The sequence below is a fragment of the Danio aesculapii genome, chromosome 23, assembly GCF_903798145.1.
Source record: "Danio aesculapii chromosome 23, fDanAes4.1, whole genome shotgun sequence".
In the NCBI taxonomy this organism is placed as follows: domain Eukaryota; kingdom Metazoa; phylum Chordata; class Actinopteri; order Cypriniformes; family Danionidae; genus Danio; species Danio aesculapii.
In genome coordinates, this window is record NC_079457.1 from 34,574,931 (window position 1) to 34,676,968 (window position 102,038).

Consider the following 102,038-nt stretch of genomic DNA (forward strand, 5'->3'; position numbering starts at 1 on the left):
ATAAATCAGTTATTAGAAATGAGTTATTAAACTATTATGTTTAGAAATGTGTTGAAAAAATCTTCTCTCCGTTAAACAGGAATTGGGGAAAAAAATAAACAAGCTAATAATTCAGGGGGCTAATAATTCTGACTTCAACTGTACATAGTATATAGTCAATTTTCCATAATTACGAAGTAACCATAAAACAAATCCTAATCCATGCTATTAATTGAAATTGATAAGTCATTAAAAATACAGTTGAACTGTAACAAGGACATGTGTCCTAACATTAAGTGTAATGTTATACATTGTTTAAGTATGTCAGAATATATCATTTCATTAACATCTTAGATACATCTTGTGAACAGAAAAATAAATAATAATCATACATTTCTGATTGTAGCTTAATTTTTCACCAATATTATGAATATACATATTTTTGACCATTTAATATACAGCTTAATGCTTGCAAAAAAATAAATACAAATATTATTAACATATAAAAATACAAAAAAAAATATTTATATATGTATATGTAATTTATATGTATGCATTTTTGAGATACATAACTTTACATAAAATACACTTTTTATGTGGGAATTATGTAAAAAAAAAAAAAAAAAAAAACATAAAAAAATGACCTTATTTAATGCAGTAAAAGACATCTGTCTGGTTCTGTTGCATTACATCACATAGCAGCGAAGATTAGGCCAAATGTTGAGCATGTTTAAAAAGGATGCTGGCTTATTGTCTTATGTCAGCTAAGAAATTCAATGACATTTCAGTTCATATGTCATGCATAGGACATCATTTTCAGTGTCAGCTATTAACAGTGGCATTTGCTTTTCAGTTCAAAATTCATTCAAAGGCTGGAGGTGTTTACTTTATTCCAGTGCCACACCTATAAGAGACAAGCAGACCTGCTGTACTTTGACCGGAGCAATATAGCAGTCTATCCAGTACGCTTGGTCTGAAAGGAAATAATAGAAAATTCTACTGCAATGACATGTTTCCGCAATATTGTTTCATTTACAATTACTTCAGTTTTCACTCATGCATTACAGAAAGACAGAGAGAAAACATTCCACAAAAAGGACGTCATGATGAACTTTAACTGTTAAATGTTAAATAAGACAGTAAGACATAAATGGCCTGAACACCCCACCCAATACCAACACAGAAAAGACAGAGCTACACAGTATATGCAAATAAGGGTTAGAGTCCACTGTCTTCAGATGATACAGTTAATGCCTCACTTCCTGCTCCAGCTCCTGATCTCATCATCTATGCTTGATGGCCTATTCAACAGCAAATTAAACATTTGCATAAACAAAGAAACACAGCACATCTGCTCAGTTCTTCAGGCATTTGACCGATATGGCATGCAAAAAAAAGCAGTTATCGGACTTTCCAGACTTTATTTGTGTTTTTTTTTATTTTTTGAATATTTAAACTCAACACTGCAGGTCAGTATTATGATCCATAGACATATTTTCAGATAAATATGGGTTGGACAAAACATGTACCGTTGGAGTCAGAATTATTAGCCCCCCTTTCAATATTTCCCAAATTATGTTTAGCTGAGCAAGGAAATTTTCAAAGTATGTCTGATAATGTTTTTTTCTTCTGGAGAAAGTCTTATTTATTTTATTTAGGCTAAAATAAAATTAGTTTTAAATTTTTTAAAACCATTTTAAGGTCAAATTTATTAGCCTCTTTAAGCTATATTTTTTCAATTGACTTCAGAACAAACCATCATTATACAATAACTTGCCTAATTACCCTAACCTGCCTAGTTAACCTAATTAACCTAGTTAAGCTTTTAAATGTCACTTTAAGCTGTATAGAAGTGTCTTGAAAAATATCTAGTCAAATGTTATGTACTGTCATCATGACAAAGCTAAAATAATTCAGTTATTAGAAATTAGTTATTAAAACTATTATGTTTAGAAATGTGCTAAAAAAATATTGTCTCCATTAAACAGAAATTGTGGGAAAAAATAAACAGGAGGGCTAATATTCAGGAGGGCTAATAATTCTGACTTTAACTGTACATACATAAATAAAGGGTTCACTTTTTTCATGTAATACATTGGTACACCTAACATCGGCTCTTCCTAATAACTGAATATTGACATAATAAAACATACACTAATCTGGTAATTATTTACCTACTGGCCACATGGAAGTTGAACAATCATTTGCACCAGTGGAGATATGTTTGCAATGTAGTATAATAGCCATGAAATAAACTGGACTATTAAACTAGCCTACTGTATAATCTGGTATTTGATTGGTATATTTAGAATGCAACTCTAAACCTTTGTTGCCAAATGGTTGCATAACTTTTGTGTGAGCTTTGCTAGGTAAGGTTTCACTGGGTGGAGACTTTCGCCGCATCAAACATCTTTTTTCGTCCCTCCATACCAGACATGGCCTCCACATTCTTCCTCCAATCGCTGTCCTCAACCGGCCTCTTCTGTAGAAAGACACACAAGTGTTCTCTCAAGCTTTGTGGATGAACGTGAATATGATGTGTGATCAGCAAATTATTCCATTAAATGTTATTAAAATGAATTGATTTGACTCGAGTGGGTAGCACGATCGCCCCATAGCAAGAAGGTTGCTGGATCGAGCCTCAGCTGGGTCAGTTAGTATTTCTGTGTGGAGTTTGCATGTTCTCCCTGTGTTCACGTGGGTTTCCTCCGGGTGCTCCAGTTTCCCCACAAGTCCAAAGACATGTGGTATAGGTGAATTCGGTAAGCTAAATTGGCTCTGTATGTGTGTGTAATCATATGCAGGATAAGTTGGCAGGTTATTCCGCTTAGGAGACCTCTGATTAATAAAGGGATTTAACCGAAAAGAAAATGAATTAATTAATTATTCAAATCAAATTAAAAACATTTCAAAAGAAGACATTTGTGCTGCCCATTACATTACAAACCACAGGAGAGGACAAACTCTTTAGCAGGATAGCGCTCCTTCCCATACTTCAAAGTTCTTAAAAGCAAAGAAGGCCAAGGTGCTCTAGGATTGGCCAGCCCAGTTACTAGACATGAAAGTTATTGAGCATGTCTAAGGTAAGATGAAGGTAAAATGAAGTTATTGGGAGTCATAGACAATATTAATTCTTTTTTCCACTGCAGCATGACTTATATTCTATACTGTACATTATTGCTGTTAAGTGACAAGACTTTAGTCTAAGAAAAGTCCAGACCTTACTGTTCTATTTACATAATTAAAAATCAAGGCATGATCCTATTTTATTTTGGTAAAATAATCATAAGCTACAGGCTTTTGCCTTTCATGTATGCCACTTCGGATACCAAATAATCAACTAGAAGTCAAGTTATTATTTGTTGTTCCTAAAACTTTGGTCATGTAGTGTATTTGAATGTATGGCAATTAAATGTTTTATGTGTCGACTGTTTTATATTAGTGGCTAATTCAGATAAATTCATGTAATATGCTTATACTCTGAGACAATTATATTTAGGGGTATTCATTTTTTCAAAAAAAATCAGCATTTGCATTTGCAAATTAGACACCACCAAGCAATTTTTGTGTTTAAAAGATATCGAATAAATGTCAAAACAAAAAAGTGCATTCTGGCTAAAACAAAGCTAAATTGTGTCTGTCAGTGAGAATCTAATAGAGGTCTAACAATAGTCATTCATGTCTATAAAGACTTTTTTGGACTTTTGCTATTTGATTTTAACTACCAGCGCAAATGTAGTATTTTTTTTTTTCATCAAATGCGTCTATTAGACATCTTTTAAACACAAACAATGCTTGCCTGGTAAGTGCATAAAAAATTTGGAAAAAAAGTAAAAATACATGAATAAAATATGGGGCTGATAATTTTTTTGTTCTACTAATTGCATGCAAAATTGGAGGTGGATCTGAATGCGGTAAAAAAAAGTGGTAAAAATACCCTATAGTCATCTATTCACTTCCGTTTTATGCAAACATCTAAATATCTAACACATGGATCTAACGAGACATGGTATGATCAGCTGAAGTTCAAACGGAGCATCAGAAAGAAGAAGACAGACATGATTGGTTGGTATGGTTGTCTTTGTCAAAAAGTTAATGCTATCATATCAATTTGGATAAAAATCTCAGAAATGTTTATAGCACCTTGTTGAATGTATACCACTTTTAGTATCCTGTTTGTGATGTTTGTGAGTTTTGTTCATTTTGTTAATTATCACTTTTGTTGAGGTTCATTTGCTGATTATTGATGTCTCTGTGAGCAGATGTTGAACCATAGAATTTTTTTCAGCTTATAAACCTTCATAATTCAGTAGCATGTGCAAGCATGTTATTACGTTACTTCTAATAATGGATTAAACGTTTGTTTAACATTAGTGAATTATATTGTTTCATCTCAGGTTGTCCCTCACTTCATTTTATTGTGTTTCTATTTTTTATTTTATTTATTTATTTTTTTTTTACTTGGCTTGTTTGCTGTAATGAATAAACTTTTCAAGCAATGTTCTTAAAAGTTACAGCAACCCAATAAGAACATTTCTATTGAGAGGTTCAGGGCAATGAGCCCAACTAAAGCAAACACTTTTCTCCATGATGGTGACTTTAGTCTTTTTGGCCCACATATGTTTTAAGATAACTGGGCCACATTTGCCATATATTCTCTGGGCCACTATAGGCTAACGGCTGCATTAGCCAGAGCTAACTGTGCCAAATATTTGCCAAAAGTGGCCCACATTTGTTTTAGGATAACTGGGCCACATTTGCCATATCTTCTCTGGGCCACTATAGGCTAACGGCTGCATTAGGCAGAGTTTACTGTGCCGAATATTTGTCAAAATTGGCCCACATATGTTTTAAATAACTGGGCCACATTTGCCATATTTTCTCTGGGCCACATTAGCCTCACAGCCGCAATAGTCAGAGCTTACTGTGCCAAATATTTGCCAAAAGTGGCCCACTTATGTTTTAAGATAACTGGGCCATATTTCCACCTACATGTGTGAGCCACTTTAGGTTTAGACCCAGATTACCCTTAAATGACAATGCCACATTTTTACCAACTGTGGCCCACATTAATCCTCCATCATTTGGGCCAAATTTAATATTTTCCACATGGGCCACATTAGACTCACATTCAGATTACATTTTGCCATAAGTGCCAAATTTTAAAATGCCTTTAAATGGCCCATATATGAATCTGAATCTTTGCCCCCCCCCCCCCCCCCCCCCCCCCCCCTTTGCCATTGTACAGGTGGGCTACTCCAGGCTCATATTCATATGTCTGGGCCGAAGGAATACCATCAGTGCCGCATAACTGCCTAAAGTGGCCCACATTCGTATGCCATCTGGGCCTGGTACTAGCGAGGTGTACTTAATAAAACTGCTGGCGAATGTAGATCACCAACATCGCCTAGTCCTTCTAATCCTCAGGTTTCACTTTACTATGCAGGGTTTGTTCTCTTATGCTGTGTTTCATCTCTTTGAGCACATAAACACAATAAAAATGGTTATATCTATTGAATTCAGCTACACATCCACACAAAAGCCTTTCTTCTAGTGCATCATACTTCTGTTGTCCACTCTCATGTCTGTCATACAACACCCAACCTCCATTATATTCATAAAACTCTGAAAAGAATTTACATCATCACTGCTTGTTCTCTAAAATGTTGTCTTTCTCTCCCCCACCTTGATTTCAATGAGCCTCTGCTCTTTTAAACAGCTGATGGTGATGATGTCATCCTACTGTTTGAACTCTCTTAAGGTCTGACTTGTCAGGATGCATTGTTTAATTTCTTATCTGAATAATGAGCTTTGCCTATTTTTTGATCTAAGCTGTCCAAGTGCCAGTCCAGACAGTTTGGAAGTAAGCAACTTTCTTTTTTCTGGGGTGTATTTCCCAAAAGCATTGTAGCCAACTAAGGTCGCAAGTTCCGTGGTTACAAACATAGTTTGTTAATTTGCCATTTCCCAAATCCGTCGCTGCGTCGCAAACTTGAGAACTCGCAACCACACCTCTGGAGCTGTAGTTAGAAACATAGTTCCTGGCTGTGTTCTATTCCCAGTTATCCCCCCATGCCTTATTCACTTAGAATATTCTAACATTGAGAGTAGGAATTATATATTAAAAAAAAAAAAACATTAAAGTCATCTCTCTTAGGTGTAATTTGCTTTCAAACTATTTTTACAGTTCAGTTTTAGCGATCTTCATGTTTACAATTGTGCTCCCTTCACAGTGCACTTTGAAAACATTGATGTCATTTTGAACATAGCCTCATGGCGAAAGCTATAGGTGACCTATTATTTAAAAGTGGAATTTATGTTACGTCTCCAAAGCTTGTGAAAACAAAAAGCATACGTTAATGCTTTTAATTTATAGTAGGTTATTTATTAAGTATCTGTACTGTAAATGACATGGGCCTGCTGGTTAGAACTTTTTGCTGTGGTTTACAAGTGTCAAATTGTAAAAGTAGACTTTTCTAAAAAAAAATAAATAAATAAACAATACCCTACTTAATAATAATAATAATAATAATAATAATAATAATAATAATAATACTAATAATAATAATCATCATCATCCTCATCATTAATATTATTAATATTATTATTAAAGTATATTTTTTTAATTTCTAATACATAATTACTAAAAATAATAATAATCATCATCATCGTCATCATCATCATCATCATCATCATCATCATTAGTATTATTAATATTATGATTCAATTAGGATTTTTTTCATTTCCTAATAGATAATAAATATACAATTTTTCTGTAAAGAAGTAGTTCCTCCACCGGGTTTAGAGCATCATTATGGACGTTTTACGTTATAAGTAACATTGTTAAAGCAATGTATTTGCGACAGAGAAACTATGAGTTTTGGGAAACACTCGTCACTACATTGTTTTTTTCCCAAACGATGCATTGTACTATGACAGTTCAGCCGCGAGTTACATCGTTGTTTGGGAAACGCACCCCTGGGTGGGTTGGGTGACATTTGATTTGGGAGATGTTTTAGGGTGGGGTTTTGGTTTCGTGGTGTGCTATGAGCTATTGGCCCTGCAGAGGAAAGCAACATGATTTCGGCCTCACTGCTCAAGCTCACGGGCTGTTGGCATGGCCTGATGAGAGCCCAGGCTCACACTGGCCTGAAAGTGGAAAAGCAGCTATTCACACACATTCATACATTACAGCCAATTTAGTTTATTTAGTTCACCTACACTGCATGTCTTTGGACTGTGGGGGGAACCAAAGTGAACATTCAAACTCAACACAGCCAAGACCTGAACCAGCAACTAGGCATGAGATGATAACCGTTTTCAAGGTATACCGCGGTTTGGAAAATTCAAGGTTTTAAAACCGCCAAAATTTTCTGTGATACCGTTTCTAAGGTATGTGTATGTGTAACCATTTTTTTGGTTTGTTTTTTAGGACAACAGTATCTTCAGCAGAAAAGATATCCAAAGAAGCCGTTTTAAATTGTAAAGAAATCTGTGTTTTTGAAACAAATGAAGACAGCAGAAATCGGATTTATTTGAATTGTTTAGCCTGACATGTTTAGTGCTCCAAAATACTTTAAACGTTTCTCAAAATAAAATATATTGTGTTTAAGGGGAAAAAAGCTTTTGTTTTTTTACCCAGACATTTTAAAAGAATATATTTTAGAGCAGTAATCACAATACAATGTTATCATACTGTCAAAATCTTATACCGGCCCATGCCTACCAGCAACCTTCTTTTGTGAGGTGCTGACAGTGCTAACCACTAAGCCACTGTGCCACCCTGCCCAGTAATTTCCTTCACTTATCTTCAGACAAAGCTTAAAGAAGTGAAAAAGTCTATTTAACCATGATCTGAAGATTTGCATAGTAGTCATGTCTTGTATGCTTTATTGCCTTTTGAATTGAACAGGCTTCTCCTGAATTGGAATAATAGCAGAAAATGATGATGTTCGCAGGATTATGATGGTTGAATGGAACAAACCTCAGAATTGGGAAGAGTTACATACAAAATTTGCAGAGGACCAGGATTAAGAACCGATCAAATAACAGGTAGGTGTAATGTTTATGATGAAATTGTTTGCTGTAGGTTCTCTGGCTTACACTATTTGCATCACAGTCTGAATTCCTTTCCAAATTTTAGTTCCATTTTTAATTTCACTTAAAAGCCATACACTATGTAGGTATTAGTGAATGAGCATTAGGATTGGAGTTTACACTGTAAAATATTTGATCTTAAATTTACAGTAAATCACTGGCTAATAATTGCATTACTTTCACAGTAAGGTACTGTATGTAAATTCACAGTAAATTACTGTGAGGAACTTCATAATAACAATATTTCTGTAAATATTTCTAAATATAAAAAAAATGCCTGTACTAGCATAAAAGTTCATGTGTAATAATGTATATGTTGAATAATGTATTAATTGTGTTTGAATTCCTATAACTAAGGTACAAAAGAAATAGCCATTTTACAATAATTTTCTGTAATCATGATGCCTGCCTTAATTTCACAATAAAATTCTAAATATGTAAAATTTAACAGTTAAATGCTGTAAAGTGACACTAATGTAATTTACTGTGAAAAATTACAGTAACCTGAAATTATAGGACTTTGTTACAGTGTAGTTTTGGAGCTAAATTCTGCAGTAAGGGCTAAGCCCTGCTATAAACACAATTTGACACATTCATTTATTTATTCATTTTCCTTCGGCTCAGTCACTATTTCAGAGGTTGCCACAGTGGAAAAAACGGCCAACTATTCCGGCATATGTTTTAAGCAATGGATAGCCTTCCAGCCACAACCCAGTACTAAGAAACATGCATACACACTCATTCACACACACACACACACACACACACACACACACACACACACACACACACACACACACACGCACACACATACGTGTTTTGCTATACTTGTGAGGGCCATGACCCAGCAGCATGTTGTGAGGACCCCCCTTTCTGTTAATGCTAGGAAAATAAAAAAAATAGTAGTGCCACTAGAGGGGAGCAGACAACCAGGAAATCACTTTAAATCTGTAAAAACACCATGTTCACAGAAATGGTGAGGTCGGGAGAGGAGTTGCGAGGACCGCACTGTTACTAGGCAGATTTCAGTTTGACGGTTATGGGTAGCGCTTATTAAAAGTGATCAGAGATGCTGATTTTAGTCCAAATAACACTTTTAATCACTGAATAATTAGTTTGATTATCATTTTAATTACTCAAACGGTTCAAAATGCGGATATATTTTGTTAATAGCCTGCTGATTTCATATGATTGGATAATATAGTCTCGACTAAGGAAACTCTGCTATATCACACAATGGCCATTTCATTAGGTCGGTCATGGTCATTGACACTCATTTCTATTTTTGTGTGTCCATAAACACGAACCCTGACAACATTTGGTTGATTTAAGAAATGAACTTACTATAATGAGTGATGAAACGGATCGAGGTTGATTCCATCCACACAGATCTTTCTCTACAGAACGCACGTGAGCTGCGGGTTAACTGTAACTCATTCATCATGGAGGAATGACGTCTGTCCATCTCGCGTTCATCTGAACTGTTGCGTAAACTGAGTAAGAGAGCAAATGACGAATCCATGCGCGCCGCAGCACTTCAGGAGTATCGACTCACTGCAAACTGATGATTCACTAAATGATGATTCAGTAAACAATGATTCTTTAGTCGCGTTTGACTAAAGAAAGTCAGTCATGATGACACTTGCTCCATGCGAACACCTTATAAAGCAGGCTAATAATAATAATACTTGTTATATTTTTTTCCAGAGATTTGTCAGCTGTTTACTGTTGCATGTTTTCATATTTATTTTTTTACAGTAGATATTGCTTTTAATGCATGTTGCATGACAGTATAGATGATAAATAACTCATAATTGTTTAAAAACAATATTTGGTTACACTTTATTTTAAGGTGTCCTTGTTACAGCATTATTATAGATTTAAATACTAAGTAATATTAATTAACTACATGCACTTACTATATAGTTAGGATTATGGTTGGCGTACATGTAACATTTGTAACAAGGACACCTTAAAATAAAGTGTTACCCAATATTAGTTTGTTAATCTGTTGATATCTTCAGGGTACTTTCAAAACAACATTTTTATTAAATTCTCTAACCTGCTTATATTATGATAAAGAATAGCAGCTGAATTAAAATCTGTGATATGAGCCGCACTGTGAGTTTGAGCAGTTGGAACAGAAAACAAGACAAAAAAAAACTGCAGTTAAAGTTTACGCTGATGATAAAAAACCACTCTAATCTCAGACATGGTCTTGGTCACAGGTTTATTTTAGTTTTAGCAGTTGAGTGAAATTCCAACTTAGATAAAAAGTATAGAGAAACAAAACTGGTTATTTGACAAGCACCACAATACAAGCTCCAAAATGAGAAATCAGAGAAGATGGTAATTTATTTATAACAGAAATATTTTATTTAATAAAAAAATCGACACAGAATACCTGTCAAAAACAGGTTCACAAGCCCAACATCTAACAACATAGTCAGCTCTAAAAGTACACATCTGGATGGCAAAACTAAAGGAAGAAAAGCGTAAAGTTTTGTTTGTTGTGCAGAATAAAGAGTTAGAAAATCAGGATGAATTTAAGAGGGAGAGAGGATAGTTTAAGGTTAGTTTACTTCTTTAAAGAACAGAAATTTATCAATCAGTTTCATCTTTTTGATTGGATTACATTGTAAACATGATTTTTGACATCTCTCCAGCCCCTGGTTTGAAGCACTGGTTCTTTCTGTAGGCACTTTAAACATTTGTCTTTCCCAGGAACTTTCATTAGTGTTATGCAGGTCCCTTGCTGTCGCCAAACCACTTTTTTTCAGCATCACTCCAGGGAATGTTCGCTCTGCCTGGAAGAACCTACAGAAAAGAATCAGAAAAGCACATGATTCCATCAGTCATAAGTAAACATGTATATTAAGTAAGTATGACTTTGCTGGAGGGATAATAACAATAAAATCACTATGTATACATCTATTATAGTCCTTGTGTATTGCATTATTTTACATGTGCACTGAACAACACCTAAATTGAAGAACGTAGTAATATAGTAGTAGTAAGAGCAGTAATATCAGTGGAGGCAGTGGTAGGTATTTTAGCATCAGTAGCAGCTTTCGTAGCTTTTAGAAAATTATATGACTGAGTGTAGTAAAGATGACAGAGAGACAATCATTTCAATTTCTATGAGGGTTCATGTTTTCTCTTTATGAGCATATATTTTAAATATTGATGTAGTACACATCACAAAAAGTCTAAATAATAGGGATCCTAAAACTAATCCATAAAATTGATAATAGGGGTGTGACGATAACCGCATCACCGCCTTACCGCCATAATGAGATGTCAACCGCGGTGATGTGGCTATTACCGTCATCACCGCCCATTTTAGTTTAGTATTTATTTTTGCTTGTGAATCTTTTAGGATTGTATAGAAAAACAGAATAAACTAAATAAAAGGAATAAAAGACCTGACCTGAGTATTTTACACCTAAATTACAAATTTAGATTACAAAACGAAAACACTGAATCCTTTTTAATAACCAGCATAGGCTGTTTTTATTTGAAGCTTATTTTAATAAAGCAGGCCTACTAACTCAAATCAATCGCTCCACAGAAAATAAGCATTTTAACGCACCGCTGTAATTTCTATATCCCAATCCCTTTATCAACATGTTTAATAAAAGGCATTATTTTAAAGATTATAACCTGAGAATATGATTTACCTCAGCGCTGCACTTTTCTCCTTCACCCTCGCGCTGAGTTCAGGTGACGGAGTGTTGTGAAGTAGTTAAACTCTCAAACTGGCACAGGAATATCAGTATATTAATATAGGCTTTGCTAAAATGCTGGTCAAATGTAGGTCTTTTTTTACAGCTATAAACAGACGCGCATGCTGCGACCACGGTGATGAGGCAACAATCGCATATATTTTGACTTATTTAAAGGGCACCTATGGTAAAAAATCTACTTTTCAAGCTGTTTGGACAGCCATATGTGCATGTATGGTGTATAGAGCGTCATATTGGGGTGATATAAACACACCCAGTGCTTTTTTTTCAATTTAACAACATAAAAAACAGTGGACCAATTGGAGCGGTGTTCAAACTGACTGCAACTTTACATTGGAGCGGTCCCCCCACCCACCAAAATTGATTGACAGGCGTGTCATCATATCCTCAGTTTGTTGATTCACGTCCGCCATTTTCAGCGTGAGTCGAAGCGATATCACTAAAGGAACACGCTAGCTCTATTTTTAGATGCAGGTCTCATTGGGCTCAACACAAGATCAATATTCTCCACATTATCGCTCTAATCAGAATTATTGGTTGTATCTTTAGGTAGGTTTGCAAACATGTGTACTTCTCATTGAGTCTACCTTATTCTTCAGCCGTTTGCATTTCTCACGATCCCAGAAGCTCCCTGTGATCTTAACTAGCATGCGTTTTACAATTCTAATCATAGGTTTCTATCAGGGTACACTCAAGTCGACAGCTGGGTGCCGCGGACCGCTGCAGAAACCTATGTTTAGAATTCAAAAATGCGTGGCGCGACGATTCGGGACACTTCATGTTTCTGCCGTGCTACAGAGAGTGTCTAGTGTGCCGTGTCGCGGCTTCAATCGTCTGCCTCTTCAGTCTGCCTCTGTTGCAAACACAGAGCGGGTGAGCTCATGACCCCGCCCCCTTGTTACGTTGGGCGGGAAGCCGAAACTAATTTACATGTGAAGCAACACACCCATAAATCAGCGAGCTGTGGACACGCCCCCAACATGACACTTTTTAACACATTATAATAAAACAATCTGAATTGTGTTTTGAACTGAACCTAAACTGGCACACTCAGAAGAGCCATAATATTAATATTAAATCATTAAAAAGAGGTAAACTATGTGCCCTTTAAAGTAGGCTATAATAATTTTGTGTAAAGACATTTATAAAAATATGTAGCTAATATATCACAGGGGTTTGTGTAGCAGCAATTAGAATGGAGCATAATTAAATCCTTTTTTCCCGTGGAGCGAAACAAACACTACACAGTTGTGTAGCGGATGGGGACGCACAAGAATATACAATTCAGATATTTTTGTTGGAAGAAAAATATTCTTTGAACGAATTTTGTTTTGTACAATTTGCATCTTTGTTTTTGTGGGTCAGTTATTTACAAAATAAACATGAATAACTAATAAACTTAGAGGTGAAGCGATGTGCCTCAGGGTCCGCTATATGCCGCGGCTAAAACACAAACTGGTCTGTTAAATACAATCGTAATATAAATAAAATAAAAGTGAAATATTCAGTTTGCAATATTGAATCTTTGTTAACTGTATCAAAAATAAAATAGCAGCCTATATTATCACTCTTTATGACAAACATCCATTGATCGGTCAGTTTCGCTTTAGTTTAATCAGAGTTTGAACTTTCTGATATTTTAGGCAAAGTGGTCTGCATAACCAATGATTAAACTTATCCACCTGCGACCCACCCATAATTAAACATCATGTAGGCGAGCTGGCTTTTTGATTACCTGAACCGTGTATTAACGGCTGCACCAACATAACAGCAGATATAAGAGAGTGTTTCATAACAGTGTTTTATGCTTTATAAATATCCAATATTAAGAGAGTGACTCCATAAGGTACATAACCTGTGCACACTTGATTATTACTTGAATGTGTAAAGTCATGGACGCATCTCACAGCGCAAAGCATAACTTATCCTTTATATGTCCATGCTTAATATGTCATTGATGAGGTCTATCTATTGAAAGGGTTACCTACAATGGAGTATATATAGGCTATATATGCGCTACATAGCAGGGACGTTAAGGTTGTATGTAACCCTTTCAGTAGATAGGCCCTGAGGCACATCGCTTCACCTCAAAGTCTATTAGTTATTATTGTTTATTTTGTAGATTACTGACCGACAAAAACTAAGATACAAATTGTACAAAACGAAATGCGTTAATTGTAAAAAATATATGAATTGAAACACAACTGTGCAGTGTTTGTTTCGCTCCTCTGGAAAAAAGGATTATGCTCCACTGTAATTGCTGCTACACAAACCCCTGTGATATATTGGCTACATTTTTAAAAAAAAGTCTTTACACACAATTATTATAGCCTATAGCCTACTTTAAATAAGTCAACATATATGCGATTGTTGCCTCATCACCGTGGTCACAGCTCGCGCTTCTGTATAGCTTCTGTAAAAAAAGACCTACATTTGACCAGCATTTTAGCAAAGCCTATATTAATATACTGATATTCCTGTGCCAGTTTGACACTGTAAATTAAACTGAGGAAAGTTTAACTACTTCACAACACTCCGTCACCTGAACTCAGCGCGAGGGCGAAGGACAAAAGTGCAGCGCTGAGGTAAAATCATATTCTCAAGTCATAATCTTTAAAATAATGACTTGTATAAAAAATGTTGATAAAGGGACTGGGATATAGAAATTACAGCGTTAAAACTGCTTATTTTCTGTGGAGCGATTTTATTTTTATATGTATATATATATATGCGCGGTTAACCGACATACCGCATGATTTCTTGCTTTAACACCGCGATAACAGAAAATCCATTACCGTCACAGCCTTAATTGATAATCATTGATAGACATTTGTTGTCAATTAATGGCATTATCAATTAGTTTAGTGTGACAACAAAATAACTCAAAATGCTGAAGAGTTGAGATCAACCAGCATGAGGATAAAGTGTGCATCCTAGAGACTTTAAATTAGTTAATAAGGTAACCTAAAATGTAACTGTAACCTTAAAGTTATTCCATTATTATTGAAGTATCGGATCAGGTTTCGGTAGATACTCGAAATCAAAGGACTCTGACTCGAGGGCAAAAATACCGGACCGGGACATCCCTAATCTGTATAGAAAAAGTTCATCAATTATCTGAATAACATAGCTAACAATCTTACCATTTCCATTACCAGTCTTAGACGTTCTGTTTTCTTTGGTCTGTGTGGGAGTCAGGGCTTTCTGGGTAAAGAAAAGAGACAGCTTGTGATATATAAACTAAAAACTGACTTATTAATTACTGAACTCTATAAGCCTGAAAGTCTAAGCTGTATATAATCAAACTGCAAACAATCCAAGTTGGAATAATATGCCTCGTCATGCTCACGTCTACATTTCTGCCTTCTAGATAACTCTGTAACACAAGAAAATAAACATCAGATTATCACAAGTTATATCTGTATAGAAAAAGGTCATCAATTATCTGAATAACTACATTATTCAGATCCCTTTTTTCTGTTTATGTGTTTATGAGCTTGATTGCATATATATATATATATATATATATATATATATATATATATATATATATACACATACATACATATTTGATAGTTGAGAATGCGCCGCTTCGCGGTGTAGAGAAACCTGCTTTCCGAGAAATAATGGCGGCGGAATAATGAAGCAAGATACTAGGGATGTGAACCTACACTGGTCCTAGGTTCAGTTCTGTTATGATTATCATGCCATTGATTTGGTTCAATTCGATGTCTCGGTGCATTGACGATGCTTTCCATACATAATTAGATTTTTTCTTCACAACACAAGAATTTTTTTATTAAAATCTATAAATATATTAATATTTATATTTGATTTGTAATACAGTTTTGTTCTTAAATACAGCAGTCAGATATATGAACTGTACCCTTAATTTGATCTGCTCAAGAAAACACTCTTTCTGAATGTATCAAACAAAACTCCAGTACATGCACAGAAGACAGCATGAGCATTTATAGCAAATAAACTAATGTAAACATTATCCCGCTTGCTTTTTGAGCGCTGTCAATTGAGGTCTTACACCTTTATGATTGGTCATTGCCTTCACCCGCTCAACAGAAAGGGCTGCGACCTCAAAGAAAAAAAGTTCTGTTATTACCGTGAAAATTGGTTACGCATGGATAACACGCAACTCAATAGGCACAACTTTTATTGTAATTTTAAATGTAAAAATAAAATGTATGTTATGCTATCATAAGTGGGTTTTTTTTCGTGAAATTGTCCGGTTGGCATTTGTAAAAAAATAATAATAATAAAAAATTAGGCTATTAGGCCTACTTGTGATTTTATTTATCTAGTTAGCCTATTTAATAACTTGTTTTCAGGTTACATTTTCATTTGAGGGCAATAAGCTTACAAGTAAAAAACAAACAAACAAAGATATTCTAACTCTATTAAAGCCATCAAAATAGGTCAACATTATATTTTCAAATCCACATCACGCACTATATACCTATTTCACTTTATAACACTGCAAACTTGACTTCGCAGGCTGATCATCTTTAAAGACATTTTTAAGTGTCCTAACTTGAGACTGCTGCTTCATAATGGGATGTTTCTTTACACAACCGTTAAAGTGCACTTTAGCAATGTCAAAATTAAAGCAAACATTCAAAAGGGTTCTGCGTTGTCAACTGTATAGCTTAATTGTAATAATAATGAATATAATAAATGATAATATTATTTATAGTGTAGACTACTGAGGGACTGTGCAGTGTCCAACTAAACCTTTTTATTTCTAACTAAAAAACATAAAATGACTGGCAGCTGCGTCTCTGCTGAAATTTATTTAACAACAAATTTTTTTAGCGTTTCTTTCCATTTAGAGCTCAAGAGAGTTGTATTTTCAGATTTAATTAACCAAAACATGAAATGAATTAGGCTGTTGGCCTTCATGAAATCCACTAGTCCAGTTTTCTCCTGTGTGAAATTAGAGAGCACCTCCGCCGCCGCGTGCACGTTTTAAAGGCTATACCCCCCCCCTCACCACCGGCAGTTGTTGGTGATTTCCCACCCCGGTAGTAAAAAATCGTCACCGTCACAGCCCTAGGTTTATTGCGCAGTCTGTTTCAGGTTCTCAAAATAGGTTGTTTTCACATGACGTCATTGCTGACACGTGACTCAGATGGAGGGCAGGAAGTGGTTCTTCATAAGATTCGCTACCAGAACATTAAAATATTTGTTTTATGTTGTTTCTAATAGTTTAAAGTGGCTAATATAAAGAAATGCCGAACAGCTTTTATAGACTTTCAAAAGCTTTTGCTCATAAAGTGGTAAAAGTTCAAGAAATGTAAAAAAGGTGGCGTGTGATAAACATTTACTCAACACATCTATGTGTACAAACTTTTTTTGAACGCTATAATTCGTAACAGCACCAATAAAGATTATATACAGGCCTAGCTGTGTGTATAAATATATTAATGTGTTATATAAAATCAGATACAAACACCAGCACACTTATACAATATCAAAGAAAAGATAAATAACGTACTCTGCCATGTAATCGCTGTAATGAAATCTCTGGCTTGTTTTGCATTAATCCAAGTCTTTACTGGCGTTTGGCAGAATAAACACCTGTAACATTAACGTCTATATGCGCAGAAGTGGTGAATGTTTGTTAATGGTAAGTTCACTGGACAAAACTAGACGATTATTATTGTGGAGCACTTTACCTCCTTACAAAAATAAATAAATAATAATGTAGACTATGCGTCCATGCTTTTGTCTGCTTTCATCTGTTATTTTGTGATGTCTGGAAGATCCACATGGGGAAAAACTATAGTAATTTATAATAAAAGATGTTTTTGAACCACATAGTAAAGTGTATAATGTGTAGAACTCTTATTGAACAATGAATACTAGCGAAGGTAATGAATTCTACCAAATACTGTAGCATAGTAAACTAATAAACTGTAATACTGCTGCATTGTGATCGTGTATGATTATAGCGTAGAGAAGAGAAGCCTCTTAAATAAGTTGTTTATTACTACAGTAGTCTTCCCACAGCAACAATTACTATGACAGTTTAATTAAAGTATTTATTTTTTCATGTGATATAATAGCTTATATAGTGTCTACTGCCTCGATGACAGGCAAACATATTTTAGTTGAGTACAAAACTCGGCCCTCTTCATGATATAAGTATCATGCCCAACATATGTGCTTATTTTCTATTTATATCTTATACAGAAAGATAGAAATATGGTATAAATCACAAAAATACACTTTCCTCTATGACTCCCATTCAGTTTTTAGTTCCTGCCCTCCATCTAAATTTTGTGCGTCACAGGAACCAAATGATTGAAAACAACCTTCAGCAATGTGCCAACAATACACCTTAACACACCTCTATTTTGGACCAGAACACCCATGAGTCCACAAAGTAGCGCACATGGATTTACTATTTAAACAACGTGGTGCAAAACAGAAAGTATGGGAGTATGATAGGGCCCACAGAGTTAATCTGTTACCTGCTCATCATGATCATCTCTCTCAGCCTGGCCAGGGTGGTGATGCTCTCTTAATCTCTTTCTGTCTTGAACTTTCTCTGATATCTGTATGAATATATAGTGTTAGACACTCAATAACAATCATATTGTGTCCATTACTTATCAAACACTCAGTTCACGAGTTCACACTGACAGATATTTGACTAAATAGAATATGCATATTTGGTGTGCTGTCCGGGGAGAGCGCTCGGGAAGACACCCTAACTCGTGTTATTTCCCTTATCAGGATAGAGAGAGTTAGGGTCCGAGCGCAGTGTCTAGCCCGGCTCCAGAATGCTCCCCAAAGATGCAATTTATAGAAGGACAGCAACCAGACAGATATCATGGTCTCTCCCAAAATGCTAGCCTGGAAAATTTGGAGGGGTGCTGTACCGCATTGGGAAAGAGTGAAAAATGGCTCCGGTGGGTGCAGTGATGCAGATGTGACTCCTTGGGAGCTGTTAATGCTTGGCAGTGATGAAATGTAAATGTGAACTCCAGAAGGAGCCGCCACTGCTGAAGCAGTAATCTGCAGTGTTGTGATATGATTTCTATATCAATAATGATTGCGTCTCTGGTGGGTGCGGTCGCTGTACTTGCAGTGGTGCATTATAATGGTGTGCGTCTCCAGTGGGAGCTGCTACTGCACTAGCAGTGCGTCTCCAGTGGGAGCTGTCACTGCACTAGCAGTGGGAACTGTCACTGCACTCGCAGTGCGTCTGCAGTGGGAGCTGTCACTGCACTCGCAGTGCGTCTGCAGTGGGAGCTGTCACTGCACTCGCAGTGCGTCTGCAGTGGGAGCTGTCACTGCACTCGCAGTGCGTCTCCAGTGGGAGCTGTCACTGCACTCGCAGTGCGTCTCCAGTGGGAGCTGTCACTGCACTCGCAGTGCGTCTCCAGTGGGAGCTGTCACTGCACTCGCAGTGCGTCTCCAGTGGGAGCTGTCACTGCACTCGCAGTGGTGCATAATAAGGTGTGCATCTGCCGAAGGAGTGGTCACTGCGCTAACAGTAGTGCATAATAAGGTGTGCATCAGCCGAAGGAGTGGTCACTGCGCTAACAGTGGTGCGTAATAAGGTGTGCATCAGCCGAAGGAGTGGTCACTGCGCTAGCAGTGGTGCATAATATTAAGGTGTGCGTCTCCTGTAGGAGTGGTCACTGCGCTAACAGTGGTGCGTAATAAGGTGTGCATCTGCCGAAGGAGTGGTCACTGCGCTAACAGTGGTGCGTAATATTGAGGTGTGTGTCTCCTGTAGGAGCGGTCACTGCGCTAGCAGTGGTGCGTAATAAGGTGTGCATCTGCCGAAGGAGTGGTCACTGCGCTAGCAGTGGTGCGTAATAAGGTGTGCATCAGCCGAAGGAGTGGTCACTGCGCTAACAGTGGTGCGTAATAAGGTGTGCATCAGCCAAAGGAGTGGTCACTGCGCTTAACAGTGGTGCATAATATTAAGGTGTGCGTCTCCTGTAGGAGCGGTCACTGCGCTAACAGTGGTGCGTAATAAGGTGTGCATCTGCCGAAGGAGTGGTCACTGCGCTTAACAGTGGTGCGTAATAAGGTGTGCATCAGCCAAAGGAGTGGTCACTGCGCTTAACAGTGGTGCATAATATTAAGGTGTGCGTCTCCTGTAGGAGCGGTCACTGCGCTAACAGTGGTGCGTAATAAGGTGTGCATCTGCCGAAGGAGTGGTCACTGCGCTTAACAGTGGTGCATAATATTAAGGTGTGTGTCTCCTGTAGGAGTGGTCACTGCGCTAACAGTGGTGCGTAATAAGGTGTGCATCAGCCGAAGGAGTGGTCACTGCGCTAGCAGTGGTGCATAATATTAAGGTGTGCGTCTCCTGTAGGAGCGGTCACTGCGCTAGCAGTGGTGTGTAATAAGGTGTGCATCTGCCGAAGGAGTGGTCACCACGCTAGCAGTGGTGCGTAATACGGTGTGCATCTGCCGAAGGAGTGGTCACTGCGCTAACAGTGGTGCGTAATAAGGTGTGCATCAGCCGAAGGAGTGGTCACTGCGCTAACAGTGGTGCGTAATAAGGTGTGCATCAGCCGAAGGAGTGGTCACTGCGCTAGCAGTGGTGCGTAATAAGGTGTGCATCTGCCGAAGGAGTGGTCACTGCGCTAGTAGTGGTGCGTAATAAGGTGTGCATCTGCCGAAGGAGTGGTCACTGCGCTAGCAGTGGTGCATAATATTAGGGTGTGTCTCCTGTAGGAGCGGTCACTGCGCTAGCAGTGGTGCGTAATAAGGTGTGCATCTGCCGAAGGAGTGGTCACCGCGCTAGCAGTGGTGCGTAATAAGGTGTGCATCTGCCGAAGGAGTGGTTACTGCGCTAACAGTGGTGCGTAATAAGGTGTGCATCAGCCGAAGGAGTGGTCACTGCGCTAACAGTGGTGCATAATATTAAGGTGTGCGTCTCCTGTAGGAGTGGTCACTGCGCTAACAGTGGTGCGTAATAAGGTGTGCATCTGCCGAAGGAGAGGTCACTGCGCTAACAGTGGTGCGTAATATTAAGGTGTGCGTCTCCTGTAGGAGTGGTCACTGCGCTAACAGTGGTGCGTAATAAGGTGTGCATCTGCCGAAGGAGTGGTCACTGCGCTAACAGTGGTGCATAATATTAAGGTGTGCGTCTCCTGTAGTAGTGGTCACTGCGCTAACAGTGGTGCGTAATAAGGTGTGCATCAGCCGAAGGAGTGGTCACTGCGCTAACAGTGGTGCATAATATTAAGGTGTGCGTCTCCTGTAGGAGTGGTCACTGCGCTAACAGTGGTGCGTAATAAGGTGTGCATCTGCCGAAGGAGTGGTCACTGCGCTAACAGTGGTGCGTAATATTAAGGTGTGCGTCTCCTGTAGGAGTGGTCACTGCGCTAACAGTGGTGCGTAATAAGGTGTGCATCTGCCGAAGGAGTGGTCACTGCGCTAACAGTGGTGCGTAATATTAAGGTGTGTGTATCCTGTAGGAGCGGTCACTGCGCTAGCAGTGGTGCGTAATAAGGTGTGCATCTGCCGAAGGAGTGGTCACTGCGCTAGCAGTGGTGCATCATAATAAAGTGTGTGTCTCCTGTAGGAGCGGTCACTGACACTATCATTAACACTCTGCTAACACTCACCTGCTCATCATGATCATCTCTCTCAGCCTGGCCAGGGTGGTGATACTCTCTTAGTCTCTTTCTGTCTTGAACTTTCTCTGATATCTGTGTGAATATATAGTGTTAGACACTCAATAACAATCATATTAGAGCTGGGCGATATGGCAAAAAAATTATAACGATAATTTTTTTCATATCGGTCGATATCGATAATTATAATGATAAATGTAAAAATCTTCATATTTATCAATTTTATAAGATTTTTACCACACCAATCCCTTTGTGCAGCTGATTTAACACATTTTGTGAAATGTTTTAGCTGTCTGACAATTTAAATAAAATAATAAGCAAAAGAACAGTCTTAATTCAGCATTTACATTTACTGTGAAGTGTAAAAGTGATTACATTAATATTTATTAAGCACCAGGCTTATTAGGTTTTAATATGTTTAATTAACATGAGAAAATCAGTGGTATATGAAACTACAACAATTTGTACCTGCTTCTTTCCAGAAGGTTTTCTTTGTCCCATTATCTGTAAAACAAAACAATTACCTTTCAGCAAGATCACCACACATTATTATTAAATTACCACAGTGGTATAATTTATTCATTTATTTTAAATAGTGGCCACATGAATAGAGGTAAATTTGGTTTTATATTCGCACATTCGGACTTTCCCCTTAATAATATTATTTCATTAAAGTATTATTTGCAAACTCTAAATAACAAAATCATATTAGCAGCAAATGACTATCAAAGTACAACATTGTTCACAGTCAAATTAACAGTGTTAATGTTGTTTAGAAATCATACTTGCATGCTAATTCTGATTGAATATTCAAAGTAACATGGTAAACAATAAAGAGACTTCTAAATGAACGAATGTGCGAAAATAAAACCAACTTTACCTCTATGCCACATGAATGCATTAAATATTGCTAGTATAATAATAAATGACTTTATGGCAAATATGAATTTGTTCCATTCAGGATATTTTTGCTAATTGCTCCTACAATTTAGCCTAAATAAATTTAAAAACAGAATAAGGCATCAACTTGATAACTTTGAAGTTTCATTGAACTTATTAATTTCACCACAATTATCATACCATTAATAGAAAATATATCCATGTTACAGTTTCATAGAAAATCACAAACAAATACTTTTGCAGAGTTTTCACAGCCAGGGTCACTTTTATGCTGCAAAAATGACTCGAATAATTAATTTGTCATCAAAATTGTTACCAAATTTCAGTATTAGTTGAAGCACATGTAAGGACCAACTAATGTTAACTAAGCTAATGCTAACGTTAGCTAAATGACGATCGGGAAGGCTAGACCAGACTATAAAACACCTCAGCCTTGTTTAAAGTTAATTAAAATGAATTGAGCCTCACCTGTAACAGTGCTGGATCTCTTTTCCGCTGTTTCCCTCCTTGGCTTCGTCTGTCTTCGAGCACATGTCTCGTGATGTGCTTTAGCAGCCTCCGTGACATGCGTTCACGTGCCATAACTCTGATCTGTGTTAATGATCGGTTCTGAATCTGTCCCGCTCTCAGGCTCCCCTCCCCCACTCGAAACTCAAGCTCCCCTCCCCCAGCGCAGCCTCAAGTTCAAAAGTTCATGCAGCAGTATCACCAATTAAGACTTCTACTCCGGTTCAGCAATATCACGACTTTTGCACTTCATTTCACTCGGCTATATGTTCATTAATTTATTAATTGAGTTGATATTGTTTTAGATTTTATATTTTATGACAATTATTTATTTATTTGTAAATAAATAATTTATCATTGCATAAATGCAGTTAAGTTACAAAATAAATTAAGGTGTACACAGTAGATATAATACATTGGATGATATGGAATAAGATATAGGCATGTATTTACTAAAAGGGGTAAACATTTAACTGATAAAGTGGTTTTAATATCTTTTTAATTAAGCACGTTATAGGTGTTACACATCCACACACATATAGTAATGTACATACACACAGCTAAAGCATAACATTATGACCACATTCAGTTTTATATCACTGTTTTACGTTATTTGTAAATTAAATTAAATATAAATGCACTTAAATTACTAAATAAAGTTAATGTGTATAAAGTAGATAGAATACATTGGATATATTGTATAAACTATTGGATAAATTATGAACATAACAAAGACAAAAAAGTCACTTAACCTAATTAAAAATAATAATAATAATTTAATAACAGGAATGAACACGCAGTAACAGGAATGAATATCCAGACACTGTGGATGTTCAGCTTGCTCTGGTGATAACTGGGTTGTGTGGAGCGATGTTTGAGGGCTTCTTTTGTCTTTGATGTTATGGTACATCTCTCTCTTTACTTTTTGTGGCGTCTGCACTTTTCTCTCTTAGGTCATTGATCAGTTTCTTCCTGCCTGACTCTAGGTCCTTCCTGTATCTCTCCGACTCATTCATTCGTTCATTTTCTTCTCGGCTTAGTCCCTTTATTAATCAGGGGTCGCCACAGAGGAATGAACTGCCAACTTATCCAGCATATGTTTTATGCAGCGGATGTACTTCCAGCCGCAACCCAGCACTAGGAAACATCCATACACACTCATTCACACTCATACACTACTGCCGATTTAGCTTATTCAATTCACCTGTACTGTGTGTCTTTGAACTGTGGAGGAAACCGGAGCACCCAGAGGAAACCCACGCCAACACGGGAAGAACATGCAAACTCCACACAGAAATGCCAACTGATCCAGCCGGGGCTTAAACCAGTGGCCTTCTTGCTGTGAGGCGATCATTCTACCCACTGCACCACCGTGACACCCTTATTCAGATTCCTTCTCTAAATATTTCTGTCTCTTCTCTGGGTCTGCATCATGTTTACAATAAAGTCGTTGCTTTTCTGCAGCACTTATAGGTGGATTGGCACTCTGCAAGTATATAATACATACATATGATACATGTGATACACTCACCGGCCACTTTATTAGGTACACCTCACTAGTACCAGGTTGGACCCCTTTTTTGCCTTTCAGAACTGCCTTAATTCTTCGTGGCATAGATTCAACAAGCTACTGGAAATATTCCTCAGAGATTTTGCTCCATATTAACATGATAGCATCACACAGTTGCTGCAGATTTGTCGCTGCACATCCATGACGCCAATCTCCTGTTCCACCACATCCCAAAGCTGCTCTATTGGATTGAGCTCTGGTGACTGTGGAGGCCATTTGAGTACAGTGAACTCATTGTCATGTTCAAGAAACCAGTCTGAGATGATTGGTGCTTTATGACATGGTGCGTTATCCTGCTGGAAGTAGCCATCAGAAGATGGAGACACTGTGGTCATAAAGGGATGGACATGGTCAGCAACAATACTCAGGTAGGCTGTGGCGTCAACACCATGCTCAATTGGTACTAATGGACCCAAAGTGTGCCAAGAAAATCTCCCCCACACCATTACACCACCACCACCAGCCTGAACCGCTGATACAAGGCAGGATGGATCCATGCTTTCATGTTGTTGAGGCCAAATTGTGAGCCGAGCATCCGAATGTGTCAGCAGAAATGGAGACTCATCAGACCAGGCAACGTTTCTCCAATCTTCTATTGTCCAGTTTTGGTGAGCCTGTGTGAATTGTAGTCTCAGTTTCCTGTTCTTAGCTGACAGGAGCGGCACCCGGTGTGGTCTTCTGTTGCTGTAGCCCATCCGCCTCAAGGTTGGACGTGTTGTGTGTTCAGAGATGCTCTTCTGCAAACCTCGGTTGTAACGAGTGCTTATTTGAGTTTCTGTTGCCTTTCTATCAGCTGGAACCAGTCTGGCCATTCTCCTCTGACCTCTGGCATCAACAAGGCATTTGTGTCCACAGAACTGCCGCTCACTGGATATTTCCTCTTTGTCGGACCATTCTCTGTAAACCCTAGAGATGGTTGTGTGTGAAAATCCAAGTAGATCAGCAGTTTCTGAAATACTCAGAGCAGCCCGTCTGGCAGCAACAACCATGCCACGTTCAGAGTCACTTAAATCCCCTTTCTTCCCCATTCTGATGCTCGCTTTGACCTGCAGCAGATCGTCTTGACCATGTCTACATGCCTACATGCAGTGAGCTGCTGCCATGTGATTGGCTGATTAGAAATTTGCATTAATGAGCAGCTGGACAGGTGTACCTAATAAAGTGGCCAGTGAGTGTACATTTACAATATAAGTAATTGTAACTGAAACCTAAAAGATTCAAGTAAATCATCTTACATTAACAATGTTTTGCATTATTATTTATGAAACAGAGAACGCATCTCACTCCTGTTACTATTACTCAGTCCTGTTATGGCTTACAGTATATGAGTAACGGGACTGAGGGTCTGAGGGTGAGTTTTCAGCATAAAATTATCAAATTCATGCTAAATAGCCACATGGCACACATGCTAATAGCATGAGGATATGGAGCAAGTTTTAGCGGTTTATCAAAGATATGTATTTTTAAAATGAATTAATAAAATGAGAAGACTTTCCCCTTTGTTCTCCCATGGCCTTTAAAAGATCTGGATGATGCAACTTCCTGTTGAAAATATGCCTTATGGAATGTCCCAAGTTAATCAAAGGGGTAAATGTGTTAGGGTAACAGTAATGAGTGAAAACCTGGGGACACGGCTAAAATGTGTATTTTATCAAAAATGTTCAGATTTATTATTTTTTTTAAATAGGAAATCATTGATTGGATATAAAACTGCATGTAAATGCAAAAAAAAACTAATTTGGAAGGATTTTAAACAATATATTTTAGCAAATCTTAGAAGCAGGGAGTGGTGACATGCAACAGCTGCTCTTTTTAGTGTTCTACATAGTTTTTAATAATGATTTTAATTATTTATTCTAAATTTTGCAGTTTGTTAAATTTGAAGACTCTTTGATTGTTACTAAAATGCATTTTTGAGTTAATTTAATGCATTTTTATATATTTAATATTCTGGGGACATAAATGTTACCCATTCAGTGGAATGTCCTGTATATTTAGTGGCCTTTCTATCAAAACCACATTAACTTCTTCAGCAGTCATGTGTGGGTCAGACGGCACGGGCCAGCGTTTACTCCCATGAGCATCAGTGAGCCTTGGCTGCCTGTGATAAGTTCCGCTTCACAACTGTTCCCTCCTTGAACAGATTTCACTAGATGAATGAACTGACCACTGCAGAAACACCTCACAAGAGCTGTAGTTTTGGAGATGCACTGACCCAGTCATCTTGCCATTACACTATGGCCCTTATTAAACTCACTCAAATCCTTACACTAGTCCATTTTCCTTTCTAATGTATCAACTTTAAAGACAAAATGTTCTCTTGCCTAAGATATGCCACCTGCTAAAAGGTGCCTTGAGGAAGAGATGATCAGTGTTATTCACTTCACCTGTCTGTGGTCATAATGTTGTGCTGGATCAGTGTGTACACGGTATATCACAGCCAGTCTGCTTCAACAGAACTAGCAGCCTAAACTAAGGCTCATCACCAGAGGTGGTTAGGCCTTTGCTGTAGCTGACCATCACTTGTAAAGCAGCTCGTCATTCATTTTAGAATTGCCTGAACTCTCAAGGACTCTAAATCGTCTCTTTTTCTTTCAAGTTGTGGACAGGGTTGCCAACTTTGTTGCTATGAAATATGTGACATAATTTGACTAGTGCAGCCATGCAAATTAGCATATGCATTCCATCATTGCATCATATTTACATTTACTGTTTAAAGGATACATTCTGTACTGTACATTATATAAAACATTTAAAACTAAAAGCTAAATCAGTAAAGCCTTCTCAACACCACTGCTGCTTCAATCTGTGGAGCAACCAATAAACAAGACATGGGAAATCACATACAGGACAAACCAGGCAAGCTCAACATATGGGATGTCCCGGCTAATACAGGGCGGCTGGCAACCTTAGTTGAGGACACGACAACTCTACCAGTGTTTTATAATATATATATATATATATAATTGTGATTTATTATGTATTATATTACGGCTTTAGTGTTGTACTTTGTGAAATACTTTGATCAATCTTGGTTGTTTTTAAATAAGGTTGACACAGAGCTGACATCACACCTGACTGGAAGAGTGTTTGAATGCTTTAGTTTACCTTGCATTACTCTTTTTACTCTTTTCATTTCTCTCACTGGGCACACTTCACTCTCACCCTGCAGTTTTGTACATCTTTCCTCCACACCACTTCTCTAGTGAACGGCTGTTCAGCACTAATGGTGTGCATGTGCTCTATAAATCTATCTACTTTTGGTTATGTTAACCTGTAACAGTATAGACAGTCTATTTTGAGTAAACACTAGGAATGCCCAGCGCTTCAGAGCAGCTCACACAGAAGCAGCTCCTTCCCCCAAGCCTCCATCTGAAACAAATGCTCCTTAAAAGCAGTATTCTACTTTCACTACTCCTATAGTGCCTATATTATTGTTTGTTTATTATATGTACTTTAATGTATTTTATTTCAACATTTATAACACCTCTACAGCATTAGGCATTTGCACAAGTGTAAATATCATCTGTAAAATGTAAATTCAACTGTAAAATATGGTGATGTACTAAGGCTGCTGGTGACTGATGGGTTAGGGTGAAAAACATTTGATAAGTTGTAGATATTATGTATTTTCAGACGTTCAGTGAGGCTCAGGTAGAATGAGTGCAATGACATTCATAGATTCATGTTGAGATTAATGTTAATTAAGATCTTATTTAATTAACGATTAATATAAATTTATATAGATGAAACATGAAATTATACATTAAAATATCGAAACTAAACGGCGAGTGAAGTAAATCGAGTCAATTTCATCACAGAATCATTAGTTGAGTTGAATTGATTTGTTTGAACAACCGATGCTTTCTAGAATGAACGGACGTCTTTACGAACGCTTAATTGATTCACTGATTCACTCGCTAGAATCATTGACGTTGATTCGCTAGAGTCATTTTAAACGAACCTTTGTTCATAAACAGGACACGGCTTTGGAAAGAGAATTTACAGAGTTTATCTTTGACTTTACTGGAAACTAAAGCGACGAAACAGCACAGTCAGCTTCTAGAGTTATAACATCAGACAAGGTAAGACACTAAACATTTCATTATTGTTCATTGAGTGTCGAGAGGTGCAGTTTTGTCACGCGATGTCATGGCGATCATATAGGAGTGCTTTCACTAATGCGGCTGATGCTCGTATGAAACTAAAGGCTTTTCAAAGGCTCCAGATAGGAATTACATTCACTTTAACATTATAAGGGTGTTATTATGGAATCTTGATGAACATTTTAATGATGTATAATGTCATATGTAATTACATTAAATCCAGCAGTAAATGAACCAAGGTTTTAATGTAGTAAACGTGTAGTAACGTGTTTATTGGCAAATTGACTTCAGTTGGTTAATTTTCGTGAGGTAGTATTACAAACATGACATTTCAGTTTGCCAACCGGTGTCATATAGTTTAGTTTAATCGTGTTTTCAGGCATTCCTCTCCTCTTCCCCCCTCCACAGTGTAGTAATGGGACTGAAATGGCCAATCACAAAAATTCCCCAGCGAGGGAGCTGTCGTCCAATAGGAAAAATCCGCTCTCACTCATGCTCCTCCTCCCGAGATTTAAGATTGCAGTACACGTGTGTGACCGATGGGGGAGCTCGCGGACACAAGGCTAAACACCAAATTTCAGTTTTACTATTGCTGTGAGGACTTTTGCTGAAATTTGCACAGCATCAAGTATAGGCCCTTTGGAGGCCATTAAAGCATTTTATTTGTGAGGACCACCTAAAATGTCCTCACAAAGAAAAATGTCCTCACAACATTGGTTGTTTCTCAATAGTTGGTCCTCACAAGTATAGCAAAACCAACACACACACACACACACACACGCGCACACACACACACACACACGCACGCACGCAGGCACGCACGCATGCACACACACACACACACACACACACACACACACACACACACACACAATTTAGACAGACAATTTAGCTTACCCAATTCAGCTATAGCGCACGTCTTTGGGCTGTGGGGGATACCGGAGCACCCAGAAGAAACCCACATAAACATGGGGTGAACATACAAACTCCAGACAGAAATACCAGCTGACCCAGCTGGGACTTGAGCCAGCAACGTTCTTGCTGTGAGACGAGCCACCGTGTGACCAATTTAAGTATATATTTTCTATTTTTTCCACATGGCATCATACCTTCTCAGTGTCTTCTTTTTTAACAGATTTGAGGTTGGCTCGTAGGTCCATGGAGACTTTGTGCTTTGAGCCTAGCAGAGACCGAAGGATGGCATCTGCAGAGACTCTCACCCTCCTCAGCGGGGGCCGCTTGAACTTACCTCTCAGGTCCAAAACTTTAATGTTAAGATCTTTGATCTAGAGAATGGAGACCAACTTGTATTATTAATTTATGATTCCCATTTGAGCATAATTTTCAATTGCCATTAACATGGGTTCAAATGCATCTCTTGTAACCCTTTATGATCAAATCTTGTCAAGACCCTTCTCATATTTTTTATGGTTTAAATCACTTTTACAGGAAAACTCAACTTATAAGTGAGTGGGAAAGTACACTCAAAAAATTATGCTTGCTGTTTGTTCAAACTACTAATTTAAGTTTTTTGGGACAACCTAATTGTTTTATGTTCAATCAACTTAAATTTGTAAAAATAACTTATAAGTTCACTTGATTCCTTTATGTTGTCTCAACACAAGTTAAGTGTGTGGAACCCAGAATTTTTGTACAGTGTATGTTAATAAAATATGCAGGTGAATAAAATGTGTGGAACTTTTAGACCTCCATATATAATTTTGTTTAGTTCACTTTTGGCCAAACTGACAAAACTGGAAATTAATGCGAGTTATAAATGGAATACAAAACCTTGTAAGCTCCTCATATAGACAGCTTTATCCGGCAGCCCATGTAGTTGTTGTGAACAAAAAACAATACCATAATAAATTTTGCAAAACAAATACAGGGAAGGGATATCCAACATTATATAATAAGAAAATGTAACTGAATTTGTAGGATGCTTAGAGTTCTATGTTTAACGACATGCTAATGGAATAATCACATTTTTTTTTCGATAGTCTACGGAACAAATCATCTTTATACAATAATTTGCCTAATTACGCTAACCTGCCTAGTTAACCTAACTAACCTAGTTAAACCTTTAAATGTCTCTTTAAGCTGTATAGAAGTGTCATGATAAATATTTAGTAAAATTTTATTTACTGTCATCATTGCAAAGACAAAATAAATCAGTTATTAGAGATGAGTTATTAAAACTATTATGTTTAGAAATGTGTTGAAAAAATCTTCTCTCCGTTAAACAGAAATTGGGAAAAAAATAAACAGGGGGGCTAATAATTCAGGGGGCCTAATAATTCTGACTTCAACTATATATATATATATATATATATATATATATATATATATATATATATATATATATATATATATATATATATATAAACATTTTTAAATTGTTTTTTTTTAAATAAAATAAAACTCTGTCTGAGCTCCAGCATTTTTCTGTAGAGATAGGAGAACCTTACAGAAGGACAACCATCTGAGCAGCAATCCACCAATCAGGCCTGTATGGTAGAGTGGCCAGTCGGAAGCCACTCCCTGCCTGGAATTTGCCAAAAGGCATCTGAAGTACTCTCAGACCATAAAAAACAAAATTCTCTGGTCTGATGAGACTAAAATTGACCTCTTTGGAGTGAATGGCAGGTGGTGACAGCATCATGCTGTGGGGATGTTTTTCAGCAGCAGGAACTGGAAGACTAGTCAGGATAGAGGGAAAGATGAATGCTGCAATGTAAAGAGATATCCTGAGTAAAAAACTGCTTCAGAGTGCTCTTGACCTCAGACTGGGGCGACAGTTCATCTTCCAGTAAGACAATGACCCAAATCACACCGCCAAAATATCAACAGAGTGGCTTGAGAGGTAGTGCAAAGAGTAATGGGAAAAAATTCATAAAGACAGGTGTTCCAAGCTTGTGGCATCATATTCAAAAAGACTTGAGGCTGTAATTGCTGCCAAAGGTGCATCAACAAAGTATTGAGTAAAGGCTGTGAATACTTATGTAGATGGGATTTTTCAGTTTTTTTATTTTTAATAAATTTGCAACAATTTCTAAAAATCTTTTTCATGTTGTCATTATGGGGTATTGTGTGTTGAATTTAAAATAAATGAATTTAATCCATTATGGAATCAGGCTGTAACATTAAAAATTTTGGAAAATGTGAAGCGCTATGAATACTTTCTGGAAGCACTTTATATATATATATATATATATATATATATATATATATATATATATATATATATATATATATATATATATATATATATATATATATATATATACCCCATATATTTTGGTACATTTCTATGTGGACAAAAGTTCCAACAACCACATGTGAAGCTCTTATTATTCTAATGCAAGTCTCAAACTCTATTCCTGGAGAGCTGCAGCTCTGCACCGTTTTGCTCCAATCCTAATCAAACACAGCTGATCCAACTAATCAAGGTGTTCAAGACTAATAGACACTAGTAGATCAGCTGTGTTTGATTAGTGTAAGAGCAAAACTGTGCAGAGCTGCGACCTTGCAGGAATTGAGTTCGATGTTCTAATGTCATTTTTCTTAAATAAAAAAAAAAAAGGAAAGAAAATGTCTGCTGTTTTTTCATATAATCCCATAGTTAAATACACACTAATATTAGAACCCTACAAATAGACCAGATGAAGTCAGCAAGTTATGGCATTGTCTGACTGGTTATTAAAGCATGGTTTATGTGGATTGTCATACCTCACGCTTATTCAGTAAGACTTTGGCTTCAATATCATAGCGCTCTTCATCCACCAAATCTATCTTAGCATGAAGCTCTTGACAGAGTTCCTAAAGAAGCCAGAAATGTTCATTAAGTGAATGAGTATAACATTATACACAGTATCAACTAACAACGTCATAAAGGTCTTTTATTATGACAACCAAATATCAAAAGGCAAATTTTCCTACTTATCAATTTACACAGGCACGCATCTCATACTAATGATTGTGGTTGACCAGGGTGGCTATTTACATTGCAATTTGTCAAATTAAGATAGAAAAGCATTGGGCAATACATTTGCATCAGCCTTATGAAAGGCAAAATATGAATATACAAAGTTGGGTGGAGAGATGTAATAGCAATGATTGTAGTATTAGATTTCAAGTTGTGAGGTTTTTCAAGTGGCACCTAATGACTAAAATTGTACATTTAAAAGGGGATGCATGAGGTTACCTGAAGTTCAGTGAATGACATGGTCTGTGTCTGCAGAGGAGGAGCTTTCTCCATCAGATACTTCTGCTTATCCACCTCTTTATCCAACACCTCCTGATCCAGCTCCTCTTTGGCTTTGGCCACCATCAAACTCTGAACAAACAAATTAATGTGTATCAATAACAACTCTTGTGGTGTTCGCACTTGTCTTGTCTACTTGTGATGAGTTTATACTACATAAATGCTTGTCTGTAACAAGATTAGGTGTATCATATTATTATAGTTTGAACAAAAATAATGGCAAATTTCATGTTTCATCTTGATCATTCAGCATTAGCTGCCCTAAATAATCTGTGTGATGTCAGTGAGAAGGTAGGATTGCCAACAGGTCTCGAACTTAAATTCCTGGAAGGTCGCAGCTCTGCACAGTTTTGCTCCAACCCTAATCAAACACAGCTGATCTACTAGTGTCTATAAAGCTGCGGTCACACTGGGCGGTCACACAGCGCCGCACGACAGAATTTCGCACACACAAAGCCATTTTTACAGAGTCAAATTTACAGAAAGAGAATGGAGGACGATTTAGTGTCAAAACACAATGCAAAAGCGCCTGTTTGGGAATATTTTGGGTTCAAACCAAATGCAAAAAGAGAACCTGAAAATGTTAATGAAGCAATCTGCAAACTTTGCCTGACAAAGGTGGCAGCATCTGGAGGATGTACTTCACACCCCAGATAGCATACGAATGTGGGTCACTTTAGGCAGTTATGTAGCACTGGTGGTATTCCTGAATGTGAACAAAATGAATGTGAGCCTGGAGTGGCCCACCTGTACAATGGCAAAGGGGGGCCAAAGATTCAAATTCATATATGGGCCATTTAAGGCAAAGATTTGGCACTCATTGCAAAATGTAATCTGGAGGTAAATCTAATGTGGCACATGTGAAAAGTGATGGAGGACAAATGTGGGCCACAGTCGGCAAAAATGTGGCATAGTCATTTAAGGGTAATCTGGGTCTAAACCTAAAGTGGCTCACACATGTAAGTGCAAATATTCGGCACAGTAAACTCTGGCTAATGCAGCCATTAGCCTATAGTGGCCCAGAGAAGATATGGCAAATGTGGCCCAGTTATCCTAAAACAAATGTGGGGCACTTTTAGCAAATATTTGGCACAGTTAGATTAGATTAGATTAGATTAGATTCAACTTTATTGTCATTACACATGTACAAGTACAAGGCAACGAAATGCAGTTTAGGTCTAACCAGCAGTGCAATAGCAGCAAGTGCAGGATACAGGTATAAGTTATAAAGTGCAGTTATAGAAAAACTATGGTGATATTTACAGATGGATGTACTATCAACATTATATACAGGTTGTATTAGCTATGAACAGATTTACAACAAATGAATATATGTACAGGATGCTATTAATAGCAGAAGTGTGCAGATAGATAAACATAATTACAAATGTCCATGAGCAGTGGGTATGTCCAGTTCAAGTAAATGAATCAGTGCAATTAATATGTGCAAACTTTAAATGTGCAAATGTTAAATAGTGCAGTGATTGTGAGGAGTATAAGTTAGAGGATTGTGGGGGGTGTATTGGGGGGGGGGGGATGGGGGGGCAAAACAGTCAGTGAGGGGCAGAGTTCAAAAGGAAGACAGCTCTGGGGAAAAAGCTGTTCCTCAGTCTGCTGGTTTTTGTCCGGGGGAGCCTGAATCGCCTGCCGGAAGGCAGGAGAGAAAACAGTCTGTGAGCAGGGTGAGAGGTGTCCTTGAGAATACTGCGTTCTCGCCGCAGACAGTGTTTCTTCTGGATGTCCTCTATGGTTGGCAGTGTAGTCCCTGTGATGCGTTGGGCAGTTTTCACCACCCGCTGCAGTGCCTTACGCTCAGCAACAGAGCAGCTTCCATACCAGACTGTGACGCAGTTGGTCAGGATGCTTTCTATTGTGCAGCGGTAGAAGTTCACCAGGATGGCTGATGAAAGCTGGTTCTTCTTAAGTTGCCTCAAGAAGAATAGGCGCTGATGAGCCTTCTTGACCAGACTGGAGGTGTTGGTGGTCCAGGAAAGGTCCTTAGAGATGTGGGTCCCCAGGAACTTGAAGGATGAGACAGGCTCAACGGCCATCCCATTAATGTGGATGGGATCATGCGAGCCTGTTCGTCCCTTCCTGAAGTCCACAATGAGCTCCTTGGTCTTGCTGGTGTTAAGGAGCAGATTATTGTCGGTGCACCAAGTGGCCAGATGCTGTATCTCCTCCCTGTAGGCAGTCTCATCATTATTGCTGATTAGACCAATCACTGTGGTGTCATCTGCAAATTTGATGATGGTGTTGGATCTGTTCACAGGCCTACAGTCGATGGTAAAAAGGGAGTAGAGGAAGGGGCTCAGCACGCAGCCCTGTGGTACACCAGTGTTGAGTGTGACGGTGGTGGAGCAGATGTGGCCTGATCTAACATTCTGAGGTCTGTTAGTCAGAAAGTCCATAACCCAGTTGCAGAGAGACGCATTGATATCCAGGTCTCTGAGTTTGATCAGTAACTTAGAGGGTATGACAGTGTTGAATGCTGAGCTGAAGTCAACAAACAGCATTCGTGCATAAGTGTTTTATTGTCCAGGTGTGTGAGGACAGAGTGCAGTGCTATGGAGACGGCATCTTCTGTGCTCCTGTTGCCATGGTAGGCAAACTGATGTGGGTCCAGTGTGGATGGCAGAGAGTCTTTCAGATGTGCCAGGACCAACCGCTCGAAGCACTTCATGATGATGGGTGTGAGTGCTACAGGGCGGTAGTCATTCAGGCATGTTGGGCTGGAGTGTTTCGGCACTGGCACAATAGAGGTGGTTTTAAAGCATGTTGGCACAGTTGCTAGGTTAAGTGACAGGTTGAAAATGTCTGTGAATACCCCAGTGAGCTGTTCTGCACATGCTTTGAGGACGCGCCCAGGGATACCGTCTGGTCCAGCAGCCTTACGCACATTGATCCGACTCAGTGCGGTGTAGACTTCTGAGGAGGTGAGTGTGATCGGTGAGTGGTCGGTTGAGGTAGTGTTCCTGGTGTAGGGTTCTGTATTGTCTCTTTCAAAGCGGGCATAAAAGTCATTTAGCTCGTTCAGGAAGGAGACATTTGTGGCTGTGGGGGTGGACTGGCTGGGTTTGTAGTTGCTGATGGCCTGGATGCCACATGCCACATGCGTTGGAAAAGTGCTCCTCTAGCTTTAGCTTGTAGCAGTGCTTGGCCTTTTTGATGCCCCTCTTCAGATTAGCCCTGGAAGTGCTGTAGGCCTGTGCATCCCCTGATCTGAAGGCAGTGTTGCGTGCCTTCAGCAGGAGGCGCACCTCCTTGTTCATCCATGGCTTTTGATTTGGGTATGTGGTGATCTGTTTCTGGGTTGTAACACTGTCTATGGTGGTGTTGATATATTCCAGAACAGAGGAAGTGTAACTGTCAATGTCTGTATGAGAGCCACATGTGGCCTGGGAAGCAAACATACTCCAGTCTGTGTGTTCAAAACTGTCCTGGAGTGTGGAGTCCACCCCCGCTGGACACACTTTGATGGTCCTTACTGATGGCTTCACACGGTAGACGATGGGTGAGTACTTGGGGGTGAGAAATAAACAAAGGTGATCTGATTGACCCAAGTGGGGGAGGGGGGTCACAGCATATGCTTCAGCCATTGTTTGTGTAAACTTGGTCTAAAGTTTTGTCCCCTTGTGTGGCAGAAAATGTTCTGATGGAATTTGGGGAGCACTGTCTTTAAGTTTGAGTGATTAAAATCCCCCGCAACAATAAAAGCAGCCTCCGGGTGAGCAGTCTGTTGTTTGCTGATGGCTGCATGAAGTTCATTCATAGCGAGCTTGGCATCAGCGTCGGGAGGGATATAAGCAGCAGTTATTATGGTGGAGGTGAACTCCCGTGGCAGATAAAACGGTCTACATTTAGCCATTAGAAATTCCAGGTTGACAGAGCAATGTCTCCCAACGACGACAGAGTTTGTGCACCAAGCTTTGTTAATATAAATGCATAATCCTCCGCCTCTGGGCTTACCGGAGTCATCCACCGTTCTGTCTGCTCGGAATGTTTGATGCTCCGTTAGCGATATAGCGTTGTCTGGTATCCCGCTGTTTAGCCATGTTTCTGTGAAAATCATGATATTACAGTTCCATAATCTTTTGCTGTGGTTGATGCGAAGTCGAATCTCATCCATTTTGTTCACCAGTGACCGTACATTGGCGAGAAAGATGCTGGGTAAAGAGAGCCGGTGTGGTGTTAGCTTTAGCTTAGCTCTTAGCCCGCCGCGCTTCCCACGTCTTTGTTTACGTTCTCTGCGCCGCCTCCGAGCACTTCCGCCCGGCCGGGTATGACTCTCAGGCTCGGGTGTTCTGACGATCTCAGGGATGAGTCGAAGATTGTTAATAAAACTGTCCGGAATGCATAATCCAATATCCAAGATGTCCTGTCGGGTGTACGATGTAAAGGCACTGCTGTTCTGCACGAACAGACCCGAAATGAGCAGGAATAATACTGCAAAATTGCAGATACTGGAGAGACACTGAGCCTCGCGAACCGAACGCGCCGCCATCTTGTCTCAGAAGGCCCTGGCTAATGTGGCTCTGAGCCTAAAGCGGCCGAAAGAAGATATGGCAAATGTAGCCCAGTTATCTTAAAACATATGTGGACCACATAGACTAAAGTCACCATCATGGAGAAAAGTGTTTGCTTTAGTTGGGCTTATAGCCCTTAACCTCTTAATTTACATTTTCTTTTGGGCTGCTGTAACTTTTAAGAACTTTTCCCTACAAGATCCTGTGTGTGTGTGTGTGTGTGTGTGTGTGTGTGTGTGTGTGCGTGCGTGCGTGCGTGCGTGCGTGCGTGTGTGTGTACGTATGTACGTATTCTATCACTGAAGCCGCCGCTCTCTTCCAAAACCGAAAGTTGCTTCGTCTGTCTGGTAATATTTAGGCTTTTAATCAAGTGAAAAGTTAATTTAGATGAGCCAATATTTGAAAAATTGCAGTAAAGTAACTGTGACGTGCGGCCACACATCGAATCTGAGGTCTGATCTCATCTCTCCCTCGCTGTCATCCAAACATTGATACAGACACCACACAAGTCAAGTCGCAAAACTGACGCTGGTACCAGCTGACAGGTAGAATAGCTGAAGCCTTTGCGAAATCTCAGATCAAATCAAATCACTTTTATTGTCACATCATCAGCAGCACGTGTGCTGTAATGAGTGAAAAGCTTAGGGGCTGGCTCCAGACAGTGCAAATATAATGACAGTGCAAAATACAGACAGTGCAAATACAACGAAATACAACAAAATACAACAACATACAACAACATACTCCCAAAAAACAGGACAATGTAAAATTGGCAGTGTTGACAGCAATATGTACAATGAATAGGTGTACACATAGCTGTAGGCAGTATTGTTTTAAGTATGGATTGGTTAAAGTGCAGTGCATGGTACTGTACATATTGATGGTGTGCAGTGAGGGGTATGGAAGAGTGTGTGGGGTGTGTTAAGTGTTCATCAGCCTGATAGTCTGAGGAAAGAAACTTTCCTTCAGTCGGCTGGTGTGTGACCGAATGCTGCGGAACCATCTGCCTGAGGGTAGCAGAGAGAAAAGTCTATGGCTTGGGTGGCTGGAGTCGCTGATGATTCTCTTGGTTTTTCTCATGCACCGCCTGGTGTAGATGTCCTGGAGGGAGGGAAGCTCACCTTTTACTACGCGTCCAGCAGTGCGCACAATCCTATGTAGGCCTTTGCGATTGCTGCTGGTGCTGTTTCCATGCCAGGTGGTGATACAGCCAGTCAGGATGCTCTCCACAGTGCAGTTGTAGAACGAGCGGAGGATGTGAGGGCTCATTCCAAACCTCCTGAGATGCCTGATAAAGAAGAGGTGTTGATGTGCCTTCCTCAGCACTGCGTCTGTGTGAGCAGTCCATGTCAAATCCTTAGCGATGTGGACTCCAAGAAACTTAAAAGTGCTGACTCTCTCCACTGGTGTTCCATTGATGGTGTCTCTCTTCTCTCTCCTAAAATTCACCACCAGCTCCTTGGTTTTGCTGATGTTGAGCAAGAGGTGGTTTTCCTGACACCACTGTGTCAGAGTGTGCACCTCCTCTCTTTAGGCCGTCTCATCATTATTGGTGATTAGGCCCACCACCGTTGTGTCATCAGCAAATTTAACGATGACGTTGGAGCTGTGTTTGGCTGTACAGTCATGTGTGTACAGGGAGTACAAGAGTGGGCTGAGAACACAGCCCTGTGGAGCACCAGTGTTGAGGATCAGTGTGGATAAGGTGATGTTGTTCATTCTTACCACCTGGTGTCTGCTTGACAGAAAGTCCAGGATCCAGTTGCACAGAGAGCTGTGGAGACCCAGAGCCTGGAGCTTCACCACCAGCTTGGCAGGCATTATGGTGTTGAATGCTGAGCTGTAGTCCACAAACAGCATTCTCACATATGTGTTTTGTTTTCCAGGTGAGACAGAGCAAGGTGAAAGCAACATCAGTGGAGCGGTTGTTTCTGTATGCAAATTGCAGAGGGTCAGTGTGAGTGGGCAGTACAGAGCAGGTTTTTAATCAGCTTCTCAAAGCACTTGCTGAAGATGGGTGTCAGTGCAACCGGATGCTAGTCATCCAAGCATGTGGTTTTAGCTAATTTCTGTATAGGCACAATAGTAGCTGCCTTAAAGCATGTGGGAACCACAGACCGAGAGAGCGAGAGGGTAAAGATGTCCATGTGTGCATGCTTTAAGTACACGTCCAGGGATGCCATCTCGGCCCGTCGCTTTTCGGATGTTCACGCGATGGAAAGATCTCGTTACGTCTGCTACAGAAACAGAAAGTGTGCTGGCGGTTTCGGTATCGCCCGCGGGAGTGTGCTGTGTGTGCGCTGTGTGTGCGCTGTCCTGAGCTTCAATGTGTGCGTAGAATGAGTTGAGCTCGTCCGGGAGAGACACAGCAATGTTTACGGTGGCGGGTTTGTTACTTTTAAAGTCTTTGATGTAATTAAGTCCCTGCCACATGCTCCTTGCGTTATTGGTGTTAAATAAATAAATCTGTCAAAATACAGCACTGAAATTAACAGCATAAAGTCTATCTGTAGGATATCTGTAAAAACGCAATCAGAGCCATTGTTATGTAGGAATTGTGTCACCTAATAATTATATTAATTCTAATAAAATGAAAACCAAAATAAACTATTCATTGAATTTTTCGTTTGATAAAAAATATACAGAAACGAAAATCAAATGGTGGCTAGTTTGTATTAATGTGTTTTAATATTAATAAAATATTCTTGGCCTATTTAAGCTTAACGATTAGGCCTATATACACCGCCAATAGGCAAGCCATTCAAAAATTATTATTTTGCTGTGTACTGGGTTATAATGTATATTTTACAATAAAAACTAAATGTAGCATGTCTCGCTGTCACTTAAAACATGCAATTCATAACACACCAGAGGGCCTGTAGTCCATGCAGTGTGTAAACTTACAGGGAGGTGTTGATCAACAGTCCTACTGCGTACTACGTTATTAAACTCCAATATCTCTGAGGGAGATTATGTTAATATTAATTTGAGAGATTTTACAGTCAAACGATATTTTAAAAAGGAACAACACGTAAATAACAAAACAAATGAAACTAATGCCATGGAGTTCAGCATTTGTCATCTTGCCAGCTTGCTGTGTGTGTATATTAGCACCCTATGCAGCGCGTGTTGGCAATTCCCGCAAAACTGAAAGTGAAAGGATTATACGCACGCATTTATAAGCTATTTATCAGCAGAAAAAAGAGGAAAAGAGAATACCGGTGATACCGGTGTTGTCGCATGTCGATTAACCGGTGGGGAAATTTCCTCATCGTCACAACCCTAATATATATATATATATATATATATACAGTGCATCCGGAAAGTAGAGGAAGTAGATGCAGAGAGGAGTGGACCACGGTTAATCAGTGAGTTGACATCGGCCTCTGGTGGATTTAGGCGAGAAGAGCAGGGACGAATGGCACTTGTGAGAGAAATTTCAGATCTCAAAAAGCGTAGACAGCGGCCTCTGGTGGATTCACGAAAACAAACACTGGAAAAAAAAAGTACCTTCTGGGACGTATTTGGCACTCTCTAGAAATGTATAGCAGTACGTTCTGTGATGCTGACCAGCGTCTCAGAAGTGACTAAAACTGAGTTGGAGGACCCCAAAAAATTTTAACGAACTAGTCTTTTTGTTTGTCAGAATCGAAGTATACCAGAATTTCTTCATTGGTTGTTGTAATACAAAATAAATTGATAAAAAAAGACATTCATGAAGGTTTTAAACAAGGGTGAGTAAATGATGACAGAATTCCAATTTTTTGTTTAACTAACCATTTAATGATATGATACAGGTAACTTCAAACAATGCTCTAAAGTGCAATAAGAAATATATATATTAGCCCCCCATCCCCCACTTTATTGTTTTTCCCAATTTATGTTTAACGGAGAGAAGATTTTCAACACATTTCAAAACATAATAGTTTTAATAACTCATCTCTAATAACTGATTTATTTTATCTTTGCCATGATGACAGTAAATAATATTTTACTAGATATTTTTCAAGACACTTCTATATAGCTTAAAGTGACATTTAAAGGCTTAACTAGGTTAATTAGGTTAACTAGGCTGTTTATGGTAATTAAGCAAGTTATTGTATAACGATGGTTTGTTCTGTAGACTATCAAAAAAAATATATATATATATAGCTTAAAGGGGCTAATAATTTTGTCCTTAAAATTAGGTTTAAAAAAATCATAACTGCTTTTATTCTAGCCTAAATAAATAAGAAATGAATAAAACTTTCTTCAGAAGATAAAATATTATCAGACTAACTGAAAATTTCTTTGCACTGTTAAACATTAATTAGGAAATAATTAAAAAAGAAAAAAAATCAAAAGGGGGTTAATAATTCTGACTTTAACTGTATATAATTCAATTTTAGACAATTTTAGGTCTATTTTCAAATCTGCGACAGGCTTGCTTAGTTTCTACTATATGCAAATACTCTCAAGCAGCCAAAATCACAAATGTGAGTCACCTTCTGCACATGCCTAATATCATTTTGGTTTAGAAACATGTCTGCCATCTAGTGTTGGCTTAGTCTAAAATATTACTCTTGATCATGGGTCACAGATAAATTCTAGTATTCTATTCTAGTATGTTAAATATACAGGAATAGAATAAATAATCATCCTGTGTTTTATTTTATTTAAAATTACATTTTGTGAAATGATTTCTTTTGACATACAAGACAGTGACAAAATATTAATTTCAATTGAGAACTATTATTTCAGGGCTACACTATATGATCGTTAAATAGAGTTTTTTAATATATGTATGTCATAAAATGATTGTTGATCTAGATGTGCCTTACAAGATTTCTGGTGTGTAAACTAAAGTTAGACTGAATTACATGTTTGTCAGACTCTGATTAAAATAATAGTAAAATGTGTAATACTCATAATTGTTTGCTCAGAGAATAAAAAAAATATTTAAAGTCACACATATTTATTAATGTAAATGTGAATGTGTGTGTGTGTTGCACACCAACCTTTAGCATGAGTTTTCTTGAGGCTGAGATCTTGGACTTCCTCTAGGCCACAGATGTGAAAGATAAAATAGTACAGGTATTGATCATAACATAATTAAATATTTGGTCAATTATTGGGGAAAAAAATATGAATACTTACTTCTTGACTGAAAGGAAAAACACAAACATGAAACGCGTGTCAGTAAAGAGTTATAACATATGTTGGCATGGATTATTGCTGCTGGTGTTAGAGATCACCACCACTCACCCTTGTTCAGGCATCTTTGGAGCTAAGGTCTGAAAGAGAGCAAATTATATATATGTATATATATATATATATATATATATATATATATATATATATATATATATATATATATATATATATATATATATATATTTTTTTTTTTTTTTTTTTTTTTTTTTTTTTATTACATCCTGAGTTTCTCTGGATTTACACAAAGCCAAGGATTTAGACTGAGAAATGTATCTGAATCAGAGTCGTAAAAAGTTGATAAATCAATGTAGAGAAATTTAAGGCCCTTAAAAAGTATTAAAACGTCTTTAAAGCTATTTTGCAAGGTATTAAATTTTATATAATTTTTGATTTTTTTCAATGTGTGGTTGTATGCTAAAGTTTGCCATAATTAAATCTGTGAATATCAGAATGCTGTGTATATTTATAAATCTATGAAATCTTGACATCGGACTGCTTTGTTTAGTGCAGTAACCAAGGCAACACCATTAGTTCTGCAGTTCCATAGGCACCAACCTGCTCTATATTTAACATATTACAAATATAACATTTTTATTCAGTTTATGAATAATGTTTTAGTTTTGGATTAGTTTCTTTCATTAATATTTAGATATAGTATACTGTAATTTATAATCTCACCAGTGTTTAGAGTCTAAAAAAGGTCTTGAAAGGTATTGAATTTCACTCTCTGATTACTGTCTATACTCTGTAAATGTGTAAAGCATTTTCTGAGGTTACAAACAACAAAACACAAATAAAGGAACAGTATCTGTCAAAACATTCACATTCACTATTTTAATGCATGAAGTACACATATATAATACAAAAACAACATTTCCCTCTTAGGTCTTCATCGATTCTATTTCACCAATTCTATTATAGTTTTAGAATTTCAATTTAACTTTATCTCTTTAGTATGTACAGTTTTTATTATTGATTTTACAATTAAATGATAGCCTTTTTCAATTATTTTGTCATAGCTCGTGTCATGATAAAAACTACTAATACTTGAGGATTGTGTTGACCGGTAATTATGAAAATTATGAGAAGGTCAGGATAAGGAACATAACTGAACATATTATATTTGATTAAATTAAAGTTAAATATTTATATGTGATAATCAGACTGCAGAAATAAATTCAATAGACAAAAATACCTCACAAAACTTGACTATAAAACTGTACTTTATTACTATGGATCCTTTGTTTGAGTGTTATGGTATTTCTCCATCAGTAGCAGCATCTTACCGTACAGTATCTTGTGTTGTCCTCGGTAGATTTCAGAATAGAGATGTGCTCTCTTATTTATCCCACATCATCTATGGATGTCTAATCTGTCAGTGGAGGATATTATTAGAGCTCAAAATAAATCGCTCTTGCTCTCTCCTAATTTGTCATCCTGTCACAGGTTATGTTCATCTCATGGCTCCACAGCTCTAATCAGTTATCTGTCTGTCTGCTGTGCCAGCTGACTATCAGCGCTCAGATGATTGTTCTGCTCTGCTGTGAAATCTCAATATACAATGGCTCCAGAAAGTATTCAGACACTTAAGCCCCTCTTAATGAAGGAATGCAACAATGTTATGTATAAAAGATGATAAACCAAGTGCCAAATGCAAAGGAACAGTCTCATATTCGTAGAAATACATCAAAAGGTCAGAGACAAACAAGTTCAAACAAGATCTCCTGGGGAAAAAAACAATTTTTGAATGTTGTAAATTGGTAGCTTGAACAAGTACAAGAAAGCATAAAGGGTCTGAGCAGGTAATCAGTGGCGCAGTATGTAGGGCTGTCACCTCACAGCAAGAAGGTCGCTGGTTCGAGTCTCAGCTGGGTCAGTTGGAGTTTCTGTGTGGAGTTTGCATGTTCTCCCTGCGTTCGTAAATTGTCCGTAGTGTATGAGTGATAATGAGTGTGTGGATATTTCCCAGAGATGGGTTGTGGCTTGAATGGCATGCGCTGCATGAAACATGTGCTGGATAAGTTGGTGGTTCATTGGTGGCAACCCCAGATTAATAAAGGGACTAAGCCGAAAAGAAAATGAATGAATGAATAAATAAATAAATACATATACTGTCACGATCACAGCGGTCTACAACCAGAGATCGCTGGTAAACACTCATATCCACATGAACTATAAATCTGCCATGTTATGGACTACATATTCAGTCATGCAACACACACTTTCACTTGCTCCAAGTCATCACTGATTAGACACCCACAGCTGAAGCTGCTTTTGGACTGATTACTGCACTATATATATACAGCACACTAACACGCAGTTGTTTTTGAGTCTTGTCTACTGTTTATGTGACACTGCATCGTGTTTTCCATTGTCTTGCTATGCTGTATTTTTGATCCTCGCCTTGTTTATTCATGTTTGCTGCCTGTCTTGTGACCATCTGGCTGTTATTTTGACTTTGACTCTAGAAGTCTGTAAAAATTTGTCACAAAATTTTCAAAATGTAAAATAGTAACGTACGTACAACTTTTATAAGGGTAAAAAAATGGTTTAACAATGTCAGCATAAACCCTTTTTTAGCGGATTACTGATCAGGATTTACTAAAGACATGCAATGAAAAATAAGCAATGACAAGGAGGACATAATATTTTTATGGCCAAATTTATTACATGTGCTTTTGTAGATTTCTTTTTAACTTTTTAATAATAAGTAGTGTAAACACCATCTTTTAACTGTAAATGGCATAAACAATTATTAAAATTTTGTTAATATAGCAGGACTTAGTGTAAACAGTGTATGCTTTATTTTAGTGTAAAAAGCATACCTTCTATAAACAATAAGTGTAAATAGCATATAAAAGCAAGGAAAAGCATCTACCATACTTTTTGTTGCTTTTTTGTGTAAATAGCATCTGATGCTATTTGAACTTAGTGTAAATTGCATCTCTTGCATCACAAAAAATGCTTTACTTACTTAGATTTTTTTGTCTTGTTTCTAGTCCAAATACCTAAAAATTCCTGAATCACGAAGAATTTTCTAGACAAGCAAAACATATTGTCTTAATTTAAGAAATAATATGCCAAAATTAAGTAAGTTTTTCCATAAAACAAGCAAAATAATCTTATATCAAAAGGAAAACCAAAAATATTTTGCTTACCCCATTGGTGCATTTTTTTTGCTTGTTTTAAGGAAAAACTCACTTGATATTGACATATTATTTTTGAAAACAAGACAATATGTTTTGCTTTCCTGGAAAATACTTCTTGATATAGGAATCTTTAGACATTTGGACTAGAAAAAAGTCAAGTGTGCAGTGTGCAAATAGCCGCTGCCATAATAAAATTCCTCACTAGTGAAATAATTTAAATATTTTATAGTTATTAATGTGAGACTTTTATCAATATTATTTTTTTATACAAAATATAGCTGTCGCACAGTATCAGTGTCATTTTCACCACAACACTGAAATTTTGCTTTAAAACGTTTGTGTAAAAGATTATTTAGGTGGTTTCTATGAAAATTAATAGTGACATCTGAGCACATGCTCAAGATGGAGGGAATGTAATTTTTCATCAACAACACATCGAAAAATCGAGGTCAATATTTCTTAATAAGGAATTGCATTTATTCTGTCATTTCCAAACATGCTGTACCTTCAAAGGTGTTTTTAAAAACCAAACAAAGTTAAGGTAAATAAGTGTATTTTGTATACATGAAATGCTAGTATCAATTCAAAGCTAGAGTATATATACATATACATACATACATATATATGTATACACTCATTCATAGATTATACAGCTTAGATATTTCAAGTGAAAATACAAAAATAAACCATAAAATTACATCACAAATTATAAAACAAACACAGAATGTACCAGGATATAACAAGATGTACAACAAAATGTAGCCAAACACCTAATTAAACATTAAAGAATTATTAATTGCTTACTTGTTCCAATGCCAAACGCCTGTTTCAGTGGTGCAGCAGCCGAAATCTTGGGCTGTGGATAATGTGAAACATGTATTTGTCTCTGATGAGTCCACCTTCACTGTCTTTCCCACATCTGTGAGAGTTACGGTGTGGAGAAGCCCCAAAGACGCATCCCACCAAGACTGTTGATGACCAGAGTAAAACATAGGTGGATTAGTGATGGTTTGGGCTGCAATATCATGGCATTCCCTAGGCCCAATACTGGTGCTAGATGGAGCATCACTGCCAAAGACTACTGACGCATTCTAAAGGACCATGAGCACCCAATGGTCCAAACATTGTATCCTGAAGGCGGTGGCGTGTATCAGGATGATTATGTACCAATACAAACAGCAAGACTGGTAACAGAGTAGTTTGATGAACATGAAAGTGAAGTTGAACATCTCCCATGGCCTGCACAGTCACCAGATCTATATATTATTGAGCACTATGAGGTATTTAGGAGGTTGATTCAGGAAATGTTTCCCTCCAGCAGCATCACATAGTGACCTAAACACTATTCTGCGAGAAGAACGGCTAAAAAACCCTCTGGCCACTGTGCAGGACTTGTATCTGTCATTCCTGAGATTAACTAATGGTATATTGTACGCAAAAGGAGGTTCGACACCATACTAATGAATTATTCATTTGTTCATTTTCTTTTTATCTTAGTCCCTTTATTCCTCAGGGGTTGCAACAGCGAAACGAACTGCAAACTTATCTAGCTTATGTTTTATGCAGTGAATGCCCTTTCAGCCGCAACCCATCACTAAGAAACATCCATACACTCTCATTCACACACATACACTACGGACAATTTAGCTTACCCAATTCCCATATAGCACGGGTTTGGAATGTGGGGGAAACTGTAGCACCCGAAGGAAGCCCACGCAAACACGGGGAGAACATGCAAACTCCACACAGAAATGCCAACTGACCCAGCCAGGCTCGAACCAGTGACCTTCTTGCTGTGAGGCAACCGTGCTACCCACTGCGCCACCGCACTGCACCGCCCCACTAATGAATTATTGTGCTCTAAAACCAGCCCTTTCAGTTTCTTTGTCTAACCCCTGTAGATGTGTAATATTTTTTTATTTTAAAATTAATTGATAGAATATTTGAATAATAATCAGTTATTCACATTGGACACTGTTACTGTTCATCTGTTAGACAAATCAGTTTAGATTAATTTCAGCTTTACACATGCAAAAAATGTGTGGTTATGCTTAGTATTTTGTAGATTGAGTTTAATAAGTGTGAGTTTATGAATTTTATATTTTTTCTAATAAATATCTAATGTTTTTTCTATATTAAAATTGATTCATTGTCATTTGTAGAACACCTCGTCATTTCCATCACCACATACATTTAAAAAACATATTTTAAAAATATTTAAAAATTTTAAAAGTTCTCATCACACATTAAAAATGTATTCACAATTTATAAGTTCATGCTCTATTCAATATACAAGTTCAATTTATTTATATATTTTCTGATAAGCTTTTAACCAAATTAATATAAAATTTTAGAGCGTAACAGGTGTAAAATCCAGCATTTGGTCCTAAGGCACTCATTTATTTCATTGACAAATGTATAATTGTATATATTGTGGAAAGGTTGGTTAGATACAAAAATGATCTTCGACAATGTTTGACTGCAAAAAAATTATTTCACTTTGAAATAAAAGCTGTATATTGGGATGACATTTTTTTCAGTTCATGATGGAAAATATGAACAATTTCTCTTATCTAAGTTTGTCCTCTTACAGATCTTAAAACTAGACAAATTGTTTAAACTTATGAGGCACGTTAAAAGTTCTTTTTACTCAACTTCACAAGGCTAAAAGTGCCCGTAGTTGAAGAATTGCCCATAAACAAAGAAATAAAGACAGAAATGAGGAACCTGTTATACAGACAAACCTGCTTCACACGTGACTCAAACACACAGGCCACTATCTGACTTCTGGGAAAATGAAACCGAAAATGAGATGAACTGCTGTATGATCGTGTCTCACTGTATTTGTGCAGTAAAATGGCAGAAGCCAAATTTTCTCAGGATGAGTTCATGTGTCCAGTGTGTCTGGATATCCTGAAGGACCCGGTGGCCATTCCCTGTGGACACAGTTACTGTAAGACCTGCATTACAGGCTGCTGGGATCAGGAGGATGAGAAGAGAGTCTACAGCTGCCCTCAGTGCAGAGAAACCTTCAGTCCGAGACCTGCTTTAGCTAAAAACACCATTCTGGCTAAAATGGTGGAGAAACTGAAGAGGACTAAACCACCTCCTGCTGACTGTTACGCTGAAGCTGGAGATATACAATGTGACGTCTGTACTGGAAGAAAATACAAAGCCGTCAAATCCTGTCTGGTGTGTCAGGAATCTTACTGTCAAACTCATTTTGAGCGTCACGAGGAGTTTCACTCTCGTAAGCCACACAAAGTGATTGATGCCACTAGACGACTGCAGGATATGATCTGCCGTAAACATGAAAAAGAGCTAGAAATGTACTGTATCAATGACCAACAGTGCATATGTCTGATGTGTAAGGAGTATGAACATAAAAACCACAAAACTGTATCAACTGCAGCACAGAGGACAGAGAAACAGGTATGAACTTGATGCAAATGTTCACCCAAAAATAAACATTTAGTCATCATTCACACATCATGAATTTCAAAAACATTATGACTTTCTTTCCTCTGTTGAATGTAAAAAAAAGAATTAAAAAAAGATTCAAGAATGTCTGATGCGTTTTAGTGTCGACAACATCAGTGTTAGGTATAAAAGTTTCTAAAAGTTTCAAAGCATTTAAATAAAAGCATACAGTATGTTACATAACAGATTTTATATACATGAAAGTACAGTGTCATCATTTTAAATGTTTAATATAAAAATGATTGATACATAACCTAAATGCAAATTTCATTTAAATGAGTGAAAAAACGGAAAAGACTTTTTTAATTTGTTCAATTTGTTTAATTATAATACATGTTGTCCTATAGTAAAAGGACCAAATATAACAAAATCATAAAAATGGTCGCTGGTGCCTAAATCATGACACACACATGCACGCACGCACGCACGCACGCACACAAACACACACACATGCACGCACGCACGCATGCACACACACACACACACACACACACACACACACACACACACACACACACACACACACACACACACACACACACACACACACACACATTAGTGTCATCACATTTGATTTGTGCTGTGTAAACAAATGAGACATTCTACCAATACCAATTTCTTTATTCCTGCAAGAGACAGAACAGTAAAGTATCCCAAAACCAACTTCTAAACTGTGCAATTAGGATTTATAGCAAAAGTGGTGGATTTTTGGCCATAAAGGGAAATGAGAAAGAGACTCGTCATCTAAACAAAGCAAAATCTAAAAGTATTTTTATACTTACTGCACAAATACTGTTCTTGTGTTTTACCGTGTTTATGTGAATGTTACCTCATTGTTCCTCATAGTTACAGGGTAAATATAAAGTTTGCAAATGGTGCTTGTTTCACTGTGTATTTTTATAAACATAATACATAGGTAAACTGTTAATAGAAAACAACTATGTGGTATGTTGTGAATTTCTCTAATCTGGCTCATGGCAGCAAACTGTTGTGAAATTTTAAGAAGAGCCCAAAAACCAGGGAGAACTTTCAGTTGCCTTCAAAGCAGAATCCTTTAATAAGAAGGGGTTTCTTCGACCTGAAAGTTTCACTCGAAGACAAGAGCAGAAAACAGTGTGCGAAATTATGTTCTGGAGACCAGTCCCGTCTGGCCAGTTGACCAAAAAGAGAAACCAATAGAGACAGCCATGTTGTGAAACTGACAATTTGCATTACTTTGGAGACAGTCAGGGCTCAGAAAAAACAAAACATTTTAGGGTCTGTCGCACCATTTTTATATATAGATAGATAATATAAATTTATATTCCCACAGTTCCCCCTTTGAGAGTTATTAAAATCTCTCACAAAATATAAATTTATACACTCGAAAAAAGTTCATTCTTGTAACATATTATGGTAACAGACTCATAGTACTTGCTGTGATTTTACTGTCTATAATTACAAATGGCATGTTGACACAGGACTAACATGCCGCTGAAGTCCATGGATTTCTTATGGATAATATTCTGTTCTGGTTGGAACTGTCATTTCCTTGTCATGGGCGTGGGTCAAATGTTAAGTAAAACATTTGATACTTTGGATGCATAGATAGTATAACAGTAGGAAAAGCAATAGAAGAATAGCTATTTCCTTGATCCACAGCCAGGGTTTACCTAACAGGTTTTCAAACCATGAAGAATTGTCTTAAGTCATCCGGTGCAATTTTACTGAAAGATCAAGTATGTCTTGTTGGATTTTGTTCAAGTTCTTGGTTGGATCCATAAATCTGGTTCAGCTCTCTGGGCCTATGATGGTGCAAGCTCCCCCTTGCTCAGCTAGAATGTAATCCAAGGCTACTCTGTTCTGTAAGATCATTATCTTGTGTGAAGCAAGAGTGTTTGTGATATTACCCATGGCCAAAGCTGTATCATTGGCCAGTTTCTGAACAGAATTTGATAAGCTTCTGAGTTGATCAAGGGCTTGCATCACTCCATAAGATAGAATTAATGCTCCAAGAGTTCTTGACCACCATGTTTGTGCACAAATGAGTCCTGGAATGTAGCGATCTTCTTCCTTTGTGGTAGAAGCGGAGTTATGCAGATGTTGAGAGCTTGGGGTGGAGTGACATGGGATGTACCACCTCGAAGATTCCTGCTCCTACTGAAGGTGGGTGTGGCTTGCAGATGTTCTTTCCAGCAAACAAGGCATTTCTTGACATATTCATCAGCTCTAAGAATATGCTGTTTTGTGAGTCTTGTGCGATGACTTGTGCGATGTTCCTGATGATCTCTAGTACGGCAATCTTGATCATATTGATGGATGACTGAAGTTCCTGTAGGTAGTTCTCTGCGTTGTGTGTTCTTCTGTGATGGTTGGTTTAGCGGTGGCTCTAATTGGCTCTTGAGGGTTGTGACTGGACTTGTAGGTAAGAAAGGTTGGTGTCTATGGGTCTCAGGACAACAAGTTGTATCTGTACAGAATAAGAAAGAAACAAAAGGCAACAAAAAAGTATTTGTTGCAAAAAAAAGAAAAAAGTAAAAAATAAATAAATAAACAAAAAAATATTTTTTTTTTAAGAAATCTAATTCTGCTATAATTGTTCCTTCTTTCCCTATTTCTTAATACCCATGACACCTAAAGAACAGTAAGGTTAGGATGGACTAATAAGGGGGGGATGGCCTATTGGATTGTCTTCGCCCAGGGGTGGTCCCCAATCTCTAAAGGATCAGTTTTTCCATGAGACTTGGTGAGGTTTTCACAGTAAGCTATCAGGGCATCTGAAACAATGTGCACATCAGCATTTCTAAGATCATTTACACCTGGCATCTGCATTGGGCGTCCAGTAATAATCTCATGAGGGCTCAGTCCTACTGGTCTGTTGGGTGCTGTGCTCATACTACACAGTACCGCTGGAAGTGCTTCAACCCAAGAAACTCCTTCCTTTTGCATTTTGCTTAGCCTGGTTTTAATTGTTCTGTTAGCTCGTTCAACCTGTCCTGATGCTTGTGGCCTGTAGGGGCAGTGAATATTCCACTTAATATTCAGCATTTTAGACACTTCCTTGACTACCTGTCCTGTAAAGTGTGTACCCTGATCTGAGTCAATGGAATCTGGTAATCCCCATCTGGGAATAAAATCAGTGATTAGACATTTAGCAGTATGTGCAGCTGTAGCACGTCCTGTTAGATAAGCTTCAATCCATCTCGAGAACTTATCAATTACTATCAAAACATCAGTTTTTCCTTTAAAGGGAGGTAATGATATATAATCAACCTGCATGTGACGAAATGGCCCCGGTGGAGCTGGGGTATGTGTTGCTGCTGTAGTTGCTGTTGGCATGTCATTATTTTTCTGACATGTAACACATCTTTTCACTGTTTCGGTGGCTACATTTCTGAATTTGGATTCCACCATTGATTTGAGAACCTGTGATTCATGGTTGCTGGACCACTGTGACCCAAATTGTGTATTTGTTGAGCCAAATATGGCAGCAGTGATTCGAGAGTGACATATTTTCCCCCTTTAGTCCAGCAGCCATATGAATCCACTGTAACTCCTTTGTCTAACCAAGTCCATGCTTCATATAAAGGAACATCTTTGTACAGATCAATGATTGATTCAGGAGGCAGAAATTATTTCTGTGCTGTACTACCTGAGCATACATGTACATTAGCATAATAACAAGCCTGTTTAGCAGCTACATCAGCAAGAGCATTACCTTTAGCTTGCATTGTATTAGCTGTGAGATGTGCTTTCACTTTAATCACTGCCAATTTCTTAGGAAGCTTCATGGCAAACATCCGGTCTTTCACTAATCCAGCATGCTTAATGGGGGATCTGCCAGAAGTTAGAAACTGTCTGCTTTGCCAAATGACACCAAAATCATGAATTACCCCAAAAGCATATCTGGAATCAGTGTAGATATTTCCAACTGATCCTGAAGCTAGCGTGCATGCTCTAGTTAAAGCTACTAGTTCTGCAGCTTGAGCTGAAAAGTGATCTGGAAGACAGCCTGTAGCTGTACTTCTGTGGTGGAAGTTACTGCATAACCTGCTCTTCTGTTACCTTCAATGAGCTATGCTGAACCATAAACAAACAATTCTCATTCTGCATTTTCTATGGGCATTTCTGCTACTTCACTTGTAGGTGTATAAGTAAGCGTAACACAGTCATGAGTCATTTCTCCCTCATCCTCTAACACAACTTCAGTCAATGCAGACATCATACATGAGGATGGGTTTGTGATTGGTGCACGCTGTAAAACGACATTCGGGGCTGTGAGGGTCATTAACCAATTTCCCCAACGAGAGGAGGTGACAGAAGTGACTTTTGCTTGATTCATTTACTGATAGGATATTGCTTGGTAACTGGAGGTGGAGTTCCTGTCAATTTGACTGGTTCTACACCTGTCTGAAGTCCACACTCATCCTTTTCTTTTGCCCAGATTAGATGATTCTGTAAGAAAGCATACTCGGGAGCGATTGCATTATCAGTAGAAACTTGTACTGAAGAAATTTTTATGCTAGCTGATTCTGAAGACATGTCTAAAGTTAGATGTAATTATCTTAGTATATCCATGCCTAGAATTGAACCTGTATTTAATGGAGCACATAGCAATTTTGTTGTCAGAGTATTTGGGCCAAATTGTACCTCTGTGGGCGGGGTTTCAAACAAAACAGAATCTTCACCTATTACACCTGTTAAGGAAAGTTTAGTTTTGTTGTACGGAATGTTAAAATCTTTAGCCAATTTCATAGGAATTACTGTAATATCTGCATCTGTATCAAGCAAAAAATCTATCTATTTATCTTGTATGCTACCTTTCACAAAAAGTATTTTGTCATTGTGATGGAGGGGAAAGGTAGCTACTCACAGCCCCAACAATTATTTTTTCCTGTGCTCTTAGAAGAGCCTGAGCAAGCTGTCCTAAAGCTGCCGAAGACAATGGCGGAACTACTTCAGGGTTGTAGGCAGGCTGAGAGGGAGCAGAATTATGCATAGCATGTCTTTTACTATTTTGCAACTTCTTCCTTCACTCTTTCTCCCAGTGTCTTAATTTCCCACAGTAGTTGCATTTGCCTTCTCTTTTAGACCACCTAGTGTCTAGTTTTTTTGTACTAAATAAAGTTGCTGCTATTCTCACTTTTGCTTTAACATCAGCATCTTTTTCCCATGCAGCTAACTTGCCAAGATTACTTCTGATGGTATTGTCATACCACGTAATATCTAGAAAAGGCAATGCTTTCCTGTATTCTGTTACAAGGCCATCAGACCAAATGCAAACTAGTAGACCTTTGTCATCTAACACTTTTTTTAGGGTTGTCAATAATTCCACTGTAAGCAATAGCTGTCTGAAAAAAACCTCTCAGTGAATTCATTCACAGACTCATCTTTCTTTTGAGCACAGTTAGTTACTCTAGACCAATCTATTTTGGGCCCCACAATATTTTTTTGAGTTTTCAGAACACCCTCTCTCAAATCATCTTTACTGGCATGTTGCAGATCAGAAACAGCAAATTCAAAACTGTTGAATTCAGATTGTGTTAGAATTTGAGACATTAGCTGTGTAACTTCTGTCAACGACATGTCATAAAGACGCATTTTGCTGATTAGTGCTCTCCTAAACTAATTTGTGCAGGCTGGAGGTAAGCTCTGAGTGTTTCAATGTCTTTAGGTCCTAAGGCTTTGGTAACAGTTTGAACTCGGACAACAGAAGCATTGGGAGAAACACTTTCAGTTTCCTCAATTCTCTGTGATTTCAACAAAAAACAAAATATTAACAGGTAAGGTTAATCTTCTCTGCTTCACAGAGGATAAGAAAATTTTAGCACTGAAGGCTAAACTTCTCTGTCTGAAAAACAGAGGATAACAAAATTTTAGCACCTAAAGCTAACTTTCCTGCCGGAAAACAGAGGATACAGATTTTAGCAGAAAAAAGCTAAACTTCCCTGGCAATGCAGAGGATTACTTATTCATCTCTAAAATAAAATTTAGACGATAACTTAGCTAACTAAACCCACAGATGTTTGTTAACTCTTCTCTGACGGCGCAGAGGGTAACTAGATGTACTGGTTTTTGCAGTTCTTTTTATAGAGTGAAAACTCACCAAATTGTGGTTGAACTGAAGAGATTCAGTCTGGAGAGAAGTCTGATCTTGCTTGAGCTTGATGTCTCAGTCAGATTTCAGGCAAATTCAACTTTCATCAGGGTTGCAGTCACCAAGTTGTTGAGAATATGTGACCTCAGCTGTTCCACTTTACGTTGCTGGAACTGGAACGATTCCGTCTTGAGAGAAGTCAGATATTTGTTGAAAATGAAGAGTCAAACTTGATTTAGGTGATTTCTTCTTCTATCCGGGTCAACTTGATTTAGGTGATTTCAGTCTCTATCCCAGTCAGCGGCACCAAAACTGTTGTGAATTTCTCTAGTCTGTCTCACGGTACCAAACTGTTGTGAAATTTTAAGAAGAGCCCAAAAACCAGGGAGAACTTTCGGTTGTCTTTAAAGCAGAATCCTTTCATAAGAAGAACTCAGCGTGGCTGTGGCGTCATCAAAAGAAAACTCTTAACTGTACGGCAAGCACTAGTTTTTTATACATTTTAGAACAAAGCATGCAAATGAAGTGTTGTTGTCAGTGGGGTAAACTGCCTTTTCAGGCCTGATCTCATCAGCATGTAAGTCTGCAGAGTGGATGACAACATATTAGAAACCTGCCCAGCTACTGACCACATAAAAGGGTTTCTTCAACCTGAAAATTTCACTCGAAGACAAGGGCAGAAAACAGTGTGCAAAATGATATTCTGGAGACCAGTCCCTTCTGACCAGTTGACCGAAACGAGAAAACAATAGAGACAGCCATGGTGTGAAACTGACAATTTGCATTACTTTGGAGACAGTCAGGGCTCAGAAAAACCAAGACATTTTAGGGTCTGTCGCACCATTTATATATATATATATATATATATATATATATATATATATATATATATATATATATATATATATATATATATATAAATATAAATATATATAAATATATATAAATATATATATATATATATATATATATATATATATATATATATATATATATATATATATATAATATTAATTTACATTCCCACAGGTAAAATCAGTGTAAGTAGATTTCACACAGTCATCTAAAGTGTGACTAATTGTTTTAGTAAAGTATTACTATAACGTAGAGGCTGATGATATAATTAACCAATCCACACTGGTTAAGTAAATGCTGGACATGTGACAGTTGTTGCTGATGTTGGTTTGTCCTCCAGAAAGAGCTGAAGGAGACACAGATGAAGCTCCAGCAGAGAGTCCAGCAGAAACAGAAAGATCTTCAGCAGCTGAGAGAGGCTGTGGAGTCTCAGAAGGTGAGTCTGGAGAAGAAAAGGGTTTGAGTCTCACTGACGCTCACTGTGCCTCACAGGCTGTGTCATTGTGATGTGTTTAACAGCGCTCTGCACAGACAGCAGTGGAGGACACTGAGAGGATCTTTACTGAGATCATCCTCTCCATTGAGAGAAGAGCCTCTGAGCTCACACAGATGATCAGAGATCAGCAAAAGACTTTAGTAAGTGAAGCTGAAGGACTCATGAAGCAACTGGAACAGGAGATTGATGATTTGAGGAGGAGAGATGCTGAGCTGGAGCAGCTTTCACACACACAGGATCACATCCACTTCTTGCAGGTAACAGAGATCTAGAAGAACAGCATCTTAGTGGTTATTGAGAGCAGAATCAGCAGTCGACTTGATTTATGTCAGCAACTGGTAATTGTGTGAAGCATTGTGGTGATGTGTTTGATTTCTGTTTTCTGTAGAGTTTCCAGTCTTTCTTATGTCCTCCTGAATCTGCAGATGTTTCCTTCAGTCCCCTCTTGACTTTTGATGACCTGAAAGAATCAGTTCAACAGCTGAAAGTCAAACTGGATGATTACTGCAAAGAGGAGATCAAGAAGATCTCTGACAGAGGTAAAATCCCAGAGATGTATCTGCTAATTCTGCAAAAAATGACCCGCCTTTACTAAACCACACTAATAAAGCCATATTTCAATCCTCAATTCTATTTCACATAGAGAAACAACCTCATCTTCATCACAAACCCTGTGAATGAAGTTTTTCCTCATTAATGCGTAGTATTTCATCAGTGTTCAATCTGAGGGCAACACTCATTTTCAATAAAGTAAAGTAAAGGTACCTTAATAAGTGTAAGTTAAAGTGCCAAATTTTTATTGTATGTATGTGTAAAATGGGGTGGTTTTGTCATGTGCATGTGTGTTCTAGTAGCTTTTGTTTTGTAAATAGTTTTGTAGTCGGCGGATCTAAATTCACTCAAAGGGAAATTTGAAATGTTTTTTTGAGTTATACGTATTACTATAATAATATAGTAATTTTGCGATAGGTGAAAAAAGTCTAGAAATGACCCTGCCTTTTTTCTTCCTGGGTTTTCCCCCTGTGCTTTGTGCCACACCTTTGTTTGTTGCCTCGATTACGCATGGTAGTTGCCCCAGAACTGTGCTGCTCTCCTCCCCCTCATCCCTGTGGTACCTTGTTAGCCCTTGTTTATTTAAGCCCCTCTGTCTTGTGGTAATATGGTTGTTCGTGATTTCCCAGCTCTCTATTTCCTTCTGTTCATCCACATTTTTATCTTATAATAAAGAATTCTGTCAAATCCCATCAATTAAAAATGTCATATAATAAAATATTGATATACTTAGGCATAGTAATAAGTGTTACAAGTCAAGTACTTTTTAAGTAAACTTTTCTGAAGTTAATTTTTTAAAATCAATCATTATATTGATTCAGTTTTTTTCCGATTAGTCCCTTTATAAATCCGGAGTCGCCACAGTGGAATGAACCGTCAACTTATCCAGCATATGTTTCACACAGCGGATGCCCTTCCAGCCGCAACCCATCACTGGGAAACATCCATACACACACACTCACTCACACGCACACTCATACACTACGGTCAATTTTAGCATACCCAATTGACCTATCTTTAGACTTGTGGGGAAACCAGATCACCTGGAGGAAACCAACGCGAACACAGGAAGAACATGCAAACTCCACACAGAAATGCCAACTGACCCAGCCAAGGCTCGATCCAGTGACCTTCTTGCTGTGAGGCGAACGTGCTACCCACTGCGCCACCTCATCGCCCTTTTAAAATCAGATATTCGTATTTATATGTATTTGCATATTTATAAATATAAACATGAATATTTGATTTTAAAATGGTGGTGCAGTTGCAGGTTTGAGCCTTTGCTGGGTGAGTTGGGATTTTTGTGTGGAGTTTGCATGTTCTCCATGTGTTCATGTGGGTTTCCTCCAGTTTTCCCCCCAAGTCCAAAGACAAAGACATTGGGTAGGCTAAATTTTTCGCAGTGTGTGAATGAGTGTGTATGGTTGTTTCGCAGTGATAGGTTGCAGCTGGAACGGCATCTGCTGCGTAAAAACATATGCTGGATAAGTTGGTGGTTCATTCCGCTGTGGCGACCCCAGATTATATATATATATATATATATATATATATATATATATATATATATATATATATATATATATATATATATATATATATATATATACTATCGGACTCCAAATATATAGCGTTATGAGCTTTTGGGTGAATATTTGTGCATCCCTGGAAATAAGCTATGACCTAGTGATGTATCGGGTATATAGTAGTCAACAATTGAAGTGGATCAAAAAAGTTAAAGAGCCCATATTATACATGAAATAGGGTCATATTTAGGTTGTAAGGGTCTCCAACAACAGTCTAATATGCATGCAAGGTCATAAAACACTTTTATGGTCTTATAATCTGCATTTATTTTTACCTAATTATCCCAACGACTCCCATATGAATCGTTCAGCGATTCATTTGTTCCCAAACCCCTCCTCAGCACGAAGCTAATCTGCGCTGATTGGACCGATGACAGCCTGCTGCGATTGGTCGACAGTGACAGGCTTCAGCACGAGACAGAGTGAAATGCCCAGCTGGTAATCAACTATATAAAAGTAGTCACAGTGCACACGCGCTTCATAGTGTAAGGCTTTTTTCACACACACACACACAACCCTCCTCAGAAGAACTGGGGGAAGCGACGCGAGTCTCTCTCTCTCTCTCTCTCTCTCTCTCTCTCACACACACACACACACACACAACGCTCCTCAGAAAAACTAGGGAAAGCGACGCGAGTCTCTCTCTCTCTCTCTCTCTCACACACACACACACACACACAACGCTCCTCAGAAGAACTAGGGAAAGCGATGCGAGTCTCTCTCTCTCTCTCTCTCTCTCTCTCTCTCTCACACACACACAACGCTCCTCAGAAAAACTAGGGAAAGCGACGCGAGTCTCCTGTCTCCTAGCTTACGATCGCCATAGCAACGACAAACGGCAGTGGAACGCGAGCTCACAAAAGCCTTTAAAGTTAAATCCGTAAACAAAGCGGCACGCGTCGCGTTTTTAACGTGGCTTACATGTGATAAGAGAATATAAAGAGTATCCGCATGTACTGTACCAGGTTAACAAGTAACAAAACACAATAAATACATAATTTGCAAGCTAGAGTAAACGAGGCAACAATTTTAATCGCACTTACTTACACTAGTGAATAAACCTCAACCACTGACTCTTCACAGTTTCATCTTTGGGTAGAGACTGTCAATATTATCCATCTGAGCACAGCGTGACTTCATTGGACCGGCGGCGTCTGTGTGTGTGTGTCTAGTGTTTTTTCTGTGTTAGTGGGTGGGGCCGCAGGTTTCAAATCTCCCTGGTTTGCGCGCGTAACTACTGGCGAGGCTTGTGTTTCGTGGCTGCGTCATCGCGAAACACCTAATGACTCGTTATCAAGACGACTCATTTGAAGCACTATGAGTCGACTCTTTTATAGATGAATCAATAGTTTTAAACACTGTACACTTACAGATTTAAGCCTTAGCTGGATATTTCACTTCACTTAGAGCTGTGTTACACACTACATGGAAGGGCATTTTCAAAAACCCATAATATGGGCTCTTTAATCAAAGTTTTCTTAAGATAAGAATGGGTGTTGTTTTGGTTTTAGGTCAACTTTGTTGTCAGAGGGATCTTAAATTGTCTAGTAAAGTTAAATTAATCAAGTTAAATCAAGTAAAAAAAAAATGCACAACAAAGTCAGATTTAAGCATAAAAAATATATTTTCAAAAAAACTAAATTGTGGGTTGTGAAAATGCAGAGTAGCTTGTAACTTTGAAATACAATTAGGCACAGTGGCTGGTGAGCAAATAAGTTAAACGCCTTGATGATAATACATAGTCTTGTTATGTTATGAAACTATGTATCTGTTGTTATATATAACACTTTAAAATTGTATAGTAATTTTATGTCTGATTATTTCTTAGGAATGCAAAAGACACCTATATTGAAGGACCCTTTCAAAAACACATTCACCAACATTGTTCCCAAGACCAGAAGAGACTTCCTACAATGTAAGAAAACAAGCAGAGAAACTGAGTGCTTTATGATCTTCATGTAAAGAAGAAAAAAATCATTACATTAGAGAATAATAATTCAGCTTATGAATGATGATTTATACATGAGCCTGCCCATGCAAAAAAAAAGTACTTCAGGTTTATTTTTTTATATATTATATTTAGCAAGTATACTAATATCAGTGTACTAGTGTTATATTTGTAAGTGGTTACATTTATGCTAATTAAAAAATATGCACCTCGGTGGGAACACCAAAGCGAGCAAACAAACCTTTCAGCAGGACCTTCGCTACAGTCCTTGCCTCCTGCTTGGGGACCACACAGGCCTCCAGCCATTTGATTAAAATTGTCCATGGCAACAACCATAAACCGATTTTTTTTTTGGTGTTTGTGGAAAAGGTCCCAGCACATCTACTGCCACAAGATCCATGGGACAACCTACCAGACGCTGCTGTAGCAGGGCATAAGATTGGCCTGCTGGCTCCATTTTGGCTGTGTATGAGACACATCGACGACAGTAAGAATTTATATCCCTCCGACAGGTGTTCCAGTATGTGTTCCAACTCTTGAAGCACTCTTTTCAATGTTTTGTTTACTCCAAAATATCCCACCCCTGGCTGTCCATGCATTGCTTCCAAAACCAAACTTTGACATGTCTTGGCCACTACTGTGTGCTATTTCATCATCCCAGTAGCTGGTTCCGCAAACCCATTTGCAACACCCCCATATTCAATCTTATTCCTTCTCGCATAGACCACGGCCCCCTCATCACTGGCCCGAAAGTTGCCACCTCTTTCCATGCAGGCCTCTAAACTGCCTCCATTCAGTTGACGACTACCTGGCGAACAGGATCCTTACATTGTTCAATAGTCCATGCCACATTTGAATCAGGCAGCACTGCGTGGCAAGATACCTCAGACTGCATTCCTAGGGTCTTTTTGGATTTTTCCTGTCCTGTATACCCTGCCAGTCATTCACACTGTGGGCAAGTTGCCTTACAAACACACCTTGATAACACATCTGCATTCTGATGGCTATCCCCTTTACGATGCTGGATGGTGAATTGGAAATTCTGCAGGCTATCCATCGAGCCACCTGTCCCTCCGGTTCTCGAAAAGACAATAGCCATCTTAAGAATGCATGATCCGTACGAATCACATAAGGTAGGCCACAAAGGTGATGAAGGAAATGGCTGACAGACTCCATCACAGATAAAAGTTTCCATCAGGTTGCACAGTAATTCTGCCTAGCTTTGTTGCAGTCCAGACTGTAATAGGCTATGACCCTTTCATCTTTTTCCCCTCCTGGGATAGAACAGCACCCAGCCCTACATTACTAGCATCTGTGTTCAGGATACATGGTGAGCTTTGTTCTGGTACAGCCAAGCCTGACACAAGGCCTCCTTTAGGCAATCAAAAGCCTACTGCTGCTCTTGTCCCCACTGAAACCACTGCAATTTCTTTGTTAGCTGATGGAGAGGAGCTGCAATTGTGGCAAACCCAATGACAAATTTCCTATTAAAAGATGCCAGCTCCAGAAAAGCCCTCAACTGCTTAAGACTGCAAGGCACCGGCCTCTCACGGCCTAACCCTAACAGCTTAAAGGTTGCTGGATCACTGCAAAGACTAAAGGGCATAGTCCTAAATTGCCAAAAGCCCATCCCTGTTGTGAATGCAGTTTTTGGTTTTACATCTGCACTTAAAATAATCTGTCAATAACCATTTCGTAAGTCCAGTGAGGAGAACTACTTGGAGCCAGCAATTTTATCCAGTGACTTATCAACTTGTGAAAAGGGGATAGGAGTTCTTGATAGTTACCTCATTTAACCATCGGATGTCAACACAGAAATACCAACTGCCATCATTTTTAGGGACCAATACGACTAGTGAGGCCCATAAACTTTCTGATTTCTCTGTGACATCTGCAGTCTTCATCTCCTCTAGGCCCTGATCTGCAGCTGCCTGTCTTGCAAGTGGCAAACATTGGGGGCACTGTCAGACAGGATAGGCATTGTCTGTATTTATGTGGTGTTAGTTGTGTCTGGCTGACATCACTGGCTGTGGTTGCAATAATACATGAAGAAATTCCATCACAAGTTTGCTTCAGGGCTCCCTCTAGATCTTGACTGCTTCTCTCCCAGACAGCTTGGGTGATCTGCATAGAGGTTGATATCTTGACGATATCCTGCCTGTGAGCCCCTTCATCAGATTCAACAAATAAGGTCATCAATGCATGACCAGTGTCAGGACTCAGTAGAGGTTGTTCTCCAACTGATATGACTGATTCTGCAGATGTTTTGACCTGGGAAGTTAGGTTCGGAAGGCCAATATGGCCAAATTGGATGGAAGTGAATAAGCTGGCTGAACTTCCACTGCCTTGTGTAAGAAGTCAGTTCACAGAATGCAACATTCTGGAATCTGCAGCCCAGACCCACTTAACAATGGTATATCCACAAACCTTGATTTCCACCTCACCATAGCCCATCATAGCTGCCTGTTCTCCCATAACAGTCAGCAGCAGAGAATGGAAGGTCTGGAGTTCTCTTCTCATCAAGAACCTGGGGAGAATAATAGTAACCGTTGAGCCAGTGACCAGCAAAGCCTGTATGGACTGCCCATCCACAGGTGTGACTGATGGGCCGAGAGTACCTCCCCCTACTCTGGCCCTGGCCTGTTTACCGAAGACTGTGCTGACACCCCAACGCAAATGCCCTGCCTTTCCACAGGTCCAACAGACCACCAGCTCCCTTCGTAGTGAGTCAGCCTCAGCAGAGGGTGGGTGAGAGTGCTTCCCAGAGTATGCAGCAAGAACCCTGGGATGACTGACAGCTCCACTGGACCTTTCTTCCAGTATCCCTTCTATAATCTGACCTCAGATAAATGCATCCAAAACTAATGCGTCCATCACATATTCGCTAAATGTAGGGTAACTGTGTTAAGCTAGGTGATGCAAATCAGCCATAAATACACCCAAGAGCTCTTTTTGCTGACGGGTGTGCCCTTGAAATTGTTGCTGTCAGGCCTTCATAGATGTGATGTCCACAAAACAGCAAACAATGCCTGCTCCACATTAATCTCTTATCTAGATGAGATATTTTTCTCTTAGGCTAGCACACACAATTCATCTGACCCCTGGCTAAACCCAACTGACCTAAGCAGGTATCCATCCCAAATTTCAGCATTTGCCACTGATCTCTATACTACAATAACAAAATTAGCAGCACTTCAGACACTTGTAAATGTCATTCAATAGCCTGTTCTGTCTTCCTCCACCAACTACCACTACCTTATGCGCTGATGATCTGGCCTCCTTTTTCACACAAAAAACCTCTAAAATCAGCAGTCCTTCATCCCTAATCACCCTCAAATCACACTTTCGGAAGAAAACACACTCTCCTCCTTTCTCACAGAGAAAAAAACAGTATCCAAACCTTTCCTCTTTGCACATACCACAACTTTGCCCACTAGACACTATCCCCTCACACATGTTAAAACCTCCTGGCTCAAGGAAGTAGCAACAAAACCAAATAAATATCCAAACCAGAAATTCAAATCAACTTAATTATATTTAATCAAAAATTAAGTGAAATGATACATAAATATAAAGAAACGAACACAAAAAACTCCAAGGCTGAAGAGGGAAGGATAAACACCCGCAGTCCTGTTCTCTTGGTCTTTATCCAAACGCACATTAGAGGTAACACTCCGCACCTGGTCCAAACATAATCACGGCAAAACACCGCACCTGTTCGACACTCCAGAAGAATACCAGATCATGGAACACCTCCATCTAGTGGACACTAGTTAACAGAACCTTACGACCGTCACAAACACCCTGCAAGATTGGCCCTAACACTTCACTCCACAAAACATTTGGCGCTTTCTACATGGCACTTTCTCAGTCAACCTTACCTAACCAGTTAGGTTTCAATTGTTGTCATTCCACTGAGACTGCACTACTCTCAGTCACTCTCAGTGCACTACTCTGAAGTCCTGCAGATTGTGAATGCAGGTTACAAGTCATCAGTTCTGCTATTAATAGACCTGTCTGCTGCTATTGATATGTTGAATTATCCCTTTCACCCTCTCCTCAATGGGCATCACTGGTACCCCATTCTGCTCGATAGATTCTTACCTCACCAGCAGATTATCCAAAGTTGCTTGGAGAGGAGGGGTATCCAAAGCTCATCAGCTGTCCACAGGGGCCATGTGACCAGGGATATGTTCTTGGTCCCCTTCTATTTTTATTTACACTACATCACTGGGAACCTTCTTCTAATCACATCGTTTCTCTTATAATTGTTATGCTGATGACACATAGATCTATTATATAATATCATATAATCCCATTTCAACCCGATGACCCAATGGTAGATGCAAGGATCTTGCACTGCCTACAGAATATCTCAGCTTAATACCTACAGCTTAATGGCAAAATATGAACTTCTTCTCTTTCCTGCAACTTCACACATTCAACACAATTTCTATTATGCCATGTATTTCAGTAAGCAACCTTGGGCTTATTTTGGATGCTCGGCTGTCTTTCATAGAGCACATTGGTTTGGTCATGCAGGATTTCACTTTTCAACTTAACCCATAAACTTTTACAGCCAATCCAGAATGCTGCAGCTTGTCTGGTCTTTAATGAGTCCAGGAGAGCCCATGTAACAACTCTCTTTAGCTCTCTGCATTGGTTGCCGGTTGAGGCTTATATAAAGTTCAAATAACTGATTACAGAACAGCCATTGGCACTGGACCCTCTTACATCCACCTGCTCCTGAAGGTCTACATCCAATTTAGGAGCTTCTGAGTGCCACCTTGTGGTTTCATCACGGAGAGGCTATACGTCATTTTCCAATACATTTTCATTCAACATTCCTTGCTGGTGGAATGAACCTTATTGCCACATGGACTGCTGATTCACTAGCATCATTCAAAAAAATAAATAAAAAACATCTGTTTTGCAATCACCTGAATACCTGTGAACAAAACCAGGAGCAGCATGCTGACTTACAAAACAGCCACTGGCTATGCACGCTCATTCCTCCACCTGCTTTTGAAAATCCACTCCAGGAAAAGAACAATTTCTTTCACTAATCCTCACTGGTAGAATGATCTTCCCATTCAAACATGCACTGCTGTATATCCCTTTGTATAAGTAGCACTTCTTGTGTGTATTGCCTCATCATGTTGAATCACTTAACTAATAGCTATAGCTTAACAATGTTGCAAATATACTGTGCAGAAGTATGTAGGAAATCTGGCAGTCTATCACAGTGCTGAAGTTTCCATTCAGTAAATTTCATGTTTACAGATATGTATGTTTTTCGTTCATTCATTCATTCATTTTCTTTTTGGCTTAGTCCCTTTATTAATCTGGGGTCACCACAGCGGAATGAACCGCCAACTTATCCAGCACATGTTTTACGCAGCGGATGCCCTTCCAGCTGCAACCCATATCTGGGAAACATCCATACACACTCATTCACACTCATACACTACGGACAATTGAGCCTATCCAATTCACCTGTACCGCATGTCTTTGGACAGTGGGGGAAACCGGAGCACCCGCAGGAAACCCACGCAAACGCAGGGAGAACATGCAAACTCCACACAGAAACGCCAACTCAAACCAGTGACCTTCTTGCTGTGAGGCGACAGCACTACCTACTGTGCCACTGTGTCACCAATATTTAGACCTACATCTTCAAAATATATATTTCAGCATATCACAAAAATGTAATCACTTGTTTTCCACAAATGTATTATGCAAAAGATTACGATTGATTTGCAGTATAAAATCTTTTAACTCTTAACTGAAATGTAATGGGAATTTCATAGAAGATGAAACATATTGATAATTCCTTATTTCTGTGTATTTTTTCTCCATCAGATTCTCATCCTTTCACTCTGGATCTGAACACAGTGAATAAATACATCTGCCTTTCAAACAACATGATTACTTACACTAACACACCACAGTCGTATCCTGATCATCCAGACAGATTTGATCAGTTGTGTCAGGTATTGTGTAGAGAGAGTGTGTGTGGACGCTGTTACTGGGAGATCAAGTGGAGTGGATATAGCGTGTATATATCAGTGTCATATAAGAGCATCAGCAGGAAGGGACAAGGGAAAGACTGTTTGTTTGGATGTAATTGTCAGTCCTGGAGTTTGTTCTGTTATCCTGACAATTATTTATTCATTCACAATGACTTGCACACTGTTCTCCCAGTAAAGTCCATCAGCAGTAGAGTAGGAGTGTATGTGGATCACAGTGCAGGAACTCTGTCCTTCTACAGCGTCTCTGACACAATGACCCTCATCCACACAACCCAGACCACATTCTCTCAGCCACTCTACCCTGGGTTTAATGTGAATGGTTACAAATCATCAGTGATACTGTGCTGATTGATCAAAATAACTTAAAAACCCCTTCATTCAAAACTAACAACTCACTAGTCTTCGACTTTTATCAGGGGTCACCACAGTGAAATAAACCACCAAATACTCTGGCATTTGTTTTATGCAGCGGATGCCCTTCCAGTAGCAGTCCAACACTGGGAAACACTCATACACTCTCTTATTCACACACATTCATACACTACAGCCAAATTTATTCACCCAATTTACCTATACAGCATGGTTTTGGACTGTGGGGAAACCGAAGAACCCAGAGGAAACCCACAAGTACACAGGGAGAAAATGAAAACTTCACACAGAAATGAAGAGTGTCAACATATACTGTAGCACTGATGTGCTCACCTGAGTTTGTTTCCCGGCTAAAGGTCCTTTGCTGAACATTCCCTTCCTTCTGTCTGCTCCCCGTGCATTCCTGTCTCCCTCTCCACTGTCCCATCAAATAAAGGTTAAAACTCATAAAAATAATATTAAGTATTCAAATCCCAAAACTTAATAAAGACAAAAACAATATATATTAAAAATGATGCAGTCTGCAAAGAATTTATCTAGTTCGTATTCCATTTTAGTGCTTTTTTCCCCCAAGCAAAGCTCTTGGACTTCTTCTAAAAATATTACGTAGTGAGACTCTATGTGAGATTAATGATGTGTGATGTAAACATTACAGCTTTTTTATCCAATCAAACTTCTTTCCAGGTAGGATGGTTAAAGTTGCTACTCATTTGAATCCGGTATATTTAAACCAATCAGAAGATGACTGAGAATCTGCTGAAGCATTTCCAGAAAAGTGTGCTATATGCATTATACTTTAGCCACAGTCTGTGGTCAGTGCTTGTGATTATATCTGAGGATAAGACTAGGACTACCTCAGAAAATTGGTAATTTATCGAACAAAACCTGTTCAGTGGGCACCTCTTAGACATCCAACCATTAAATGATGAGAGTCTACTGTAGTTATCTTCATCACTTTAAGTAAGCAGTAGACTTTATTGAAATACATTTTTGTGATCCCTGACTGATGTAACCGAACATCATTCCTGTTACCCCTCCTTCCCCTTTTACCCCTCCAAATGATCTGCCTTCACAAAATCTCTAATACACGTATAAATCTGCAAAATTTTCATTTATTTTCAGTTTCATATCAATTTTGCATGAAGAAAAAAAACTCATCTGCATGTCAAACTCGGTTTTGACTAAAGCAATAGGTATATCCTCTAATGCTAAAGTTACCACCTTAAGTGTAAATCTTTTGAGCAGATTTTTGCTATGTGTTTGTGTGTTAGACTGTGCTTGTGTGTGCAAGTAGTCTTTTGTGGTGTAAAATCGGTTTTACAGCTGGCAGGTCAAAATTGTAAGACAAAATCTATAAGAGAACTATTATACCTTGAAAATATGAAAAAAAAAAAATGAAAAAATAAAATATGAAAATAGAAATCTATGAATTCTTTCTAATTTTCAAAATAAAAAATTAAATAATTGTTTAGTTTTATTTATTTTTATTTTTTATTTATTTATTTGTTTATTTATTCTTTTGTTAAAATGGTGCACAGGTCATTTTTGACTCATAAGCCAACACAAGGTTTAAATTTGTTTTGATATCAGGTGCTCTGGTTCCTGGCAGACTTTTGACTGTGATGGCTGGTGTCTCTATTCACAAGTTCTGTACTATGAAGTCTTAATTATTAGGGCATTTATAGCAGGTTTAGTGCTAAACCATCGGTGTGAATGCTACAATCGAAGCCACACAATGTTCAGGGCTTGCTTTGCTAGTCACATCCAAAACCTTATCTAAAGTCCTAAAATTCTCAATCAAAGTATGGATGCATGTCACTAATTTTGATATATTCTATGTCAGCCTGACTACTCCCTACACTAATCATGTGGCAGGCAGCGTGTGTGAGAGGAACAGGGAAAGCCATGACTAACCATTATTTGAAGTAGATTCTACTACCGGTGTCTGACAAGTTAACAAGCTAGAGTGTGCATAGGAGATGATGCAGCAGGTAAGAAAAAAAAAGTGCACGTGCAAGGCAATGGGGTATATACACAGCTAGTGTTTTTCAGTCAATGATAAGCTTTAGGTGAAAGGTTTATGTGTCTGTTTTCAGTTTCACAAAGTTCCTTTAACAGCGTCAATGTTGTAAGTTAAATGGTCAAGAAACACTAAAACACCACAGTTTGAGATGTTAACATATGTCCCATGTTGCTAAAAACACTATTAGGACACATATATTTAGCTAACAAGTGAAAATTGGTTGTTTTTGCATTGTTTAGAGCAAATTCGTTCTACTTAAAAAAAGTTGAAGCATCGTCACGGCGATAAGTTCATTGTGTAAATTCCAGTGTGGAGATTGGTTGTCTGTACCGGCCAGTATAATGTCACTGAGTTCACAGCATTAATTCATTAATAGAAAAAAAAAATGTAAATAAATAAGAGATTCATTCGTTGCTCTTTAATCAGAATGTGTAAGTTATACAATGAAGAAACGGCTAAAGAGATTTGATAGCTTGATTCTATTTCATTATAGCTATTCATTTTAATAAGTTTAACTTTTTCCTAATGCATTTGCTGCAAATGGGGGGGGGGTCCCTTATTTTGGTGGGCATATCCCTTATTTTCACATCCCAGTGTTTATAGGGATGGTTTGTGTTGATTGTCCTGTCTCTATGGATTTGGTGTGTGATCAGCGTTCTTTGTTTATCTTTATTCAGATGGCAAAGTTGGTTAGTATCGTCAGCAGTACTCTTTCAGTTTTTAAAGACATACCTTAGTTAAAATGATTTAGTTAAAGATTACAGTAACATCACTACAATATTATGGACTGAAAATCCTCCACTTCCACACAGCTCTCAGATCCGCTGTAAATGCTGCACTCCAAGACACTGTCTATCTCCCCTGCATCTGTGTTTGTGTTGCCATTGTGAAAAGCAGCTGTAGTGCACATGATGAAACCTAAACAAAGCTAGACTCACCCACTTTCCTGACTTTTTTCAAACTAGAGGTGTGAAAACACCTATTTTCCTGCTGAGAAGGAGTTTATGGCCCTTAAGATACAATTAGTTAAAGGGACTTAAGCATTCAGTTAGTTGTTCAAGTGTAAAGTGTGATGAAAGACGGTGTACATGCTAGCGCCTTCACTAGCAGCAGACTAGCACAGACCCTCTATTAAAAATATTAAGGTAAAATAAATTTCCATATTTTAAAAACATGGTGCGAAAAAATGGCATTTAATCCAATGCTTCTTGTACAGTCGGATACCAACTTTATATTGTATGTTAACCAGATAAGATCACTGATTTTTAAAGAAATCTTAAACATGATTTTGTAATGGAGCAGCAGTTCACTGGAAGCACTTGGGCTGGCTGACTAGCTGAAAATTAAAAGTCTGTGTGCATATAGCCCATTAAAAAACAATAGGGCACATGTAAGGGGCAATGTGACAAGTGACTGTAAGATGCACGTAAGAGAGGACAGGAATGAACCAAACAAACAGCAAATCAAAAGCTAAAAAAAGTGCAAAAAAAAGGACTTTATATTGTTGAGTTATGCAGTGCGCGAGAAAGAAGCCAAAGACATTCTGAAAAAAAAAACAGAGCCCTGTTTGAAATGGCAAAATGTATGTTAATTGAGAGCAAATTACCAAAAGAATTGTGGACATATGCAGTACAAACGAGAGGGGTCTGGATGCAGACCTGGTGCAGTGCAATCTGAGCTGCATGCAATGCTTTTTAATGCACTCACCTAACCTCACCCATTACAGTGACGTCACTTGAGTGCATTGTGTCTGACTTGAGGTGCATTCAACTTCAACCATGGCTGCAGCCGGTGATTAAACAAGATTAGCCGAGCGCAGGTGGGGGCAGAGTTGAAAACGGAGCCGTCAAGCCGAACAACCGGACACTTCGGGGCTCAAAGTTGCGGCAGTCATGATGACCGATCACACTGCATCATCGTCATTTTTTTTTTTTTTATTACAACAAAAAAATTACAGTACAAATAAAACACAGTCTCTAAAAACTATAGTTCATTTTAAACCACCAAGGGAATTATGAAATAAATATATACAAACGCATGAGAGAAATAAGGGGAAATAAAATATAAACATAAAAAACGAATTGGCCTATTAAATACAAAGCAATAAGCACAAATTTTAGAAGTTTAAACATCACTCTTTAGGATAACACTTCTTGTTTGAATATGCTAAAAAGGGTTTAAATTTATTAACATGTATAGATATAAAACTTTCCGATATATATTAATGTAAAACCTAAAACAAAGTGTTTTGATGAAGTCTTAAACAATGATTAAGATTATTTTGGATAATGAAAACATAAAAAAAAAAAGCTTTTTAATACAAAAACATTGAACAAATTGAGCTACACTTTAAGTAGACGTTTCCGAGCAGGTACATTAATTTCACTTAAAACTTGTGCATAAACGGCTAGACAGGAAATATATATATATATTTTACAATCATATAAATCATCCTATAATTATTTTATAAAATAGTTCTTTAACTTAATTGGTTAAGAAACCTTTAGGGTGGCAGGATGATGATAATTATTTTAAGTCTGTAATACTGATTTGAGTTCATATTTAGGTTATTTACTAAAATATACAATTTAAATCATTCATGGAGCTGAATACAGTAAATAGTCTGTATAAAAGAATAGTAAATAGTCTGTATAAAAAGAAAATTAAATATTTAAAAAGATTACTGCAGTAAAATATTTGTAGTCTTTTACTAAGCATGATATATACAAGATAGAGATGGTATGAAAAGTAAATTTTTTTTTTTTTTAATTTGTAAATCAGAATTTGTCCAATAATAAACCTGAAACACACGTGGTTGTTGTCATGCGGTGAACTCGGCCAATCGTGTAATATTAGTGTCGTCATCGCAGATCCAGCAGTCGCTCTTCAGATGCTGCACCGACTGAATCAATCGTCTGATCTCGGAGCGCTGTCATGGTACTTTGATGCCACATGTGACAGTCACGTTGCGTCTGTGCACGTCAATCTGGACAAAATTTCTAACCAGCATGCATCGCTTTAAGACAGATTTCAATCGATCTGCGCAGCACTGCATGAAGTCGAACGCACCTATTGCAACACTGAGATGTGCAGTCTCAGCTTGCATCATTAAGGCTGCATCCAGATACTATTGGTACAAATCTGCTGCAATAATCAGAAATAGATGTTATAATAGACATCAAGGGACAAAAAAAATTAAGATGAGTGTGTTTAGTTTGAAATGTTATGCCTACAAATATGATAAGAAAAACTTAGATACAAGTCGTGGAAAAGATATGTTTCTTGGTTACAACACAAATAGCTCTGCTTATGTTGTTTTATCCAGGCACAGGAAAAGTAGGGGAGAGTGTGGACGAAAGTAATGTGGGACGAAAATAACAAAGTGATTTTCTCGAAGCCCTGACAACATTTGATTTCCAGACTACAACAGCAAATTCAGCATGCAACCCTTGATGCAGCATCAAAGTATCAGCTGCAAATATCAGCTGATTTCGGGACCGGGTACCACGGTTAGTTCCAAATTTAAATGCAAAAAATAAATTATTGTAGTGTTTTATTTTTTTCGCCTTATTTCAAGTTGTGTTTCTCTTTTCATGTGGCACACTAATGATCAATCTATTACAATCTATTAAGTGCAATAACACATCCTTGAGTTCGAAATGTCTGAGTTTTGCCAAGAGTTCCTGTGGGGACAAAACTAACATTGTTATTTATGTCCCACTGCTCTTATTTGCCTTATTTTTAACTTCCACGTTAATTTTCAGTGTTTTGACTCATATGTTTTATAAGAATAATGCATAGTGTCAATAATAATAATAATAAAAAAAAAAAAAATTGTTGAAAATTCTAACTTTTGCGTTGTTGGGTTGCTTTTGAAACATTTGATGAAAGTGACATTTTAAATGAAAATGCAGTTTAATGTTTCTTTTGCAAAAAATAAAGAACAAAACATGTTCAAAGTTAACATTAACAAGGTCATAGTCAGATATATTAAAGAAAAATAAGATTAAGGCAGTAAATCTAGCAAATATTGTTGTGTTACATTTGACCCAGCCATGTGTTACTTTCATCTCTGCCTATGGGGTCAAAAGTAACAATGTTTAAGTTTTGTTTAAAGTGAAGTTATATTGGAGTTGTTCTACATTGATACAACATAATACCTGATTTTGATAGACCACTGTTGTGAGTTAGTAACCACAGCAAAAATATATATATTTCTGCTAAAAATATTATCTTTAAAATGAGGTTTTTATAAAAAATATTGCTTTCATCCCTGCTCTCCCGTACTAAAATAGGCTGGTAAAGTAAGAGCAATTGGAAAATGAAAATTTACTCACTATATACTCACCATTAAGTGGTTCCAAATCTTTGTTAGAGTATGTCTTTAGTTAAAGGCAATTTAAGATATTTTGAAGAAAGCTGTAATTATGGACTTCCATAATTTGAAAAACAAATAGCCATGGAATTCAATGGTTACATGTTTCCAGCTTTCTTCAAACTATCTTATTATCTATTCAACAAAAGGAAGAAAGACAAACAGGGTTGGACCAAGTAAATATGAGTAAATGATGAGTTATTTGGGTGGTCTTTAAAAACACAATAAATACTTTTCACCGCTAGAGGGCACATGCTGACCACAATAAGTATTGTGGTCTACATTGCATCCCACGGGACTCCTGAAGACATCATGTTTATGGGATGAGCTAAAGTATTCAACAATTATTATCATGGTTATATGAAGCATAGTATTTTATTTTATATTTAATAATAATTAAATTTAATGTTGAATATCAGAAATGTTCTAACGATGTATATTACATTAATATAATTGTATAAATCATTTACTTTATTTAATTATTTTATTTATTTTATTTAAAATTCTATATTTTTTAATAAACATTTCTTTAACTCCAAGTATATATTTAATAGTATTTAATTTAGTATTATATATATATTTAAAGAAGTAAGTAGTGAATGCAAATTTACAAATTGAGAAGTGTATGTACCAGTATATTACTATATACAACGTTATGTATGCAGCTTTTATGTGCAAATTGGCATGTAAAGTGTTTTGTTAAATAAGTGAATATGTGTATAAAAAGTGTATAGCAGTAAAAGTGACAAGGCAGACTTTTTCCATATGTCCTGGGCTTGTCAAAAGTTGAGTGACTATTGGGCACAAATATTTATGTGTTGACCAGCAAATATTTATAATTATGTGTTGAGTTAGTTATTTTTGGTGTACCAGAACACAAGATGTCATTGAACAAGGAAAAAAATGTTATCGCCTTCGCTACATTGTTAGCAAGGATAAGAATACTACTTGAGTGAAAATCAGCAGCTTTACCTAAAGCTTCAATGGGGATGTGTGATCTGATTTTGGATTTGAAATTAGGGAAAATTAAATATTTAATGAAGGGATCTGTCCAAAAATTTTATGAAACATGGCAATCGATGATCACATATTTTGAAAAAAGGAAGACTCTCTCCTTTATCTGAGTTATATAAAGAAATCTGTGCAAACAGGTTTAATTGTGATCACCCATATGGTTTGGTTTCATATTTATGTAAAATACCACTATAAATGTATCAATTAATGATTTGTATTATAATGTACTGTAGGAAATTATTTATTTGAATTATTTTGAAGTTTATTTTTTATTTTATTTATTTATTATAATTAAAAATATATTATTAATATTATTATTATTATTATTATTTTATTCTTTTTATTTATTTATTTATTATTATTATTAATATTTTCCATTTTGCTATATTTTTATCTATGTCTGTTGTAATTGTATTTTAATTTTAATTTTAATTGTACAAAATGTTTTGTTAAATTTTGAGAAAATAATCACACAAAAAAGTGTATAGCAAGTAGTGATGTTTGTTTAATAATTATTATCATCAAGTGTTCATGAGATGGATTGACTGAGGGAAGAAACTGTTTCTGTGTTTTAGTTCTGGTGCACAGTACTCTGTAGTGTCGACCAGAAGGTAACAGTTCAAAGAGGCAGTGTGCTGGGTGTGAGGGGTCCAGAGTGATTTGGCTGCCCTTCTGCTCTGGATAGGTACAGATCTTGGAGAGTAGGGAGGGTTGTTCCAGTGATTCGAAGGTCGGATTTGATAGCTGAGCTAAACCAGACAGTAATTGAAGCGCAGAGGATTGATTGAATGATGGAAGTGTAGAACTGTTTCAGCAGCTGCTTTGGGAGGTTGAACTTCCCCAGCTGACAAAGAAAGTACAGCCTTTGTTGAGCTTTTTTGACAATGGAGACAATGTGAGTGTCCCACTGCTGCCACAATGCTGTCCATGATGCTTAGTGGGGGGAGAGCAGGGGGGTTTCTCCTGAAGTCCACTGTCATCTCAACTGTTTTGAGCGTGCTGAGCTCCAAATGAATACTCAAAAGGAAACACACTGGAATTAACAAATTACATTCAGCAGACCATGAATAATCTCAAAAAACTGAAACATATTGCTCGCTGCATTTTTTTTTTACAGACGTGTAATGTTAAAGACAAAATTATTAGCATTTGATAAATTATATTGTTTTTCAAATATTTCCTAAGTGATGTTTAACAGAGCAAGGATTTTTTTTTTTTTTTTTTTTTTTGCTGCTTTTGCCTTTTTTTTCTTGAAAAAGCCTTTTTATTTTTTTTACTTAAAAATTTAAACTATTATTAAGAACTAGCAAACTTTTTTCCAATTTTGGTTCTTGCAACACATTTAAAACAAGTTAGAAAAGTGAAGCGTTTACCGATTTTCATAACACTTAAAAGATGTTTAGGGACTGAAGACACCTAATAATGAAATGTTTCAGGTGTAATTGTGTCCCATTCTTCCTACAAACAAGTCTTAAAGTGGGCAACAGTATGGCATCTTCATTGTCGTATTTTGCGCTTCAAAATGCACTATGCATTTCGTATTGGAGACAGGTCAGGACTGCAGGCAGGCCAGTCAAGTACCTTTATCCTCTTTCTCTGCAGCCAGGACTTGTCTTGTTTTGTTGAAATATGCATGGACGTCCCTGGAACAGAAGGTTACCTTTGCCAAGGGCCCTGACATAACCCCCACGATAGGTGGACTTGTTTCTAGTAACAGTCTGGATGATCCTTTTATTCATTGGTCTAGGGCACATGGGACCCATTTCTCCCCCCCAAAAATACCCAAAATACCAACGCAATCTCACGGCAATTCATAACTTTTTGATTTAGTGGCTAATTCGTATGAATTTGTACGATCTAATTTGTACAATTTACTACAATTTGCTCATCACCCAATGATGGTTGGGGTTAGGGGTGGGGTTAGGTGCCATGCCTCCTTTTTAAAATCAAACATTTTCGTATGACTGAAATTCATAGGAATTAGCCACTAAACTGACAAAACATAAAATACTTCTGTTTCCTCGTGAGATCAGGCTGGAAATACTGATTCATCTGGCCACAGCATATGCTTACACTGTGTGACGCTCTATCCCAGACTGGCATTTGTGAATGCAACTATGTATTGTGGTACTCGACAAAGTTTTGCCAAAGTAGTCCCATGTGCAGCCCATATGGTGATATCACTTATAGATGAATGACGATTCTTGATGCAGTGCCACCTGAGGGATGAATTAAAATATCCAAGAAGGGCTAATAATTTTGTAATCAACTCTATATTGAGTATCACATTATTGTAGGAAATACAAAGATAAAATTATCAGAAGCAACAACACATGATGTGCTTGTGGCACTAATCTCATCTTAAAATATCAAACATTATTTTGATGATTTGAGCCTCGGCTGGGTCACTTGGCGTTTCTGTGTGGAGTTTGCATGTTCTCCCTGCGTTCGCGTGGGTTTTCTCCGGGTGCTCCGGTTTCCCCCACAGTCCAAAGACATGTAGTGCAGGTGAATAGGGTAGGCTAAATTGTCCGTAGTGTATGAGTGTGAGTGAGTGTGTATGTGAGTTGTGGCTGGAAGGGCATCTGCTGCGTAAAACATGTGTTGGATAAGTTGGCGGTTAATTCTGCTGTGGCGACCCCGGATTAATGAAGGGACTAAGCCGAAAAGAAAATGAATGAATAAATATTTTGATGATGGGGAGACACGGTGGCGCAGTGGCTAGCCCTGTTCCAAATCCTTACAAGTTAGCTATTATTAAACCTATTATTAAGAAACCACAACTGGACCCCAGCAACTTAGCTAATTATAGGCTTATTTCAAATCTTCCATTTATATCTAAAATACTAGAAAAAGTTGTTTCTGCTCAATTATGCTCCTTTCTGCAGACGAACAATGTTTTTGAAGTGTTTCAATCAGGTTTCAGAGCTCATCACAGTACAAAAACTGCATTAGTGAAAATAACCAACGATTTACTCTTAGCTGCTGACCAAGGGTGCATCTCGCTATTAGTTCTACTCGATCTTAGTGCGGCATTTGACACCATTGACCATGGTATCCTCATTAATTGCTTTAAGTCTACAGGTGTCCAGGGACAGGCCCTACAATAGTTTAAGTCATACTTAGCTGACCGTAACCAGTTTGTGAATATTAATGGACAGCCTTCACAAATCAGCCCAGTAAAATACGGGGTGCCTCAAGGATCAGTTTTAGGCCCTTTGCTGTTTACAATATACATGCTACCCCTGGGAGACATTATTAGAAGACATGGGATCAGCTTTCACTGCTATGCAGATGATACTCAATTATATATTTCAACTAAACCTGACGAGACTTCTAAACTGTCCAAGCTAACTGAGTGTATTAAAGATGTTAAAGACTGGATGACCAACAATTATCTTCTCTTAAACTCAGACAAAACAGAATTATTACTTATTGGGCCTAAATCCTGTACACAGCAGATCTCACAACTCAACCTACAATTAGAGGGATACAAAGTTAGCGTGAGCTCTACTATAAAACATCTGGGTGTCATATTAGACAGCAATTTAACTTTTAAAATCATATATCCCATGTCACAAAAACTGCTTTCTTTCATCTGAGAAATATCGCTAAGTTACGAAGTATTCTATCCATCTCAGATGCAGAAAAGCTAGTCCATGCTTTTATGACTTCTAGGCTGGACTACTATAATGCACTGTTTGCTGGCTGCCCAGCATCCTCTATTAACAAACTTCAATTAGTACAAAATGCAGCTGACAGAGTTCTTACCAGGTCTAGAAAATTTGATCACATCACCCCAATTTTATCCTCCTTACACTGGCTGCCTGTTAAGTTTCGTATTGAATTTAAAATATTGCTTCTTACATATAAAGCTTTGAATAATCTAGCTCCTGTTTATCTAACCAATCTTCTGTCTCGCTACAATCCAACTCGCTCTTTAAGGTCTCAAAACTTAGGGCTTCTGGTAGTACCTAGAATAGCAAAGTCGAGTAAAGGAGGTCGAGCCTTCTCATTTATAGCTCCTAAACTCTGAAATAGCCTTCCTGATAACGTCCGAGGCTCAGACACACTCTCCCAATTCAAAACTAGATTAAAGACCTATCTGTTCAGTAAAGCATACACTTAGTGCACCACTTAGGGGGCTTCCACACAGGTTCTGCATCTTGTTTATATACACTAAGAACAGCAGCTATGCTAATTACGCTACGCCAATTTCTTTATTCTCCATTTCCACCTGGGGATACTCTTCCCGAGGCTCTCAGACTATGCAGAGTCACTGATTCGATCCAAGACCAACGACGAGATGATCCCAAGGTTTCCATATCCTGGACCAGGCCGTATCCTGAGCAGCTACTCGGGTGGTCATGGAAGAGTGGAGAACATGAGACTGATTCCTGTGACGCTCCAGAGACAGACGAGTATTCGCTGAGGCCAGCTTCCAGCCTCCGCCACTGAGACTGCAGCTCTGCACAAGACGTTTGGCCAGCGGAGAAATTAAAATGATCGTGCCCAACTGAGCCTGGTTTCTCTCAAGGTTTTTTTCTTCACTTTCGCCATTTAGTGAAGTTTTTTTTTCCCTCTCCGCGTGCGCCACTGGCTTGCATGATTCGGGATCTATAGAGCTGCGCATCGTTGGATTTGCTCTTCAATATTTGGACTCTCAGTAGTGATTATTAAACCACACTCAACTGAGCTAAACTGAACTGAACTTAAACACTACAAACTGAACTACACTGTTCCAATTTACTATGACCTTTTATGTGAAGCTGCTTTGACACAATCTACATTGTATAAGCGCTAAACAAATAAAGGTGAATTGAATTGAATTGAATTGTTGCCTTACAGCAAAAAGGTCGCTGGTTTGAGCCTCGGCTGGGTCAGTTGGCATTTCTGTGAGGAGTTTGCAAGTTCTCCTCGTGTTCATGTGGGTTTTGTGCTATAGGTGAATTGGGTAAGCTAAATTATCCTTAGTGCATGTGTGTATCTCATGGTCCTCCAGGTTGGAGGTTGAGCGTTGGACTAACAAATCACCTCATAAAAAAACTAGATGTTACAAAACACCAATAGGGTGTGGCTAAATATCAACTTCGATATAAATGGCTCTGGGAATAAGTATTTAGACGATGGATAAAAAGAAAGAAGAACAACAATTGTACCTCTCGTTGTGTATATGGATGTTTGTAGCACAGGTGGATACTGCAAAAGGTGGATACTAAACTCAAACAGTAAAGTGAGTTTTTTTGTTTTGTTTTTTTGGCAAAAAAAAAAAAAATATATATATATATATATATAGTAGCAGAAGAGTATATTAAGAGCTGTGTCTTTAACAAACAACTCTATCATATAGTTTATGCTTACCTGTTACTACAAACTGTCTTGTCAATCATCTTGTCACATGTAACATTTTATACATTTCATCCCATTTCATTTCATTTCATTTCATTTCTACTATAGAGAAAATAGGTAGCATTTTGATCTGCCAGTTCTGGTCCCCTCATACTGAAAACTCTTTCATACAAAACCCCTGAATTCCTTGTTTTAATTTTCTTTTCTGAGATTGATAGGCTATTTTATTTAACCCTCTACCGCACACATTATGATAAATCTAAAAAAAAAAAAAAAAAAAAAATATATATATATATATATATATATATATATATATATATATATATATATATATATATATATATTTGACTTTTTCTTTTCTTAACTTGAAGTGCTGTAAAAAAAAAAAAAAAATTTTTTTTAAGGTACTTTATGATATGTTGCCATATGGCAACAACGTCTAACAATGGATCTAACTTAGAAATTTCAAATTTAAAACTTTCCATATAATTAATATATTAGTTGATTGTTTTGATTTAATTGGTGTTGCAGTAAGCTTTAACACAGACATTATAAATGACACCTTAAATATCCTTTACAATAACTCATATTCCAACAGCTTTCATTTATTCCATTCTTTTTTGCTGTATATTATTAACAAACATAATATTGTGTCATCATGTATACAACATACAGTAAATTTAAATATTTTCTCCAGTAAATATTATAACAAATAAATAACAACTCTAGTATACCGATGCATCAGAATAATGTAGATACTAACTAACAATATTATACTATAGAGGTTTGAACCTACACTGGTCTCATGGTTCGGTTACGATTATCATGCCATCAATTCGGTTCAATTCGATATCTCAATGCATTGACGATGCTTTCTATACATTTTCAAAGCACAGCAATTCTTGTATTAAAATACACAAATATATTTATATACTGTTTTTAATACAATTTTGTGCTTTAATACAAACAGTCAGATATATAAACTGTACCTTTTAACAACATGAGCATTTATAGCAAATAAACACAAATATCTCGTTCACTTACTGAGTCCTGTCTAGCAACAAGTTCTTTCTTGCACTCCTTTGATTGGTCACGCGCTCAACTGAAAGGGCTGCGATTGGCTCTACGCGCTGGCACTCTTCACAGATGAGTAAAGCCTGGTTTAAACACTGATAAACGGCAGCCGCGATCACAGCTGATCCATAATAGACGCAGTGGAGAAAACTCTGCAGACACTATGCTAGTGTCTGTATTCATTATCGCTGTAACAGCAGAGTAGAGGAAAAGTGATGCCAGCAGGTCAAATGGGCCACAGTAAGAGAGAAAAAAAATAGTTTACTTTCATTCTCTCAATAGCAGTGAAATAGTAGTTAAAGCATTGTAAATAACATCGCGCTCGCCTTCCCATAGCAAGCTACCGTGACAGTGCATATGAGATAAATGATGTCAGTACATAACCGGTTATGATTATTACTGAACCAATACCAAATTGTACGCATTTGCATCACAGTGCACCGAAGAAACAATTAATTTTGACACCTCATTTATACTATTCTACACCAGTCTTGTTGTCACGGTCACACAATGAAGACAAGTAGGGTTCTCTCTTTTCATCAATTTATTCAAAACAATGTGGATTGTTCAGCAGGAGGAAGCAGGTAAGAGAATATTCATGAATAGTGATCAGTCTTGTAAACAAGGATCATTTAATCAGAGAATAACAGTCACTTCCCTTATTCACACTTCGTGACTTTGATTCCAGCAACTGACTGGAATCGGGGAGGCTATATAGGGGAACGGTGTTTGCTGGTACAGGTGTGTCCAATCAATATTCAGGTGAGAGTGCTCAAGTGTGATGAGAGGTGGCAGGAGATGGAGAGCAATGATTGGTGCTAAGGGAACGTGATTGTGAGGAAGAATGTTGATTGGTGCAACAGGAACAAGTTGGGGGTGTGACTCCAGGCAAGAGAAAGAAAGTGGAAAGAGAAACAGAGTCAACATAGGATTTTAACACAGAGACGTGAAAGGTGGGTGCTATACGGTACTGTGAAGGGAGGTTGAGGCGGAAGGTGACTGGGTTGATTTGGGAGTGTACTGTGAATGGTCTTACTGTATGTAGGGGGGGGGGCGGAAGAGAAAGAAAGTGGAAAGAGAAACAGAGTCAACATAGGATTTTAACACAGAGACGTGAAAGGTGGGTGCTATACGGTACTGTGAAGGGAGGTTGAGGCGGAAGGTGACTGGGTTGATTTGGGAGTGTACTGTGAATGGTCTTACTGTATGTAGCGGGGACTCAACTTATGGCTAGGCAGCCGGATGTCCCTGGTGGACAGCCATACCTTGTCTCCCCGGTGGTAGGTGGGATTGGGTAGATGGTGGTGATTGGTGGTGGTAGTATACCTCCGCACTGCATGCTGCAAATGGATATGAGTCCCACACCCTCTCGCTCGGAACCAGTGATCTACCGCAGGCATTTCAGAGGTCTCAATGGACAAGGGGAACAGGTAAGGCTGGTACACAAACACATTGGAAGGGAGTTAGACCGGTGGAAGATTCTGCCCATGGTAGATACTGGCTCCAGGTATCCTGATGTTGACAGCAGTACATCCTGAGATAGCGTGAAATCTCTTGGATTTTCCGCTCAGTCTGCCCGTTCGTCTGCGGGTGGTAGGCGGACAATAAACTGATGGTGGTACCCAGAAGTAAAAAAAAATGCCCGCCAGACCCTGCATATGAATTGCGGACCCCAGTCTGATACAATGTCCTCGGGGAGTCCGTAGTTTCGGAATGCAAGACGGAACAGGGCTTCCGCTGTTTCTAGTGCTGTGGTGAGGCTTTTCAAAGGGATTGGTTTGCAGGATTTAGAAAGGCGATCTACAACTAAAATAGTGGTATACCCTTGTGATGGAAGCAAATCGGTGGCGAAGTCCACTCCTATGTGGGTCCAGGGTCGGTGGGGAATGTGCAGTGGCTCCAGTTTACCTTCAGGCAGACGACGAGGTGTGGTGGTTACAGCACAGACCGAGCAACCCTGGACGTACTGGGTGACGTCCCTGGTCATATTGGGCCACCAATTCTTGTGTTGGAGCGAGAGGGTCTGCCTGCTGCCTGGGTGTCCTGAGCCGAGGGAGGTCTGAGTACTATCCAGGTGAGAGTTATGTCATCTGGTGGGTACCTAAATGCGGCCAGGAGGAAGTTCAGGGGGGCGCTGGTTCTTCAACAGTAGCCACTCGAATCTGCTCATCAGACTGCCATAGGATAGAGGCGAGGAAGACAGAAGAAGGTAGAACAGGTTCACAGGTATCTGTAGTGGGTTCTGGTGAGTACATCCAGGAGAGGGAGTCGGTTTTAAAGTTCTTATGGCCAGGTTGGTATGTTATATGGAAGTTGAATCGGGCAAAAAAAACAGGGACTAGCGGGCTTGGCAAGCATTCAGACGTTTGGCGTCATGGAGGTACTGAAGGTTCTTATGATCAATTACCACTGTACAGGGATGTTGAGATCCTTCAAGCCATTCCTCTTGGACCAGCTCTCTGGCATCAGCCACGTAAACTTCTATGAGCAAGGGCTGCATGGGATCTGGATGATGGAGGACAGGAGCGGTAGTAAAAACCATCTTGAGGTGTTCAAAATCTCGGCGTGCTTCGGGAGTCCATGTGAGCTAATGCAGTGAGCCTTTCAAGAGGGTGGTTAATGGAGCTGAGAGAATACTAAAGTTCTTGATAAAGCGTCGATGAAAGTTGGTGAATCCCAGAAACCTTTGCAACTCCATCAGGGTTTTGGGTTTGTCCCAGTGGGAGAAGGCATCCACTTTACCCTTCTCCATGCTGACCTCCTCAGCGGAGATCACGTACCCAAGGAAGGAGATCGAGGGTTGGTGTAATTCACATGTTTTGGCTTTCAAAAAAAATACAAAAATGAGATGGAGAGCAATGATTGGTGCTAAGGTACAGTGATTGTGAGGAAGAATGGTGATTGGTGCAAACTGTCTCTATCAAATTTCCAGTCTGCATCATTCTCATGGTCGCTAAATCCCATCTCATCCTCACTTTCATCTGCCGAAAGAGCCGGTTCAGTTCTTTTCTTTTTTCACTTACCATAGAACATGGTGGCGCTTGCTAATACACTGTTCTTGCTATTCATATCTATTCAAAAGTAGTATTGCCATTAAAAGATTTTATCCATAATGCAATTGCAATTAACATACAACTAATCAACATTATATTACTAGCTTTCATGTTGTTATTGTTACAACTTAAAAGTTCACAGCTGACCTTGCTAGTGTAGCAGATCCCAATCTGCACATAATAAGAGACAGCAAGGACAGCTTCACATCATCACTGTTTATTTGTCCTGAAATATATGGGACACTTAATCAGGAAAAAGCAATCTGCCTGCTTTCTTCTCGTCTCACACATGCAATTTAATCAAGAGTGGAGGAGAAAACTTTCACACGTCTTACCTTGTCAGTATCCAAACTTGGACTGAGGTACAACTGTACAACATTGTATTACATCAATGGTGAAAAATACATGTATTGTTAAATAAAATAAAAATAAAGTGAAATTTAGTTGTGTTGTTCTTTACATGTGTACTCCAAGTGATACATCAAATTTATATTCTCAAGAAAACAGCATGTAACGTTCTCAAACTATCAGACATATTCACAATGCAATAGAACATGAAATAAGAGCACAATTCAGATGAAGATAGTAAATTATACATTTTTGAGAACAACTAAAACTTTCACACGTCTTGCCTTGTCAGGGTCCGAACTTGGACTGAGGCTGACGCAACTCTCCCGCACTCTCCGTGAACAAAGCGTGCTACACTGATTACAGTCTGTGGAGAGGCAAGCATGATCGAACACCCAATGAGGGGGGAGAGCAGGCTTGGAGCCCGGCGGCTAATCAGCAGGCCAATCAGAAATAATAAATAACACCTGTTTATTCTAGTGATTGGGCCGGAGAGACAACCTTCTTAAGGAGAACAGAAGGAGCAGCCGGGAGAAGAGGGAGAGAGCACACACACACATACTACGAGTGTTGTGCACTCAGCTAAAAAAATAAAACTTTACTGTTTACCTGAATCGCCGACCCTGTCTTCTTCTTCCCTCAATAACGAACTTTGCTACACAGTCCTACTTGAACAAAATGGCTAAATTAAAGTTCCTATGCCCATTAAACCAGGTAGGTATATAATACATAAATATATATATATATTTTTTTCAGTTTTGGGAAGTTCATCAAAGAATATTAATTAAATTTAACATTTCCCTACTGGCTACACTAACTAGCTAACCCATTGCAATATTGCATGTTCAATAAACGTCAGTCTGTCAGAAATTGCGCTACAGAAAAACACTGCATGTCATGTGACTTAACCAAAGCACATTATTGGCTAAACTGAGGTCTTCTCTTTTCAACCCAAAAAAATTATGTTAATCTTAAAGAAACAGTGGCAGGGAAATTAACATAAGTATCATGTTGCCTTATGGTGACACCATGCAGTAGAGAGTTAATTGAAGGAAAAGAAAATTTACATAAAATAAAACACTAAACATTAGTTTCATTCTTCTATTTTTGTTTTAACAACTCAAACCCCACCCCCTGTTAAAAAAAAAATGGGTTCCGCACAATTCCTTCTTGTTGTTCCAATACAAATCAAATAAGTTAACTCATTGTTTTTACAAATAAGTGGATTGAACATAAAACAATTACAACATAGGCTAGTTCTGTAAACATAGCTCTATATATATTTCTGGAGATAGCGAATTATGTAGCCAGACATACGTATGGCTGCATTTAGTCTTTAAAACGAACGATACGAGACAGTATGACGCTGTTCCTTATCGCACTTACCAGTGAACTTCTTACCTCTGTATGGACAGCTTTACTGCTGTTACCAGTTTGTCCAGTAGCTCACCATGTACGTTAGAAGATTTGAGATGCAGAGAGGAGCTGACCACGACGACGGGGTTCAAGAACATATAAAGAAAAGAAAGCAGGTAAGACAAAACCAGAAGCCAAAAAATAAATTAATCAAGTAAATGACAGGGTGAGAATGTGGTAAAATCTAAAAAATGTGGTCAAAATCAGGTGAGGGCTTTTCTTTTTCTGGATTGCTTTTTAAAACTGTTGGTTGGGTTTAGGGAAGTGGATGATTGGGTCAGTCATTTTTTTGAAAACACTATTGAAACACTATTGGTTGGGTTTAGGGAAGGAGGAGTGTGGGTCAGTCGAGCGGTCAGTCAGTCAGTTGACAGCAGTCTCTGGTGGATTTACACAAGAACAGCAGGAACAAATTGCACTGGCAAAGAAATTTGAGATCTCAAAAAGCATACACAATAGCCTCTGGTATATTCGCGAAAACAAAAACTGCAAAAAAAATTCACCCCTGGGACGTATTTGATGTATATATAATGGTAGATTTTCAGAATGAGCCTGGGTTGAACAATTAAGTTGTTCAAAAACAACTCAATAATTCTGTTGATTCAGCTCATTTTAAATAAGCTGTTCAAACAAGCAGTACATTTTTTTTTGAAGGAACACCTGAACATCCCAAGGCAGCTTAACAAAATAAACAAGGTCAAATACAATAATTACATAGTCTGGAGTCATGCATATTTTAACATATCTGTGATGGTAATTAAAAAAATAAATAAATAAAAATTACAAATAAAAAGGGAAGAAAAAAATTTTGCAGGACAAATTACATTAAAGATAAAGCAGCAAATTAAACATCATGGAGGGCATACAATGAGATATAGAGATTATTTAACAGCTGAGTAATTCTTTCAGATTTTTCAAACATGATGAAATAGGTTTCTAATGAGTATACAAATCCTGTCCACCAAACCCCTTAGTGTGTATTTGATCTTTTCTAATTTTAGAAAAGACATCACATCTTCAAACCAGGCTGTCACGTAGACAGGGGTGTGGGGGATTTCCAGCATAATAAGAAGCTGGTACAATTTGTACAAAAAAAATCTCTGCACATCTTTTCTGCCTCACTCTCTTAACTTCTTTAATTGTTTCAGCTTGTTTCCTGTTCTATCAAGGGCACCACAGCAGAATGAACAGCCATGCAGATGCCCTTCCTGACCCAGTGCTGGGAAACATCCAGACACTTTCCCCATCTCACACACACACATACACAAACTATGCAATTCACTTGTATCGCATCTCTTTGGAATATTGGGGAAACCCACACAAACACATGGAGGACATGTATAAACTCAACACAGTGGCATTCTGGCCCATCTAGAACTCTTACCAGGAAACTTCTTGCTGTGCTGAGTGCTGGTATCAAACTTTGTATGTACTACTACTAATAATAATAAATATAATCATTTTAATTTAACTTTTTTCCAGATTTAAGATAAGTCTTTTGTGTCCCCAGAATGTGTCTGTAAAGTTTCAGCTCAAAACACCCATCAGAGCATTTGTTATAGCTGTTGAAGTGTCTGTATTATAGCCAGTAAAACTTGGTTGCTGTTTTTTTGTACGGGGCCTTTAAGGCTAGTACTCCCCGCCCACCGTTCCAACATGCTTGTCAGCAACATGCCTCGGTCGCAGCCCTCGGCTGCCTCAGGAAGCAGATCTCACGTTGCGTTTGTGAGAAATACTACAGTAAGAACTTTACCAATCAGTATTCGATGCAGTTTTTGTGAGTTGCAACCATGAGTGACACACAATGGCGTTACAAAGTTCACGCACACACACAGCGAGGACACGCACATACACACATAGCGCAGACACACACCAATAGCACAAACACCCACACACACACACACAGACACAGAGAGAGAGAGAGAGAGAGAGAGAGAGAGAGAGAGAGAGAGAGAGAGAGAGAGAGAGAGAGAGAGCGTTTAGCTTTGCTGTTTGCATGCATATGTGACAGGATACATGTTAATCTCCACTGCTGTATTAATATCTGTTATGTTAATGTACAATATAAACCTGATTTAACGTCCACAAACCGGGATTGAAGCGTCTTCCTTTATAATTGTTCTGACACGCGGCTCTGCTGATGAAGTAAAGCAGAAGTGAATCACTGTAATTCATTACACACATGCACTGTTTTAAAAACATTTTAAACTTGTGAAACTCACTCTTGATCACATTTGATGATGATTGATGATCCTAGCGAATTGAACAGACCTTTTATTCCCGGTTGCTTTGCGCACGTCTGGTCTTGTTGATATGATTATACACGTGACTACCGGGACATGTTAATACACACAGCTGTCAATCAATTCGGTGGGCGGGGGGACAGCACTCCTACGTAAAGTTGCCGTCGATCTAAAAAACCGCTCCAGCTGGTCCACCGTTTTTATATTGTTAAATTTGAAAAAAAAGGACTGGGTGTGTTTATATCACCCTAATATGATGGTCTATACACTACATCTACACACATGTCTGTCCAAACAGCTTTAAAAGTAGTTTTTTCACCATAGGTGCCCTTTAAAGATGCTTGTTTTAGGAGGTTATTGACATTTGTGAAAGATAATGTCAATAATGAAAGAAGGAAATGTATTTTCTGAATAAATTCTGACTGGTTGGTCGTCACGGAGACAATATCTGCTCATAGGATTGAATATTATTTTTTTCATATACAGCTGAAATCAGAATTATTACCCCTCCTGAATGAATAGCCCCCCTGTATATTTTTCCCCTGTATATATATATATATATATATATATATTATGTTTAACGGAAATAATTTTTTTCAACACATTTCTAAACATAATAGTTTAATAACTCATTTCTAATAATTGATTTATTTTATATTTTCCATGATGACAGTAAATAATATTTTACTAGATATTTTTTCAAGACACAAGTATTCAGCTTAAAGTACAATTTAAAGGGTAAAGGTAATTAGGCAAATCATTGTATAATGATGGTTTGGTCTGTAGACAATTAAAATAAAAAAAATAATAATAATTAAAAAAAAAAAAAAAAAAAAAAAAAAAATATATATATATATATATATATATATATATATATATATATATATATATATATATATATATATATATATATATATATATATATATATATATATATATTTATTTTTTTTTTTTTTTTTTTTTTTTACTTACCCTGCCAAAACTTTCACTGCCCCACCAAAAAAAAAGTTAATAGCCATTACTTATATTTTAAATAATGTGTCAAAAGCCATATATATACAGTTGAAGTCAGAATTATCAGCCCCCCTGAATTTTAGCCGCTCTGCTTATTTTTTCCCCAAATTCTCTTTAACGGAGAGATTTTTTCCAACACATTTCTCAACATAAAGGTTTTAATAAATCATTTCTTTTAACTGATTTGTTTTATCTTTGCCATGATGACAGTAAATAATATTTTGCTGTATATATTCAAGACACTTCTATACAGCTTAAAGTGACATTTAAAGGCTTAACTAGGTTAATTAGGCAGGTCAGGGTAATTAGGCAAGTTATTGTATAATGATGGTTTGTTCTGTAGACAGTCGAAAAAAAATTGCTTCAAGGGGCTAAAAATTTAAACTATGAAAAGCATATTATCGAAAATACTATGAAAAATTATTTGCTAAACATCATCTGGGAAATATCTATCTATTTATATATATATATATATATATATATATATATATATATATATATATATATATATATATATATATATATATATATATATATATATACATACAACATTTCTGTCTGGTTCTCAAATCTGATTGGCTGATAGCCGTGAGCTATTTATGTAATATCACAGCACTGTATCACGGTACAGCCTCTTTACCCTTTGTGTATTACTCCGCCTACATACAGCCAGCAACATGCAGAGACACTACAGTTTGACAAATATTACTGTTGTTAGACAACAAAATGTACTTTTGAGGCTTTTTAGTTGAGATTGTTTATTTGTAAGAATAGTGCCTATTTTAAAATATTTACAATTTCTGAGAGAGCTCGTCGGCAGCCATTAACCTGCCATACGCTTATTTCACGCGGCCGCCATTTTAAAGATCTAAAGCGAGGCTGCGGTGGGAAGACACCCGGAAGTATAGGGCCAGCACTGTAAACATTGCAGTAACATGCTGTGGACTGCAAACCTCCAGCTGTTACCGAGATTTCAAAATGCAGAAATGGTGTAAACATCACTTTAATATCATTCAGTAAGTTTAATTTAAGCAATTAAAAAGCAATTTAGCATCAAACAACATCACAATCTCTGTAAGAGTAATATGCTCAAGTGTCCTCCTATAGGCTTCAGTTCATGGCAACAAGTAAACACCGTGGGGACGCTTTCCTACTTCAGCCTATGTAACCCGGTGAGTGATAAAACACTGCAGTCCTCTGTAGCACACCCTCGTGTTGTCTGTAATAGTGTTATCGCGGTACTGAAGTTTTAAAACCATCTATTTCCCGCTAGCATTGAAACGCCGCTGAGCGCGGATGACTTGACTGGTCTTTACGGCTGCTTCGCGCTCCAGTCTCCGTGTATCTGTGTTTGCACTCAGTTTACCGCTCTTCACCCAGTGCAAACACAGATACACGGAGACAGGGGCGCGAAGTAGCCATGAAAACCAGTCGAGTCATCAAGCAGATCACTCGTCTGTGTTTGTGCTCGGTAAACAGCGGAGGGTGAACTGATGACCTTCTCTGCCAATCTCAAGCATTTCTGTTGAGCACGTGAATACAATGGCAAATCAGCGCTGTTTTAAGAAAGCCATCAACAGTGGCTTAAATGTTACCGGGAAATTGACAGTTTTTGTTTTAATTCAGTATCGTGACAAGTCTAATATAGTGAAAGAATCAGTATATTAACTCGAGTTTGATAAAAGGTGTCTAAAATGTGTGTTTGGGAAAGAAAATGTTAGCTAACTAGTGCCATTTCACTTAACTTAGCTGAAAATGAGCTCTGATATGCCTTTTTATTTTCACCATTTATACAGAACGGACCTTCGGGTCACTCGGAAGGTGGTGAAATGATAAATTTGTGTCACTGTCTCTTCGCTGATAAGATATACAGCCAAGTACACAACGTTCCAATGTAACTTCCAATGATACTTCCGGGTTTCTTCCCACCGCAGCCTCGATTTCGCTTTTAAAAATGGCGGTCGCGTGAAATCAGTCTATAGTGTAGTAGACCAAAGACGGTTGACGTTTTCTATCCACAAGATGGCGACAGAACCGCATAATAAGCCCAAACGCTTACAAGCTTATAACAGTCTGATTTCTAACTATAGCAGATCAAATCATTAATAAACTGGTAAGCATGCCTGCCAACATTCCTGGTTTTCCAGGGAGTATCCCGTATTTCAAACCAATCTCCCTCATCCTGTTTTTTATTTCTTCCATAATTTCACCCACCCCCCTCTCTGGTACAGTCTGCAAACACCCTCGGGTTGCCAACTTTGGTACAGTACCCGATCGCAGCGGCCGGCCAAAATCCGCTGCATCCTATCCCGGTTTTCAACATTGTTATTCACCCCCCAAACACCTCCTCCTCCCGGTATCTCTGATTTTCAGAGACATGTTGGCATGTTAGATAATCTCTCTCCATTTTGCATGTTGTAGTGCTGTATTAACAATGATTTGCTCTCATGTCAGGAATGTGAAAGTAGTTCCTTATAAAAAGGGTTTTTTAGTCTGTCTTTGATTTTCTTATTTATATGCCTGATTGTACTGTCAAACTGTTGTATAAACACAATATCACACTCATAGCAGTGAGATATGGCTGTATATCAGCACTGGTGGGACGCTAACGCCTGCCGCCAGTGCTGATGTACAGCCATTTCTAGCTGCTACGAGTGTGATATTGCTCATATTTATTTATATATATATATATATATATATATATATATATATATATATATATATATATATATATATATATATATATAGCGGAATGAACCGCCCACTTATCCAGCACATGTTTTACGCAGTGGATGCCCTTCTAGCCGCAACCGATCTCTGGGAAACATCCATACACACTCATTTACACACATGCACTATGGACAATTTCGCTTACCCAATTCTCCTGTACCACATGTCTTTGGACTGTAGGGGAAACCCGGAGCACCCAGAGGAAACCCATGCAAAAGTGGGGAGAACATGCAAACTCCACACAGAAAAGCCAACTGACCCAGCCGAGGCTCAAACCAGAGACCTACTTGCTATGAGGCGACAGCACTACCTACTGAGCCACCGTGTCACCATTATTATTATTATTATTATTATTACTAATTTCTTTGTGACTGCAAGCTGTACTGCACTGCTCGGACAGTTAACCCACTGATTATTAATTGCTTGTGTCGTTATTGTTTTAATCTTTTTTTTTTTTTTTTTTTGGTGTTTCTGTTAATAATTTTTTTTATTTGATTTGATTAGTTTTGTTAGTATGATACTTAAAATGGATACTATAACATTTAAAACAGGGTGATGGAAGTTAATTTAAGGTTCATTCATTAGTCTTTACTAGTTTGGTTTAAGCAAGCATCACCTACTGGTAAGAAGTAAAAAGCAATTATGTCACATTAAACAAAAGTATATGAAATACTGTGAATATTTCCTTGCTCTGTTAAGCATCACATGGGAAATTTTAAATTGAATAAATAATAATTAATTAAAAAAAACACAGGAAGGTTATAAATTTATTTTCAACTATAAATGATTTGGAAACATTTTTCAGTTGGTCTGATGCTCGCTGACTTGCTTATTATTTTGACCTCCATAGTGTTTGTCCCCTTAATTCTCAAAATTTATGGTATTTTTTTATCATCATTATTTATTGATTAATTTTCTTTTCAGCTTAGTCCCTTAATTAATCAGGGGTTGCCACATCGGAATGAACCATCAACTTATCCAGCATATGTTTAACACAGCTGATGTCCTTCCAGCCGCAACCCATCACTGGGAAACTCCCATACACTCTTACATTCACACACATACACTACAACCAATTTAGCTTAGTCAATTCACCTATACCATATGTCTTTGAACTGTGGGGGAAACTGGACCACCTGGAGGAAACCCATACAAACACGGTGATATCATGCAAACTCCACACAGAAATGACTGACCCAGCCGAAGCTCGAACCAGCGACCTTTTTGCTGTGAGGCGATTGTGCTACCCACTGCACCACCGTGATGCCCTCATCATTATTATCATTATTTTTAAATATGTCTGTTTGCTTTAAACAATCAGTCAGCTCTATTGTTACGTAATATGTTAAGAGTAAATAAATAACTACAGACGCTCTCTTAGGGCTTCTAAAAGACTTCCCATGGAGAAAATTAAAGCTTTGCGACCTCCACAGGACAATTAGTAGTCTATATTTTGGTCTAATTACAGTTCTACACTATACACACACACTGAAAGAGGACTTTATTCTGGAAGGGCTGTACACACTGCACACATGCGGTGAGGCTGTGAGGAAGCTGTTGTGAAGGTTTTGCTGCCAGACTGCTGAGTCATCTCAAGACTGTGGCTTTATTTAACAGAGCTGCTTCAGTAGCTCCAGCTCTGGGGTTTTCCACACACATACACACACACACACACACAATCTTCCTATTATTGCGACACCACAGGTTCAGTCCAGGGCACCAAGCAGCCCAGGGATTTGATCACAACTACTGGACAGAGTCAAATATGGCTGTGGCTGTGCTGACCATATAGTGTTCAGTGCTCCATACACACTGAGGAGCACCAGTAGAACTTAAGAACATTTGTGGATTTGGAGCTAAGTGCAGTGTCATGAAATACAAAATCATGTAATTTGGGGTTAAAGATGTAATGACAATTTTACTCATTGATATAAATGGCAACATTTAGATACTGTATGCACTAAAGTTCAGGGTCAGTAAGATTCCTTTTTATTTTCAGTTGTTATGTAAGAAGTCTCTTTTGCTCAGCATTTGCTTATTCATGTTATTGCCATTTGTGTATTATTACAAACACAATGAAATGAAGAGAAAAGGAAATATTGTTAGATAAATTAAGGTCTGTTTTCTATTTTAAAGGTGCACCCCCTCCAGCTCTTCAAATACGTCACGCACCCCCCAACTCCCACAACCTCCCACAAACCATCTATGTCCCTCCCGGAAATGACTTTCCCAAGTTGGGATGTCTGTATTGCTCTTCTGGATCAAAACAAATGCAAGCACAGGTTGTCAGATTGAGGACAGGAGTGCACGATTTAAACCGTGTTATAATTGGAAGCAACAGCACCCAATAGAAGGAATATTTTCCATATTTAAAGGTTTTGTCCTAATCAACACCTCAGATTGATATATCACAAAAAATTTCTCACAGGTGAACAACAGAAAATTATGACAATGATCACCTCAGGTAAACCATGTGCTTTTCAGTGTTAAATGCTAACAATGTGAGTTTGTGTCCACTTCTGTCATGTCTCGTCTGGTGCAAACAGTCAAATTGCTTATGCATGTATCATCACGAAGCGTATTGTTAGGACACAGGGTTACAATGTAACCTGCTCACCTAATGTTTTCTTTCGTAATATTTATATAATTTGCTAATTAATGACCTCATGTGGAACTCTGAATCTGTGTCTCATTTCGGAGTCTGCTACTGTCCAACGGAGGTTGCATTTCGGTCCCAGTTGCATGCTTTCAGAGCGTTTCTGAATGAATGAATGAAATATGCAGTTTTCCACCAAGGCAACATGAAGTGCTGAAATATATTTGGCTAAACTGGCATTGGGCTGGTTAAAATTACCGAAACAAAGACAGACGTTCTGGCACAGAAAACACATTTGCAAAGCAGAATATCTGACTTCAGCATTGATTTTTAGATAAACAAATATGTTCACTTGGCATGTTTCTTAAATATCTGCAAACATATTATGGTATTTTTATGCTTTAGAAGAGTCAAAACTTACATAGAGCACCTTTAATTAATAAAAAAATAACTATCAGTGACTCTCTAGCTCATAAGAACATGTTTTATCTTCTTAGGAAATGTCATATATTATCAGAAATAAAAATATTTTTTAACAATGCAATCAATAATTAGCTGAATGGAAATATTAATTATTTAAATAGGTCTTTATATTTTACATATTAATTATATAAATATTAATGATTTATTCTTGTCAAGATCAGATCTAAGCTTAAACTTGAACTACAACTCCTTTCAGGCAGCTCGCACACACACACCAGTTCTGGATTACCCCTGATTACACACACAGTAGGTAACTCAGTAGGTGATCTTTCTCCTGTGACTACAATGATGATTTTGGATTACCCTCATGTATCTGTTTGACCATTGCAAGCCTGACTCAAAGTTAATAAATTGCGTTTGGACCCTCACCTTCGTTGTACCCCAACTCCCTAAGTTATAGAAGTTATGTCATCAAATGTGTTTAAGAAACCCACAAAAGGTCACCTCCTCTCTGCCTACTAATCCAACGTGATATTTATGACACACACTGGTCGGAGGCGTGCCTTAATGTCCCACCAGTGCTGATATACAGCTATATTGCACTCCTACGAGTGTGATGGTGCATTTATGCACAGTTCGACGGTACAATCGTGTATATAAAAATGACAATCAAACACAGAGTCTAAAAACCCTTTTGTATTAGGAACTACTTTCTTCCACCATTCATTCACATCTCCAGCTGACCTTAGAACAGCAGAAGCTGTTACTACTTCACCAACGTCACTTTAGAGCTAGTGTTTGAACGATTCTCTAGCGTATTATCTAAAGTGATGACAAAACAGGTGATTTTGCTGAAATTTTAAGATTACCAGGCTGAACGTGACATGAAATGCCATCCGTCTACAGAGATGTCTCCTTACAGTATTACAGTCTATAGTCTATATTACAGTCTACAATATTTCTCTGTTGCAATCGGGATATCACAATAATTAACTCAGAAAAAAGCAGCACAGTCACTACCAGATTGCTGTTGTGTTTGCGATAAGGAAAAACGCTAAACACATGAGGGCATTTCTTCCTTCTTTCTGCCAACACAACACACATTCCTGATATGCGAGTCCCATCTCACACTCAATACACTACAATTATATGGTATAAATAGAGCACTACAACATACAAAAGAAAGATCTACGTAGAATATAACTAACCTGTTTAATAATGATTTGATCAGCTGTAGATAGAAATTACGTCGTTTTAATCTTCTAACAGCTTATCATGCGGTCCTGTCGACATCTTGTGACATCGACCGTCTTTGGTCTGCTCAGTATGACAAGCTAAGGGATGCACTGTCTCTCAGAAATTATAAATATTTTAAATATTTATAAATAAACTGCAGAGTTGCAGTCTAATCAATTACATTTTCAACTAAAAGTCTTAAAGCCTCAAAAGTACATTATGCTGCCCAACAGTAGGAATATTTGTTAAACTGTGTCCTCTGCTTGTCGCTGTATGTGGGCGGAGTAATACACAAAGGTAATGGGTGAAGGATGAAGAGGCAGTATGAGTGCTGTTACTGGCTATCACTCACACTGCTATCAGTTGTCACTTGGGTCACATTTCAAAATATCAGTATTGGATTAGTGGAAAGTAATACATTTACAAATACTTTTTTCTTTGACCTTCATTTTAGTTCTGTATCTGTACTTTTACTCAGCTATTTTCTTCAACCTGCAGTCACTACTTTATGTTTTTGTTGTTGTTGTTGTCATGACTGCAGTGATTGGCTAAATAGAATAATCAGTCCTGTGTTTCTCATTCAATCAAATTGAGCATTGAAAACTCACATCAGACAGATTGACCTCAAAGACAGATGCTTAATAAATGTAACAAACATGTTAAAGCATTTAGTTTCCAAGAAGATGCTAAATATTTACACACAACCACTGAGAAACTGTTTAGATTGCATGATGAGAAGATGGATGCCTATTGTATGATTACTGAAATCAGCAAATGCCCTTAAACAATTCCTAATTCCACTACGTATTTAACGATACACTGAGGTCACGTTTCGCCTTGGTTTCGGGGTCTATATGGGTATGGTACAACAGGAATATTAACTATTAGTCTCCAGTACTTTATTTTGAATAGGCAGAAGTGTTTTGTCACAATCAGCTACAGAACTAAGGAGCTTCTTGTAATGCAAAAGTACAAAATAAGCAAAATAACGAAAAATAAAACTTTTTAACTAAGAATGGTGTGTTAAACCTTTAAAGATTGAGCTCAGCCCTCTCCTAAAACAACAGAAAAACAATAATTGTGTACTGAATTTAAGATTCAGTAAGCTTCAAAACTGAAATCTCTGGTTATCAAATTTCTAGCACTGAGTCCACCTATAACAGCAGGTGCAGCGGACAACAACTGTTCAATGTTATGTGTGCACAAGATGAGGCAGAATATTATATTTGACAGATATATTGACAGATGTGTGTGACCGTTATACACTTGTCTCTTTTGTAAAACCATGTTTTTTATTAGATTTTGTTTGAAGATAAAAGAAATTTCAACGTTCATCTATAGCAACGCTCATTCTCATAGTGTCAGTTCCAGAGCAGTGGACCAATGAGAAAAACTTGGATGTGAGCTTGTTTACAGTAACAAATTGGCAAGACAATGGCAACATGATAGAACCACTACTGAAGGCTGCATCTTGTGTTTTCAGATGCAAAAACGCAGTCTTTTCTGTCTAACTCCAGTAACTGCACATCTGGACTGACTGTATTTGTCGTGGGAGTCTTTGAACTGATCCGTGACCCTCATAACATTACAATTCAGGACGAATACATGTAACATTACACCCCTACTACAGAATGTTACGTTTTTAAATGCATGCACAAATTGCATGTACAGTATTTTATCAGTGCTGCCCAAGTTTGGTTTGCACGCCACCTGCAGCACACTCGTAGCTTTTTAGTCATGGTTCAAAATCCATAACCTGAGTGTAACCATAATGACACATCTTTATTATTGCCCCTTATGCTGAGTTCAGTTAGCATGATTTTAGCCCAGATTTTGACTTGCTGTCAGGTTTTGAGAAATCGCAGACAAATGCCTGACTTCACAAACAAATCTATGCTCGTTCACATGAGTAACAATCACACAGTATGAACAATCAAAGATGCCATCTGAGAGAATTGCAGATGAGTCACTGAGGCCCGTGAGATATTTGGCATGCTAAATATCTGGAGCTGTCAGCGATTCAAATCATGCGGTGTGAAATGTGTTCTGATTGAAAATAACGTCACCGATTACCTACAGCCAATGAGAGAGCAGCATCCACTATGGGTCACTGCAGGCCAGCGGGAGGTTACGGGAGAAGTTAAAAGCACTCATTTTTAGTTTAGTTGGACACAAGAAATTGAGGAAAAACTAGTCGAAATTTGGCAGGAGAACCCGTATATGTTTGACGTGTCATCTGAGCAATACCCCAACCAGGTCAAAAAAGAAAAAAGTTGAGGAGAAATTGCTAATTCCCTTCAAAAGCAAAACAAATAATTTTTTTTTACCCCACTAAAGGTTTCTTCTCATTATGTAGGTAATCTTAAAATATGTACTATGTGTCCTTGCATTGTTTCCATATCATTTCTTGCATGTGTTTAGTTGTGAGACGTAGTTTGCAGACCTGGACAAAGTTGACAGCAATTCTTCCTGTTGTAAAGTCAAGCAGTGTTAAACCCTCTGTCTCTGATCCATCTTTCAGTGTAAACACGCTACCCCAGATAGTCATGCAGTGTGAAAACATCTGTGACATGACTACTTTGAAAATCATGCAGTCTGAACTCAGCATTAGGTTACACAAATTTCATTTAGCAAGTAAACGCACCTATATGCTTTTCCTTCGGCATATAATCGGTGCATATATTAATTGAATAGGTTTTCTCATTAAATTAATTTCACATTTTAATGTAGTACATGAATGGCTAATTTACACTTATAAACACCCCGAAAAGAAAATGTCACTATTCCACTGTAGACCATTTCAATGTGGTCATGTCACTGACCCATGAACATGTCCTGCTTGCTATCAAAATATTTCTTAACTGTAAGGAGGCAATTCAATCATAACTTAATGTTAAACCAGCTATCATAACATTATTTATCAGTATGTGGCTCTTTTTGGATTCTAGGAGGCTAATTTAAAATGTAGAACAGGAAATACGTTGGGCCATTGTTTTTGTTTACATCCCTCAAAATGGTCTACAGGGTGAAATAAGGTCACACTTTATTTTGATGGTCCGTTGAATTTAGGTTACATTGTATCTGCATGCCATCTAATTCCCATTAGATTATAAGTAGACTGTTAGGTTGGGGTTGGGGATAGTGTAAGTTGACATGTACTTGCAAAGTTTCTTAAAGTCAGTAATGTCTGTTAAAGGAGCATATCAACTGATGTTTTTACTGAGGGTTTGCACCTTGTTCATTTGGACTTTGAAGCATTATTTCTTATTTTTATTATTTAATTATTATGTATTTGTTCATTGTCGAAGATGTTGTTTATGGTAACTGAAAATCTATTATTTGGAAAAAACTTCCTTCAGTGTTTTGTAACAATCTTTGTTTAGTTCATTCCCAGAACTTTTGGGCATCTACATTGTCAGTAAATAAAATGCACTAGTTTTTCCCACTGAAAAACGCCTTAGAATAACATTGAAATAAATTGCTATAACTTGATTAGGGAGTGTTGGATGTAGACAAAATGCTTGTTGGATGTAAAAAAAACATCCTAGCATAACTTTCTAAAGAAACAGAAAAGCAATTTTCAAGAGATTTTGTTTGTGTTAGCTGTGGAAAATGTTACATTTTTTAGTAGTTTTTCTTAAAATTCTGTAAAATTAATATTTTTTTTGTCATAAAAATGTACAAATTTTGAGGATAAAGGTTGAAACTTTAGCTTCTCCTGTTTAAAATGATATATGACACCTGATGCTGACTGCTAAAATAAGTTAGGGAAAATTAAAAATGCAAGCATCTTGGGCATCTACATTGTTAGTAAATAGAATGTGCCAGTTTTTCACTGAAAACCGCTTAGAACAACATTAAAATAATATGCTTTAATCTGCTCAGGGATTGTTGGATGTAGCCAAAATTTATTTTGAAAGTGTAAAACATCATAGCATTTATTTCTAAAAAAAAAAACTTCATGAGGTTTTGTTTACAATAACTAGAAAATGCCACTTTTTTAAAATTGTTTTTCTTAAAATTCTGGAAAATTGTCTGTCTGTTCATATGTTTTTAGACCAAAAAATATTTTAGATTGGAATTTTAAACAATACAGATTGAAGCTTCAGGTTCTCCTGTTTAAAATGATATATGACAAATAATATATGAGGCTGACTGCTAAAATAAACAGCTTTTTTTTTTTAATTATAATATATGCCCATCAGGTGCCCACAAAATAAGTCTAGGTCTTTAAGGGTTAAGCAGACAGTCTACTAATACTCAAATGGATCATCAAAATAAAGTCTTACCTGGAATAATCTTCAACGCATAACACTCACCGCTCTTGAGCATTTTTAGAATGGCTACATTTTACTCATACCTTGAGTAATGTTCAATAAAGATACTTATCTCCACTGTTAGTAATATTGATTTCTCTTGAGTATGATTGTCAGTACTCTTTCCACTACTGCATTTAATGCCACATATAAAAGTGGCACAAATCGGGATTAAAAACATCAGATTCCATGTGTTTGTGCTGTTCACACTTTCATGACAACTGATCTGAGTCACATATGTCCGTGGTGTAAATGTAGCCTAGTGGCCTGAACAGCTCTTTCACAATCTGTCCTTGAATTTATGCATTTATTATGCTTTGATAACAAACCAGTTGTGGCATGTTTCAGATTAATACTACACTTCCCTTCACACCTCATTTCGGTAACGCAGGAGGACAACACACTTCTCTTCCAGAGATTACTATACACAATAGTAAAGCATGTTCATCACGACGAAAAAGCCCTGTTTGACAACTTTGAGGGCCTCACAGTGAATCTGACAGGGGAAAGCAGGCAAGGCGGGACATTATTAGTCAGTGAGGCCATTGTCCGGGCATGTGCCGCTCCAACACTTAAGGCTGAGAGCTGCAAACTCAACTACAACACTGCTGCTAATTAGCATTAAACATCCCACTGTTGCCTTAGGCCTTGACAAACTAATTAAGAGAAAATCACACTTGCTGTACATTTCATACAAAGCCACAAAATTGTTCTTTTTTATTTGGACAATATAATGACATAATGAGTGCACAATCCAAATGCATTTGCTGTATAATCTTTTCTAACCATCACACAGACCATCATTATTATTATTATTATTATTCTTTTTACTCTATAGCAACCACTCTGGTTAGAAAAATGGTAGGAATAACAGCCTTGCTGAATGGAAAACAAAATAAAAACACATCCATCAAGTTTTCCATCCTGTGGAGATACATTCCAGGCAACAGCAGTCTGGTTTGGTCTTCTGTCTGTGTGGCTTAAAAAGCTTTACAAGTGAATGAATCCAGATTCTGTGTTCAAACACTTATGAAATGTTAAACAGTGCAGCTGTGAGTCATACTTCATTTAAACTTAATGTCCCCTAAAGCAGCATCATGCTTTCACTTATAATACTGTGTGTGAGTCCTCCATTTTGCATGAGATAAACATGCCTTAAAAGTATAAATTCAAAGACAAAATCCACTCTGGAACAGTGAGGAGTGAAATCACAATTGAGTTATGGAGAAGAGTAATCCTTTCTGTTTTGACGTGTGCAATAAAAATGCATGAAAAACTCCACTTTGTATGAAAAATATCTGTGGCATAACACCAACAAATCCATCCACCATGTCTGTGTGCGCCAAAGGTGTCACTTTGAAAAATAGTGGAAGCACAAAAAAATAATATATGAGTTTTAAAGGTTTCCTCAACTTTGGGCCTTCAATTTGTCATCCACAGTCTTTGTATTTTAGATCCAGTCGGGCGTCTGGGCTGAAAAATCTGGGGGATACAACAGTCATGCTGCATTAGTGTGCTGTTTAATGATTTAAGATATGTGGAAAGAATTACAGATGAATCCAGTAACATCACTTTTCAGCAGACTTGAGCCTTTTATTCAAAATGTATACAAAACTTAAAAAAAAAAAAAAGAAAACTATTATAAAGGAGCCTAATGGAATCATATAATGATGATCCGACAGGATGATATATTTGCATGGTTTGTTTCTGAAACTGTTAAATGTTTAATGTTTATAGTGCTTTATAATGTAACTGTGTTCTGTATTAGTTTCTTTCTTCT

At 37.9% G+C, this 102,038-nt stretch overlaps 3 protein-coding genes across 3 annotated transcripts in view; 1 reads left to right on the forward strand and 2 right to left on the reverse strand.

Annotated features, from left to right (window-relative positions):
* Positions 1–2,324: 2,324 nt before the first annotated feature.
* tnni1a (troponin I type 1a (skeletal, slow)) lies at positions 2,325–42,573 on the reverse strand. Its single transcript, XM_056448709.1, has 7 exons — positions 42,560–42,573; positions 42,452–42,458; positions 42,313–42,354; positions 32,730–32,861; positions 32,255–32,344; positions 29,635–29,811; positions 2,325–2,461 (listed from the first exon to the last, which is right to left on the reverse strand). Exons 1-7 carry the CDS (start codon positions 42,571–42,573, stop codon positions 2,357–2,359), a joined length of 567 nt encoding a protein of 188 aa, XP_056304684.1. The 3' UTR covers positions 2,325–2,356.
* Positions 42,574–48,489: 5,916 nt separating this feature from the next.
* On the forward strand, positions 48,490–68,394 carry ftr57 (finTRIM family, member 57). Its single transcript, XM_056449852.1, has 6 exons — positions 48,490–49,089; positions 56,409–56,504; positions 56,588–56,821; positions 56,953–57,103; positions 60,528–60,614; positions 66,510–68,394. The coding sequence occupies exons 1-6, from the start codon at positions 48,514–48,516 to the stop codon at positions 67,025–67,027; spliced, it is 1,662 nt and encodes a 553-aa protein (XP_056305827.1). The 5' UTR covers positions 48,490–48,513; the 3' UTR covers positions 67,028–68,394.
* A 32,547-nt stretch (positions 68,395–100,941) lies between these two features.
* phlda3 (pleckstrin homology-like domain, family A, member 3) overlaps positions 100,942–102,038 on the reverse strand; it is a 2,919-nt gene continuing 1,822 nt past the window's right edge. The window contains exon 2 of the mRNA XM_056449855.1: positions 100,942–101,740. The gene's annotated coding sequence lies outside the window, so the exon portion shown is untranslated. The remainder of the gene's footprint in view (positions 101,741–102,038) is intronic.

Coding starts and splice junctions, on each gene's coding strand:
- tnni1a (XM_056448709.1), bottom strand. Junction 32,862..42,312: donor CAAGAAAACTCATGCTAAAG/GTTGGTGTGCAA, acceptor TTGTTTGTTCAG/AGTTTGATGGTGGCCAAAGC. Junction 2,462..29,634: donor AAAAAGAAGACACTGAGAAG/GTATGATGCCAT, acceptor GTCTTTCTACAG/AAGAGGCCGGTTGAGGACAG.
- ftr57 (XM_056449852.1), top strand. CDS start 48,514: ATGGCAGAAGCCAAATTTTCTCAGGATGAGTTCATGTGTCCAGTGTGT. Junction 56,822..56,952: donor ATCACATCCACTTCTTGCAG/GTAACAGAGATC, acceptor TGTTTTCTGTAG/AGTTTCCAGTCTTTCTTATG. Junction 57,104..60,527: donor CAAGAAGATCTCTGACAGAG/GTAAAATCCCAG, acceptor ATTATTTCTTAG/GAATGCAAAAGACACCTATA.